The following is a 144,179-nucleotide window of genomic DNA, read 5'->3' as shown; positions in this document are numbered from 1 at the left end:
CTCTCTCTCTCTCTCTCTCTAGTAGTGTGAAGTGGTAAATGTAGTAGTTGGTCAGGTACCTGCTCATTTTAAGGAGGGGTTGTTGGATGAAACGGTTCCCTGTAGGAGATTAAAGAGTTAAATATCAAAAGCACAGAGGTGTAAAGTCTATTCCACAAATAAAGTGAACAGAACTCAGAAAACATGGTGTCTGTCGGCTCTCTATCACACCTAAAGATATGATTCAGTTCTTTTGTTTGATATGTGTCATCATTTAATATCAACAGTGGCCCCAAAAATGTCTGAATGTCATCCGTATATGGTCTTTTCATCAAATGTGCTGACACCATCTGATATTTTATAATGCTAATCTTTAAAAGTAACTGTTTTCTTGTTTTCTCCCGAGGGAGCACTGTGTAATTGGCTATCAATTTGCATAATGTTAGAAATTGCTATTAAATCATAAGAATTTTGCAGAGCGTAATTACCCAGACTGCAGCCGATGATTTACTGTTGAGTCAACATGAAATGGCCATTTAACTTCTAAAATATGACATTTCAGAGAGGAACAGAATATTCCAGTGCTAAAAATAAGCAGGGTGAGGCTTGATTCTATCTTCTGTTGACTTTAGAGTTGCGATAAAATGTAAGTATCAAAAGATCTTTTCTTCTGTATTGTGTTGTACATCTGATTATTAGTGGAAAAGAAAAATGAAGGTTGGGGACTTACTTCTTTGCATCTGTTGTGGATTTTGAGATGTAGGCGTTGCACTCAAAAATAGAGGCAGATGAACAGGACCTTACAGGTGCTGGATTTAAACTGACCAAATGATTGAGGCCCCCCACCACCCCATAATGGACCCTTTTCACAGGCTGTGATAATGCGTTTCAACAGTCATCATCATTGTTAATTGAGCAAATTTTTTTTTACAATTTTTTTATTTAAGTATTATACATAAACATTATACTTTAGTATTATATTGCCTTTGCATCAAATTAACAAAAAACAAGCAAAAAAAAATTCTTATGTTTCTTTGACAATTTCTATGACAATTTCAGATTCTGAAAAACCCGGAAATGTGAAAGGGGTCCATTAGACATGGCAAAATCATCCCTCCCAATATTTGAAATTCTTGCACCGCTCTGCTGAACCCCATCATTCACCGTGGCTCTGTTTGTTGTTAGGGTGACAAAAAGGTTTAAGGGTTACATTTTTAAGCTGGTCTGCTTCAGCAGGCTAATGCAGTGTTCAAGATGAGGTTGGAAGAGTGAACATCCGAATTGAAATGTTGATCTATTCTGACGTCACGGAGGCATCTCATTAGAAATTGAATGTCTGGAGAAAGTGTGTCTGCCACATGTCTCAAGCTTTTTTTTTTTTTTTTTTCACTATAATGTGTTTTAAGTTGGCATTCTGCATATCATAATGTTAGTTTGGTCTATTTTTTTTGGATTGATGTGATGTGGCAAAGGCTGAGTTCACTGGGACCGCATAAGCAGGCCAACTTTGGAAGGCTTTAATTTGTCTGAGATGTATATGTGTGTGTTTACTTTCAAGGTTTCTGTTCTTCAAGTATGTCATGCTTTCTCCATATTTGCAAATAAAACTTCAACACAAAATCATTGGCTTTTCATTAAAAATTAAACTGCAATCATGACTCATTTTTCATGGTCTTATTTTGGCTCCTAAAGAATTTTCATAAAAATGTAACTATTTAAAGTTAGAGTAAGCGTCTAGATTAGAATATGTATTTCATGTTGAGTGTACAGCAGGTTTGCTTATTTGGCCAAGTACCATTTAAAGCTGGTGGGACTAAACCATTATGAAACTACTGCAGGGTTTACCATCTGACCTTGATTTATACGTTTTGTTTTTAAATATATAAAATTAATACTTTCCTATATTCATGTATGCATGTTAAAAAATATATAGGTATACATTTAATTATGTGATTTAATAATAATGTCTGCTTGAAGTTATGCAGGCTGCAATAAAAGGAATTGCACAAATTCGCTAACAGATCTCAGTTGGAAATTCATTATCTGTTAACACACATACACACACACACATGATATGGCTGTTATTTGTAGTTTGTTAATTTAAGCTTAGGCACTTCATTGGTTATGGCCTGAAATTCACATGAACTATTAAACTCTTCTGTAAACTCCTCAAATCTAATTTAATGCTTCTCCAGGATAAAACAACAACAACAACAAAAAGTATGTCGATTCAGGAATGTTGTACTTGATGAAATCATGTTCACCCATTTACTATATCCCTTTGCAAATATACTGTTTGCCCTTACTCAAACTTGGGACAGCTGAAGGTGAACGTCACTATTTGCAGGTCATTTTTAACCCAATTCACAGTTAACTGTGGGGCAGTCGTGGCCAAATGGTTAGAGAATCGGACTTGTAACTTGAAGGAATTGCTGGTGGTGGGAGTGAACGGCCAGTATTCAGAGACCCTTGAGCAAGGCACCAAACCCCCAACTACTCCCGGTTGCCGCAGCATAAATAGCTGCTCACTGCTCCATGTGTGTGTTGATGGTGTGTGTCTGCTCACTACTGTGTGTGCGCTTGGATGGGTTAAATACAGAACACAAATTCTGAGTATGGGTCACCATATGGCCACACTTCAATTTGCTAATGGTCTTTCTTGTATAATTATTAAAGGTCATTAAGACAGAATTTCAATTTTGTTGAGCACACCCCGAAAGTATTCCAATCTTATGAAAATTTAATTTGTTTAAGGTTTTCATGAAGGTGAGTTGAATGGAAGCTAGGTTATGAAGTTACTCAAAATGAGTGTTGTGGCCTAGTGGTTAGAGAGTTTGACTCCTAACCCTAGGGTTGTGGGTTTGAATCTCAGGCAGGCAATACCACGACTGAAGTGCCCTTGAGCTAGCTACCGAACCCCTGGCTGCTCCCCGGGCGCTGCAGCATAAATGGCTGCCCACTGCTCTGGGTGTGTGTTCATGGTGTGTGTGTGTGTGTGTTCACTGCTCTGTGTGTGTGCACTTTGGATGGGTTAAATGCAGAGCACGAATTCTGAGTATTGGTCACCATATTTGGCTGAAAGTCACGTCACACAATGACATGCTGCTGTTCGTTTAAAAAAAGCTGATGAAAGCAGTGACGTCAAATGACGTGTCTCGCTGAAGTCGGGGTTGATCGATCTGTCTTGAGTTTTGTGTGTGTGTGTGTGTGTTTTATTTTGTTTTGTTCGGTTTTCTCAGACGTGGCCATTTTAAATTTAATGTATTATATTGTATTAACATTATATTAATAAAATGAAAAGACATTATCTGAAACATTTTCAAAACATCTTCCACAGACAGAAGTCGTGCAGGTTTGGACCGACATCTAAAATGACGTAAGAATTTTCATTTTGGGGTTAACTATAACTTGAAGTTTCTTGCCATCAAATTATCTTTTTCTTTTTCCCTCTACATTTTGAGAATCGCTTGAGATAACTAATTATCATTTCATCTTCAGCTCTAAAATGTACAACCCACAGATCACCATCTACAGAGAGAAGCCACAGCAGGGTCTCTCGGTCTAATCCTCACATTCTTGCATCTTATTTTCTCTCAAAACTGTCTGCAAAAACACTAAAGAGTAAGGACCTGAAATGTTTAGGCCTACGCAACCCTGACGTCCAGCCGCAGATGCAGTAAAGGCAGGTCGAGCGCAAGAGAACAAGATCCGTCTTGATGTTTAACAGTTAAAGGAAATGTTCAGTTCACCCAAAAGTTTAACATTTGTCATTACATATAAACACATACAGTATGTAAACTGGTACACATGAGAACCAGTGCCAATTATTCATTTTTGAAGGTAAGACACCCCATTTGAAAATAAGTAGCTTATAAATATCCCCATTCACATTCAGAATTGCAAACATTTCTTTATTTAAAAAAAAAAAAAAAATACTAATAATGTTATGTTTTATGAAATGTATGTTTAAATATGCAAATGAGCTTTATATAATTAAATATGTGCTATAACATTATATAGCACCATTTATTTTTTGTGCACTATATTCCAAGTGTATTCTGAAGCCATTTACTGTGAGTTTAGTGAATATTTAAGTTCTTTAAGGAACACTCCACTTTAAAAAAAAAAAAAAATAGGCTCATTTTTCAACTCCCCTATTAAATAGTTGAGTTTTACCATTTTTCGAATCCATTCAGCCGATCTCCGGGTCCAGCGGAAGCACTTTAGCTGTAGCTTAGCCTAGATTAATAAATCTGATTAGACCGTTAGCATCTCGTTTAAAAATGATGATATTATGCAGCAGGCGTAGCAATATTATGCAGAGTCTAAAAATAGTCCCCAGCTAACTTCCAATGGTAACCTATTTTCAGGCACTGCATAATTTCACTGTGCCGGCTGCACCCATGGTACGGCAGCAAAGTTCCTTGATTATTACACCGTAATGAGAAAATAGTTCCCAGCCATATCGGTCTAGAAAATCGTAATCTTAGTACACAATGTTACTAAAGAAGTCTCGCGTTTTTGATGGGTATTGAAACAAAAAATTTTGGTCATTTTTGAGAGAGATGCTAACGGTCTAATCAGATTCAATGATCTAGGCTAAGCTACAGCTAAAGTGCTATCGCCAAACATGGATATAGGCTGAATGGATTTGAAAACTGTAAAAAACAACTGTTTAACTCTAGCGGAGTTGGAAAAAAAGCCTATTTTCAAAACTAGTGGAGTGTTCCTTTAAATTTAAGTTATATTAACTTTTCTCTCCACTGCAGCTGTCTGTCATCTTCCATCGCATTGGGTTAAGACAAGATGATAAAACTGTTTTCAAGATGATTCAATGTTCCTATTATTATCCTACTATTATATTATCAATGGTTTTGCATAAAATTACTTTATCTTGCAGGAGTTGCGTGCTGTTTCTAAATCATGTTACTTTCTATTGGATGTCTGTTAGATAACAAAACACTGGAGTAGAGAGCATTGTGAATTGTTCTTAAGGCGCAGTTGCTGAAATGTAAAACTTTAAAAATAAACAGTTAAATAAACTGTTGCAGAGATTTAATAAACTACATATCAATATCTCTTCCCTTTGTGCTTTGAACTTTTCAATGTGGAGCACTGCACACTGAGTGTGATGCATGTTGCTTCAAGCACATCATTCTGGGCACAGTGTGTGCATAAGTGCTTTGTGACGCTCTTTATTGGAGCCTTGCATATTGTAATACTTTAGCACAATGAAAGATTAATAGCCTTTCATGCTCTATCCTATCTGTCATATGTTTGTGCCTCATTACTGTGCTATACGTTTAAAAGAAATCTCTTTTAATTTTATTGCATATATTTTTATATGTAATGTATTTTACAACAATCCAAAGATCGATAGGCCTATGTAACATTTGACCAGATATAGTCATTCCATTGATGTATGTTTTGTTAGGATTAGGGGTGTAACGGTTCACAAAATTCACGGTTCGGTTCGATACGATACACTGATGTCACGGTTCGGTTCGGTTCGGTTCGATACGTTTTAGATACAGCAAAATGTAAAAACATCTCAACTTTTCAGAATGCCGCAAGCGCACCGCGGGTCATGTGACAACAACCAACCAATCAGCTTCATCCTTTCCCGTAACAACGTTGAGAGCTCAGCCAAGATGAAGGAACAGCTGATCATAGCTGTATATGGATTGCAATTTTGAAATAAATTCAGTAGCAGAGCTACTGCAAGCGATTTTTAGAGCTGCAAATCCATTTATCCTTCGCTGAAATTTCCGCGTCTCATGGAGAGAGCACGTCATTGTTGCTTAGCAAAGACAGACGCCTCAGGAGAAAGACGCGCTTAGCGTTTTCCATGCGTTTTTAGGCACGATATGTGAACGGCCCCTAAGGCGCTCGCTCACTCAGCACGCGCTGAAGGCTCGTTGCAAAATGTCTAATGCATTTAACAGACCAGAAATATAAGATCCTAAAATAACCAACAGGTCTGGTGTTTGGGTTGGATTCCCTGTAAGCTATAGTGTCTAAATGCTGCAGGGATAGTTTGCTGCGTGCATGTTTCTCCTTTTTTTCGTCTTTTCCCAGATAGTACTGACGCATATATCCCAGATATTCCCGCTGTTTTTTTTTTTTTTTTTTTTGTAATCCCGCTGGTGTACCCTGTCATGTTGCAGATGCGACATACCGTTGTTTTTTTATCCACCACTCTCTTGCCATCACCATTATAGCTTAAAGGGAATCCAAAGTGCACCCAAACACCAGACCTGTTGGTTATTGGGGGATCTTCTCATTTCTAGTCTGTTAAACGCATTGGCTATTTTGCAACGAGCCTTCAGCGCGTACTGAGTGAGCGAGCGCCTGCTGAGTAGCCTAACATAAACATATAAGATGGTGTTTTTTTCTTCTTCGGGAGTGTCAGGGGCGTTGCCTGTTACGTTGTTTGGGTTATTGGGCTACCTTGTTGAACGCATATCATTATATTTCTTTCTCTCTCTTTTTTTTTTTTTTTCAAATATAATTAATTACTCCAACGAACCGTTCGGTATACATAATGCGTACCGCGTACCGAACCGAAAGCGTCGTACCGAACGGTTCAATACGAATACGCGTATCGTTACACCCCTAGTTAGGATAGGACAATATTTGGCCGAGATAAATCTATTCGAAAGTCTAGAATCTGAGGGTGCAAAAAAAAAAAAAAAAAAAAAAAAATATCGAAATACTGAGGAAAATCACCTTTAAAGTTCTTAGCTATGCATATTACTAATCAAAAATTAAGTATTGATATATTTACGGTAGGGAATTTACAAGATATCTTCATGGAACATGATCTTTACTTATTATCCTAATTATTATTTTTTTGCATAAAAGAAAAATATGTCATCTTGACACGTATAAAGTTTTTTTTTTTTTTTTTTGGCTATTGCTGAAAATATACCCCAGCGACTTGAGACTGGTTTCGTGGTCCAGAGTCACATTTGTTTGCACTTGTTATTTTTCTTTAAAATCAAGTTGTCTATAGTTAGTAGATTGTGTTTAACAGCCAAAAGAATGACGATCAGGTCAACACACAGATGTACTGAAATTCTGCATTGATAAAAAAAAAAGAAAGAAAGAAAAAAAAAGAAAATGTGTTATCGGATCAGTTCTAAAAAAAAAAAAAAATGGTATCATGTATTTATAATTAAAATCCAAACACTGGATAAACCCAGGTTCAAAATTCTTGATTCATTTTTTTAACATTTGGTTTTTACTGAGAGGACTTTTGATATCTCTTTTTATCACTCAATAAATCAAAAAATACTGTCAAAAGTCAGTAAATATATTTTCAAAAAATAATTTATGAATAACATTTTTAAAATTTATAAAAATATGTTATGGATTGGAATAAACTGCAATGTTTGGTGTATGTAAATGCTGCTGAAGTATATTATTGGCTCCGTGCAGGAGAAAAATCTCAAAATTGAGAGAAAAACAAACAAAACAAGTGTCTCACCTTAAATCTGGATGTGAATGAGATTGTAGAGAGGACAAGATTATCAATAAATAATGGCCGAAATCAAATACAAAGCATATTTTATCAAATGAAAAGCGAATGAATGTCTCAGGTGAAAAAAAATGAACAGCATGTTGAAAAAAAAATAACGATGTGACATCACAGAGCCCTTAAAAGTAGTGCGAGATTTAGCTTGTCCCTTTCTTCTGTCCTCCTTTCTGCCATCATGTGGTTCCTGCTCCTGTATTTGCAAATATCAGCTATTCAAGGCAAGTGAATCTGTATTTAATAATTAAAACAAAATCCATATTCTGACCCTGTTTACATGCATTGTGCTCCATTCTGCTGTTAATGAGGCATTTAACAGCTGGAATTACTTTTTAACGGCACATGTGTTTAATATGGGACCAAAAGTAGTCAAAAACTGAATTGCTTTATTTTGTAATTCAGTGCAATATTTTCATTATGTATCATTAATTAATTTACATTGTGTGTGTTTGTGTGTGTGTGTGTCTGTGTGTATGTATGTATGTATGTATGTGTATATATATATATATATACAGGGGCATCTTGCACTCATTATTTTTGAGGGGGCATGAGTGGGTGGTGGGGGGGTCATCATGTAACACACAGCATCCACAAGAGCATATTGGCAAATTATTATTAATCATTATTTATTTTCATTTTTATTAGACACATTCCCAGACGCATGAACTATTGTATATTTCGTGTAATATCTTGATTCTCACCTTCACAGATAATGTAAGATAGCATGCGATGGTCAAAGTAACCTAATAATGCAATCTGTTAACTATGCATATAAAAACCTGCCTGTTTACTTAAATAACAGATCATATGGCTGTCATGCCATAATTTTTTTTAACACGACTGTCTTTATATTAAATGTTCATTTAACACTGAAAGTTAATGTGATATAAAATCGGCTAGCTAATCTTTATATTGCACAGAAAGACAGAAAAGAACATTTACATTATCTAAGATAATTTTCACTGACAGTCCAGAGTTCAATCACTCTCAAAATCTCCCATTAAAATCACTGAAACCATTTACACTATGAAATTAATATCTTTTATTTTAGCGATGACTCATCGGAACACCTCTGATTGGCCATTGTATTCATAAGCTCAACTGAATCTTGTGTGATTGGTTATAATGCACAGCGCTGTAAAAATGCATCTGTCTCTGGCTCAGCGGCAGCCATCGAACGCAGATCTGAATTTAGCAGCTCATGATATGACTCGAGGAATGTTTTCACGCCGGTGTGATTGTATCAAATATAGAAAATATGAATCGGCTATTTTTTGTCTTTTGGAAGCTGCATTCAAAATCCACTTGGCTCAAAAATCCCCCTCACTTTAAAAGGGCATGACGGCTCTGTTTTATATGTTATATAATATATATATATATATATATATATATATATATATATATATATATATATATATATATATATATATATTAAGTTACTTTTAAACTTTTCATTAAAAAAAAAAATATATATATATATATATATATATATATATATATATATATATATATATATATATATATATATATATATATATATATATATATATTTTTTTTTTTTATGAAAAGGGGAAAAGTAACTTAATGTGTGAAGGCTGCTGAAGCTGACATTAATAAAACAAGATGATGAAGATTTTGACGATATTCTCCAGCTTGATTTCAGATGTTCAAACGAGTTTTATGAATCAACATCTTGTGTATCAAAGGAACTTAAAAAAAAAAAAAAAAAGATAATCTATGGCATAATCAATGTGATAAAATGGCCAATACTCACCTAGAAATAATATAACTATTCCTTGTTTTAACATTTTGAAAAAAACTGTTACTTTTTTTTTTTAAGGAAATTAACTTTAATTTAAATAAATATATACAATTTTAATATTATTCATCTGTAGCTAGTAAATCTTGCCAAAGATCATAATGATATTACTGACCAGTATATTTTTTATTTTAATTTTTTATTTATTTTTACAACTAGACTACCTTAAAAAAAACTACCTTAAAAAGATGTATATTGCATACAGAAAAAAATACTATATATATATCTGTATGCAATAAAGCAATTTTATATTTATAACATTAAATATATATATATATATAATTAAATACATGTGTGTGTGACAATGCACATTTATTTATTGAGCTATTTGATTACTACAGTAGAGCTAGAGTGCTTCTACTGTCAGGCACTTGAGAACAATTTGAATGTGTTAAATTCAAAATAATTGTGAAATGAATTAACAATTAATTAATGAATAAATTAGTATAACGTATCTTGATATATGTCTCCATCTTAATTTTTACTTAATTTGCAACTGGACAAAACGAACTAGTTTTGGCTATTTGGTATTACCACGTTTATTATAGCATACTATACTATAACTTTCATAATTTATTATTTCCCCTTGTCTTCTGTTGGTATATAAATTAACTGATTTAATACTGCAAAATTTAAATGAAAACTGCTACAGTGATTAATATATATTAGTTCATGAAAATGCATCTGTGTGATATAAAATATATGACATATTAAATAATTGATATATTTAATGTACTTAGTATATTTAATGTACTGGAATGAAAATGGTAGGCTTACATTATTATGTATGCATATTAAAACGCATGACATTAGTTTTGAGTCCATTTTCAGATGTAGATGATCGGTTTAATTTTACTTAATGTTTTAGATAAAGAGTCCAAAACTAAGATCACGCTGCGGTTTGTGTGCCAAGCATATGTTCTTCACAACCCTGTTTTATCTCAAAATCTGCATAAACATGCAACTCGTCAGAATTTCAGTGCTGAAAACCACAGGCAGATAAGAAACCGCAGAGATTTCTGCAGAATATCTGGCTCATCTGTTCTCAGAACTCAGCCACATTTTTCCAATGACCATATAAGGTTAAAAGAGACACCTTCTGCCTGATAATATTTTATTATTTATTTTAATTTAGAAATATAACTTCTGTACTCTTTATATGTCACTGGATGATTGTTTTGTTTTTATTTATGAAAGGGTAAATTCAAGGTCTGGTAATGATGTAAAAAGTAATGATGTGCTGTGCTCCTTATATTGCATTCAAAAGATGCATAGCTGTTGTAAAAAAAGATGGTTAATTATTAGTCACATTTAATTGAATGTCATTTTTTGCAGGTCTCAATGTGACTTTACGTGGATCTGATAGCCCTTGTATAGGCCGGCTGGAAGTGTACAACAATAAGCAGTGGGGCTTAGTGTGTCATCACGGGTGGATAAAAGAGAATGGAGAAGTTGTGTGTAGGACACTAGGGTGTGGAAATCATAACCGCTCTGATAAAGAAATGACCCTCTACAGAGGTCCACCTCTACCCCAACAATATTTGATGGATCACGTGCAATGCACATCTAATGAAACAAGCCTTTGGAAATGCCCTATTGTTGAGACACATGAAACAGCCTGCACAAATGATTTTGTTGCTGTTGAATGCTCTGGTAGGAAATATTCTTTTAATAAATAAATCGTATTTGTATTTAGGTCATCTTTAGTGCAGATGTGAATCGATACACATTGTTGATGCCAGGCTTTTCACGGCAGGAAAAGTTGAACTGAGGTTGAATCTGAATGAACAGCATGATAAATGTGCTGGCGTGGTGGAGTTCTCAACGAACGACGGCATCATCGGGGTCTGTAATGATAAATGGGGTGAGTGGACAAAAACAAGTATTCGTTTATTAACTATTTCTAAATCAGCATTGATCAATATATGAGAAAAAAAGAGAAATTTTTTGCAATGACTTTTAATCAAATGATCGGTTTTCCCAGAGTTTCTCCAAAGCAATATTTTTTAAACCCAATAAAAGTTTTTGAAATAAATGAATATATATATATAAATATGTGTGTAGTAAAATCTGTCATTATTAATTAGTAAATGCTACATTAATACAAATGCCAAAATACCCAGACTGATAAGGTCGTATGTTTTCTATATAGTATTCTATTAGAAATTATGTGGTTAATGTTAATAGACCGTATGTAATTTTAAGCAGTGTGTATATTGTCTTCGTCGTTATGTTTTTTTGTTTTTTTTTTATCTTGGCCAGATAAAAGCATAGCAAAAAGGATATGTGAGGAGAATGGTTGTGGTGATCATTTTTACATCCCTAAGCCTGGAATATTCAAAGTACAACAGAGAAAACGAAATGTAAAGCTTAATTGTCTTGGTAATGAGATCTACCCTTGGCAATGTATGGAGTGGTCAGACTGCAAGGAGCGAGCCAGTGTGATCTGCACCAGTAAGTGTATACTATTACTAAACAGCTCTAAGAAGTACTCCGCTCTGATTGGTCAGTTATATACCAGTCCATAAATGTATGTTTGTGGTGTAAATGTAAAGCCCCTCCAAGTCATACAATAGTTCTGTAAATGGTAAAATTCACATTTACACAGAAATGCTTGTATTGCACAGAGCACAAGAGGTTACGTCTACGAGATGGCAGCCATTTTTGCTCTGGCTTGGTGGAAGAGTACAGTGTTGAAAAAAAGGCATGGGTTCTTCATCAGACAAATGAGAGGCCTGAAGTCATCTGTCCACAACTGAACTGTGGTTCCACTGGACATTTCACAAAGAATAATGGAACTAACAGACTGACATGCTCAGGTGATGCTGAGTTTCTTGCTTTGAATAATACAACATTGATAATTATAAATAGTAATCATTCTTTATAGATTCCGTATATTAACAAATCTGTTATTATTATCATTATATATTTATTATATTTATATACGTATATTGTGGTATAGACCATAATAGACTATTTAACAGATCTTATTAAAGAATATGTTATGTTTTTATAAATATCACATCAAAGTTTTTACATAGATAATAATGACAAACACTCAACTTTATTTTTAAATTATGATTATAAATTGTATTTATTTATTGTTTTCAAAAAAGGTACATTCTGATTAATAGAATAAAAAAAAAAATATATATATATATATATATATATATATATATATATATATATACATAATAAAGTCACTAAAATTTTTGGGAGATTTTTGTTACGTACATTTTAACACAATGAAAATGTCAGCATCACATATTTATTCTTATCTTACAAAAGTTGTATTAATAATTTAGTCCTTTATTTATTTGTTTGTTTAGTTGGATATGTAACAATTACATTTGCTGTGTTCACAGACACCGTTAAACTCCGCAACTTCACCAAAAAGTGTTTTGGAGACGTTTCCATTGATCTGAATGGCACTAACTATGGAGTGTGCTTCAATGATCCGGCTCTGTCCCTTAAAATGGGGACGGTGGTCTGTCGAGAGCTTGGCTGTGGCAAGGTGCTTCACATGCAAGAGAACTCTGTGTTAAATGATTTGACAATTAATGTTGAGTGCCTGGGCAACGAGATGTCACTGTGGCATTGTCTAGTAAATCGTGAGACAAAACAATGCAAGGGAACCAAAGTTATATGTTCAGGTAACACAGACGGCTTTGCAACTACTTATAATTAACTCAGAACAACCAGGAATATAAGCATCACTCATAACTGATACAATCTATGTAATAAAATATGATGATTTATATATATATGTGTGTTTGTGTGTGTGTGTACTGTATTTGACAGAAAGCTTGGATGTCCGTCTGAGCGATGGTCTGGGTCGCTGTTCTGGACGTGTAGAGGTGCAGTGGGAGGGCTCATGGTGGTCCATTGGCTCTGACTGGACCACTGGCTCTGTCTGGCCCACTGTGAATTCAGACGTGGTGTGTCAACATCTCAATTGTGGTACAGCTAATAAAACAACTACAGAACTTTTCATCCAAGGAAAACAGCAGCAACTGGAAACGTGGAAAACGTGTGAAAGCTCTTCAGCAAAGCTCCATGACTGTTTTGTTGGAACTTTCCCTGAGCCTCCTCCTTTCAGGCAATCAATCAGAAAACAGAAAAACATAGATATCATTTGCACAAGTAAGATCTTAATATAATATAATATAATATAATATAATATAATATAATATAATATAATATAATATAATATAATATAATATAATATAATATAATTTGCACTAAAAGTTTGTAGTAAGTGACGTTTTTAATGCTTTTAAAAAGAAGTGTCTCATGTTCACAGAGATTATGTTTATGTGATCAAAAATACAGCAAAACCATAATATTGTGAAATATTGCAATTTAAAATAGTTTTCTATTTGATTACATTTTAAAATGTAATTTATTCCAGTGATCTAAAGCATAATTTTCAGCATCATTACTCCAGTCTTCAGAGTCACATGGTGCTCAAGAAACATTTGCTATTATTATCAATGTTTAAAACAGTTGTGCAGTCTATTTTGCCGTCAATGCTGTTGACGGTGTCCTTTATCAGTAGGCTTTATATTTATGCTAAACATGAAGTATAGATATTGATGTCATGAAGACAAGAGCCTGTTCTGTCAGCGGTCTCCCTCTGTCACCTACAGCAGCAGGCACCGCACTGTTCTGGTGAAGCAGGCCTACAAGCTTGGATTGGTAATGCTGCACTGTAATCATAGTTATTTATTTATATTTTTCATTTTATTTTATTATATGATATTGTTTTGAGACTTAGAGTATTTTATTTATTGGAGAACTTTGCAGCAGTATTTTATTTCTTATTCTTTTTTATTTTATACATATTTTATTCAAAAGTATATATAAAAAAAGTGTAAAGTAATAAACAACCTGCAGTTTAATGTTTCCATTTCTTTCCCTTACTGTACCGAAAATGAACCGAACCGTGACTTTAAAACCGAGGTACGTACCGAACCGTGATTTTTGCGTACCGTTACACCCCTAATATATATATACATCATGTGATCCACTACCATAACACACACACAAAAGAAAAAAAAAGAATGCTTATATCCATCAAGGGCACATTAAACTGATCAAATGTGATAAAAAAATAAATAAAAGTAAACATTTTATGTCATATGATCATATGATTTCTGTAGGATCATGTGACACTGAAGACTGGAGTAATGGCTGCTTTGCATCACAGGAAAAAATACATTATATTCAAATAGAAAAAAAAAGTTGTTTTAAATTTCTTTAAAACATATTTCATATTTTTACTGTTTTACAGTATTTTTTTATTTATTTTTTTATTTCTGGAAATAAGGTGAGCATAAGAAACTTCTTTCTAAAATATCTTAACTATTCCAATTAACCGGTAATGTAATATAATACCAAGATTGTTTTATTGTAACATTAAACCTTTTTTTATTTTCATAATTTTAAACATGCTCTGCAAGATCCCAGTAGTTTTTAGTTTTGTTTATTGAGTAAATACGTCTAAGGTGTCACTCTGATTCCTCTGCACAGTCAGTAACCACAAGTCCTTTATATATCTTCTCAGAGGAAGAACTTATGTCCTTTGAAGGTGATGTTCCCTGTAAGGGAAGAGTACGCATCGAGTCATTTGGTGGTGGGACCCGCTGGCTGGTAATGGGGGAAAACAACACAAACGCCAGCAACATATGCGACACAATGCAGTGTGGACCTCCGAATTTGCCACAAAACAACACACATGCCAATGTCACATGTTCAGGTACAGGACCACACCACACCACAATGATTCATCATTGTTTTTAATGTATCTAAGGTATCTAACTGGAATTTCCTGCAAACTTGTTATTATCTTCTGCAATACATAATGTAGCTTTGACAGTGCTGTGTGTAAAATGCATGTATTCTTTTTGATTCCTCTTGTAGGATCAGTAAATGTGTCGCTTTCAGAAAAATGCTGGGGAACGGTCGAGGTCTGCAGAAATGGCACGTGTGGAGCGATTTGCTCTTGGAAAACAAAAGAGGACTCCAATATGATCTGTGGGAACCTGGGCTGTGGAGAACCAATTCAATACACATTTCAACATCAGATAAATAATCAGTCTGTGAGGTACCATAGTGTGTACTGCTCAGAATCTGTGCAAAATATGAGCATGTGCAAATTTCTTCCCAAAAAAGACTCTACCTGCAGCATCCCAGCCCAAGTGATATGCAAAGGTAATGTACACAGTTGCTTTCTTCACAGACAGAAGTTTATGTTAACTCGTGTATGTTAACCTTAAAATGTGTATAAAAATCTAGATTTGAGCTTTTAAAAAAAAAATTTACTCGCCCTGACGCCATTTATGATGAAGATGAGTTTGTTTTTTTCATGGGAACAATTTTGGAGAAATTTAGCATTACATCACTTGCTCACGTTGGATCCTCTGCAGTGAATGGGTGCCATCAGAATGAGAGTCCAAGCAACTGATAAAAACATCACAATAATCAACAAGTAATCCTAATCACTCCGGTCCATTAATTAACATCTTGTGACTCAAAAAGCTGCATGTTTTTAAAGAAAACAAATCCTTAATGCAAGATGTTTTCCCTTCTAACCATTGCTACTGTCCTCTGTCCAATAATATTGATTTCTATAGTGAAAAAGTTGTCTTTTCTGAATCAGGAGAGAAATATGCACCATCAAGCCAAAAACTGTAAAAAAAATAAATAAATAAATAAAAAAATAATAATAATAATAATTTGGAATCTGAGAGGACTACATGACCAAACAAACTCATCGACCCATTAGATGACCAGAGGATGATTAATTTCTCAGCAAATAAAATTTTTGGGTGAACCAATCCTTTAAGCACAATGTAAACTGCCATTTAATACCTATTTATTTGATGCACTCTTCATAGACAGCGTCAAAGCTAGACTGGAGGATCCGAGAGACAAATGCGCTGGAAATGTGTCACTGTTTTACGCTGGGCAGTGGATACCTGTCTGCCAAGAGAGTAATCAGGAAAAACTTCAAACTGCAATCTGCAGGCAACTGAATTGTGGGGACAGACAGCAGGGAAATCTTAATTTGAATATGCTTGAGTCCCAAATCAAAGGACTATCAGGAATTACGTGTCAGGATAGTCCCGACTCTGTTTCCAAATGTGACTTCAGTAAGGTTTCATTTAAAGAAAAATGTCCTGTAATGTATCTGAAATGCACAGGTATTTATCATTTTTGATACTTCTTACTGAAAAAAAGTGCAGACATTTGTTTCTAGGTCAAGGGTATAGTTTCCGACCTTTGACCTTGACCTTGACATTTGACAGATTGGGAACGATTGCTCCTCTATAAGAAGGAAGGTGAATGCAGTGGTCCAGTAATTGGTTTTAAAAAGGAAGAAACACATCTCGTCAGAGAACAGGGTTGGGGCACAAAGGAAAAACAAAAGCTGTGCGAGTATCTGCAGTGTGGAAACCACAGAACACACTTTCCACACAAAGAATACGAAAATCCGCGGTACACGGGCTGGTGGAATAAGACCTATAACTGCTCAGGGAAGGAGAACTTGTTGGAGTGCGAGAGCAGCGATGAGCCCTTCCAGGGTCAGCACCAGTTAAACATCCAATGTGACCGTAGGTTATAATTTCAGTAATAATCTGTTACTTGTTGAGATGAGTGTTTTCTTAGAATCAAGAAACTTAGTTTTCTTAGAATCAATTGGTAGAGCATTGCGGTATGAAGCGCAAGGTTGGGGGTTTGATTCCCTGGGAACACATGATAGGTAGAAATTGATAGCCTGAATGCACTGCAAGTGACTTTGGATAAAAGCATCTGCTAAATGCATAAATGTAATTTTAATTTAATTTATATATATATATATATATATATATTGATATATATATATATATATATATATATATATATATATATATATATATATATATATATACACACGTGTGTGTGTGTGGGTGTGTGGGTGTGTGTGGGTGTGGGTGTGTACATGTAATTTCCCAGAATTCTCCAATTTACCCCAAAGTGTTTAAAACAGACCAGAGCAGTTTACTCATTCCAATTCAAGATCCTGTAGGCAGGTCAAATAACTCAAACAAATAAGAATCGGTTCTTAAATTCTTTTGATTTTAACAATCCTGCTATAAAAAATATTACACAAAGGACAACACTTGACTTACAGAATAATACATATTTGATTGTCCGTTTTCACTCCTTTCCAGGTATACCTCCAGCCATTACGCTCTCAAAAAATTGCACAGGCAATGTGCTCATAAATAAGGAGCATGTTAGTGCATTTCAGTGGAATGATAAGATGTCCGAGAATTTATGTGACTACCTCCGCTGTGGTAATGCCATCAAACACTGGAGCGTTAAAACAGAAATACAAAAATGCTGGCATTTCAGCTGCACAGGATTGGAGGCATCGTTGTGGCAGTGTGGCTCTAAGGAAGGCAACTGTGATAACATCATCTCTGTGGCCTGTAAAAGTGAGTCATGCACATAACACCGGGCTGTATTAAGACTGTTACTGTGGGTGAATATTGAATTGATGCTGAAATATAGATCAGTTCCTCAATTTAAACACCCCATGCAATTAAAATGGGAGTTTTGTGGCTGTTAGTCAATTTCTGTTTGCTCATCTACACTGGTGGTCTGACGTTTGGATTTATTATGATTTTTTTCATGTGTATATGCTAGTGTAGTACTTCACGTTTTGCAGATATATGCAAGTTTTTAAACATTACAAATATGATTTTATTTTTTACGTTTGTATTGCAGATGGTATTAAATTCGGATCCACCGAGAAGTGTGGCGGTAAGCTTGGGATCAAGTATGAAAATGAATGGGAATATGTCTGTGGAAATCTGAGTGATGCTGATGCTAAGAAGGTTTGTGAAGTGCTCCAGTGCAACAATAATCAAGAACTGCTGAATGAACAGGTTAAAGCCAAGGAACCAAAGGTGAAAATAAGTTGTCCAAAAAGCTACCACAACATTGTTCAGTGTGTGAACCTTCTCACAACACCTAAATGCAGTTCTGGATATGCTGACATCAAATGTGAAGGTAAAAAACACAGATACCATACACTTTAATATAGGAAAATCATTTTTTGTTGTTTTGAGATTTGTTTAGCCACTGCTTGCTTTCTTACATAATGTTACATAGCTGTGGGTTTGCTTGATTAAAGGTTAATAATCTAACCTGTCAAACTGTGCCATTAAAATTGCAGGTTATATTCCGAAAACAGAAAATTCTTTATGGAAACTGATATTGGGTCTATTAGGAGGCATGCTGGCGTTGCTGATTTTGTTTTTGATGATCAAAAATCGGAAACGCCTACTTTTAGCTTGTGAGTATTACTTGCACTATTCAGAAAGACATCACTCTGATTTTTTTTTTTTTTATATGATAGAGTTACATACTGATATTTGAAGGGCCTTCATCTTTTTAACCTGTTGAGGGCAGTGTTTCCAACTCCTCGTCTCACTACAGATCAAACAATAGCAAATAAAAGCGATAGAAAGCATACTTTTCTACCGGTTTCTCTTTTTGCAGTAAGTCATTACAGAAATAAGAATGGCAAAGACATCAATGCTGATATGAATGAAATGGATAAGGTGGATACAGAGAATGAAGGTACAGATATGCAGTATCATTTTATAGTTATTACTTTTAACATTGTGAATATTGAGACACAAGCTAATGCTTTCATTAATTGCAAATTATGAATATATATATATATATATATATATATATATATATATATATATATATATATATATATATATATATATATATATAGTTACACATATAGTTTATTGATTTTTGTGCATCCATACGGGTGCATCTAGTATATGTACATCCTATATGGGAAGATGCACAAAAAACAATAAACTATATGTGTAAATAACGTTTTGAAATTATTAATATATTAGTTATAAAATATTTATTTAAACAAAGATATTGATTATTTTTCAGATCTGTCTGAACAAAATGCATTGTTTTTAGATAAAGATGAGTATGAGGATGTGGATTCTCTCATGGACAAGTCAGGTGAGATATTCCAAAATTAGTCTTGTTATAGCAGGTCATTTTTAATTGTCAGTTTTATTCATTTCAACACATAATGTGTCAATCAATCAATCAATCATTTTATGTATTTATTAGTTTATTGCCTACCTGTCTGCTTACACATCATTTGTCCATCCAGAAGTTCTTTAATATATAAATAACTATACTATACTATACTATACTATACTATACTATACTATACTATACTATACTACTAACTGACTAAATACAAAAGGAACATTTAGACTCTTAAAGAAAGAAAAAAATAATATATAATGTATAAATAAATGAATATATGCAAATGTATATTTATTTATATGTGTAAGATTAAATGTGGTTTCTCCAACAGGAGAGGAGGATGAAGATGGCAGAAAGAGAGATTCTTCTGGTACAGAATATGATGACATTGAGGGACAAGCCAATGGAATCTCTCCTTCTCAAACCCACCATGACGACGATCTAAACCTCCCTCTCCTTCCCAAGAGACCCGAAAACATTCTTGGTACAGCACTCAGATTCACACCACACTGTGTGTGCATGCACCCTTGTAAAAACGGTGCTGACCTTTTCCTTTGTGTCCTCATCAGATCAGGACACCTATGAAGTGGAGAAAGAGAAAGAGGAGGACTACGATGATGTCATACCTATCGAGGCTGCAGCCAATGAAAATACAGGGACGACAGGGACACAAGCACATGTCGATGTAGACGTGGATGAAGGTGCAGGTGCAGGTGCAGGTGCAGATTCAGAAGCAGGTCCAGGTGCCGAGGCTGTACTGGTGACCACAGAGGTAGAAGTTCACGCTCAACGAGAGCAATGAAGCAGCCACGTGACCAAATTGTGCTTTTAAGTTAATGGTAATAAGAGATAAGATTCTTTTTCAAATAAGTAGAACATTTGGAAGATTAGACGGATAATAAATGCTGATGCTAACTCTCAAGATTTATCTCAAGATGTATAATATAAAAGAACGGACATACAGGCAAAACTGATTTGGAATAATGAAATCTTTAATTGATTATCTTTACAGCAGAGTATGATCAAAAGAGCCAGTCAAATTGTATGTAATTATTTAGGTTTTAATATGTAGTTGTTTTGTAATTGTCTTGATCTGTTTTAATTTTTTTTTCTGTTTTGCTTCATTTGTTTTTAATCTGGTAAAGCTCATGAGCAGGCCCACATGAACTCGGCAGAAAACCGTGAAATTAAAATTTAATATAGGCTATCCTGTTCATTTGATTTGGTAATATCTTTCAAAATTCTACAAGATCAATGCTTTTAAATTATTTAAGACCGGAAGTTCACTGTCACCCAGAAACAAAAATTAGCTGAAAATGTCCAATTTATTGAAAAGTACAGATCTGGAGACATTTTGCATTACATCATTTGCTCAAAAGTGGATCCTCTGCAAGTGAGATTCATTGGTGAGCAAGTGAGTGCTAAACTTCTCCAGATCTGTTCCCATGAAGAAACTATTCCTATATAACACCGTGTAAGAACAGTGGGATATCCATTTAGTTTCCATCCATTTTTCTGGGTCAATAACAAGGCAAACATTATCATGTAAAAATACATTTAGTTAAGGAAAAGGAACAAATTAATTACAGTTTCCTTAATGCTCCATTATAGTACTCAATAAATACATTTAAAAAAAAAATGCTCTCAAAGTCACAAAAAGTGAAAATCTAGAGTAGGTGCTATTTTGGCAAAAAAATATACACAGTATATTTTATTTGGGCCGACTCATGAGCATGTGTATTCATTTTACTACATCCTCACACTTTTTAAAGAGATGTTACATATTTTAAAATTAATTCTAGTTTTATACAATTTTACAATATAACCTCATTTTCTGTTTTGTATATATTGTGAAAGATTAAACTATAAACTCAAATAACGCATTGTTTAGAAGTTTTGCAGCCATTTTGTTCGATCTGCCTTTTTTTTCTTCTTGTTTTGAAAATTGCTTTTATAGATTTTCCATATTAAAATTGATTTCACATTACAGTAACTGATACTTGTGACTCTTTTGTACACTATTATGAAATGGAATGATGTGAGTTTCATGCATCTCAGTAAATCTCAGAGGAGCTGGAGGTGAAACGGTGTCAGTGGAGGCATGCTCTGGTGCTGTGTGTTAAACTGTATCGTTCTATAACACCTATAGTTTGATTCACAGCACAAGAGTTTGCTTTCTATGCTTCATCAGTCATTCTTCTTCTAATAGCAAATATGTCTGATTACATTTGACATCTACTCACACATGCCCATATTTAAACTCAGTAACAGCTGCTGTGTGCTATAACTAGTGTTACTGTATTTTGGTGACGTCTTCCTGTGACCGGTGAAGTTCACACGTCATCTGCTTTACCCTGAGGGACTCGTTTGTAAGTGGTTTGTATAAACAGAACATGGTTCTTTTGAAGAGAGTTGACCATGTGTCTTTAGGGGCCGGAATCTCTGAACAGAACATTCCAAAATTCAAATGAGGATCATCCAGGATTTATTAAACATTCTCTACGGTTCCAAGAAGAGCTTTTTTAACACAGTCTGTTTAAAAAGATTAATCCGGCCAGTGCTGATTTTAACTAAGGAATATGATGCCTCTTTGCCCTAGTTAAATCATCGTTAAATCACATTTTTGTCATGTGTTTATATTGTTGTTTTGACCATGCATAATAATAATTATAAAAAAAAAAAAAAAATGCGGCTGGTTTGCTGAAGTAAAAATCTAGTTTTGTGGACGATGTATCTCAGTCTAGTGCAATATTTTGTGCCCTGTCTGATTACTATTATTATTATTATTTATTTATTCATATATGGTCTAACTTTTTACAGTGTGTTTTTCTGGAGAGTTATATAATGGGCATCATTTGCATGTTCTGTTGGAAAGCATGACAGCGAATGAAGGGCACTTCAGCATTAAAAAAAAAATATTACTTATTACAGAAATATGTGATAAGTGTGAATGTAAAGTTTTTTGCATACTTAATTGCATATATATAATTTATAATTGCATATATATATATATATATATATATATATATATATATATATATATATATATATATATATATATATATATATATATATATATATATATATTAATTGCACATATATAATTGCATATATATATATATATATATATATATATATATATATATATATATATATATATATATATATATATATATATGTATGTATATATATATATATAAAAGCAAATACAATTAAAATGAATTATAGTTCAAAATGCAGATATTTTAGCTTCAAAAGTGCTTTTGTGAAACTCGTAAGTAGGTTTAAGTGCATCTTTATATGTCATTTCATAATTAGGTCCATGAAATTTGAGTGTACTGGCAAGCATTTTTAGTAAACTAAAATATAGTGCTGGGTATTGACACAAATTTTCACAATTCAAATCCGATTTGATTCGATTGTTTAGGATATACATCAGGAATAGTACATGGTAAATTTTCTCAAGGAATAAAAAAAAAAAATCACAAATAATGATGTAAAATCAATGAGAGTCTGTTGGTACTACATTACTATAACATTGAAGATTAAAATTAACCGGTTTCGTATACAAACACTTCAATTACACTCATTATAACCTAATTATATTTGTACTCCAATTCATCATCATGATCATCATCATCATCATCATTATTATTATTATTATTATTATTATTATTATTATTATTATTATTATTATTATTATTATTATTATTATTATTATAAACATTTAAATTGTGTCATAAAAACTTAAGAATGCATTCAAACATAAAGTAAATATTTAAGAACAGTATATAGAGGTCTTTTTCTAGCTGATAAACTTAACGAGTTTATGGTCACCAAATATATATATTTTTTTTTTTTGTGATGTAAATGTGACATTGTTTACAAGATGTTACCACTTTTCATGGTTGAAACTACTGAGAGATAATCTGAGGCAGCTTCAGGATATGGATTTCGCTAAATTGTACTCTTTCTTTTAACATACCTTCATTCATGTTTATTTAATGCTAACTGCTATTTAAGCGGAGGATAGGATCAGTTTGTGCTATTCACTTCCCGCTTCTCTTGATCTGAGGTTTTTAGTTTATTATTATTATTACAGTTTATTGGGATTTATTGGATGGGAGGTGCACTACAATGTTTGTTCAGGAATTGTTTTTTTTTTTTGTTGTTTTTTTCACCACCATGTCTCTTAGGGGCTCCGTAATATTTTACCCGGCCAGCCCTACTAAAATATACTTCAATGTCACTTCTGTTGATACCTGAATGTCACATATTTAAATAAAAAACAGTAAAACAGTATATTTGCAAATATACATACTTGTAATTATGAATTTGCAATTTTTGCACATTTAAACATTAACACCAAATCTCTCTGCCAGTTATAAATGATAATCTTTATAATGCTGTAAAGATTTCAATTTAGCTCTTTATTAATTGTTTATAAATTATAAGCATATAAGAAGTATTCTCAGCATCATAAACAGCCTACATGGATCAAATTGAGTGAGTGACCCTGAGAAATGTAACAACCTAATCAAGCTGTCTTCTCCTATGATGCTTTGCTCAGTGTTTCCATGAGTCTAGGCACACAACTGTGCTGTACTGTGAGAGCAGAAATAACCTGCACAAACATGCCTGTGGATTTCTGATATAAGAAGTGGTTGGCTGTGAGACTCAGATTTTTCCATAACAGCAAAGATTTATTAGCATTATGCTGCATGAGCTGCTGACATGAACACGGGACCCGTCGGTTCCTCAGCTCTCCATTCATGACATCTGTTCCTCAAAGCCTTATGGGATACTGGACAGAGTGATGTCATGTGGAGGGGTTACACGTCATAATCAGTTTATATTTTTCCATATTATATGACAAATTATGATTTGCTGGACCTCTTGAATGTGACAGCAAATATGTTGTGAGATGCCGAATATACAATTTTTCTTAAAAAAATTAAATTCAACATATAAATAATTGTACAAATATCTGCTTCATATATAAATGCTACGACATATATAAATGCAGTAGAAAATGTTTTTGATCTCATGAAATATGACCATTTTTAACAACTGTCTATTCTAATTTGTTTTCTATTTTAATCTATTTTAAAATGTAATTTATGATGCAAAGCTGAATTTTCAGCATCTTCAGTGTCACACGATCCTTCAGAAATCATGTCGATTTGATGCTCACGAAACATTTATAATTATTATCAATGTTAAAAACACTTAAAAACACAAGTTTAAAACTAAATTTATTTAAAATTTAAATATATTATGAATGTCTTTATTGTCTTCATTTACCGCGCCCTTGCTAAATAAAAATATTATTTAAAAAAATAAGTTTAAAATAACATTTATTTAAAATTTGTATATATTATAAATGTATTTATTGTCTTCATTTAGTGTCTCTCTCTCTCTCTCTCTCTCTCTCTCTCTTACATTTGCATTAAAACTTTAGAAACGTTGTTAATTGCCTACAGCAATATTACAGCAGTAATATATCATTTACTTTCTGTTGCATTTATGGGAGAAAAATATAGCTGTGAAACATAGTTGTGACTGGTTTTACCGTAGCCACTGTGGTGTATTTTAAGGTCATCGTAAAACACATAAAAGAAAAGTTGTCTAGTCTGTCAACAATGTCCGGGAGCTCAAAATGGAATTTTCTACATATGTTGCATGACAGTTAGTTTAAGGAACTGAAACAGGTTCACCTGTGCTTGTGTGAGCTGCATTACTTATAATCTGAGAGGTATTTATTGGATATATCAGGCAATTAGAGCCTCATGTTTATGTAGTGCAGTGTGATGACTTCATTTCCATTCTAGCAGGTGTCAGAGTTCCAGGAACGGACACTGTAGCTAACAGATTGTTTAATAGCCTTGTAGATTCAATGCCCCCCCAAAAATGTGATTGCATTATTTGAGAATATGAAACCAAGTATTGTCTTGACTAATTTTTGCCCAATGTTTTGGATGTATGAAGTCAGTTCACCTTGAGTTCACACAAGTGTAGTTCTTTACATAAAGTATCCCATTTCCACAAATTGACCAGTTAAAGGGCTGATATTGTTGTACACTCTGTAAGAAGAACCTGGCTTAAAGTAACAACCGAAACAGATTATGAGTCATTGCTTGGGAGTCAAGCTTCAGTGAAAGCTGTTAAACCCTTTACCCCATGATGAGCTTTTGGCTGCCTTAGAGGATTTAGTAATGAGGCCTTTGATTGGAGCAGCTCATAGGGACTGCGGTAACATTATCCCAGTTAGAGTAATGCTCTAAATATGCTGCAAAGCAAAGGAAGCTGCTAGGCTCAGAACTGCTGTCAAATCACCAGCGTGACGACACCCCACTGGGACGGTTTCTCTAGAGCTGGGCCTAAACAAACACCATCCCAGAATCCATCAATACCACACCAGCTGCACCAGATGCCAGGAGATCTCTGAATGTTCAACAGAGAAGTGTTGTATAGTGTTTGTCTGTAATCAATTACTGGGGTTACAAGCAAAGGCCACCAGTGACTTGGAAGTGATTTCAAAGCACATTTGGACATGATAATATCTATATATTTGTCTAAAAGAACAGGATATTTACTGTATGTAGTAAAGTTTTGAAGGAACGTTTGGGGGGAGCTTTTTTGTTTGATCCTGTCAATTATATTTTAAGGATATATACCGTCAGTGGTGGACAGTAACGGAGTAGCTTTACTTCGTTACTGTACTTAAGTACATTGTTCAAGTATCTGTACTTTACTTATTTTGAATTTATTTTACTTATTTTTTATTTATTTTGAGTAACTTTTACTTTTACTTCACTACATTCCAAAGCATAAGATCGTACTTTTAACTTCACTACATTTCATAAAACATATCGTTACTCCCTATAATATATCACGTGCTCCGACACGCAAAAGCGGTGTCTGATTCATCATGAACGAACTGAGTCTTTTCAAAATAAACCTTTAAATCGGATCGCGAATCGCACCAAACGATTCGTTTACGAATTAGAATGATCCGATTGCAGCTGTTCTGGAGTCGACCACTCACTGATTCAAATGAACCGTTTAGTGTGAGTCTACAGAAGTAAGAACCGTGAGATATTTTGAGCGCGTGCGTCTGATATTGCTAAAAGTAAGTTATTAATGTCGGAATTTAGGATTAATTATTGTAACTGAAAATCATATTTTTTATTATTTATTTTATATATTTTATTTTGATAATTTAGAATTATTACTGAAATACAACCTTTTTTTGTTTCAAACAGTTCATTGAACAATAATAAATGAAGTACCTGAATCTGACAATGAAGTAAATGTATAATAATTAGCAAAGATGATTAATTTAGCGCTGTAAACGCGCGTGTGAGGGGCGGAGACACGCCGCAGAGCGTCAGACGCGCTTGAGGACCAAACACAGCAGAGCGGTAGGAAACTTCACTCCTCTCTCTTTTACTATAGCGATTTATTTTTAGATACGTGATCTGAGTCTTTCATAGAGTTGTAGAGTTAGAGTTATTAGAGAAATAGAATTAGCCTATTTTATACATTCTTTGGTCGAAGTTTTCAGATCGGCAATTCGGAGCCTGTTCGCGACTCGGTTGATTCAGATTGGGACTTCGGAGCCTGTTCGCGACTCGGTTGATTCAGATCGGGACTTCGGAGCATGTTCGCGACTCGGTTGATACCGATCGGCACTTCGGAGCATGTTCGCGACTCGGTTGATACCGATCGGCACTTCGGAGCCTGTTCGCGACTCGGTTGATTCAGATCAGGACTTCGGAGCCTGTTCGCGACTCGGTTGATTCAGATCGGCACTTCGGAGCATGTTCGCGACTCGGTTGATACCGATCGGCACTTCGGAGCATGTTCGCGACTCCGTTGATTCAGATCGGCACTTCGGAGCATGTTCGCGACTCGGTTGATTAAGATTGGGACTTCGGAGCATGTTCGCGACTCGGTTGATTCAGATTGGGACTTCGGAGCATGTTTGAGATTTTTTTTAAATTCAGATCTCGAAGCAGGAAGTGTTTGTCAAACAGTTAATTGGTGATAAATGAATATTTGAACTTGAGGCTTTTTTTTTAGACGAGTAACGTTAGACAGACATGAATGTTTATTCAGAACGGTACTGAAAATAAGTAAATATTGTAGCTGATGCTAAATGTCTAGCAGGCTTGCTGGTGCTAACTTGAGGTAATTTTTATAAATAATGTCCAAATATTTTTATTCAACCACCTATATATATATATATAGATAGATAGATAGATAGATAGATAGATAGATAGATAGATAGATAGATAGATATAGATATATAGATTACATCTGGGGAGAAAAGAAAGGATGTTATGTTCAGAACATGGTAACTACAGTAATTATCAAAGAGGGGAAGAGATGCACCCCGTTTGGCCAGGGGTGTTTTTACACCACAGACAAGGTTTGAGAAGGAAAAAAATCATTTAGAAAATATAATTATATTTTCCTTAAGATGTTCTTCCTAACTTCAGGCCTTATTATCTTGTCATATATAACTGTGGTGTTCTGTAAAACCACAAACTTTAAAATACTTTTTTCTTACTGGTGAAGATCAGATTATCATCTCTGTTTTCTCTCAGGTACATCACAGTGTAAGCTTCACAGTGAACATTATTCTCGTAAGCGTAGTCCATATCAACAACAAAAATATATCTTGACTCCATATAGTGGTTATTTTGGAAAAAATCCCAGGTATTTTGAGCAGTAGGATTATAAAAAAAAATAAAAATAAAATGTGCTAATATAAAATTAAATTAGCCTATATAAAATTGCAAACATCTATCTTTCAGTAATTTTTTACTTAAGTACATACAAAATTGAGTACTTTTGTACTTTCACTTGAGTAAAATTGAAAAAGGAGTACTTTTACTTTTACTGGAGTAATATTTTATTATTCATATCTGTACTTTTACTCAAGTACTTGATTTGTGTACTTCGTCCACCACTGTATACCGTAAGTAGCCGCTTAACAGTAGTAGCTCTGTGCTCATGCTCATCCATTATGAAATCCATTTTTTTTTATAATGCAGGACTAACTAATAGTGATGGTCAGATAAGCACACATCAAACATTTCGTGCACTGGACCATCATTTCTGCAAGAAACAGAAGTGATTGGCAAATCATAAAATAATACAATATGAATCATTGCCACGCTGGAGGGACTATGTCTCCCGGCTGGCCTGGGAACGCCTCGGGGTCCCCCCGGAAGAGCTGGAGGAAGTGGCTAGGGAGAGGGAAGTCTGGGCGTCTCTGCTTAGACTGTTGCCCCCGCGACCCGGCCCCGGATAAGCGGAAGATGATGGATGGATGGATGGATGAATCATTGCTGAAAATGTCTGTTACTTTAGGTGAAGGTAGAGGATTGAATATGTGCATGTACATATACAGTATTTGATATCTTAGACAAAGAGCAGGAGATGCTCAATATGACAGCTGTATTCATGCAGCTAAAAGACACCGCCTGTTTATTAACTCTAAATATGGTCCATCCTGAAACGAAAATAAATTTGAGCTACAGAAGCTAAACTTATGATGCCTTTCTTATCAGATTTTGTCCCTTATATGAAATGTATTATTTAAATACAAAACATTGACAAAAAGTTTTGGTCAGTATGGTATCTGTGTCTTCTGTCCCTACTTTTGGTATAAAAAGGGTTGTTTTTGAAACAACACAGATTACACAAACATTTTACTAAAAATGTACATAAATCACAAGATCTAACAGAAAAAAGGCTTTCTATGTTCAAATAAACATACAGTATAAATTAAATGTATTTTCATATAGTTAAAAGCTGATTATCATTGTAACATAAATATATTTGGTTTTTTTTGTAATATATATATATATATATATATATATATATATATATATATATATATATATAATTTATATATATTAGAATATTTTTCATTGTAGCTTTTGATCAGATATACTTTTTACACCATCAAAATTTAATTTTAACAACTAAATATATATTAACTGTAAGTATATAAAACTGTAAGTGCATTACCATCGTAAGTGCAACACATTTTTTTAAAGTTAATTATTTAAAAATATGTTTTTGTTTATTGTAGCAATGCCACAATTGCTGTAGATGAAGTATAAATTGTTGATGAAGTATAATATTGACCCACAAATGAGTGCCTTCCTCATTACTTTTTAACATATCAACACCTCTAATAATATAAATTCATTCCACCAAGCAGCTCTCTGCATCGCCATTGGCACCACATTCTGCTCATTTGTCATATAACACTATCAGTGTTCATCACTGCAGCTGCCCCTGCAGGGGCTTGGTGTGGACGTGCTGACCTCCCCGTTTTCTCTCAACCATCCATTGGCGTCCTTCGCTCGCACCCAGTCCTTACCCATGTAACCTCTGACCTCTCCTACAGAGCACCTCTCACTGGGATCCAGCGCTAACATCCCCCTGAACATCTGCATGCACGCAGGCGTGAATCTTTTCCACTGAGATGGCACAGGGGTTTTCTTCGGTGATCTGTGCCAGTCTGCAAACTCCTCGTAGAAATCGTCGCTGTCGTTGCATCGCTCCCAGGGGAAGAATCCTGTGAGGATGCAGAAAAGAAGCACGGCAAAAGCCCAGGTGTCTAGAGTGGGCTCCACGCAGAGCGGAGGGACTTTCACCTCCTTCTGACCTTCCTCCAAGACCATGGCGCACAGCTCTGGAGCCATATACGGCAACGAGCCCGATATGAAGCGGATGAAGGTTCCTCGTCTCTGGGTGAGGCCAAAGTCGGCCAGTTTGACGCACCGGCACTGGGTGTCCAGCAGCAGTACGTTCTCAGGCTTGATGTCGCGGTGGACCAGACCACGCTGGTGGATGAACTCTAAAGCACAAGAGATCTGAACGGCACATCGCTTCACTGCACATTCAGGGATGCCCACCTGGACGAAAACAAGAAATGCAGTATAGTAAGTTGTTGGTTTATTAAAATTTTTGCATAATGTAAACAAAAAAAAAAAATTTTTTAAATTTAAAAACCCTATTCTCCCGAGAACCAGGGGGACAAAGTTTTGTATATATATATATATATATATATATATATATATATATATATATATATATATATATATATATATATATATATGTATATATATATATATATATATATATATATATATACAGTGGTGGACAGTAACGGAGTAGCTTTACTTCGTTACTGTACTTAAGCACATTTTTCAAGTATCTGTACTTTACTGAAGTAGTTTTATTTTGAGTAACTTTTACTTTTACTTCACTACATTCCAAAGCATAAGATCGTACTTTTAACTTCACTAAATTTCATAAAACATATCGTTACTCCCTATAATATATCACGTGCTCCGACACGCAGAAGCGGTGTCTGATTCATCATGAACGAACTGAGTCTTTTCAAAATAAACCTTTAAATCGGATCGCGAATCGCACCAAACGATTCGTTTACGAATTAGAATGATCCGATTGCAGCTGTTCTGGAGTCGACCACTCACTGATTCAAATGAACCGTTTAGTGTGAGTCTACAGAAGTAAGAACTGTGAGATATTTTGAGCGCGTGCGTCTGATATTGCTAAAAGTAAGTTATTGATGTAGGAATTTAGGATTAATTATTGTAACTGAAAATCATATTTTTTATTATTTATTTTATATATTTTATTTTGATAATTTAGAATTATTACTGAAATACAACCTTTTTTTGTTTCAAACAGTTCGTTGAACAATAATAAATGAAGTACCTGAATCTGACAATGAAGTAAATGTATAATAATTAGCAAAGATGATTAATTTAGCGCTGTAAACGCGCGTGTGAGGGGCAGAGACGCGCCGCGGAGCGTCAGACGCGCTTGAGGACCAAACACAGCAGAGCGGTAGGAAACTTCACTCCTCTCTCTTTTACTATAGCGATGTATTTTTAGATACGTGATCTGAGTCTTTCATAGAGTTGTAGAGTTAGAGTTATTAGAGAAATAGAATTATTTTTTACATTCTTTGGTCGAAGTTTTCAGATCAGCAATTCGGAGCCTGTTCGCGACTCTGTTGATTCAGATCGGCACTTCGGAGCATGTTCGCGACTCGGTTGATTCAGATTGGGACTTCGGAGCCTGTTCGCGACTCGGTTGATTCAGATCGGGACTTCACAGCCTGTTCGCGACTCGGTTGATTCAGATCGGGACTTCTGGACTTCGGAGCATTTTCGCGACTCCGTTGATTCAGATCGGCACTTCGGAGCATGTTCGCGACTCGGTTGATTCAGATCGGCACTTCGGAGCCTGTTCGCGACTCGGTTGATTCAGATCGGGACTTCGGAGCATTTTCGCGACTCGGTTGATTCAGATCGGCACTTCGGAGCCTGTTCGCGACTCGGTTGATTCAGATCAGGACTTCGGAGCCTGTTCGCGACTCGGTTGATTCAGATCGGCACTTCGGAGCCTGTTGGCGACTCGGTTGATACCGATCGGCACTTCGGAGCATGTTCGCGACTCCGTTGATTCAGATCGGCACTTCGGAGCCTGTTCGCGACTCGGTTGATTAAGATTGGGACTTCGGAGCATGTTTGAGATTTTTTTTTAATTCAGATCTCGAAGCAGGAAGTGTTTGTCAAACAGTTAATTGGTGATAAATGAATATTTGAACTTGAGGCTTTTTTTTTTAGACGAGTAACGTTAGACAGACATGAATGTTTATTCAGAACGGTACTGAAAATAAGTAAATATTGTAGCTGATGCTAAATGTCTAGCAGGCTTGCTGGTGCTAACTTGAGGTAATTTTTATAAATAATGTCCAAATATTTTTATTCAACCACCTATATATATATATATAGATAGATAGATAGATAGATAGATAGATATAGATATATAGATTACATCTCTGATGTTCAGAACATGGTAACTACAGTAATTATCAAAGAGGGGAAGAGATGCACCCCGTTTGGCCAGGGGTGTTTTTACACCGCAGACAAGGTTTGAGAAGGAAAAAAATCATTAAGAAAATATGATTATATTTTCCTTAAGATGTTCTTCCTAACTTCAGGCCTTATTATCTTGTCATATATAACTGTGGTGTTCTGTAAAACCACAAACTTTAAAACACTTTTTTTTTTTACTGGTGAAGATCAGATTATCATCTCTGTTTTCTCTCAGGTACATCACAGTGGAAGCTTCACAGTGAACATTACTAGAGATGTTCCGATACCCTTTTTCTCTTCCCGATACCGATTCCGATACCTGGGCTCAGGGTATCGGGCGATACCGAGTACTGATCCGATACCGATACAGCTGTATATACACTACTAGCCCTGTGTAAATTGCTAGAAATATTCTATGGTGTGCTTCAGACTGATCCCTTAATAAAACATGAACAAATACATGGTGAACTACTGTATTCATTACAGTATTCTTATTATCTGACATGAATTTGACAGTATTATTTATTTTCTTAAGCGGAAAATAACTTGCAAATGCAGCCAAAAATCTAACATAGCTAAATCTACTGTAGGCTACAACAGTAGCTTAATATATTGTCAATTTACTCATGTTAAACCAAACATTTATTTTAATGGGCTGCCATGAAGATCTTTGAGTGTCTGTGTTTATGATATGACAGTTTTCTCAAATGAAACGGTAAATTCTCATAAAGTGACGGTTTATGCGTTCGTGTCCTTACATTGTAACACAAAGTCAGCAGAGACTACAAAACAGCAAGCTTCTGCACATCTGCGCCCGTCACCCACAGAGATGTAGAATTTGCAGAAGTAATATTTAAAAAGTATTTTGCAGTTTAATTTTCACAGACACTAGTATATATTCGGCTACTGTCTGGAGCCCTGCGCTTTGACTAACACGGAAGCGACTGAATGCAGCTGCGGGTACCGAATATACTCGGGAGTCGGTAACTACCGGTACTACAGAGACATACTGCTAACCACTGATCTATAATATAGAAGCGGCTTCACTGTATGTTGACAGTTTAGAATGCGATGAGTGATCCAGTCATATATAGATCAGTGCTGCTAACGCGTTTTCATTTCTTCTTCGCTGCTCTAAACGGGTTGCTTGTGGCAACACAGCACAACTTCCTGTGTTTGCAATGCATTCTGAGCAGCGAAGAAGAACCTTGCAGCGCTTAGGAAAAGCTAGTGGTCATAACTGGGTCTTGTAATTAAAAATGGTATCGGATCGGTATATGGGTTCATGTACTCGCCGATGCCGATGTCAGAATTTGTTGTGGTATCGGAGATATTTCCGATACTAGTATCGGAATCGGAACAACTCTAAACATTACTCTTGTAAGCGTAGTCCATATCAACAACAAAAATATATCTTGACTCCATATAGTGGTTATTTTGGAAAAAATCCCAGGTATTTTGAGCAGTAGGATTATAAAAAAAAAAAAAAAAAAGTGCTAATATAAAATTAAATTAGCCTATATAAAATTGCAAACATCTATCTTTCAGTACTTTTTTACTTAAGTACATACAAAATTGAGTACTTTTGTACTTTCACTTGAGTAAAATTGAAAAAGGAGTACTTTTACTTTTACTGGTAAAATGTAAAATGGATGTGATAATAATGTTGGAAAAAGATGTTTAGATGTTTATTTTAATATTATAAATAATATATTAAATTCAATAATACATTCTAAATAAAAACTAAAATGTGGGCCAACATGCTCAGTAATTTATTTGGGAAATAATAGTCTTAACTGTTTAAAAGATCACAGTTTATTACTGACACTTTGCTTATGTTCAGGCACAAAATTCTATCAAGACAACATCATTGCATGATAAGTTAAAATATAAGGAGCCCCTGTGGCATTATTGCTACATTAAATCTTTCCAGGCTTCAGTCTGCCTGGATTAATGTTTCACTCTTTATGCTGAAGTAACAGGGACTCGTGTGGTGACAGAGTAAAACAGCTGCTCTGCTCTTTTACTCACACATTACACCCTCCAAGATTTCCTGATAGGACATGTGAACACTACCAAAATATGTCAAGCGTACGTCCTGCTCCTTATTCAGTACGAGAAACATGTGAACATGCCTAGCGTGTGAACGGGCCTGTAGTACATAGCAGTGTCGGGCAGGCCTGGAGTCACATGTAGGATCTGGAGCTTTATTAGTCACATACTGAACAAGTGTTTACTGAAACTATGGGCACTTTTGATATGTTAACACACTCACTACAGTTTCTTCCATTTGTGTACTTATAATATCCAGCAGCAAATATGTGTATATCTGATTCAACAAATGTCACGTTCACAATTCCTTCATTTTAAAATATGGAGTCACTCTGCGTTTGATGGCATTTTTATTTAACTTTTTTTTCTTTTTTTATATAGATTTTTCATTGCTTTCTTAAAGTATCTTCAACTTTAAAAGCCTTCTTTAAAACCCTATCCTTTTGCAGCATTTCTCACAGCAAGTGTCATGGCAGACGTCCAAATCTACTATAATTTTTTAAGTAATACTGTTTTTGTGTCAGAATGCAGTTTTAAGTGTTTTTAGGATGTAGTTGTTTAGACTTCAAATATGCAGTTTGTAAATAAAGACAACATCTATTTGAAAATGTACGTTTTCTACATTTTCTACTTATTTTCTATGTTACGTTTTGTGCCAGTTCTTCTGGCTCTGGTTAAACATGAGTTAGTTGAATTTGTTTTGGGTATATCTAACGGGCAATCTTTGGTCTCATTAATCTATTATTTGTTCCAGAGTAAATAGTTTTGGCTGAATTCAAAGTCTCATAACATTTATTTTTATATCACTTTAATGATGTACATTTGTACTTTTGACTGAGATGCCTAGCAACTTTTGTGATGACTGCTGTTGTTGTTCATTAAATATTATTATTCAATAAATAATATTTTATATAAATAATAGAAGTATTTAATAATACTATTTAATATTAAAAAAATATATGTGTGTGTGTGTGTGTGTTTGTGATTGTGATTTTAGTTGCATTATTCCACCATTAGATGGCGTCAAGAGACAAAAGAGTTTTTATGAGTGAGTTAGCGGTAAAGACTTTTATATTGAAAGAGACTGAAACAGGGTTGTAAACAAGGAAGTTATTTTTACTTTCAACAGCTTGTAAGAGGTACCCAACAAACCAGTGAGCAGTGCTGTCATCGGAAATAACCCTTAAAGGGATAGTTCACCCAATTTTTTTTATTCTGTCATTAATTACTCCAAAACCCGTAAGACCTTTGTTCATCTTCGGAACACAAATTAAGATATGTTTGTTGAAATGTGAGAGCTCTTAGTCCCTGCATGGACAGCAATGCAACTGTAATATTTTCAATAAATTCTGAGTGCAAAGAAAACAAAAATAAAAAATGATTCAACAATTCTTCTCCCTCCCTTACGTCTTCCCCCATTTTATAGAGTATCAGAATGCAAACGCACGCTTTCCCCTAAGCATAAACAATCCTGATTACGCAGATTACGTTCATGCGTGCAATTTCTCCCCCAAACATAAACAACTCTGATTATGTCGATTACTCTCTTGGGTACTCTCCAAAATGGCAGAAAATCCATAACTCAGGGGAGGAGAATTGTTCAAATAAATTGTTATTTTTGTTTTCTTTGTGCTTAAAACTGAAGTTGAGCCATTGATGTCACATGGACTGTTTTACCAATGTCATTACTACGTTTCTGGACCTGGGAACATTGCAGTTACGTTGCTGTCTATAGAGGGGCTTAGAGCACTCACATTTAATCAAAAATATCTTAATTTGTGTTCCGAAGATGAACAAAGGTCATATGGGTTTGGAACAACATGAGGGTGAGTAATAAATGAAAACATTTTAATTTTGGGGTGAATTAATCCTTTAACAGATAAAAGGATAACACGACAAAGATATCGCTTTCCTCAGTGGACATTCAAACTCATGTATTGTGCTGAATATGAGATTGAGCTGAAGAATGAATGCTGTATCAGACGCAGGTAATCACATTCACTCAGTCCATCTCTCTCTCATACTCGACTCTACATAATACACAGCTTTTAATACAGTGATACAATAAGCTTTTAAAGAAGCAACTCAATTTTACTACATTACTAGTTCTAAAGTGACGTTTTCGAATTAGTAATGGACGCAATATCACATGTACCCACTCTGCCTGCAGTCTCGTACCTACGGCCAAATCACAGCCATGCTGATATACAACCATAACACTCTGCTACTCGTGTGATATTGCTCATACTTTATATATATATATATATATATATATATATATATATATATATATATATATATATATATATATATATACTGTACATGTAGAAAAGAATCACCAAGCCTGAAATGAAGAAGGCACAGTTTTTGTTTCATCCAGCTATATTTACTCAGTGCAACTTTTAAAAAGATCCAGGAGGAAACTGGTCAGAGAGACTCCCTGAGGCAACTCTGAAGCAATAGGAATTTATGACAGAGAGTGGTCATTGTGTGCATGTGACAACAATATCACAAATCCTCCTCTAATGTGGCTTGTATGGGAGGGTTATAAGAAAAATCCACTCCTCAAGAAAGGCCACAAGCAGTCAGACTGAGCTTTGCCAAGACGCATCTTGAAGAGTCTGGGGCAGATGATACTAAAACGAATTATTTGGCCTCAACACCAAACGATATGTCTGCTGGAAATCCAATACAGCTCACCATCCAAATAACAGCATTCCTACAGTAAAGCATGGAGGTGGTAATATCCTGTTATGGGGTGTGTGTTTTTTTTTTTGTTTTTTTTTTGCAGAAGGTAGTGAAGCACAGATGGAAAAATGGATAGGGCAAAAAACTGTCAAATTCTTGAGAGAAATCTGCTACACGTCTGCCAAAAAGTTGTCAATGGGAAGAAGGTTTACCTTCCGGCAGGACAATGATCCAAAGCACACAGCAAAACTGAGCACACAGTGAATGAAGGAGAAAAGGGTCATGTGCTTTCATGGCCTTCTTCAGAGCCCAGACTTTAAACCCCACTGAAAATCTGTGGAATGATTTGAAGACTGCAGTTCACAAACGCTCAGTTGAACTGAACTTGAGCAGTTCTGCTAAGAAGAGTGGATAAATATTGCAAAGTCTAAAGTTAGTAGAGACAGAGACATAACCCAAAAGACTAAAGGCTGTAATTAAAGCAAAAGGTGGTTCAACAAAATACTGTCACAAGGTGGTGATCCTTTTTCCAACTCAGTGATTCTGTTTTTTTGTTGTTGTTTTTTAAATTCTATCTTTCACTTGGATGTTATAAGTTGCACAGAGTAAATACAGCTGGATAAAACAAAAACTGTGTCCATCTTCATTTCAGGCTGCATAGCAACATAATATGATTATTTTAAGGGTGGTGATTATTTTCTATAAACACTGTATACATGAAAATCTCTTGATCAGAGCAAAACAAGCTTGGCCTCTTTGGAATTGAGTATAAAATATACACAGATAAATAATGGGCATAATTCGAAAAATTAAGGGAAACAAAATATATTGATAAAATGCAATTGAAAAGTAGCAAAAACAATTAATGAAGGCACAGTAAAACATTGTAAGGCATTGTTTTAGTGTTTGAGTTTTAATAAAAAAAAAACAACCTCTGAGACATTAGCCCATATAATTGACAGAAGACTCTGCATCTGTGAATTTGCAGTGCTTTAGTACAACTACATGTGAATGAGGGGAAAGATCTCATGATGTTTGAGTACCCACCCGTGGCTGGATGATGGCGAACAGGTCCCGTCCTGTGACAAGCTCCTGGGCGAATCCGTAGTGCTCGTTGGACTGGAAGGCAATTCCAAACAATCCCACAATGCAGGGGTGGCAAGACAGATGCAACGAGATGCAGTATTCTCTCAGGAAGCCCTGCAGTTTGGTCGAGGCCTTGGGCAGAACTTTCAGAGCCATCGGAGTCCCTGTGACACAATCAGCAGTGAAAAAGAAACTAGATCAGAGGACTTTCTGTCTTCTTCAAATGTGCACTGGAGACACATAACATGACGTACAAGCTTAAGTTTGTAGTGGAAAGTATTTTCACAGCTGTTTGGATAATATCTTGGCATTACGATCTGTGGGAGTGTTAAAGAGGAGGTAGTGTTTCTTTTAAATAGCAGTATTTCATTGCTGCATCGGTCAAACGGTTTCCTGCAATACTGTTACACAGACTATGATGTGTTCAAAAGATCGTCTTATGCATGACCTTCTGCTCAAAAGTGCATTAGATTATCATGGTGTATACATACAGACATTCACATGCTGTGCACAGTAAACACTATAAAAATGCACCAATGGTAAAAAAATATTGAGCTTTTGTGTTATTCCGATCATATTAACCATATTAATTTGTCTTGGTTTAGAATCAACCATTAAAAGGAAACTTACACCGAAAAGTAAGAGACATTTCTTCACACAGGAGCTACATTTGGAGAGAAACCTGTGATATTCTTAATAATTCACATTGAAGCAAGTAATGTGGTGGGATAAAAGTGATATGATACTGTTATATGGTTCCAGTTTTTGTTTTGTGAGTAGAACATTTGTTTTGTAAACTGTAAAGGACTATCAGAAGCTTTAAAAATATACAGGTAAAATCAAACAATAATTCTAACTTTCAAATCAATAGACCTGTTTAATATTTGGTCATTCTAATCCTTTCAGGATGATGCAAGACACAAAAGGGCTTATTAGAATGCTGTTGTTTTAATGAAGAAAAGGAGAGCTGCAATTACTGAACATAGTCACTTAAAAGTTTTTTTTTTTATTTTCAGAAAATTGTGGAGCTTGCTGCACTTGCTTGTACAAAACAAAGTGAGTGGCTTTCTAAGACTAAGACAGTCAAGTATCTGTCTGACGTACCCTTGCAACGGTGGGTGACCAGCAGCACATGGCCATACTTGCCACGGCCGATCTCTTTAATGATGTTGAAATGTTCTTTAATCTCGAGCTGACATAAGCTCTGAGATGTCAACTCCATCAACTCGTCTATCAGACTGCTGCCCTCCTCCACTGAGCCCAGTTCAATCATTGCTCCGCCTGTCCTGAAAAACAAAAATAATGTGTAAACATTCACAAAACAATGCCTTTCAATATGAATTGTGCCCTGCTTAAAATATATGATTACATATATAGAAGTATTAACTTAATAGTAACTGCCAAGTACATTTTTGAAAACTGGTCAATGTTTTACCATATTTCCTTAAAAAAAGGGCACTTTACATTACTGCCATGTTGCAGTGTAATATTTAAGTTTAAGCATTAACATTTATTTACATGTAAAATAAGTATAACATTGTAAAGCATCTCCAGAAACTATGCTGAATATAATATCCAAAGAAAAAAAGTATTATCAAAGATGTAGTGTAGTTTAAATATATACAAATACAAATCAGAAACCTATAAAACTAGAAATGACATCACAGGGAGAGACTGTAAAGCAATTTCAGCAGACCAAACATAAAATCATATATCATATTTGTAATAAAAACAAGCAAGAAAGGCATTACATTTTAATTTCCATTTTTATAATCTTGAATAAATTATTAATTGACCCTAATACAAAAACATTATTATTATTATTATTATAAAAAAATAATAAAAAAATATACAGATGTTATTACAGACTGAAAATTGATTATTAACTTTCCAAATGATTGTATTGTGCATGCAATAGCTGAGTGTTTCTGTTTCTCATCACTCATCACTGAACAATCAACACATTCCTCCTCATCTCTCACTACATACATTTCTTCTCTTGTAAAGCTCTGGTGCTTTCTGTACTCTGATACTCTGTGTGCATACAAAACGTGTCTACAATATACAGAATGTATGTGTGGCATGTGAGATTATTAGTGTGTGGTTATGAGCTCTTCTTTCCTTTTCAACTTCCTAATTTAAGCAGGTTTTTGTAAGTTACATTGCATGACTGTTTGTTATACCAATGAAAATTACTTGAATGTTGACTGAAGAGAAAAAAAATGAAAACACGATTCCATGTATGATGCAATTCATTTCTTTGCTTTTTAACCTTTTTTAAAGCTATATGTTTCAAGGAAAATTACCAATTATTAGTTAAAACGTACTTGTTCATAAATTAATCAATCAATCACGATATGTATTTATTTATTTATTTTTTCAAATATTTTTATTTTTTTGCAGAAACCATTTCAAGTAATTTAACATTTCAAAGTCAATCCTATTTAAAGCTAACAAAAATGCAGTTTCCCCGATAAAATCCTCAATGTCTAAATTAATTAAATTATAAAAGCAATGCAAACAGTGTTCATATGCATGCACAATAATGCACAGAATTTAACTACTGACAAATCTGTCATTGTTTCCCTCTTTGCCCTTCTCTCACCTCTCTGCAGCTGTGCACAGGATCAGGGCACCCAGACGCCGATGTAGAGTGCTGGGAGTGAGGACTCCTGTTCTAACAAGGGCTTTGAGCTCCTGGAAAGCTTTATATGGATGAAGCACCCTCTCTGGGAAGAGTTACACTTCTGTGGTGTTGACTCCACCCGCATGCAGCACACATACACACATGTTGACTCACATATATCAGACGCATAAAGCTGAGACTTGATATCATATAACCCCAGTTGTGTTATCTACATTCAGACTTAAACTGAGTTGGCCTAGTTACGATGAAAACACTGTATACATAACTTCAGTACTGGCTTTTTACATGTGGAGAAGCTAATAATACGACACTTGAAACATATACTTTTGTATTATGAATATGGTCACGTATGTGTATTTATGCATGTATCTACAGTATTTTTTTAAAGAACAGTTTATCATTCTGATCGAAGGTGACATACTCTCACAGCACCATCAGATTCTATTCTTATCACCATTCAGTAGTGCTTTTATCAAATAGACGGTGTGTTATATATAAGAACACCACGACACAACCAAAAAATGCAAAGATTAGTTTGTAGTTAATAAATAGAGTTTCAAGAAATTAATTTTTTTTTAATGAAAATCCTCATAATATGTCTATAAAATAATCTCAGTTTTATCCATTTTACAAATTATTTCAATGTAAATGTAAAATTGATAAATTCATTTTTATCAATTTTACAAATTATTTTCTATGATTATCAGTCTTCAGCTAAATTAATACAAATCCTTAGGTTTTTTTGCCTCAGATTTTCACAATTGTTTTACTTAGAAATTTATAGTAATTTTCACAATTACAAAGAAACAGCCAATGACATTGAATTAAACATGACATTTTGAACTATGAAAATTAAATGGTTTCCTTGTAAAATGCATTTCATAATTTTATTTGCACCTTTGAAAATCGTTTTTAACAATGTAGGTATAGGGGGTTTTATATATATATATATATATATATATATATATATATATATAAGTGCTCCTGGAAACATTTTAGCATATTTGCATCATTACTTTATCTTTTTTTTTTTTTTTTACCCCTTTTCCTGCATGTTTCCTGGGACTTGTATCCCAGATCCAGACTCTCAGTTCTATTTCACTGTTGATTAAAGGCCATGAGCAGGAAGGTCATCGGTTCTTACTTAATCAGTCATATCAGTGACCACCTTGACACTGACTTATGTCGTGCTGGTTGAGATGTCTTAGACACTAGGACAACATTAAGGGCGCCAGTGTCTTGAGAGCCCAGCGGGACTGGAATTACAGTTCAGTGTGGACAGACGCTCAGCCAAACCCTGCTGCTGCATATTTCATATTCTAAAATATTTATCACATGCAACATGCTACTCGTCTTCAGTGAACTAGAATGTGCTTAGCAAATTAAGAAGAAAAACAAAAGCAGTCCACAAAATGACTTTAATGGTTTGAGTGAGATAATCACTGACAGGATTTGAAAGCGATCACAGTGCAGTGAGGGAGTGATTTAGAGTGATTTTGTTTCCCACTGGTGTGAATAACGTGGATGGATCATGGGTTCCTTACCACCTGCTGTCACAGAATAGATTCGCTTGAACACTATAATCAGATTACATATCGAGTTCTAGACTGTACGCCACTGTTTTGTGTGACTCATTTAGCATTTGCGCTCACATTTATATTGTAAACTACACCGCCATAGTCGAAAAAGGAATTCTGCTTGTGAAGATCATCAAAATGATAGGTCTTTTGTGCACATATTCTTTTATTGTATTTGGACACTTAGAATAATCTTCTGGGTTTCTGAAGTTCCTTCAAAAGCACTTATAGCATGATAATGTTGACGACCAAAAATAATTAAAAACAATTTTAAAAAAGTAAAAAAAAAAAAAAAAAAAAAAAAAAAAGGAAGTAATGGGGAGGCCATTAGAATTGGGGAAGTATTTGGAGGATTTAAAATAATAGATGTTAAGCTTATAATTTTCATATTTAATAATTAACTTTAATTTATAAAAGCAAGTCAATTTTTTTTCTGGCAAAAATATCTATTGTTGTAGCTGTAAAATCCCATTTTTTATGGTAATTTAGGGTTTCATTGTTTGTATTGTTTCATTGTTGTGGCAGCAAACTTGTAAAATTGCATATAACTACACATAATAGATTAGTAAGTGATTTTCTGCACACTACTTTTGAAACAACAAATATTTTAACGTTTAAGGATTGGTCACATGAATTTCCATTGTAAGTGCCTTAATGTAAAGGGGAGGACTAATGCAGTTAGAATACATGTATTCTGAGTTATTTACACTGTGCTAAACAAAGTAAAAAAAAAAAAACGTTTGGACATATTACAGATTATTTCTGTTCCAAAGTTGCTTTTTCAGGGTTCAAATGGGTTTTGTAAAAAAAATTCCGAAAGTATGGGCCTGTATGACGTCATGAAGAACGCACGCACACATCAAACAGAGCAGCAAGAGCAAAAGCAGCCCATCAGCGTGCTTGTATACATTTGTTGGTTCTTGTCATTTCAGTGACGACTGTTTTATTAACAAGGTCCAGTTCGACGCTGAGTTTCCAAATCACTGAAAAGATAGAGCTGTCCAGCGATAAAAGATCTTTCTTTTATAAGTCTGATAAAATGTATGACTCTTCTGAATTATGAAGGATGCAGTACTACTATAGGCCTATAGGGTATTCAAGATTAACATGAGATTGGCAGAACTGTGTGTGTAATTTCCCCTTCTTTATTTATTTTTATTATGGTAATCAACGTTACACCATAAATACTGATGAATAACCCTACAGAAACACAAAAGAAGATATTGTGAAGAATACTGGTAACCAAACAGTTGAAGGTAGCCATTGATTTGCATACTATTTTTCTCATCATATGGAAGTCAGTGGCTAACAGCAACTGTTTAGTTACCAACATTCTTTAAAATATCTTCGTTTGTGCTCAACAGAAGTAAGACAAATCTGGCCTGGGGTCTTTATGCCAGAGAGTGGTTTGGCACAAGACACAAGGTTTATTTTAGATGAGATGTGTTTTGATCCAGAAATGCTATAGAAGGTGCAGACAGCCTCGTAAGATATTATTTCAGATGCCAGCCGAACCTCCGTGTGTGCATGTGTGTGAGAACGTCTGTCCGTCTGTCCTCTCCGGTGATGAATTAGGGGGCGAGAGGGTCTCTGTGGAGAACACTTTTAGAAGCAGTGGATTCAATAGGTGCTATTCTTACAGGCTAATTACAGGCTCTCCCTGGCAAATGTTCTTTGATACAGAGCTTAGGCTGGATTTTGATTTGGACTGTAAAGCGTGGTGGAGACAGAGGAATATGACACTAACGAACAAGGTGGTTTTGATACCATCACCACATGTGATTGTGGTTGAGATATGTGCCTAGTGGCCTTTACCTTATGAACATTTACCATCGTTCTTGCATTGTAATCATACGATGAGAGTCTTAGATGTTTTTTGTTTTTTTGTTTTTTTTTTAAATAAAAGAGATGCAATGAACAATGATTTTTAAATGTTTTATAGTCATTGTTGTATGCTTATATTACCGTCAAAAGTTTGGGCCAGTAATATATATATATATTTAATACTTTTATTCAGCAAGTGCACATTAAATTGATCAAAAGTGACAGTAAGGACATTTATAATTTTACAAAATATCTCTATTTTGAATAAATGTTGTTCTTTTGAACCTTATGTTCATCAAAGAAAAAAAACTTGCAAACCCCAAACTTTTGTGTGGTTGTGTGTGAGTGTGCATGTTTGTGTACACATACTGTTAATGTGGTATTTGTTGTAACAGAAACCAGACAAAATGGTTTACCATGGTAAAAAAAAAAAAAAAAAAAAAGTCAGGGTTAGGTGCTTCTACACTATTGTTAATCAGCTATGATTTCCCCCTAATTTTAGGAATAAATTATGGGTAGGTTTAGGGATTGGGTTAAGTCTATATTCCTGGACAATAATGTTGATCCAGGATCATCAAAAGTTGTTGATCCAGGATTATGTCTTACTTGGCAAAATCAGGTGCTCTTATTAAAAGAAGTAGTTTAAACATTCTGAAATCCTAGTCAGAAAAACAAGATGTGACCTTATTCCCCTAATTAGTAACCATATATCGAATTTACTGGTGAATAGTGGTACATTCTTGTAACTTTATTATCATTACTATCAATATTAGTTACTGAAACTTGGACAGAAATCAACTAAAGATCTGAATTGAACATTCAGTCACAGACACTGTACACCGCACAACTTGATATGAGGAGCGTCTGGAGTAGAGAGATTCTCTCCAGTGTTAAGTGTTGAGAATTGTGAGGCACGAGCCCCTCGCTGCCAAGCCCAGCGGGAGAACGCTGACTATGATGTAGTGGGGTAGCAGCAGGATTACACAAAGCCAGAAAGGTGACAAGAATGTCCGAATCTTCCCATATCTTCCTATCTGTCTCACACTTACACTCAGACGGACACCAAATCCACCACCCTAGTGTCTAGTGGGCAAGATACGAAGTGTTTTGTCAACAGAGAGCATGGCAGCAGAGTGTTGTCTTCCAGAGAGTATGAGAGAGGGCTTTCAATCAAACCCAGGCATGGTGTGATAGTACAGACAGAAGCTCTCACTTCCAAAACAGTCAGGGAATGTCGATCTCCCGCTAGTCATCAGAACAAACAAAGAGGCAGTAATGTGAGCCAAACAATGTGTGTTAATGTTCACCCTCTGTGCCCTGTGATTCCTCCTGCAGGCTTCTGTGCATTCTCATGACGGCTGTTACATAAAGAACACAGCTCTAGTCATTTTGGACAGTAAGTTACATTATACACACACACACACACACACACGCACATATATATATATATATATATATAAATGCATGTTCTTATACAATAAAATGTCATAATTAAAAGGCACAATACAGTGAAAACAGTAAAATGATGTTTCAGAAGTCCCTGCATGATGCATCGTGTTACGCCATTTAAATAGTTTTTTTTTTCTTCTTACATTTGTTATTGTTTATGTACTTCAGATTATTTTATGCTACATTTCATGTTATTTAGTTCATTTTTATTGCTTTAGTAATGGTCTCTGTCTGCACATGTTTCATACATTGTTCATAGAGTCCGCATTTGGTGAACTTTTAATTTCACCTTTTATTTTTACATTATGTAATATGGTACATTCAATATTTTACAGTTGTGGTCAAAAGTCTTACATGCACTCAAGAAGGATCATACACAATGCGTGTTATTTTATTACTGACCTGAATAAGATATTTCACTTAAGAGACGTTTACATATAGTGCACAATAGAAAATAGTTGAATTTATTTAAAAATGACCCCGTTCAAAAGTTTACATATGCTCGATTCTTAATATTGTTGTTACCGTCCTGGATGAACCACAGCTGTTATTTTATTATGAGTCCCTTGTTGTCCTGTTAACACTTCAGAAAAATCCTTCAGGTCCCACAGTTTCTTTGGTTTTTCCAGCATCTTTTGTGTATTTGAACCCTTTCCAACAATGACTGTGTAATTTTGAGATCCATCTTTTCACACTGAGGGACTCAGACGCAACTATTACAAAAGGTTTAAATGCTCACTGATGCTCCAGATGAAAAACCGATGCATTAAGAGCCAGGGCCCACGGGTGTAATCTTTGGAAAACAATAAATATGTGTACCTGTGTACATGTTTGCCCAACTATGATATATACATATATATATGGTCTGAACTTGCTGTTGTGTTGTGTTTTTGAGCTCCACTGAAATATTTTTTGCATTTATTTTTACATAAATACAGAATTCTAAAGAACTTGATATCTGTGATGACAGTCTTGAGCATTTGATCCATAAGTGACTCCTGCAGCTCTGCTGAATATTTATAGCATGCGTTCTGTGAATGTTACGAGTGTGGGTAATGAAGTGTGAAGATCCGTGTGCAATGACGGCAGGGGTACAAAAGGACAGCCCCATTATTAAACTGAGCAGTGTATCTTCAGCAGTATAACCTGCGTTCGCTCAAATATTTGCTCATGATGGTTCGGATGACTTTAAGATGTCCTGATAGTCCCAACATTTCCAGTGAGGGAGTGTATAATGCAGTGTACAGCACAAAGTTACTGTTCAATAGAATATGACTGTGCAGTTCACTTTAAAATTTCCTGTGGAAAAATAAAAACTAAAATTACTTTGAATTAGGTAATTTAATAATAATTTGAAATAAATAAAATAATTGAATAATTAACACAGGCAGCCTACTGATAAATCAACAGTCTCTGTATTTAAATTTTTTATTTACTTTGAAGATTCATATATGGACAAATATTTGTACCGGTATTGGTGATCTTTAGTTAGTTGTATATTTAGTTGGAAATGTGTTGGCAGAGAGAGATCAGTGATGTTCATGTCGTGTCTTGTGACCGGACCCTCTGGAGACCCACGAGTGACTGGAAAATAGATTTAAGTTTGCAACAGCTTTCACTATATAATATAAAACGCGTTAACGATCTGTGAAAATGATCATTAAAGGTCAAGCCCATTACATGTTTAACAAGCACTTTTTATAGGCAGCATGGATCGGTAAAAAGCCATAATAATAAGCATCCATTCTAACTGCACGTGTTGGTGTTTCATGAACAACAGCTTTAAATGCAGAACAAAAACAATAGTGTCATCTGGTGGTAGAACATGAGAATATCACCTAACGTTAACTTTTTTTTTTTTTTATCTTGGCTCATTTCTTGCCGGAAGAAAGCTTTCAGATCACTGATAATCACATTATCACATTTTCACATTGCCACTACTTTCTTCAAAGTCAACTAAATATTTTTAATGAGACATAAATCTGGAGACTGAACAGGCCACTCAGGTACATCCTCTGACCATGTAGGTCTTTGCAGGAAAGTAATGGGAGTTACCAGATAAGGGTGTTTTTAGACCATGATACCTGATTGGCTGACGTCTTGGCTGACGCGCTTGAGGACCAAACACAGCAGAGCGGTAGGAAACTTCACTCCTCTTATTATTTCTCTTTTACTATAGCTATTTATTTTTAGATACGTGATCTGAGTCTTTCATAGAGTTGTAGAGTTAGAGTTATTAGAGAAATATAATTATTTTTTACATTCTTTGGTCGAAAATTTCAGATCGGCAATTCGGAGCCTGTTCGCGACTCTGTTGATTCAGATCGGCACTTCGGAGCCTGTTCGCGACTCGGTTGATTCAGGTCGGGACTTCAGAGCCTGTTCGCGACTCGGTTGATTCAGATCGGGACTTCGGAGCATGTTCGCGACTCGGTTGATTCAGATCGGCACTTCGGAGCCTGTTGGCGACTCGGTTGATTCAGATCGGCACTTCGGAGCCTGTTGGCGACTCGGTTGATTCAGATCGGGACTTCGGAGCATGTTCGCGACTCGGTTGATTCAGATTGGGACTTCGGAGCATGTTTGAGATTTTTTTTTAATTCAGATCTCGAAGCAGGGAGTGTTTGTCAAACAGTTAATTGGTGATAAATGAATATTTTAACTTGAGGCTTTTTTTAGACGAGTAACGTTAGACAGACATGAATGTTTATTCAGAACCGTACTGAAAATAAGTAAATATTGTAGCTGATGCTAAATGTCTAGCAGGCCTAATGTCCAAATATTTTTATTCAACCACCTATATATATATATATATATATATATATATATATATATATATATATATATATATATATATATATATAGGTGGTTGAATAAAAATATTTGGACATTATTTATAAAAATTACCTCAAGTTAGCACGTGGTTATCTATAGATATATAGATATATAGATTACATCTGGGGAGAAAAGAAAGGATGTTATGTTCAGAACATGGTAACTACAGTAATTATCAAAGAGGGGAAGAGATGCACCCCGTTTGGCCAGGGGTGTTTTTACACCGCAGACAAGGTTTGAGAAGGAAAAAAATAATTAAGAAAATATAATTATATTTTCCTTAAGATGTTCTTCCTAACTTCAGGCCTTATTATCTTGTCATATATAACTGTGGTGTTCTGTAAAACCACAAACTTTAAAATACTTTTTTCTTACGGGTGAAGATCAGATTATCATCTCTGTTTTCTCTCAGGTACATCACAGTGGAAGCTTCACAGTGAACATTACTCTCGTAAGCGTAGTTCATATCAACAACAAAAATATATCTTTACTCCATAAAGTGGTTATTTTGGAAAAAATCCCAGGTATTTTGAGCAGTAGGATTATAAAAAAAAAAAAAAAAAATGTGCTAATATAAAATTAAATTAGCCTATATAAAATTGCAAACATCTATCTTTCAGTACTTTTTTACTTAAGTTCATACAAAATTGAGTACTTTTGTACTTTCACTTGAGTAAAATTGAAAAATGAGTACTTTTACTTTTACTGGAGTAATATTTTATTATTCGTATCTGTACTTTTACTCAAGTACTTGATTTGTGTACTTCGTCCACCACTGTTAGAAACACCCAGCAGTTTGAAAACAACCACAAGGTTATAAACGCTAAATTTTGCTCTGCAGAGACCTGTCTCCCTCTGACTGATCCCTGAGCCAGTGATGTCTTGTATGAAAGTCCATTGATCATCAGCTTCAGTCTCTGGACCTAATGCATCACAGTTCTTGCCAAAATGACTTCAAAGAATCCCTGATGTCCTTCATACAGTCATGATTTCTACTTCCTGCAACAGTAAAGTACTGGTCTACTTTACTTAATAGCAGGACTGGTCTACTACCAAGTTTTACCGGCTTTTTTTTTTTGCACCAGACATACCGCTGATCCATGGGTCCAAAAGATCCAGTTTGGTCACATCGCTCCATTAAACATTCTTCCAGAACACCACTGGTGTACCCAAATTAATTTTAACATGTTCAAGTCAGCCTTTTATGTTCTTCTTGGTCAAGAAGAATTGATAGCCTTAATGCACTGTAAGTCGTTTTGGATAAAAGCGTCTGCTAAATGCATAATTTTAATTTAAGAGTGGCATTCCCACAAATAAAGGCCAAACTTGTCTGGTGTTCATCTTATACTCTGCATTGAAATGTTTTTCATTGGACATCATGCAAGTCTTTGGCTGTAGGCTACATTGCAGGTTTTTTTTTTTTTTTTTTTTTTTTTTTGCTCTGATCAAATTTATTATGATATTAATCTGTGTCTTTAGGAACTTTTAATGTCTTGGAAATCAGAAGCATTAATAATTGGTTTTAAGTTGGTTTCTTTCTTAGAAATCTATATGGAAGAAACAGCAGTTCCGCACACTCCAGTCCAGTAGGTGGCAGAAATGCACATTATGTTGGTTTGCCGAAAATAGAAAAGCAGGTGTTCTGCTGCAAAAAGTCAACAAAGGCAAATCTCCAGGAAAAGAATCCCTGCTCCCCAGTTACCACAAAATAACCTGAAGATGAGTGTTTTGTTCAGTTGTTTTTAGTTTATGCCACTTCCCCCTGACTTAGATGGTTGGAGAAAAACAATGCACAATTTCAGGCCACTTCTCTTCCTCTCTCTTATGGACCAGGCACCACTAAATGCTGACATTTCAAAAAGAGGAAGCCCATACAGTGGAAGCTGACACGGTATCGGGAAAGTGAAATTAGAAAGTTTCGGTTGCGCAGAAAGAAGAAGTTTACGAGCCTTTTACTGGAAAAGACCCCCCTGACTCCACCCAGACTTTAGTTCCACACCACATATTTGGCAAAAAAAAAAAAAAATTGTATTTACACCACCGGACGCGAAATAAGAGGTGCGGTCAGAAATGTGAGAGTGGGATGACACTGGATGAGTGAATTCTGAACATCATTTGAGCTGCACTCAGTGTTTTCTTTTGTTTGGCTGTGATTGCTTGACCTACTCCAGTCAATCTAATTCCTGTTAAAGTTTACTCCACAATAGTGTCCATTTATTCATTTGGCAGACAATTTCAACATTGATTTGCAGTGCATGAAAGGTGTTCAATGTACAATACTTTTTTTGTCTGCATGTAGTAGGTGTTCTAGCATAGATTTGTAAATATAATATGCATTTATGTTTTATGCTGATGAAGAGAGAAATGGCATGCTATTTTTCATGTGTTTCCATATGTGAAGTTTTTGTTATTTGGTTATTTTGATTTAGTTTACTTTAGCCCAAAATGAATATTCCGTCATGTACTCACCCTTATGTCAGTTAATAGCAAAAAGTAACATGTCTCTTTGTTCTTCACACAAAGCTGCAAGACTTAAATAAGAAATACTGTGAATTAGACATACTACATTTAAAGTGTTTTTATGCTCAGCAGATCCTTCAAAAATATCTCCTGACAAAGCTGACAAAGAGCTGGCACGTGCATTTGGAAGAATGAGATGGTGAGTAAATTATGCTATTTTGTATTTATTTTAAAGGGTGAATTATCCCTTTTACAATATTTATTGTCAATAAAAATGTTAGCTGCCAAAAAACATTTTATTATATCAGCATTTTATTACGTAATTGATTAATTAATTTAACAAGTTTTTTTTTAATGATGATGATAACGATTTAATGATTACATATTTAGAAAAATCTTAAAATATATTGAAACTAATGCTTAAAACAAGAATATGAACTTGTGTTCTCTGTTGGAATTAACTGAAAACAAGTATTGTAAGACAAATACTTATTAAGAAGATTATATATATATATATATATATTATTTTTTTGTTGTTGTTTTTTGTTTTGTTTTTTCGGTCAAATTCAGTGATTTAGTGTTTTAGTTTTACAGAGGGAATGATATGTTTGAGTTAAAGAAGGTATGGCCAGCAGGGAGCGCTATACGACAGCTAAAACACATCTTATGGTACTAATAAGAAACTTGGCCTTTAAATTTAAACAAGAATCCTGGCGCTAACAATTCCCTTAGTCTAATTATTACTCATCTCCTTTCAAATCTCATGAGTGCATGGACTTTCCGTTCAGTGTCAGTGACCTTTCCCGAATATTTCATATTTTTCTAGTAATGTTTATGTCCACCTCCCTCACTCTGCTGTACATCATGGCCCCTGTTGTTTTTAAAGAGTGTAATATCCCTCTGCTGACACACAGATTCTGTGGAATTATCCGGGAATTCTCCTTCCTGTCCAATAGAGTATGACTGTGTTTTGTTCCGAGAACTACTTGACAGTGTTTTCTTTTGTGGAATTTATGGGGATTTTGGCCACCTGGGATGATGTACCATTGACTATATTTGGGGAATTCACTATCATAGCCGTAGCTGTCCGCTTTTGTCAGGCATGTTGTATTTATTTCTTTATTTTGTATTGACTGTAGTAAAGGGCTGAAATGCTCTTGTGATGCCAGACTGGAGTAAATGGTTCCCATGGTAACCGAGGAGTCTGGCTGCCACCCAAACCCTGCGTTGTGCGGGAACAGACAGAGCATTCTGGCATATAATACATCAAAACTACAACCATCACCTTACCTAACCCTGCCTTCCACTCCCACACACACGGTGAAGAGGGCAGAGCCGCTTGAGTAACCACATCAATGTGTTATATTTGGAAATAGTATCCATCACCATTCACACACTTTATAATCACTTCAAGGATGCTAGTGCATTCTAATATGCTGCATGCTTTTCTGATCAAGAAACAGTTCTTATTATTATCAGTTATGAAAACAGGTGGAATTTTTTTATTTACATTAATGTCACCATCCTCTAACACTAAGTGTAAGACATTTAACAATGCTAAAATCAAATCATTAAAATGTTTGTTAAATGTTACAATGCTAAATGTTTTTTTTTATGATTCACATTTAGTATTAATTCCCCTGCCGCCTGCAACACTGCTTTATAGCATTACAGTATCTCCGTGGATCTTCAAGCAGCCATTGGTGATGCAGTATGATGTGTAGCCCACATGACCGCTGTAGTTAGTCATCACAAGCCGGTGGACAATTCTTTGACCGACAAGTACTATAATCATTCTGTGATCATCACATGAACAAAACACTCTGTAATTTGGAAAAAAAGGCAGTTTGTCGCCAGTCATTCCAAGCATGTTATTCCTGTTAAGGAAGTTCTGAGAAACAGGCCGTTATGTTCCTCAGCTGATTGATAGATGGCGCCTTACAGCGAATGAACTCTGTGCCTCGTTGGCAAACAAACACAGTACAGGTCCTGTGAATCTGGTTCCAACTTTGAATTTGTCATTCGGTGTGTAGCTACAAAGATTTCCTTTTTTTCCCTTTTTTTTTTTTTTTGGTGGTATTTGTCCCGTGCTGAAAAGGATGCTGGTGAGAAAGGAAGTGAGGTCTTTAATCCTTGCATTGTTTCATGTTAGTATTGTTTATAACATCACACACATTACCTAATAAGGCCATGTTTCCTGTGCGGCAAAATGATGACAAAAAGGCATCTTGCAGTTAATTAATCAGATGATAATGTGCATGTTAGGGTTCATGAGGAATGTCGAGTCTTTTTCAGATGTTAAAAGTGCCAAAGCTGTCAGTTGCCTCTCAGAGTTCCTTTCATATCCAACCTCACTCGGTCTGTGTTATCTTTTAATACCTCAGCAGATCTCACTTCATTATGCAGCCCTATGAAGTACTTGACTCTGATTGGACAGATGCAGCATTCCGGTGTGTTTCGTAATGGTTGTTCAGAATTAATTTGACACAGGAAGTTGGAGAGTGTTTTGCTTATGAGTTTGCTTATGTGTGTGTGTACGTGTGTGTATGTAATTATTATAGATTTGATCTGTTACAAAGTATATAAACTAAATACTTTCTCATCATATTATACAATCATCAACTGTTACAGTCATATGATTTTATTTGAATTTCAGTTTAATTTAAATTGAATTTAAATTCCCATTCAAATTGCAATTCTGTATTCGGTTTGTGTACCCAATTCAAATGGAATTTGAATTTATTGCTTACACTTTCTTCACACATCATTTCGACTCATTTTTTTTTTCCTTTTGACTAAAATCAATATTTCATGCCCATTTATTTATTTATTTAGAAAGTTGCAATGTAGAGCAATGTACTTTATAGTTAGCTGCTTTTTATTGCTAAATAAATCCAGTTTATGATTATCAGAACATAGAAGCATAAAACATAACCTGAAAAATTATGTGTTTCAAGATCTACCTCCATTTTCTTTCATCTAAGAATGATTCTTCATGACATATTTGTTCTTAGTGGAAAGGCGTCTTAAAGACAACCATGGATTTATGAAGACAAAAGGCTACAGGAGTGCTCTGTAACCTATCGGTCCCAGGAACAGCCTCCCTGAACTCTTCCTGTGACCCCAATTTCATCCTATGTCCATGGTCTCTTTGGACGCCCCAGTCAGCCGTAATTGGTTTTGATGGGTCTGTGTTTCGCAGTGTGTGTGAGCGCGATGTCTTTGGTGTACCATGTCAATGAGGTTCATGGGAAGAAGCTAGCAAAGCCCAGCCCAAATCTGAATCCCCCCCTCCCCCCTCCTCTTGTCTCCTCCTCTCCAATCAAGATCCATTGGCTGGGATCTCTGTGGCGGAACGCTGCTGGGACCCCCTTCCGACCTCCCCCCAAACCTCCCCTTGAGTTCACCCACCCACCCGTTAGGAATTCCAGCAGGGCATTGTGGGTGGGATGAATGGGGTCAGAGCCAAGGAATGAAGTAGGAAGTTTTCACAAGAGTTTAGTCTTAATATTGCTTGGTTTTGTTTTGTTTTATCCAAAGCTTGGAAAAGTGCCCTGACTACTGATTCAAATACTGCTAACAATATTTAACAAACTTTTATTTTATATGTTTCAGTGTTTTCCCTGAACTTTTTCCCTCTATCTATCTATCTATCTATCTATCTATCTATCTATCTATCTATCTATCTATCTATCTATCTATCTATCTATCTATCGTTCTATCGTTCTATCGTTCTATCTATCGTTCTATCATTCTATCATTCTATCCTATGTCTGTCTGTCTGTCTATCTATCGTTCTATCTATCATTCTATCTATTGATCTATCACTCTGTCTATCTATCTATCTATAATTATATGTATCATTCTATAGTTCTATCGTTCTATTGTTATAACTCTCATTATATCATTCCGTCTCTCTGCCATCTATCTATCATTCTATCTAACCTTCTTTTCTCTGCCTGTCTGTCTAAATATGGTCTAAATATACAGTCTTATGCTAATGTTCTGATTGTTATAATGTCAATATTATGATTTCTGACTCATTTTGCAGCGTAGGTTTAGTTAGTTAGTTAGTTAGTTAGTTAGTAGATTTAGGGTTAGGTCTCCTATCTGACCTGATGAAAACTATATAAAAACCCTTTTGACCAACTAAGACCAGCAAACTAGCTAAGTCTGGTTTAACTTGGACAAGTTTAGAGAGAATTAGTTGCATTGCTATCTCCTAGAACTACTACATACAGTATTATTTGAGAAAGAGCATATCTACTATGCTATGGCCTCTTTTATTATGTTTATTAAAAAGCCTAGCTCTACACATCCATTACAATAGTACATGTAACTTGAAAATACAACCTTAATTTAATTCTATAAATCATTTTAGGCATATCCAATTCCTAAATTAGTTTACCTTTAATCAAGCAGTTTAAGTGAGTTTATTGGCGCCACTGTCCTTCTGGGGGCATCGAGTTCAACTGATGCAAAGCATCTGTACAATCTAATAAAGAAAAAAAAAAAAACTGGCATTCATTTATTGTGTGATGTATTTGTGCAAGTGAATGAGCATAGACCGGTCGGTGTGTGTTTTCGTCTCACACTGAGTTGGAGGGTTGTGTTCTGTGTGTGGCGCGGGACCTCGTCTTTTAGGATCCTTTTGTGTGGGCCTCCAAATAGGCCAAGTTCACAGAGACACAAAAGCGGGGAAGAAAACCGGAGGGAGTGGGGTGACAGGGGGCAGCTATCAAAGGATATCAGCACATTCTTACAGCCGCTGCTCACTAATGCATTGTGAATTGTATAGCGGAGCAGGTGAATGAAATGAAGACTTGTAAAGACGATGGAAAACTTTATTTCATAATGCATGTCAGGTCTTGTGGATTTCCACATGCATTTGAAATAATTGAATTTGGAATTGGTTCTTTGAAATTTTGAGAAATGAAGATCATTTGTTTTATTTTAAAGGGTTACTTCACCCAAAAATGAAGATTCTGTCATTAATTACACACCCTAATGTCGTTCCAAACACGTAATACCTCCGTTCATTATCGAAACACAAAATAAGATATTTTTGATGCATTATGATAGTTCTCTGACCCTCCCATAGACAGAAAGGGTCCTTACACGATCAACGTCCAGAAACATAGCTAGGGGATCGGTAAAATAATCCATGCGACATCAGGGGTTCAATCATAATTTTCTGAACCTAGGAGAATACTTTTTTTTTTGTGCAAACAAAATAATGCCTTTTTCAACAATTTCTCTCCTCCACGTCACCTTAAGCATCATTTTGGAGAGTATCCTCTGAACGCAAACAGCGTATTCTGCGTTGTTTGTGCTTTGATGTGATTGTGTTGCTGACACAGAAAAAAATACGCTGTTCGCATTCAGGATACTCTTCAAAAATGGTGCTTGGGTGATGCGGTAGAGACAAATAGTTTGAATGAAGTTGTTTTTTTGCACACAAAAAGTATTTTTGTAGCTTCGTAAAATGACGGTTGAACCCCTGATGTCACATGGATTATTTTACCGAACTCCTTGCTGATCTCTGGATGTTGATCGCGTAAGGACCCTTTCTGTCTATGGCAGGGTCAGAGAGCTCTCAGATTCCAACGAAAATACCTTAATTTCTGTTCTGAAGATGAACGGAGGTCATATGGGTTTATAACAACATAAGGGGGAGTAATTAATGACAGAATTTTCATTTTTGGGTAAACTATCCCTTTAAGAAATATGGCATTTCTGAGTTTTTAGAAAGACACCATAACAAGTCACAAAAGTGCTGTAAATATATTTCATCCATTTATTAGCAGATAAAGTGCTTGCTTTTCAAACTCAATCCGCTCTTTTGATAAGCTTTTCTTCACAGACAGACATGTGTCTCTCTCTTATTCTGTTTGGGAGTGGGTGAAGAGAGCAAGAGGGGCCCTAAATCAAATAAACATCACAGCCCAATTGCTTCATCTCTATTTTCCAAGAAAACCAGACATCCAGGCTGAGAATAAACCCTATTTGCATTGTCTCTTCCGGCTGTGAACCTCTAAGTGTCTCTTATTGAATCTGGTCTCATTAGAGAGCAGGACCAGCAGAGATGATGCTGCTGAGGACAGCACTCAGCTATGGCACTTCTATCCAGAGAGATATATATAAACACTACACTGTGTTTTGGATCCATAATGGCTTCCTTCCGTCTCTTGTGTGTCTTGTTGCTACAAACTCTGTTGTTTTTGGCACCGATCTTGCGGGCTCATTAATTACGGATCAGATGGTGGTGTCATGAATCCTGATTTAGTCATAATGACTAAGTTATTTTCATTGTGATAGGAGGAGAGATCTGCTTTGTGATCTCTCTCTGCACGTGTTGCTACTACATAGCAAAATATATAATTATCCCTCTGATTAGCATATAACAAACACCTTCCTGTAAATGTACCATAGTAAAGAGAAAATGCTGTAGTTAATTTACATAATAAAACAGTGTAAAATAAAATATCACAGATTTTGAAAGCTTCTTGGATAGTTTGAAGGAGATCTTTTTCAGTTAGTAAGTTTTTTTTTGTGGTTTCACAGTTGTAACAATCAGTCAATCTAAACGTATTTACATTACATGGCACCTGTCAATCAAATCCAATTCAAAATGCTTGACACAAAATGTAGCACAGTGATAACAACTCATTCTTTTAAATAGATAGCAAAATATAAAAATGATATATAGTAAAATTGAAGTAAAATATTAAAGAAATAAAATATACAAAACAATAGGATAATTCATTTTAGCCTCCAAACATTGAAAAGGAGGCTGAACCGCCTGCAAGCATTGTCTGTCTCCATGCAGTGAGAGGGAGCAAAGCATGATGGGATGGTGGGGAGGTTCGGTTCTCACAGGCTTCACTCTGACAATTCCCGCCGACACCCCCTGAACACACACATACACACACACATACACACACACACACACACACACACACACACACACACACACACACACACACACACACACACACACCATCATCAATGGGGTCACAATGAGTTTATTGGACAGAATGTCTATCAAGAAAAATAAAAAAATTATATATATATATATATATATATATATATATATATATAAGACACTTTTATCCAAAGTGACTTACAGTGCATTCAAGCTATCAATTTTTACTTATCATGTGTTCATGTATCATGTGTTTATATATATATATATATATATATATATATATATATATATATATATATATATATATATATATATATATATATATATATAACTTTATATGTGTGTGTGTGTGTGTGTGTGTGTGTGTGTGTACCCTAGCAACCATGCACGTACTACACAATACAGCAATTGTTCAGTACCACTGTACACATCAAAGTAGAAATACATTACCATCTAATGGTAACAGAATTACCACAGCACTTTTTATTTTGTATGAGAAAAGAAAAATGCTTGCAAACATGTACACTGAACTTTATCTGTGATCTTTTAATCATAATCTGTAATCTGCCTTTGCAGTCTTGTATTACATATGAAACATTTTATAGATCGTTTTCCATTCTCCTCCACATATAGGCTCATCTGTGTTCCCAAATGCCTCTTTCTCAGCAACAATCCTATTTGTGGAGTCAGACCTTTTCTGAAGAACTCTCTTAAAAAGCCCATTTAAAGGTCTGAGCAGCATATTGTGCAGCGAGAGATCAGAGAGTGAGACTCAAAAGACAGAGGAAGAAAAAGAGTGTGGGTTCGGGGTCATACATCACTTAACTTGTCACATTAACTTGTAACAATGTGAATGTGGAGTGCTTAACCTGTAGTAGAGGATCACTGGCTCTCATCACAATAGTTTAAATCAGCACTGGACAATGCCAGTGTCTCACAGAGGACAGGAGATGGGCCGTGGCTGTTACCTCTTTCTCTCTTTCTCCACATGCAATCTCCTTTATGGTCCCCTGTGGCAACACCCCCATGCATCACTGCACAATATTTCCCTCATTATTTTTTCAGTTCCAAAATTGATCACTGTTCCTTGTCTAATGAGCTTCTTGTTGGTGCCCCAATAACTCAAGACATTTACATTTTTGAATCCTGGTAAATTGAATTTAATGAAACCTATTTGTTGCTTCACTTGCATGGCACATTTTTTTTACATGAAGTATTATTATATATCAGTGTTTAATTGGGCACAACAAGGGAAAAAAAATGTTCATTCAGTTTTAATGGAATGCTTTATGCGTGAATTGGTGCCATCGGTCACATGACTCATATTTCAGTGACTTTTATATTACATTTTATTCTCATTACAGCCATATCAGTATGGAAATACATAAGTGTTTGTTTCTATATGATTATCAAGATTTACCAACTTTACCTTCTTAAATATATAATCCATCTGTACATCTCCTAAGCAATCACCTAGAACACCTTCAAATTCATTTTTCAATGTCTTAAATATATTTCACAGTTTACCCAATCAACTATTTACTGCAGCATTTTCTTAACAGCATTGGTTTGGTGTCACAATTACTGACATTTTTCCACTCCTACTTTTTTGTGATAATGACAAGAATTTATGTTTAATCTGTCTAATTTTACTCTTTTTCTTGAGGCATCCTCGCACCCTTTGCATGTGTGTTCTTATAAAGAGAACACTAATGATTTTTGCTCCATGTCCCCATGCACTTCCCAAACCCTGATCCCAGAGCATTAATGAGCTGCTTTGTCTCTCTCTCTCTCTGTGTGTGTGTGTGTGTGTCTGTGTGTGTGTCTTTGTCTTTAGGGGGAAGGGATCTTGTTCCTGTTATTGTTAACTACGGTCGTCCCCAATGAACCCTTTAGCTTAGTCCATATCAGTCATGTTTTTGAGGTTTGGTCTCTAAAAAAGGTTTCTGGGGCTCCGATTGTGAATAGATCCTCCATTAAAGGCGACACATTTAAAGGTTGCGGATTGTCTTGGGATTTCCACCAAACTGTCAGCGGGCCGCCCCGATGTCAAGAGTTGTGTCACATGGGACTTGTGAAAATAGATCTAATCTCATATTTCATATCAGCGGCGTGCAGAAATGCCCCAGTTCAAAACAGAGATCTGTGTGGCATGTGATTTCCTTTACAATTAGAGCAGTGTTGTAGATTATCAGAGTTTGACTAATGAGAAATCCTCACGTGGGAATGTCGCTGTCAAACATATGAGAGATAAGAGCAGCTGCTAAATGACATACACATTGCAAACACATGCATGCGGTCTGTTGTGAGTAAGTGAGGGTTTGACAGGCTGCAGGGTGTCACTGCTTACACATGTGCCGTATCATCTCATGGAAAGTGGGCGGTCATGTGCTCTAGAGGAAAAGGCCTTCAGTTGTGATTCAAAGGAATCGGAGTAAGGCTAGTAAGTTTGCAAATGATCTGCGGGCTTCAGTATTCATAGCGTCTCCCTCATCAATTTACCATTTCCCTCATGCTTAACCTTTACTAAATAAGCCGTGTGATGTGTGCACTCGTGCATGTGAGCTTGTGTGCGTAAGTGTGTATGGAAGAGTGGGTGGATTTAAAAAGTTTGCTGTCGCATAACAGACTAAATATATCATGACATACAGTCCGTTTATTCATGATGACAAAGGCTTTGCTCCAAAACTTGTCAATGTAAATGGCATTTCAAGGCTTCCTAGACACACTACTGATACAAAAGACTGATCAAATATGGCAAAAATAATTTACTTAATTAGTATTTGTGTCTTGTTTTCCAGTGAAAAGGTATTGTGTGAGATTTAACAGTGAATTTAGTTTTTATTTCAAATTGAGTTTAACTAAAAATGATAAAGTTAAAAATAAGATAAAAAAGTTCTCAAATTTCTCTTAATATCTTAAGCCATTTTGTTCCTTTAGTAAATTCATTCTGAAAATCCAAGTTTTAAGGGTATATACAGTATGTAATAAAATGTAATAATAATAGAAAATATTATAGTATGATATAATTGAATATTTATTTAGTATGATATATTTTATTATATATTTTAATAATAACATAATTTAAAGCTATTATTTTGTTAAATTAAAAATATACATGAGTGCATATTACAAAAAGTATCTTTAGAAACGAATGATTTATTTGATTACATTTATTAAACAAATATTTAGGCTACAATGGCCTAACATAAATTATGGAACATAAAAGATGATCATTTGAGAAACATTTCAGTACCAAAACCAAATCAGCTTGGTTACCAGCATTCTTCTTTTTCTTCTTAGAAATGTAGCCTGTGATCATAATATATCTGAGATTTGTTCATTAGGTTTGATTTTCTCTCTCCTCTTGTTTCTACATTAGTCATGCACTATTGCACAACCAGGAGGCGACATCAATTTAACATTTGTCCCCTCCAGTGTTATTGCCCTGTGATCTACTCTAGCTCTCTTTCTGTCACTTAACACCTGTTCATCTTTCAAGAATCCTTTGCTCCTGTTCTCCTTTTGGTGTCTGACACAATTCCACCTGCCTGGGCCTGTCGTACTCGATAAAACAATACAGATTTGTTAGTCCACACCTGCACCGCTCCACCTGTTCAGAGTCCACCATGACTAAACCTCACTGACTTATCAGTTTCACAAGTGTAATGGCCACAAAGTCATGGGCCACAAAATGCCTTTGTAAACATCTATAAAAGTCTGTTTTCTGCCTATGAGCTGCTCATCTTAACGCAGCTCAGGCTTGGAGAGTGGGCATCCATCATCAGCCATGTCATTAATCCTAATTAGATTGCAGTTGATGGCATGGCCCTTGACCTGGACTCTGTTATATTGAGCAGGAAATTTACAGCACGTCTGATTGCAGGTGTATAACACACAGTAGCAGCTGTATGAAGCGGGACTGTTTAATGCATTAATGCTCATCAGGGAGTGGTGATGAGGGGTAATTATCATTGACAGCAGCTCGTTGTGTTGTTATGGGCAATGGAAATGAGAAAAGAAGATAATTGTATAATAAAGACTATTTCTAATATGAGTGTCAAGAGAGTTATAGATTCAAACCCGCACAGAAGGGGTTTTAACCCATAAATGAGAATTCTGTCATTATTTTTCACCTTCAGTTTGCTGAAAATCTGTATAACTGACTTTTCAATATGGAAAAAAAAAGGAAATTGTGGAATATGCACACACACACACACACACACACACACATATATATATATATATATATATAGAGAGGGCAAAATAACATCAAATTACTAAAACTCAAAATTATCCAAAACAATGCAATTACCGTGTTTTTTTTCTTTGCCAAATTCTAAAAATAATCAATATAATAAATTGACTGTAATCAAAAAACAAGGGTGCTCTAAAAATGTGCTTTTTGAGATATTTAAGTCAAAAACAGGGATAATAAGTTATCCGTAGTTATGAGTGCAGATCTTCTTTGTTTTTGTTTTTTAAACTTACAACAAAAATTTTATTTAAATAAAATAAAATCTGAAAATATAAAAATGTAAATTCATAATATTAATGAAAACTATAATAGTATATAAATAATAATAAAATATCACTGCACAGTGTGACCACAAAGAACACAGAAAATCTTTTTGGTAAAATCCTGGTCTAATCTTTACCATGATGCAAAGCTGTAATTGTTTTGGCAGCTGTGTCCTGTGATTTCAGGAGCAGAGGCTACGGTGAAGCCAAAGTGCCGTGCTCAGAAATCAGGCGGACCGCGGCTAATGAGAATCACTGGTCACGTGATCCGCAGGGATGGCCCATCCTGTGCCGGAGACACCCAGGCAGGTGTTAGGAGTCACGTTGCTATGGAATCTGAGAGATGACACTTCAGAGTTCTGTCAGTGCATGATTAGCTTCATGTGGGTGCTAACAAACCTACAGCATCTCGACACAAATACAACTGGAATGATCCAGCCCGTCCTGTCACCAACAAAGCAGGAGAACATGCAGATGTTTACATTCCTGGCTTCTGATTACATCTTATCAGTACAGGGTGACACCGAAGTTCATGGTAATATCACTCTTATAGCTAGTTGCAGCATAGCTGCTTTGAAGAAATTGATATATAGTAGGACAGTCAGTTTAATGCATTTATTTATAATTAATTATTTATGGAATAAAAACACAATTTAAATATATTTTAATGCAATTAACAAATTAATGAATTGAATGAATGAATAACTCAAGGACTTAATAAAATAGTTGAGATTGAGCACTGATTCAGATATTTCAGTTCTGGTGAAGATCTAACAGGATAAATCATTTCAATATTAATATTACAGACAGCAGCAGGAATAGACTGCTGTCACTTTAAGACCTGATGCACAGATCAAATATACTGTTACACATTCTTTTTTATTTCAAAATGTGTGTGTCTTAACAAATTCACAGTTCTTGGAAATTCAGAAGGGTTTCTAAAATGGAACCAACCCTACCCATTTCAAAATGTTTTGAATTCCACTTTATTAATTTTCTATCTTAAAGTATCTATTTTGGATTCCTGAGTTTGCTGAGGTTCTTTGTAGGTTCTTAGCTCAACACATATTTGATCTTTAATTCTATAATTAGTTTGCTAAACCTCTCTGGCTTCAAACTAACATTTTAAAAGCTGTCGACACTTGCTACAGTAACAGTATACAGCATTGACGTGGACAGAGCTGTGATCTCTAAATCAGTATTTACAAAAATAATACACCATGTGACTCTTCTGTAATCACCCGACCTCACAATGGAATCACAGGACGGCCTGGAGTCACACATGATTTTATCTAAGACAGAAGGCTTCACTTGTCCCTCCTGCCAAGTTCCCGATCTTCGCATTCCTGCATCGCATTCCCCCAGTCACAGACTTGCGGTCCCTGATTTGAGTTGTTCTGGTGGACAGGCCCCCCTCACTGAGAGTCTAATATCGACTCTAGCGTAAGGCCCTGTTCACTTTGGCCTTATAAGGATCCTATGAGATCTTTTGTTGGCTGTGTTATTCTTAGTCTGTTTTCAGCGTGAAATAATGACATTGCCTGGAAGACTTGCCATGAATGGAGTTGGAAGCGATGTGGAAAACACTTTCCTGGTTTACACTTTGATATCGAGGAACTGAGCAGCGTGTGCTAGCGGTGTTATTGTTATTGGTCCGTTGTGTTAGTCAGAACTGCATGTTTCTGATAAACATTAATCACGGCAGTTACTGTGACAAATCAGCCTTTAAATGAGTCAAGTCTAGAGGAATTACGTTTATCTTTTTGAGATATTCAGAAAGTTCAGTGTACTAGGAAAACAGTACAGTAAGTTTTAGAGGGTAAAGTCAACATGAATTTCTATTTGCAACCTATTTTATGTTTGTAATTTGAAGCCTTTCCCATTAAAACAGTATATACAATGAAAAAAATGGTAAGCCAAACTGTATTCATGGTTGCTAAAACAATGCTAAAGCTTTTATACAAAAATTTTGGCAGTCAAAATAATGTCAGAGGAAACTTTGTTGAATATTATATTCTGGTTAAAGATTACAGAGGCTAACAGTTTTTTGATTTTATAATAATATTCACTGATGAAATTTACAGTAAGACCAAGAACATAAATATAGGGTGCATTTTTATATTTTGTTGGCTTAGGGTTGTATGCTGCAAAAGCAGCTTGTTTTGCAATGTATGACTCTAATTTTTAATGCCTGTTTGTTGATCAAAAATTAAGTGCAATTAAGATCCGGTAATGAGGAGAATGATATTATTACTACTGTGTTTGTCTGAGGAATCACATTAGAATTGAGCAGCTATTTATTTATTTATTTTTTTTTTTTTTGTTAAGGTCGTTAATAATTTTAACATGATTTTTACTATTTAGGTGACACAATTAGCTTACACATTTAAAGTATTTATGTTATGTCTCACTGTAATGCAGGTTTTGGGAAAATGTTGGTAGTGAATAATAAACCTTACAGAAAAGATGCTGAACAACCAAAGTCCTGTTAATTTCACATGTAAACTGCCCATTTCATAAAGAAAATATTTTGTTTTGTTTGATTATTACATTTGATAGTTTTATATATATTTATTACCCCTCAAATGTCTGGGGTTCTGAAGCCTTTTATGCTCATCAAAGCTGCATTTATTTGAACAAAAATACAGTTTAGACAGTAATATTGTAAAATATTATTAACATTTATTTTCTAATTTAATATATTTTTTTATTAATTCATTTATGCCATCCAGAGCTGTATTTTCAGCATCATTACTCCAGTCTTCAGTGTCACACGATCCTTCAGAAATCTTTCTAAAATAATGATTTGCTGCTCAAGAAGCTTTTATTAATGATGAAACTGTGATGCAATTTAAAAAAATATATATATTTCTTTGTTGAATCAAAATCTTTTATTTGACATACAAATGTTTTGTAACATCATCTTTATTGTCACTTTAAGCGTCTGCTTTGCCGTCATTTCTTTAAAGCTCGGGGGTTTTGGAGAGAAGCTTTGTGTTTTTAAATGTTAAATGTCACAATTAATGACAATAAATAGTTTAAATCGCTTACAGCACCTTTAATATTGTTTGAGCTGTATTAGGCTAAGGTTAACAGGAAAGATAGCAAGATAAGTGCATGCTGATTTATTCTCAGGTTTCCTCTACATTTTTTGTGTGCAGGAGTGACAGACAAAGTGGACACTAGCTGTCTCAGCGATTATAAGCGATTCCAAACATTTGCCCACTTCATCTTAGCTGTTATCCATTTGTGAGACAATTACCATGCCTATATCACCTCTTTATCACGCTTAACATCAGTCACATCTGTTTGGAATAAACTATGTAATCCACTTCAGCATCACAGATGTAATGTTAGCTGTGTAATAGTGTTTGCTTTAGACATGCATGGATCATGTATTATTAAACAATCCTTTTTCTCTACCTAATTACCCCCCTTCTTTCCTTCCTGCATGCCCATTTCCCTGTCCCCTCCCCCACCAAATGACATCGCCAGCGCTACTGCTGATATCACAGGACAGGATAGTGTGATTGACAGTACCACTTCAACCCGGCTCGCCATGGCAACACCTCCTGTCGCATTTGAATAATGTGTGCTCGATATGTCAGGATTAACAGCCCTAAATGTCATTCAGCATTTAAGTCTGCAGGAATTCCCTGCGTTTGACAGCCATCGCTGCTGGTGCTTTTCCACTAGGGCTGGTCGTCTTACGTACAACTAGCATGGTCAAGTGTGAAATAGATGTGCTATGTGAACCCATCACCCCTCCAATCACACATGCACTGCTCCTCTGAGAGTGTTCCCTGGCAGCTGTCATTATACTGAGGTGTAAGGTCTCCCTCTAAAGAGGACCACAGTGAGTAAGAGTGCAGTGGGCTGTAACACTAGCTAGTCCTTGCGGCTAACAGCTGTCGGTGCCCAGGTTGCCTTACACGCAAGCATAACTATACATAACTGGGTGTATCGAATCACTCTGCTATTTTTAATGCAGTGGGAACCTCATTCCACAAGGGAGTTGGGCTAATTTGACAGAAAATGGTGCCTATAACCTACATGATTTGTAAATTAATTATTGCTCAATTTGTTTTCCAGTCTAAAAAATTTATGAATGTGCTGTGACTGAGAGCGCTCAACGTACTGCAGAGGAAAAAATACATGCAAATAAAAAAACACCAGCAAATTAAGAAAACATCTTCATCAATGTGACAACACGTGTTGCAAATTCTCACAACAAAACACAGAAACGTCCTGCAAATACAGAAAAGTGCTATGAATACTCACAACCCGACCAAATACAGAAACGTCCTGCAAATACAGAAAAGTGCTACGAATACTCACAACGCGACCAAATACAGAAACGTCCTGCAAATACAGAAAAGTGCTACGAATACTCACAACGCGACCAAATACAGAAACGTCCTGCAAATACAGCAAAGTGCTACAAATACTCTCAACACGACCAAATACAGAAATGTCCTGCAAATACAGAAAAGTGCTACGAATACTCACAACGCGACCAAATACAGAAATGTCCTGCAAATACAGCAAAGTGCTACAAATACTCTCAACACGACCAGATACAGAATCGTGCTGCAATCACACAAAAGTCTGTCAATTGCTTAAAAACCCATTGTCTCCTACATCTGTTTATTTGATGGTTTGATTGATTTTGTGAATTGCCTTAAAAATCTTTGCGCCCTAAATCTGTTACTCTATTATTTATTCCTAAACATATTTACATTTTTGTTTTGCTGAAGTGTTTTTGTTATTTCTTCCTTTCTTTCGTCACACTTTCCTTTCTACCTTCCTTCATCCCACAAGGAAATTTAGTTGATTTGACAGAAAAGGCACATATCCAAGATTTGTTGTTAGTGTAGCTTGCAGCTTCTTGGCTAATGTAAGACGTGACTCGAGTGAAGCACTACGGATGTTTCATTTATGGCAGATGTGTGAGACAGAGGGCTGATCTTCATGGGTTGTGGCTGTGTGTGTGGGAGGAGGGGAGACCCACCGTATGTCTCCTGCTCATGTGGGGAAGCCCACACGACCCCTCCTCCTTCTGTTCGCCACTGCAGCAGGCCCCACCCACTCTGCTTCCAATAGCAGCCTGTGTTTGAAGTGTAGACCTTGGATGGCTGCAGCTAGTATGGATGGGGTGTGGTGACGTGTGGAGAAAGAGATAGAAATAGATACACATTTGTAAGCGAAAATACACATTACAAACATGTAAGACCTCTCTGCAGGGGTGGTGTTGGCGCAGTGGATAAGACACATGCCTTTGGTGTGACAGACCCGGGTTCGAATCCACTGTGAGACACCAATGTGTCCCTGAGCAAGACACTTAACTCCTAGTAGCTCCAGAGGCGTGCGACCTCTGACATATATAGCAATTGTAAGTCGCTTTGGAAAAAAGCATCAGAAAAATGTAAATGTGCAGCGCTACTGCTACAACAGTTTCCACAGATACAATCCGCCGTAGATGAATGTCCTTCTACAGTAAGCAGACGTGGAAACTGCCACAAATAAGCTGATAAATTGGCATTGCATCCAGGGTCTCAAAGCACATTCATCATCATTATAAGAAGTGAGATTAGTGATCACGCGCTTTCTCCCCTATTAGAACAGGTATTGAAGATCGTATTTTGAGGAGACACATTTATATTGCCAGTTGTAAATGGAGCATCTTTAACAAATCAGATAGCTATCTGATCAGTAAAAACGCTTGCAGTCACAAGTGCATGTGTCTGGTTACAGAACAATTCCACTGCTACATTAGTGAAATGCAGATGTGTAAGCAATGGCTCAAAAGCACCACCATAACAAGAATAGCAAGCAGAGAGACTTGAAAGTCATTACTTTTGCAAATAATTGCAAGTATTTTAATAATATTTTGATACAAATGTTTATTTCGATAAAGTTAATTCAATAGAAATTATTGAAATATTTTTCTTTTAATTTAATGTTATATTGTGAATTTACATTGCTTTTAATTTATTATTGTGAATTTTGGCTTAACACACATATTTTGAAAAAATGTTGTCCTGTTTATTGTTATTGTAATCACTATATCAATCCCTGCAGTTTTGAAAGTGAATACCGCACATTGAAATCAAATATAAAGTAATTAATGAAGAATTTAAACATTTAAATTGTCTCGTAAAAAAAGTATTGCCATGGATCTGACTGATATGAAAACAACTCAGAATTCCCAATAGCCCAATTATGGATCCACAGCGTAAACTTGTCATATTCTTGCCAAGATTTGCATCACTTTATTACAAGCAAAAGCACATTAAACCTTTTATTCAGTCACAGGTTTGATGTCTGGTAATGTGTAAAATGATAATCTGTTTACCTTAATATGAAATGCAAGTCTCCTTGGATAAAAGCATCTGTCAAGTGTATAAAAATGCATATGTTTGATTCGGTTGTTTGCTGTGTGTGTGTGTGTTTATATATATATATATATATATATATATATATATATATATATATATATATATATATATATATATATATATATATATATATATATATATATATATATATATATATATATATATATATATATATATATATATATATATATATATATATATGACTGCTTTTAAGGTTCACAGTGGTGAAAACGTACCAAACATAAAAGCAATTTTGCAACACATTGTAACTTCCATAATGTGAAAACTGCTAGAAATTGCATGGACTTAAATTTAATCTATCAGTAATTCATATTCAAGTTTTTACATTAGGATTCTTAAAAAACTAAAATGCATGCACTTCAACATGCATAAGTCCAACAATATTTATTAATATGTGAATTATGTTTTTTTTTTTTTTTTTTGTTAAGAACTGAATCAACTTAAAAAATTCATTCACTGCAGCATGAAGAAGGTGGGCTATATCCAGCTTCAGGTCAAAGGTCATGGGGATAATTAGTGACCCAGAGGGCTTCAGAATCAGAATGTGTCATCGAGTGTGAGCATGTAACTGGTGACGTGTGTTTCTCTCAGAGAAAGCTGGGGTCAGGGGGGTTGGCATCTATCACATGTGATCGTATCAGTGATGGCAGCCAGGCCAGCAGTTCACCATGTGCATAATTGTCATTGGCCAGCAGTGTCATGATTCTTTAAGCTCTGATTGCTGCACAACCAGCCCTGTGTTGGACTGGTTTACTGGGGTAAATATTGAGTAGTAAGTCACAAGAGGCCATGCAGTCATGTGAGTTTACTATAGTTAAGGTTCAGTATGATCATAGATGTGGATATGTTCAGTGTTTAAGCTTCAAACACACCGCAGATTTTAGACTTATAGCACATTTATACTAGAATGTAACACATTTAGACTCATTTATCATATAAAATTAGGGTCATTTTCAAAATGTGCTGACAATCATGTCCCACTGCATTTTCTGTCATAAAACAGAAATAATTTAACAGTGTTGTTTGATTTAATAAGTGCCTATAAACATATTGGCACCTTTATCATTTTATAATTTTGCTCATTTTGTTTTCCAGTTTTAAGAATTACAAGGCCTAACAAATTAATAAATAAAAAAATAAAAAAAATTATAATAAAAATAAATGAAAGGAATGCTACGATCTTGATTTTATTTAGTCAAGAGCCTGAAAAAATAAAAATAAAAATAGTTTTGGCACTTTATTTATTCTGCAGTTGCCAGTTTGTTTCTTGGGGGTTGATTATAAGTCCAAGGTCTAACAAATGTTTACAAGTATTAATACAAAGAAAAGTACTTTTAAAAGTCAAAACTCCAGAGGAAGAAGAGATTGTTCAAATGTGCCTGTGGTGATTTTCCCACCATGTTGAAGTAATTAATTTACATTTAACTTACACATATTAATTACAAATATTTACTGTATGACTTTGATGCATCCGATTGGCTGTCATATTTTAAAATATTCACTCATTGCTCAATAATATTACTCAGAATTGCTTGGGGACTAGAAGTATTATACCTTCCACTTTTTTATTGCCATGAACTCAGAATAAGAACATGTCCAAATATGGGCAAACGGCAATGATGGTGTTTTGAGTCGTGGTGATGATAGTAAACTCTTCTTTCCTGATTGGCTGTCTGGATGTTCTCTCACTCTCATACACTCTCTCACGCGCTCATGAATCAGACTACAGAGCATTAACCTGTATTTAGGCTGGCGTATGCGTCACACAGGAGTCTAGAACTCTCCATATTTGCGTCACAAGCCCAGTGCTGCTCAAGAGGAACTGTTTTTTTCTGTGACATAGACAGGTTTTATAATCAGCCCTTTTGCTCCTCTGCAGTGCCGCCCACCCCCCTCTGCACTGGCACAGAAATGACTAGAAGGCTGTTCTGTGCCGCTTCTGTCCTCTTCCCGCTCTAGAGGACCATCACGCGCTTATGACGGCAGCATCTTTTACATCGTGTTCCTCTCCACGGCATCAACTTTATAAAAGACTCAAGGCTATGTGATTGTGGTTTCTCCTGCAGGTATTCTTTCTCGGTGTCCATTCATGCTTAGTTTCTGAGAGTGCGGAAGTGCTTTCTCACACGTAACATACACTGCAGTGCCCTGTTATGTGTAGAGCAGCAGGGAACGGTTGTTCACGTCAGGGAGCTGTGTTCTTGTGCTTACATTCACGCACCATGCCAAAGCCTGAGTTCACACACGCAAAGCTTATGCACGACTTGTATTCGTCAGCGATCCTCCATGCCAGGGTTTTGTCTTCCTCTGTCTCCTCTCCAAAAAGCAGATAATCTTGAGGGTTCGCTGCCAGTAGCTCTTTATTAGCTGCACTTGAAGTAATTGCGCAGTGGTTCTTGCTATTTCCTATTCTGTTGAACAGTGTTTCTGCAGGTCATAAAAAGTCTTAAATCAATAAGTTAAACAAGATGAAGTTAGTTTATGCTTAAAACAAGAGCAAATGTAAGTGAGGTTGCTTTCCCTTTAAACTCATTTTGATCAGTTTAAAAGCTTTTTTGTGGTGTGATTTGAAGGTACAATTAAAAGTCATTTTCGGAGCATAGGTATATGTTTTTTTTTTCTTTACTTGGTCTTAAAAAGGTCTTCAATACAGGTCTTAAAAAGGTAGAATCTCTTGTTTAAGTATGTCATGGACACAAATCCCTTTTACTATACAGTTCTGCAGGGATTATTTCTATAGATGAGAAATGAAGTTCAGTAAAAGTGATGTTAATTTGTGAAGACTATCAAGATGAAGTTTATTTTCTTCAATAAACCAAAAGCCAATGGAAAAAATCATATTGGGTTTTTGTCAAGGGAGCCAGGGTGATGCAAACTTCACAAGCAATAAACAGAGAAAATAACAGAATCAACTGAATCATAGTCTAGTCTCCTGTGCAGTTTAACTTGAGGTAAACAACAAGCAGAAGACAACAAGGCAGTTGAGAAGGTTGTGGAGCAAGAGCTAATAACACCAGAACATGATCTGCCAAAAATACCATAGTTACTACTCTAATATAGTACTAACAACAAATGTTATATTTAAAAAAAAAAAAGAAATAAAGAAAAGACTGAGTCAAAACTGCATTGTTAAGAGAGAAAAAAATCACAGACAATTGTCAAACATCAGTGTTGAAATCCCATTTTTATTATTACAGTTATAATTTAAAATATCAGTAAATGAAAATAAACTTTTCTGAACATTATAAACACTATAAACATACAGAATTTTAATGGGGGTTTACAGAACACCATTTTCCACTAAAAACTATTTTTTTAAAATGTATTTTGGCCATTTATTTACACTGCAAATGCATTTAGAGGGGTTGAAAATGCAAGCTTTTGAAAATGGTTTTTGAAGTGCAAGTTATCATCTCCGTGCAAACGACAAAAATGCAAATCCAATGCAAAAACCTAACTATTCAGCACAAATCCAAATGTGTGCTTGACGTTAATTGGATTAAATACAGTACACCGCTTTTGAAAAGTTGCAACATGTTTCAGATTTTTATTTTTACTTAAATGCAGAAAATAATAACATACTTCATGGTCTTTTTGGAAAACACTATGCTTGCCATGGTAAAATAGTGGAGAAAAATTATGAAACGCCTCATTGGTGGGCTACTTCACCTCAATTCCCAATCTGGGTCAGGACACTTGGCTATATGATAAATCTCAGTGCATTTATTTCTATACTGTGACTTTGTGGCACCAAAACAGGATGTTTGGATCAGACCTTGTGGCCTGACAAGTGGCCTCTGTTTTCTCACATGGGAGGTAGTAGTGTGTTGAGCATGTTCTGGAGAGATATCGATTGGCTTTAGCAATCCTCTGAGGACAGTGTGTGTGTGTGTGTGTGTGAGAGGGGCAGAGAGGTTGCTTTGTATTAATAGCACACAGGAAGCTGAGTGGCCACTTGCTCAGCTCCCTCATGACTGCGGTTTTGGTGGATGGATGCTGTGGAGGTCCATTCTGTGAGGATGAGGGATACTCGAAGCTCACTGGAGGCTGTGGGGGAGGACAGGAAGTGTGATTGTGTTTAGAGATGACCTTAAGATATAGACAATACTCACATCCTGCTCCATTACGATGGACACGGGCCTAGCATGTGTGAGGTCGTGCAGGGTATTGTGAGGGTAGAAATGTGATGATAATGGTATGACAACACAAATAGTGGGGTTGCTGTCCTGTGGATAAAGCAAGATATAAAAGATGACAATGGTAAAGTGCAGCTATACCCCATGCAATCCTCTTTTCAATGGGAAATCAGTGTTCACACTGTATACCCTCACCGACCACTTTATTAGGTACATCTGTTCAGTTGCTTGGTAACACAAAATGGCTAATCAGGCAATCACATGGTAGCAACTCAATGCATTTAGGCATCTGGATGTGGTGGAAGTTCAAACCGAGCATCAGAATGGGGAAAAGGGGGGATTTAAGTAACTTTGAACGTGGAATGGTTGTTGGTGCCAGACGGGCTGGTCTGAGTATTTCAAAAACTGCTGATCTACTGGGATTTTCACACACAACCAGAGAATGGTACGAAAATGAAAAAAAAAAAAAAAAAATCCAGTGAGTGGCAGTTGTTGGGATGAAAATGCCTTGTTGATGTCGGAGGTCAGAGGAGAATGGGCCGACCAGTTAGAAATGATAGAAAGGCAACAGTAACTCAAATAACCACTCGTTACAACCAAGGTTTGCAGAATACCATCTCTGAATGCACAACACGTCGAACCTCGAAGCAGATGGGCTACAGCAGCAGAAGACCACACCGGGTGCCGCTCCTGTCAGCTAAGAACAGGAAACAGAGGAGACAATTCACACAGGCTCACCAAAATTGGACAATAGAAGATTGGAAAAATATTGCCTGGTCTGATGAGTCTCGATTTCCGCTGTGACATTCAGAAGGTAGGGTCAGAATTTGACATAAAGAACATGAAAGCATGGATCCATCCTGGTTTGTCTCAATTGTTCAGGTTGGTGGCAGTGTAATAGTGTGGGGGTCATTTCATGGCACACTTTGGGCCCCTTAGTACCAACTGATCATCGTTTAAATGCTCAGCCTACCGGAGTACTGTTCACTTTACTCAAATGGCCTCCACAGTCACCAGATCTCAATCCAATAGAACAGCTTTGGGATGTGCTGGAAGGGAAGATTCACATCACGGATGTGCAGCTGACAAATCTGCAGCAACTGTGTGATGCTATCATGTCAATATGGACCAAAATCTCTGAGGAATATTTCCAACACCTTGTTGAATCTATGCTACGAGGAATTAAGGCAGTTCTGAAGGCAAAAGAGGGTCCAACCTGGTACTAACAAGGTGTGCCTAATAAAGTGGCCAGTGAGTGTGTATCTCTGCTTAGCAACATTTATTGCCTGTGATGTCAAATTGACATTTGCTGCGAAAAAGACCAGACTAAAAACCAGCTACACCTGTGTGACTTTTGGCTTGAAAAGTTAATAAGTGCATAAGAACATATAAGGAATAAGGAAGTTCATAAGAAATCATGAGTTAATTTCCTGTAAATATACTGACCATTCAAGTGTACTTTGCACTATTTGAAAACTGTTTAAATTGTTAAAAGTATGCATGCATGTGTGTGTAAACGTTGACATAAATAGTAATAAGAAATCTTTTCATAAAATAACTTATTTATTTATTTGCTTGCTTATTTGCATAGATAGATAGACTCCTTGCAGTGAAAATTCAGCATTTTGAGATCAAATTATGTCACCTTAAAGATTCACCTATGGGTCGGCTAATGCTTTCAAACACTACTGTGCGCACTGTGGTTTTGACAGTGGTTTTTACATTGTATCCAATCACAGGCATCTCTGTTGAAAGCAATGGCCGATCAGAAGAGTTTACTGTAGGTTAGTTAGAATCCGCTCTGAACTCATTTATGTTTTTGCAGTTCTTCAGTTCTATAGGGAATTTTACATGCTTGCAGATAAGCAATTTATTATGTAGCAGTGATTGATTATAAAGGGAGTTCTCGCGTGAGTAAGCTTGGTTGATGCTCTATAATGGGAGCACCTTTTCCTTGGTTACTCTATAATCCATAAACAATTTGAAAAACTATTTGCAGTCCATTTAGAGTTTGTCTAAGAGGTCCAAACAAACAAGCATATGGGTTCAGGAATGAAAAAGTGTAAAGTGTAAAAAATTATGCGAGTGAATCCGTTGAATTTTTACTCATTGCTATATTGACAGTGATAACTGTAGCAATGGATGGAACATAACATCTCACAAGCCGATGTCAAAATAGAGCTGTGCATTAAGAAAACTACAGCAGCAGCATGTCTGTTTTGGCTGAATATATTTAACATCTTCTGCACTCTCTTAAAGCACTCTTTTTCCCTTTCCTTATTAAGGCAATGTTAAAAAAAAAAATAGTTTTTAACTTAAATCTAAAAATATTTGAAAATACTGAATGCACCATTATTCAATTATTATACCATTAATAATTAACTTAATTAGTTAACTACTTATTAAATTTAGTATGTGGCTTTTTTATATAAGTCTGGTTGTTTCATAGTGGGTGTTCGGAATAAAAATTGTTGATTCATTTCCATTTCCTATTCGCTTTATCAGCCTCTTATTAAACACCAGCAATTGGAAAGCAGTCATCAGAAGCAAAGGTGTAAATGAGAAATAAAAAAAATCTAATATTCATTAATTGACATTATCCAATCATAATGCTCCGTTTTTCCATTCTTCCCTGTGGCCCTGTTCAATTCCTCTTTCCCCTTCACAGGGCTCCAGATCAGACATGAAATGTATTGAAATTGTGTCACTCCAAAGCATCGATGCTTCATGGGCATGTCATAAAAACCTATTAAAAATCTATTTTTATGGGCCTTTTCCAAATAGTCTTTGTGTTCCAGTCCATTAACAGTATTCCATCAAGCTAGAATAACACAGAGAGCCCATATTTACAGCTCATGGTTCTGAGTATTTATGTGTGTGTGTGTGTGTATGTTTTCCACCCATTAGTGAGAAGACTGTTATTAAAAACACAATACCGATCTAGAAACCTCAGACATCAGTGCAGCTGACTGGGCTGTAAATAAATACAGCAATTTGTAAAGATCTCCTAAACCTTAGAGGAATGTTCTGGGTTCAAGTTAAGTGCACAGATGCCATTCATTACAGCACAACCTTTAGTTTTCAAAAGCAAACAAAATCACATTTGCATCAACAATAATATAAATAATATTAAAATTAATAAATGATAATAATGGGGGAATTCTGGAGGATTTAAAATCTAATTCAAATCTTATATTTGTTACATTATCTATTTTATATAACCTTTTTTTTGTGGTGTGATTTAATGTTCTAGGCAGATAAACTTCTAGTTATGTCTTAACAACATCCTTATCAATGTCCTGCAGGAAGGTTTTTCTCTTTGCAAATAGTAACTTTCTTGTAATCTGGTACCCTGGTGACAGAAGTTTATGTAACTAATAGTGTTTGTTAACCTATATCAAGTCTAGTTATACTTTTATTATTATTATTATATGCATGAATCTGAATTTTTATTTTATTTTTATTTTATGTATTTTTTACACACACACACACACACACACACACACACACACACACACACATATGGTTAAACTTACAGGGATTGTTGGTAATCAAACAGTTGGTGGTTGCCATTGAAATAATATATATTGAAAATATTTGCCATTGACCTCCATAGTAGAAAAAAATAAATAAATAAAAACTATGGAAGTCAATGGCAAAATATCTTCAAAATATATTATTTTATGTTCAATATAAGAAAGCAACTCATACAGGTTTGGAACAACATGAGGGGTGAGTAAATGATGACAGAATTTTCATTTTTGGCTTTAAATTACCATCCAAAACAGACCAATTTTTGTTTGTAAGATTTTGAGAAAAATGTATTTTTGTTCAGTTTCTCCTAGTGATTTTTATTTCAGTAAATGATCATGTTTTCATGAAACAACACTGCTGCAACACACATATTATGGCCAGATATCCCAGAATGCACCTTGTTCAGCAGCCAAAACCGGCTGCACTGATGTCATGGCATATCTATGCTTTGAAGCCTGACCAAATGCCATTTAAAGCCTGGTGGTGTACTGGGGTCAGTGTGTTCACAAACCGAGGCAATCCCAACCTCTGTAATGCTTTTGTCTGTGGGGTTTATGAGGTTTTCTTATCCTCATATTATACTGTTTGAGAGAGGCCATGCTTCAGGCTTTAGCGCTCCTTTGTTCTCCCTCTGTGGCCGCTGACAGAGGAGATACACTGGCACATGTCAGCCAGTTGTAAGTTGGACTATGTGTCTGTATTGCTCTTGGCGACTGAGGATTGAGTTTGGGTTTTTCTTTTAAATTGTTCTCCTGAAGTAACAACATTCCAGGGAGGGATTGCAAAATTACAAAATCTGTGGTTGCCCTATATGGCCGTCCACTCTTCAGATTTTGGTAGCCCGAAATGAATTCAACTAGCCCAAATAAAAATATGTATACATACCATATGTATATAGAAAATTGGATAGGAGTCAAAACATCAATAAAAAACATTTTCAATACACAAATGTGACCCCGGACCACAAAATCGGTCATTAGGGTCAATTTTTCAAAGCTGATATTGGACAATATTTAGCAGAGATACAACTATTTGAAAATCTGGAATCTGAGGGTGCAAAAAAAAAACAACGACTCATAATCGCCATAAACAAAACAAAAAAGTTTCATACAGTAGGAAATAAAAAAAAATATCTTCATGGAACATGATCTTTACTTAATATCCTAATGATTTTTGGCATAAAAGAAAAATCTATAATTTTGACCCATACAATGTTTTTGGCTATTGCTACAAATCTACTCCAGTGGTTTTGTGGTCCAGGGTCACAAATATCAACTAATATTAAGAATGGAATTTTATTTTATATGTATTTATAGGGTATTTGCTGGATTTGAACAAATCAGTTTAAGGCTCTGTATGACCCTTTTTAATACCTGCACAAATAAAATTAACAACTTATAAACGTGGGTAGAGCAATGTCTGTTGTAGCATATTAAACAGTAAAATGTGATGATTTAGAGAATCTCAGATTATTCCACTGAATTAGACCACACCCACTTACCAAAGCCCCACCCTCACACTCAAATATGCAGATATTCACTTCTGCACTTCTGACTGGTTAAAAAAGGTTTCCTTTAATTTACAATAATTGTTGGCCTCATTTTAAATCTTATTTAATTCTAATGTTATTAAATATTTTGCCACCATCAGGCTTCTTTTATTCAAGTCTTTAACATTTAAAATGACATACATAAATTACACTCTAAGCTACACTGTGATGTTTCTATCTGTAACTGTTTTTTTGCTGTATTACATCCTGGTACAGATACTACTGTATATCCCACTATAATCCACTTAAACCACACCATGTGATTTGTATGTTAGTGCCCCAGGGAACCCACCAAACGGAAGCATCAGATTTCTCTCATCCAGTGAACTGCTGGACCTCGCTCCAGGAAGCAGTGATATTGATTCTTTTCCATGCTGTATTAAAAGCACTGTGTGTCCTGAACACATCTTAATGTAACCAGCATTTCCTGCTACTGGTTTATTCATTTGAATCCCATTTGATCCATAATGCACCTCTTCCTCTCTGTCAAACGTGGTTAATGTGTTTTAGTGACACGCAAAGTAACCTTTACCTATGTTAAACGCCCCAGGCTGGTGAGGCATGACAGTGTCTTCAGTTTTGATAAATGCTTCAAATTACATGTGCGCTCATAAGCAGATGTTGAAAAGCATTGTCTTGTATGTATAAGCTGTGAAATACTACCAAACAGGCTGATGAAATTAAACTAGCCTGCAGCTAGTGTCTTAAATGCACACCACTACAATAGTACCCTGATATATTATTCTTAATGTCATGAAGCAATAAATTATAAATGTATACTTCCTCTCAACTCAACTCATTTTATCATTATTAGTATTATTATTATATTTTAGAATAGTTTTTGAATAATGGTAGCATCATCAAAATCATACAGTAAGATGAATGCTAATCTTGTAGTGAGCAAAATGGTAAACTTACTACAAAAATCATAATTGTGCAATATTGTATCAATTTTATTTTAGGATTTTTAATTTAGTATATATAATGAAGAAAAAAATAAATAAATTATGCCTTAATTTAATATCTACATTTAAAATGTATCTACATTTTCTTTGTTAAATTAAAAAGCTAATATGCATGCATATGAGCATAAACCTTCAGATCAGTTCGGTCAAACATGTTAAAACAATTCTAAAATAAAATATAGATGGATAAGTATGTATAGGTTTTATTTTAATTATTAAGATTCAAAACATTTAACAGATTTTTCTAAGTTTTGCCTTTTGCAGACAACAGAAAACAGATGGTTTTGGTAACAATAGAAGTATGGGAAAATAATCTAACAACCAGACTCTGGAAATTTATTCCAAGAAAGATTTGAGGGAAAGGAGACATTTCTTTGAGGTCAGTGTTTCTTTCATCCTGACAGGCGATGTGTCTTATGTGGAAAGTGCTGCTTTATGTTTACGGTAAACTCTGGCCATATTTTTAACGCACATGTATTTTTAGCTTGTGTGTTCATGGTCAGTGGCTGTTTGCGATGTGGTGCCAATGTCATGACATCTTTTATAAGCATTCTTTCCTGTTGAAATGGAACGCCTGACTGTCTGTTGACTTCCTGTTTCTGCTTACAAGCAGTGGAGCGAACACAGAGATCAGGAAGAAGGAAATGTTCCTCCTTAGGGATGGGGGAATGTTCTGTAATTTTACTCTTTATCCTGCCTCACATCCCTATTTAACAATTCCATATAGGCAAGCATAGAAACAAACAGAGAGCAGCTGGACAAGGAAGCCAGACGGTTTCATACATTCAGTTGAACTGACTTTAATTATCCTGTGAGGACATTCATGTTAACTAAATCTTCCATTTCACTTATAATTGCTTACAATGCTTATTTATGTATTTTCAATGACCTTTGACCTGGTTTAATGAATATTCATGCTCACTATTCATGAATATTCATTTAAAAAAAAAACATGATTTTACCATGGGAAAATAACTGTACTGCATGGTCTCAAATAGCTTACAACATCTTAAAAATTGCTGCATTAGCATCATGATAATAAACCGTGAAGTTCACTTTGAATATTTTGTAAATTTTTATTTTTATGTATCGGCCATTTATTTATTAATGACTTTGATTAGGGTTACACAAAATAATGGCACTATATCAATTATTTTTTAAGAGACTTTTTTTTTAAAAATTTATTTTTATTGGTCTAAAATGTAAAATTTATAAGAGTGTTATTAACAATGCAAATCTTAAAATGAGCATCCATTGTTTTGTTTTTTTTTGTTTTGTTTTTATCTCTGAGCATTTAAAAAATTTTTTTTGTGATTTATTTTTAATTAATTTACACAAATGTATACACTAAATACTAATACATTTTAAATCATTTTATCTTTTTTTTAAGATTTTTAACAGTAATCTACTTTATCATTATAATTCAGAATTTTTATCTCAGTGTATATCTACTCATTTACATAAATGTATATACTAAACAATAATACATTATATATATCTATCTATCTATCTATATATATATATATATATATAATATATATATATATATATATATATATATATATATATATATATATATATATATATATATTATTATTATTATTATTATTATTTTATGTAAAATGTAATTTTATCGGTTATCTGTCATAACATGACAGTAAATATTAGCTTATCAATATAAGCCAGAATTTTTATATTTATATTTTTTATTTTATTGGTTATATCTGCCATATCATCCCACATCTGTGGGTCTAATGTCTAAAGTCTATAGAATATTTTTCATTGCAAATCGCCAATATAATTGCTCTGAATATTAATACGACATCTTTCTTCAACGAAATGCATGACAGCCGCTCATACCATGATTTATAGTGAACAAGTCTCATCCAATCAGATTTTAGAGCCCAAACTATCCGTTTTATAAAGAACAGCCTGAGGGAAGCCATCACGGTTAATGGTCTTATCCACATAAGCCACAAGCTGCAGGACATTTGTAAAAGACATGTACGACTACAAGGATATCGGTGTCTATCCTTCCATCTCTGCCCCACTCTTACTGCGGTTTGAAAGTTGATCGGCCGGCCCGGTGCAGAGCGGAGCATGCTGCTATTTTTAGACACCCTGGCAGGTGGACAGAAGCGGAGCACGTCTATATATAGAGCTGAAGAGAGCTGGAGAGAGTGGGCTATGCTGGGACTGCACGTCATGGAGACTCCGCCCCCAGTCCGGGGCACTTCCTGTGTTTCAGTCACCGTGCTGAAGCGCTTCTGATCTGGTTTCTGTCACTGCGTCTGGCACTGATGGCTTGTGGGAGGCCGATTGGGCAGACGGTGTGTGAATTATTGAACAGTAGAGGAGTTTCTGCTGGGAAAATGTCATGGCTTCATATCACATTTCACCTTGCTCATAAACCTTGGCTTTACATGTGTTACTGCTGGCGGTCACACCGTTTATCATTCATTTATCAGTTTCTTCACAGCAAAGGATTGTGTTAAAGAACTAGACAAATACACCTTGTTATCATTGTATTTGTGGTGTAACAATCTTAAGCAGGGTTTAGAAGTGTTGTTAAATAACTCTTATCACAGCATAAATGAGAAAAAAAATAGAGGAAAGGCATTTTATTTTCTTCACACTAAGAAAAAATGGCTCACTGAAAGGTTCTTTGGAAAACCAAAAAAGTTCATCTATGGCGTTTCTGTGAAACCCTACTTTTGAAACCTTCATTTGTAAGAGTGTACTGGCAAAGAATGTGTGACTTTATAGAAAAATATGATTTTTTTATGTCATGTTTTATTGTGCATGATTTGTATTGAGCGAACCAAGTCAATAATCAAACGTGCTTTCATAAAATGTCTATGTCTTCTACGATTTATTTTAATAAATCGTTTAATTTGGATGATTCATTTAAATTAATTGATCCTGAAAAAAAAAAGAAAATTAGTGATCCATTCAGTCCCTGCATCTCATTTTCCTTTTTCCATCCTTTTGTTTGTTGTTTGTTGTTGTTTTTGTACAAAATGTTTTTTTTATTATTATTATTATTGTATTTTATACTTTTTTATGATATTAGGTTAATAGTTTTTGACATATTTTCAACCTATTTATATATTTGACTTTAAATTCTATAAATTAAGTGTTATGTTTTTAAAGATTTATTATTATTATTATTATTAGTTGTTGTATTTATATTATATTATATTATATTATATTATATTATATTATATTATATTATATTATATTATATTATATTATATTATATTAGTATATACCTTTTATAAAATACATTATAATATATAATTGTATATAGATATAAACATTGTATATATAGATAAATATATTGTAGTATACCCATTTTTTATAGGGTAGTTTAGCTACATTTCCACTTTAATGTTTGAACAGCTTGGAGCTTGGGAAGTTAAAAGCTTCCCCAAGACTACAATAATGTATGCAATGCAACATTTACCAGAAACATGACAGGAATATTGGCTTGCAGAGTTCCGCACAGCGTTCTGCAAGTTTCCTCAAAACTTGAATGCATGTCATTCTAAAACCTCTACATTACACTCTTGCCATTATCATGCCATGCTGAACATGTACACTGTGTCAGGGGCTGAAGGATGATGTCTGTCCTGTAACCTCAGACCATAAGAGAGTGGTGTCAAGAGCCAAGATGCTTAAATCATATCCGTTTAACGTAACCGGTGGGCTCCAGTGTGGGAACAGGGGAAGAACGAGTCCTAGCAGTGCTTGTTCTATTTTGTGATATGATGGCTGCCGCTCCAGTGGTTACACTGATGCAGAAATGTGCAGGCTCTAGATAACAACAGCCCTGCTCGAGTCAACCAGTCCAGTTCTTTCATCTGAAAACCTGAGGGGTGGAAAGGAGAAGCAAGATGAGGAAGCCATGCTACAAAGATGCTTTACAATCTTACATGCAGCCCAGACAGATTACTCTCAAACAGTCATATTCCAGTATGGCGTTTATGTTTTAGAATTAAGGACTGAAATAAAAATTGTAGTTGATACAATGTTTTTTATTTTTTATTTTATATTTGTATATATATATATATATATATATATATATATATATATATATATATATATATATATATATATATATATATATATATATATATATATATATATATATATGATATAGATTTTCATAAAGACTTTTGTATATAAAATTATTATTACTTTCATTCAACAAGGGGGCATTAAATTGATCAAAAGTGACAGTAAAGACATTTATAATACTCCAAAAGATTTCTATTCAAATAAAAGCTCTTTATTGCACTTTTGATTAATCAAAGACTCCTAAAAAATAATGTTTTCATTATTGATAAGAAGCATTATTACTGAGCAACACTAATACTGAATAGCAAATGAGCACATTAGAATTATTTAGCATCTAAAGAATCATTTGTCACTGAAAACTGGAGTATTGATGCTGAAAATTCAGCATTGCATCACAGGAATAAATTATGAAAAAAATATATTCAAATAGAAAATAGTTTTTAAATTATAGTAATATTTCACTTTGTTATTACTGTAATCAAATAAATGCAGCCTTGGTGAGCATATGAGACTTCATTATAAATAAATAAAAATGTGTGTGTATATATATATATATATATATATATATATATATATATATATAATTTTGTGTGTGTGTGCGTGTGTGTGTGTATGTGTGTAAATCGTTATATAATTTTTTTGTATTTGATTTTCATTTATTTATTTATTAAACTCTTAATAAACCAATAAAACTACCAATAGTCTATATGATTTTGGCTGTTTAATTTAGACAGTTTGATTTAGAAAAAATATCCCTTTATTACGTGCTATTACCTTGCTATTATTATTATTATTATTATTAATTTATTTGTTACAATATATATTTCACTATTGTCAATTGTAAGCTATTTTCTGGGAAGAATGTGTGGTAGTAAGCATTTATCTTTGAAGCATTTTGGCATGAAAGCAGCCATCCTCTGAAAGCAGCACATAAGCGTGCGTATTTACAGACCAGCAAAATCACTCGGACTCCTGATGACATGCACGCTCTCACAGTAATTACCCTCAGAATGCATTAAGCATGCATGCATACACACACACAAACACACACACACACACACAAAACAGACAGTAAATAGTAAAAAGCATGCACACAGATGCACTGCTAACCATTTAATAACGCTCCCACAAGCTGTCTGTTCATATCTCTCTTTCTCTCTCTGAATTGCCTATTTACTGTAGGCAGCGTTGTGAGGCTTAATGTCTTTTAAAAAATGGACTTTGAACTAGTATTTGTAAATGCATGTAGTTTTATGAATATGATGATGCTTTGTTGAAAACTCAACTCTTAGACCATTTGTATGCATGCTTACACAATCACAAATGTGGTTGTATTTGTTAGCATAGTGCTTTAATCCTGTTACACAATGTCCAGTTTTGCCATGAATTTTGTCAAATTTTGTAAATAAAATAGGATTCATTTTGTCATAGTGTAGAATCAGCTGTTTTTGATTTTTGTGTGTGTGTGTGTGACAAGTTCACCAATGCCTTTGTGATGAACCTTAGCCTCCAACAAAGTTAGCATTTGTTGATGTGACTAAAGTATGAGAGAAAAAACATTGTCTAAGTTGATACGAATGTATCTGCAGTGTTATTTTAGTATTATTTATATAATATTGTTGTATTTTTATTTTATATTTTGGAGTTTTGGTGTTTTTGTTAGATGCTTTTATAATTTTTTTATTTGTATTTTATTTATTTTTTTACATTTTAATATTTTTATTTAGTTTTAGTAATTTTAGTAGGGCTTCTTCAACATGAACTGTCATGGAAACATTTCACTTTTTTAATTTATTTTTAATATATTTAACATAATTATAATTATACATATGTACACACACACACGCACGCACACACACACACACACACACACACACACATATATATATAGTTAGATTTTTATCTCAGCTCTATTTTAATTAACAAAATATTGTAATAAATTATAGTTAACATTAACAACATTGTTAGTCTGTATGAACATTCCCTTGACCTTATGATCATACTATTCAAATTTCCTCTAAAGAATGAGCAGTTTACTTGTCTCTTGTTTCTTTTCCAGGCAAAATATTGCCAAGATTATTGCAAGATGTTTGTGGGAGACAACTTTAGTGAGGATGTGAATCTGACTCGATTGAGAATGTGACAAGATCGGTGATGTAAAACGCCCAGTCAGTGATATCAATCTTGAACAAAATCCTAAACCATTCAAAGTATATTGCACAGCCTATCATAAGACTGCCGATGTTGCTCAGTCTGCCTCAGATCTCACTTAGGTCATAGCGTGCAATCCGACAAGCAACAGTCATGAAGGACAGAAAACATCACACTGTGTGCAGTGCACTTCAGAAGGCATCTCACTGGGCCTTGAAACCGAGCCTGTGACTCTTTCTTTCACTTTCATTCTGAGATCCTGTAAATATTGACCTGCCCAGCGGTTTCAGAGCAAAATGTCTGTCCTCTTGTTCTCCTGTACACGCACTGCTGATGTTTCAAGCACCGTGGCAGACCTGATCCAGTCAGCTCCTCTGTAATGACTGAGAAAACCCCATGCTGGGTGAGTTAGCTGGAGTTCCTGATGGGTTGTGAATAAGGCGGGAGATGGGGGAAGGGCTGTGCTGATGGGGGAAGGGCACGGTTAGCTGATCCGGCACAGTGGCCCGGTTTCTTCTGTGATTGCTTCAATTAGCTGATTGAGCCGCTGTCTCTGAGAATGGCTTTGGTGGGGTTGCCGTGGAAACGACGCCGCGGCACCATCCTCACCTCGTGCTCTCATCTCTGGAGGGGGGGGGGGGGGGGGGTCACGGAAAGGTCCTAATGTGTTACATGTGGAGCAGCGTACAACACGTAACGGCTTTCCAAATGTGAAGCGACAATTACAAGGAGAATTCACCACAAAAATGGAAATGATAAATTCTGTCATTTATTTTCGCACAGATATCACGAAATGTCAAAAAAGCACCTTAAAAGTAATCCATGTGACTAGAACATACGGTATATGTCCCAGATGACTGAAATTTAAAACTAGTGATACTCTTTCCATAACCAATGGATAGGTATACATTTTTATTATTATTATTATTTATATCATATAAATTAAAAAGTAAATCACTTAAAAATGTAATAAATCATTTGAAGTGATACAAGTGAATTTAAGCATCACACCATGATCATTTGCTGAATGAAAAATTTAAGTTCATTTTAAGATTCGGTAAAGATTATTTTTATTATTAAACATTTTGTTATATATTTTGTTTTATATAAATTTTGTTATATATATATATATATATATATATATATATATATATTATGTATATAACATTTTGTTTCACAAGCTTTTATATGATTTCAGAAGTAATAAATTATCTTTCATATCAAGTCATCCTGATGAATAAATAATGACCAAATAGTTATTTTGAACGAACTAATTCTTTAATTGCATAATGGGACACATTTAGGGTGAAACAGAATATTTATTGGGAAATAACGTAGGCTTGGGTATTTTATCCATTTACACTTTATATCCTTCATGAGAAATTGGGTCCATTCATTGATTTGATTTCATATTATTTGATATTATATTATATTATATTATAGCAATTTGTAAGGTCACCAGGGTCAATCCTTATATCATGTTGACTCTAAGGCTTTAGAGATGGAGGCCGAAGGTTAGTCTAAGGTGAGGCTATAATTATGATGGCTTTGTAAAATAGGACGGTCCTTACGTGTGCAGGATGTGTGACGGAGTGCATGTGTGTGTGCTGGGCTTTGCTGCTAAAGGCATAGTTCAACAAAAATTTGATTATATTTAGTCACCCTTACACACTTCTGTGACGTACTTTAAAAGTCTCTGTGTTTGGCATAGCATTAGGCCTCATTAAAATAAAGACTAATGATCTATGAGACCTATTGGCCACTTGATTGAAGGCCATGAGTGACATATTAGCTGTGGCAGGTGTGAAGTATGATGAAGATGTCCAGACAGCAGCTGTGATTCACTGTGATCCACGCAGACGGAGTGTGTGACTTCATACACAACAGCACACATTCACTCCAAAACAGCCAGGACCTCTGCTCTCATGACACCATTGTCAACAAACAACAGACAAAAACAGCTCATTGTGCACATTTATATATAGAATAAAACATATTATAAAAAAACAGTAAGTGATATATAATCACTTAGTGAAATATTATTATAATTTAAAATAACTGTTTTATATTTTATTTTTATTTTATATTTTATAACATTTTTGTTTTATACATTTTACAATGAATGATTGAAATAGACTTTTTACATTTATTTTCAGATTTATATTTTTATATTTATATATATTATTCTTATATTTATAAGACTTTAACCAATATTTATTTCATTTTTTTTATTTTTTGATATTTATTCATATTTTATATGTATATAATTTATAATACTGTGAAATGATTAAAACTAATTTAATAATTTAAACTAACTGTTTTATATTTTATTTTAGTTTTGATAAACATTTTTGTTTATTTTAGAATGAATGACTGTAATATAAATGTTATTTTCTATTTTAATTATTCTTTATATATATATATATATATATATATATATATATATATATATATATATATATATATATATATATATATATAATGGATTTTATATAAGGCTTCAACCCATAATTATTATTTTTTATTTTTTATTTTATTTTCGATTTTATAACTTTTTAGTTTTATACATTTTAGAATGAATGATTGAAATAAAAATGTATTTATTTAATATTACAATTTTTTTCAGTTTTATATTTTATTCTATTTTATTTTAGATTATATAAAATATTTGCTTTTTATATTCTAGAATTAATGACTGAAATAGAAATTTTGAAATTTATTTAAAAAAAATTTATGTAAGGCTGTAAACAATATTTATTTCTGTGGTTTTTTTTCTTCATATTTGTATATAATTATATAATATATAATATTGTGAAATATTATTACAGTTTAAACTAGCTTTTTTTATACTATAGTCTTCAGTGTTTCAGGATTCTTTGAATAGAAAGTTAAAAAGAACAGAATTGAGTTGAAATGGGAATCTTTTGTAACATTATAACTATCATATATCACTTTTCAACAGTTGAATGCATCTTTCCTGAATAAAATAATATTCATTTATTTTTTGAACGTCCTGACCTTAAATTCTGAACACGATATTAAGAAATAACTGCTGTCCACAGAAAGCAAGCCGGGCTGCACCTCAGCTGAGTTAATGATGATCTGTGTTCCTGCTGCTCTCACACGCTGGGCTAATCAGTGTCTGACATCCTCTCAGACCGATGATGAACTGGATGTCATGACAGGTGCTGTAATGTAGGAACAAAAAAGGCATTTCACAGAACCAGCTTTCCTGCCATAATTTGTTTGGTTACTTACCCTTAAATATCCACCATCGTTGATGGAATGAGTTTGGGTGTGTGGGTAATCCTCAGCTGAATGGTTTCATTCTGGAGGAACTCCATGACAGACCTCTTTGTCCTTACATAACCTCAGGCAGAGATGGAGACTGTTTGCGTTTTTGAGCCACCCATGTGCAATTACTGAAGTTTATTTTGGGTTTTGCGTCTGACGTCTGAAGAGCCAGATATTACGTTGATACTTATTTGATAATTAGTGGTGTTCTGTTCATAAGCTTAAGTGGTTCTCATACTTAATCATAAGTATTACACATTATTTCTGGTATAGTCATGAATAATACCTCAAATTGTTCAGTAAATGTGTTTTATGCTGTTCTAAGAGATTCGGCTCCCAACTGACATGGTGGGTGATATGTTTTTTTTTTTTTTTGTTTTTTTTTACTCAAATGGTCACTTTCTCATTCAATTAAGAAAAAAAACCCAGTAGAGACAGATTTTTATCTCTGTTTAAATCCTGCAGTTGTTCTCCTTGTTCTTTCTCTCTGTGACAGATGGCAGAGTTTGGGAACAGTAACACTTTTCAGATTCATCAGAACATCTTGCTCCATTAGAATGAGCTTATTTATCACCCTGTTCTTTTCTAAATGTTCCCACTAAAACGTTGCACCTTGCTAGAGACATTTTGCTGTGGCTGTTTGTCCAGAACAGAATGAAATGTGCAAACATTTCCCTTTTTTTAGGTGACTTTGGAAAATGTGTGTGTTGAGAGAACATTTAAGATCTGAAACTTTGTGAGCTGCATGTTGCCTGCACGGAGACTGTTAGACTCGACTCGACTCAACTGACTTCAGTAGTTTAATATTCCCATGTAGCTGACAACTGATGCTTTATGAAAACAAATCAATATTTATTCAAATATAATCCTAAAATAGTATTTTGATTTGAGATATATTTTAAATGTATTATTTATTTTGGATATGTTTAATTATTCTGTAAAAATGCAAATCATTTATTTTAATATTTAACCATTGACTATAGCCCTTCAGCATTACAGTATAATTGAGAGCTATGAATTTTAACATGTATTAGACAAAAAAAAAAAAAAAAAAAGCTCAGTAAGCAGCATAATAAAAGTTTGTTTTTGTTTTTGCTTTTGTTTTTGCATTGATAGCACACTTCTGCTGTGTTAAAGTGCCATCTCTGTTGGCAGCTCACTAGGTTTTGGATCAGAGCATTCAATCTTTCCTCAACCAAGGAACCGTGTTTGAAATAACTGAGTAAATAATTATATTAAACTTCCCCAGCGAAACATGTTACTAACTAAAGCACAATAGGCCATGAATAGTCCTTTGCGAGATTAATTATCATTATCAATGCTTGCTCATGCTCATGAATCTCTGGCTCACACACACCAGCCTGTTTCCCAAATACGTATGCAAACACCTCCCTCAATTTAAAGATCTTCAAGAAACCCAAGCCCTGTTACTTCCCAAATCATCCCCTGTCAATCGCTGCCTCACAAGGGCGTGAAACATTCCTCATCTCCATCTCTCATTCTACACCTCTTCGGCCTCCATTTCAAAAGATATCCGGGTTGTTGATCACAAAAATGATGTTTTCCTGTTGTATTCACTAAGCAACAGATGCCTTGATGTGAAAAGAATGTTGAACATTTTGTTGATTTGTTGTTTTATTGGCTTATATGCAGTTTTTTTGTGTGTCAAGACTCATGACACACACACACACACACACACACACATCTCTTTTTGCACTTCGTTTTGAAAGTATGTCATGTAGCTTCAAATAGTTTGAGTAAATTGAATGTATTTTGTTCATCATCGTGTCTCTTGTGAATGTCCATGCTTTACCTAAAAAAGCAGATGGCAGATTGCATGACCCTTTCCAAGAATCACCTGAAGTCATCTTTCAGTTGCTGACACCAGCATCAGGCAGTGAAGGACTTCATTATTCATTAAGCACTGGGCCTGACACGCAGTAGCAGCATTTTGATAACAGTCACAGCCATTAAGGGGGTTGGGATTTGACCAGAGTTCATCCGGCTGGCAGCGGCCATATAATTTAATGGGAATAGAGCATGACAGTAGTCGCCATTACCGAGTGAAAAATCCAGCAGGTGCGCATGATGCTAACGTCCCAGAAGAACCAATGCAAAACTGTGAAAAAAAGCTTAATGCGGCACTACTCGCCACTAAATAAAAGTGTATCAACCAGGCCCGGTTTAATATTGTCCCATTGCCATTCCGTTCCATTCCATTGCCATCACTATGTCACTACGAGAGTGAATTCCCAAAACATTCCAAAGTATGTGTGGCAGAAAAACAGAAGCTAAACATTTTGGTTGGATTATAGCCTAGAAAGCTCACAAAAAGTGACCCCTTAAAAAGCTGTCACTCTTCGTTCTGTCCAATGGATCTTTCTGCACTGTGCCATAAATCAGTTATTTACAGTACATACAGAAGGAAAATTCTGAACATAAAGTTGATCTTTATTCGGATCTGAACCATTAAAGTGTCTGCCACAAATATTGACTGATTTTACTTTGAACGTTGGAGCACATTACCATTATCATTAGGAGGCAGAATAAACGCTATAAATATGTATATTCTACCCAGGTTCCTAAATCATTTTCAATGCATACATATATTTTTGACTAATTCTTTTTCTCACTATTAGACAAATTAATATCATAATTCATATGGAACAGGAAAAATGTGTGCATCCACAGAAGTATTTTACTGCGACACAGCGAGCATGGATGACTGTCTTTACACAGCATTCATTATTACTAGGCAGCTAATCCATGCAATGTTATATTGGGTTATTTCATTGAATAATTGTGATCCCAATTGGTTGTCTTTAGAAAATGTCATCTTGACCCTCTCTTTCACGAACCTGCTCTGCTCAAAACTTCCACCACCCGGACCAATATAAAATTTTTCTTCAAATCCAGTTGTTTAACACTCATTCAAAATATGGGCACGATTTAGAAGAAGTTTTGCACTCAAGGAATTATCAGTCTATGCTCCCATAGCAAGAAATCACATTTGCCCCTTATATTATGGATGAAACCTTTAATATTTGGTCTGTGAAAGGTATAAGATATGTTTACTGATGGAGACTTTGCATCATTCAGTCAAGTGAAAATGACGTTCCAAATTCCTGACTCCCAATTTTATAGATATCTTTAGCTTCGTAGCTTTGTGTCTTCTTCATTGAGCCACTATCCTTCGTTGCCTCCCTGTTCCCTTCTTAAGTCTATTATGGACCTGAATCTATATTCCAAAGGTAATTGGTAAAATGTATTCTGTAATCAATTCTCATAACCTGGAACCCCTAGTTCAATTAAAAAGAAAATGGGAAGTGTAATTAGATCTAGAACTCTCGGAAGACATGTGGCAGTCTGTCTTAATATTTATTCATCTTCAATTTGTCTAAAACAGAGTAATTCAATTTAAAATGTTTCACAAACTGCATTGGTCCAAAGTCAAATTAGCCAAATTCAAACCAAATTTAGACCCAATTGAGCCAGCTACACTATCTCGTATGTTTTGGCTTTGGCTAAAATGAATAGATTCCTGGCAGTTGGTATTTAAATTTCTCTCTACATAAAAGACATATATAAAGGTGCTGGTGATATAATTAGAACATCATCAAAAAGTTGATTTATTTCACTAATTCCATTCAAAAAGTGAAATTTATATTGACTTAATTCCCATAATTGTAACTTTATTCTCAAAATATTTTGACCTATATTTATTCATTACACACAGACTAATACATTTCAAATGTTTATTTCTTTTAATTTTGATGTTTATAACTGACAACTAAGGAAAATCCCAAATTCAGTATCTCAGAAAATTTTAATATGAATTAAGACCAATTCAAATAAAAGATTTTTAGAAATCTTGGCCAACTAAAAAGTATAAAAATGAAAAGTATGAGCATGTACAGCACTCAATACTTAGTTGGGGCTCCTTTTGCCTGAATTTCTGCAGCAATGCATGGAGTTGATCAGTCTGTGGCACTGCTCAGGTGTTATGAAAGCCCAGGTTGCTCTGATAGTGGCCTTCAGCTCTTCTGTATTCTTGGGTCTGGCATATCGCATCTTCCTCTTCCCAATACCCCATAGATTTACTATGGGGTTAAGGTCAGGCGAGTTTGCTGGCCAATTAAGAACAGGGATACCATGGTCCTTAAACCAGGTACTGATAGCTTTGGCACTGTGTGCAGGGGCCAAGTCCTGCTGGAAAATGAAATCTGCATCTCTATAAAGTTGTTCAGCAGCAGGAAGCATGAAGTGCTCTAAAACTTCCTGGTATATGGCTGTGTTGACCTTAGAAAACACAGTGGACCAACACCAGCAGATGACATGGTACCACAAACCATCACTGACTGTGGAAACTTTACACTGGACCTAAAGCAACATGGATTGTGTGCCTCTCATCTCTTCCTCCAGACTCTGGGACCATGATTTCCAAAGGAAATGCAAAATTTACTTTCATCAGAGAACATAACTGTGGACCACTCAGCAGCAGTTCAGTCATTTTTGAAGCAAAATGCTTCTGATGTTGTCTGTTGTTCACATAGTTCTGTGAACAGCCAGCCTCTTTTGCAATGACCTTATTTTTATGTCTTGCCCTACTTGTGCAAGGTATCAATGGTTGTCTTTTGGACAACTGTCAAGTCAGCAGTCTTGCCCATGATTGTGTAGCCTACAGAACTAAACTGAGAGACCATTTAAAGGCTTTGCAGATGTTTTGAGTTAATGAGCTGATTAGAGTGTGGCACCAGGTGTCTTCAATATTGAACCTTTTCACAATGTTCAAATTTTCTGAGATACTGAATTTGGTATTTTCCTTAGTTTTCAGCTATAAACATCAAAATGAAAAGAAATAAACATTTTAAATATATCATTCTGTGTGTAAAGAATTAATATAATATACAAGTGTGGCGGGAGGAGCAAACGACAGACACAGTGGGCGTGGCGTCAGGCCTCGGAAAGGCTTTTATTAAGAGAAAATAACACAAAAGAGAGGGAATAAATGTGGCCAAAGAGGGAGAGTGTCCAAAATAAACAGAACTGTGGCTAGCTAGTTATTTTGCCTACTTACACTCTGACTCTGCTTTGTGAAAAAGCTTCTTATGTCCTCTTTCTTCTTCTTAGGTGGCATCTACAAAGTACAAAACGGGCAAAAAAAAAAAAGGAATGTTAAAATGTTTTTACTCTGGCCTTTGTATGTGGCAGAGAGACGGCCCTGGTAACTTACCGTCGGCGTCGTCAACATGTGCGCGCACACAAACCACCATCTCGCTGCTGCTAGTGCAACCACAAAAGTAGTCCCAGCCCACGCGTGTAGCCTGTCAGATACCCCGCCGCCAATCAAATTACGCCGTTTCTTGTACTGTCGTCGTCCTGGCCGTTAGAATCGATCCAAATAGCAGTGCAAAGATCCAAAATGGCAGTTCAAAGGAGCTTGTTAAATATTGGTGGGGACAAATTTGTCATCTCAAAATATTGATAGGGACTAGTACCTAGCGTCCCCCCCCAAACCTACGCCCATGTTAATACCGCTCAATGGAAAGAAAAATCCCATCAAACCTTTACGATTTTTAAGAAACATGCTAAGTTAACAGACTTGTTTATCTGAAAAACAATGCTACAGTCAGTTATTCTCCTTTGAAAATGTGCGTTCTGGGCTGGAATGTCGCTCTTTGTTTTGGTTTGTGAAACCCGCCCACTCCCAGTTTACCCAATTGTATTTCATCACCCCGGGTTGCTGGTTGGAGGAAAAAACAACGTATTTCATTTCATTAATCATAAGGTGCAGTCGTTCCTGTTTGTGTCGTCAAACTGGCAACCTGCATGTGTGTCAAGTCTAAAGAGGAGGGGACGGGTGAAAAAAAACCTCTCTCCAATATTTTTAATTTGGACTGTAATACCTAGTTCAGCCACTCGGTGTCAATCCTACATACAGCACCTTTAAGTAGTTGCTTAAGGAACTACTACATTTGGCTTTTCATTTTAATATATGGCCGTATATAAAAATATGGCACACTATAAGATGCTGTACCAACATGTTTTATATTACTTGGCAAGTGTTTTTGTTGTTGTTGTTTTAGGTTTTTTTTCATATCAGAAAACTTAAATCTATTAACTTAAGTCGTCCACACAGATCTCATTTTCCATTTCATTTTGAAAGGACTTCACTTCATTAAAAACAAAACACCTTTAATCTTTCCAAATTTTACTATTTAGGAGTTCGGGAACATCCAACATACTGTAATGTCCGCTCAGTTTTGATTTTAAAACACCCAATTCTATGGGTTTTTAAGGCTAGATTGTGCTACAGTATGGCTATGTGGATCACGTTGAGGGTTTTAATGACAACACACAGAGAAACTAAATCCAAAAAGTGTCCCAGAACAGATACTTGCACTAGAGCACTCGTCAATACGACAGCCATATGCTCAGTCACACTGCGTTTCCAGGAAACTATGTCAGGTGACTTTTTGTTTTGTTGCCGCTGTGTATGAATGCAATTCTTATCTGTTTTATTTAACAAAGCCTGCACTGCTGCCTCCCATGCAACCTGCCATCTGTGCAAAATCATGCATGAGGGCAATCTACTGACCTAAACACATGCTACAGAGCATATACATACAGAAACAAGATATTATGGACTAATTAAGCGGCAAAGTAAATGCATAATTTGACAGATAAAACCCATGCAAGAATCTGAATTTAATTGAATAAAAACTTTTTAAAAATACGTTTGCAATAAAAGTATTTTTTAAATATGGACAAGAAACTTGCATGTTAACATTTCTATGTATGTATAGTTTATTTATAGAATGTGTTTAGATTTTTAAGTGGTTAATGGGGTAAATATATATTTGTGTGTTTGTGTTTGTATGAATATGTGTGTATATATAGACAGTAAAAGAATCTATTTATATATATACGTTTTTTACCAAGTACAAGTACATGTATGCATTTGGCAGATGTTTTTATATAAAGATTTATATGAGATTGTGTCAGTTCTTTTATTCCCTGGGATTCAAAAACCATGTTTTACTGTTTGAGCTACAAGAATTCATTTATGCAACAATCTATGAAAAAATCTAATAATTATGTTTTTTAGACTTGCTTCATTCAAACAATATTAATAATAATTTAATACTTCAAAAAAAAAATCTATATTGTTTTTATTAAAATATTTTAAGAAATAGATAATATTGTTTATTGCATGATTTTACAACTGTCACTTTAATGGCTCTGTAGTTTGCCTGCCAGTCATTTTGCTTAATCATTGGAAGCAGGAAATTGAAAAGCCACATTGTGTGTAAGTAGTTAAGCTTGTTGTGTAAGAATACTATTTTGCTACTATTGTGGACCAATCAGATGGACTCATGTGCAAATTTTGCATGGATTTTATCTGTCAAACTGCGCTGGATTTTATTAACTTTGCATGAAATTAGTAATTTCTTGCAGATTTCTCTATATGTTATTGTGTGCCTAAGGTACTGATGTGGAAACCGCCAATACCAGGATGCATTTCTAGTGGCATGTGGTGCATCGGAACCACTTATTGTACTCTTATAGGTTGCAGAAGCACTGACATGCATTATTCATCACTGGCATGCTTTGATCTCAAAGGGTTGCAGATGGTAAGGGTCATAATCTGCCAACAAACTTGCCTGCATTTCGCTTTAAGCTTTCATTGAGTCTCAGGAGAGCTGAGGATGCTCAAAGTGGCTGGTATATGGCACGGCAGAGCTGACGCTTAATTTAACCCTGATTAGAGGTTCACCGTGCCAGAACAGAACAGAACTGGCGTGGGAGGAGGATGTCTGTCAGATGGATCGGCCGCTGAGTGCAACAGCCGGTCTTTTAAGGTGAGAAGACCGGTTGTTCCCTGCCTGTGGTTTCAGGACAGTTTTCCCTTACATAGATTGACCATGTGATTTGGTTAGAGGAAGTTGATTGTAGATCTATGCTGCTGGGTGGTTTGCCTCTGCGTTTGAGTAACTGGGCTATTGACGGCATTTTAACACTAGGGTCATTATTATCACACTGACATTTTTTTTAAAGATAATGGTAATATGAGCGGTGCTTGCATGTGTAAAAGTCATTGGCACAATTCAAGGAGGTTGCCAGGATGTTTCTTTTTGGTTGCTGGGTTGATATAATGATTTGGAATCCATTTAAAGTTATAAGTTGGAGTGTTTAGAAAAGGAATGGCACATTCCAACTCAAAAAGTCTCATGATTTGAGAAATCAATAAGCAACAAAATGTCATATTTAGTATTTTGAACAAACCCCAGACACAAATTGTGCAAAATAGTAGTTTTTTCTTTTCTATTTGAATATATTCCTGTGATGGAAAAGACTTAGGGTTATCAATGATAGAAGTAGTTTTTTCCATATTTTTGGGAAACAGAAAGGTCAAAATAAATCTTCTAACGATATAAAAGTTTTTGGTCTTTGGGTCTCTCTGATAACTGTCTAGTTCATCTCATACCAACCTACAGGCAGAAACTGAAATCAGCTAAACCTGTTTTAAGGACTGTTAAAAGATTGACTAATGAAGCAGAGCAGGATTTACAAGCCTCCACTGACTGGAGTGATATCACTTTCTGTGAGGATATGTGCATTCCTACCAGGACATTCCTATCATTCAATAATGATAAACCATGAACAGCTTCGTCATGCCAAAGAAGATGCTTAAAGAAGTGGTGATAAAATATTGTATAACCAGGCCATAAACTATTCTGAAAAGCTGAGAAAAATAAAATAAAATGTTTTTCAGCCAATGAGCCAGTGTCAGTATGGACTGGTCTGAGGAACATCAGAAAGTACAAGACACCGCTCCCACAGTCTGTGGAAGATCAATAACTGGCTAACCATCTTAAAGTGTTTTACTGCTGGTCTGAAAAACACAGTCTTACAATACCACACCCTCTCTGATCTGCACTTCACACATACACCTAAACAGTGGAATGCAACGAGCACCAGGACAGCCTGGCACAATATATTTTTTTCACTGGCTTTATTCATCCTGAACAATTAAAACTTTAATAACTATACATCATATTTATTTCCTTAAATTTATTTTACAAACTTATGAACAGTAATGGATATAAATCTCTCTCTCTATATATATATAGCGATACCTGTGTACTATACAAAAGCAGGAAACATCACTCACGACCCTCTGACTCATTATAGGTCTGAAAACACATTCTGGACATATTCTGGACTCATACTGAACAAAGGTGCATCATAAAGCAGTAATACAGTGCATTACTGTGAAACACTATATACTTGGAATATAAAAAGATACAGAGTCTAATATATGTATGACCACAGTAGCTCTTGTTAACAGTGATATAGTTGGTCTTTCGGGGGGAAAATACCACCAAGGGATTACATAAAAAATAATGTAATTCATTTTTATGTGATCATCATTTTTTTCAAGATTAAATGGATGCAATCATGTAATATTACATTATGGCCTTTGACTGAACCCAGAGGTATGTCAGCATAATCTGCACCTTTGGCAGTAAAATATGGCATATTGTACATACTGAAAAAATGTTATATCAATCAGGAAATGTTAAGCCATGAATCTATATCTGCATGAAACACCATGTTCCTAACGACATGCATAATATTTCAACAGCAGGTAGAGTCTTTCACGAGAACCTGCGGTGCAGAATAACTGCACATTCAGACAGCCAAATGATGCCCATATGAGACCTGCGGACTGGGCTCGGGATGGGGGTTGGGACTCAGCAATGTCTAAATCAAACATTTGGCCCAGCCAGCATTTTACTTCTCCTCTCTCTTTCCTCACTCTGGTCAGAAAATCCTTCTCTAAGAGTATCCTGAAAGTTTCTGCATGTGGTGATCACATTGTGGTTTCTTGTACCAGTATGCAATATAGAGCTGAAAGGTCAGAATATGAAGAACATGAAGTGAGACCACAGGCGTCACAATGAGCACAGTGTGATAGCTTTCATTTGGCAAGAGTTAAAGGGCACAAAATGAGGGGCGTCAATTAATTCGACACACTTGGTGCTCTTAAAGGGGACTGTATGCTTTAAATTTTAAATAGATTTTTGTGAATCTGTGAGATTTGTTTCAGCAGTGCCAAAGCAGCTGGTAGCTGCCAGGATCCATGTGTAGAGCCATATATGATTCATGCAGCAGCACGGGCACAGCATGAGTATGTATAATGGGGGGGGGGGGGGGTATATGTAGATAATTGTGCATTGGGGGAGGGGCCAAGAGTAATGAGTTTCACCGTTGAGCTCTCAAATCTCTTCGATCTATGCGTATATATTAAAATCTGAAAAAAATTATTATATTGTATTATATAAAAAACATATTATAGCATTTAAATTTATACAATTTATAAAAGTCTAAATTAATGTGTGTGTATGCAATGATTAAAAATATGTATAAAAAATAATATTAATGCAAACAGTGTTAATATATTGATATACTGTATATATTTAGATTTTCTAAAAAGATAGATTTAGATTTTCGTTTATGCATGTATATGTATATTTTATGCATGGGTATGCTTGTATGTATGTATGCATGTGTGTATATATGTAAAAAAAAAAATGGGTCACTGTAAGTCTTGCTCTCTGTGTGTGGACTGCTGCCAGTGCCTGCGAATTGAAAGGAGATGCACAGAGATAATTATCTGTTTGAGAACAGGAGACAACCGTGTTTCGTCTGATCCATTTTGAGCTCCGACACTGTCAGCGTAAGGGTTAACGTGGCTGTAAGCAATACCCATTTGCTTGAGTGCTATTTTGGTTGGAACTCAAGAGAGGATAGGAGCACATTAAATCCTTTGGTGTTGCTGTTACCTCAGAGGTAACTGAAGTTCACATGCTGTTCAGTTTAGGAGAGTGTCTATGCCATAATAAATTAGAGATTATGATTATAATGCATCAAACACATCAAAATATTATTTGAAGTATATTGATAATTACACTTTACACTTATAATTACACTTATTGTTAGAAATGATTACCTCAAAATTCTAATCAAAGTGCACTAAAATAATGTTGTTTTTGATTGTGGTTGCTAGTTTGCTTTGTAATTTAACCATTTCAGTGTGTAGGATACACAAAAATAGCAAGTAGATTGCTTTCTAAGCCACTTAGAAAGCACTTACCACACCATAAATATTTGTTTAGCAAGAGACTACAAAAGGAGATTGCATTCAAATTACATCAAACTCCAAAGTCAACTAAATTGTTGTTTTGGGCTGTGACCACTGCTTACCGTGTTTTCCAGGAATCTAAGTGGCTTTTTTTGTCAGCTGAAACATGCTGTGACTTGTATTCTAAAGCGACTTGCATAATGTAATTAACACCAAGCATGCAAAACATGCGAAAAGCCCGTTTATTTATTTATTTATTTCTGAATAGCACATTTTTCACACACCAGTAGTTTTAGTTTCACTTTTCGCTAAAATAAAAATAAATAATGTGCTTATAAAGTATGTAACTGTTTTATTTACCAGTATTTCACATTATCTTTCAGTGTAATAGTAAAATGTGACTTCTCTCAAAAATGCATTTTTGACAGTGCAACTTATCTTTCTGATTATTTTTTTATGTAACTTTCTGTGTATATTGTGCATAAAAATAGCCATTAGCTTCCTGCTTAGCCCACCACAAATATTTGTTTTCCCAGAAACAATGAAGTCTAGAATGAAAGTAATTTGAGTTATTTTCTCCTCTGCCAGATTTCACAACCCTCGACATCTGTGGCGCCTCTGCCTGTGATGTCAGACGGACTGTGGCTGTCAGAAGTGTTAGCAGGGTGCCTGGTGTCTCAACCTTCCCATATTTACAGATCCGGCAAATCCAGGCACCCAAACAACCCTGTCTACTACTATTCATCCTCTAAATACTGATAAAAACAACTGTCTGACCACAGACGCAGTGGAATGTGCTTTTCACAAAGGCAGACGCTCTCTCAGACAGCTGCCAATTCTCCCACAAATGTGCAAGACTGGGGTTCACAAGAGGTAAAGCATAGCAAAAAAAGCTTGTATAGGTACTGTTACCTTCATAGCTGGGCTTTCTGTTACACCGGGCCCGGATCCAAAGCTCTGGATGAGCTTAAACTTGCTGTCCTTTTCCCAATCTGCCACATGTTTTTAATTACAGTGTGTATTTGGTTGATTGTTGCCAACAGGGCGAGACCGAAATCGTAATATGTAATGCACAAAAGTTTAACATCTGGGACTGGATTGAAGTCTTTTACAAAACCGAACATCTACGACCTGTTTGCATGCAAAACGCTTGTGGTCTCTCGCCTACACGCAACAAATCTCTGCATTTGCAAAAGTGGTTTACGGCTGTCTAAGACTCTGTCTGGCTGTGGCCTTCCTGCCCTACATTCATAATGCGTCTCATCGTTGTTTTTCTTCATTTTCCTCTCCGCCTGGCAGAATGCATGAGCGTGTCATGAAGGACAGAAACAGTCCTTAACCACCAGACAGTGTCTCGCTCCTGGTCTGAATCACAGGCGAGTTGTGAAAGGGGAGCAGCTGGGTATCTGTGTGTGGCATAGGGCGTACAGCTCATCCCTTTCCTTCTGTCTGCTGAAGAGTCAGTAGCTGGGGATGGAATCTCTATGAGTCCATTTGTCTGAGCTCCACCACCTGCACATACCTTCTCCATAATGTAATCGCCTGAAGGCCCAAACCTCAGACTCCATATTTTCTAATCTGGCATCCCAGCCAAATCCTATCAGCATTACTGTCGCCTTGCATCCAAATTATGCAGGATGTATTTCCAGCTGTCAGTCCCAAAGATATCTATTTACATCTGGGGTTTTCAAAGTGATGACAAGGAAGCCCAAATATGATGTGATTTTATTAAGCCAACATGTTGTATCCTAAATTACATAATTACAACAATTCAGATTTAACTGAATAGAGCTTTTAATAATACATATAATTCTAAAGCATATTGTAAAATATTAATTATCATAAAAAATAAAAATAAGTAAACTTTTGTAAAAAAAGATTTAAGTTATTCATGAAACAAATTATTATCAATGAATATACAATTATTATAAACACAGTTTATCATCATAGCTTTGACTATTTCACATTTGGGATGTTCCATCACATATTGAAAACTATTTTAACAACCAAATACAATGAACTGATTTAATCCAGATATTACTCAATAATTCCTAATTGAATTCCCTCAGTGTAATTGCTTCTCTCTCTGTGATAGACAGTAGCAGTGAAGATCAAAAGTATACATGGGTGTGTTCATTTAACATATATATTTTTTATATTTTTTAACAATACAAAAATGCCTTTTTGCCAATATATTTTTGTAGACTTGTATGTTTGTATGTTTGAAAATACATTTGAAAATATATTTTGGTATATGAAAACTAAATATATTTATTTTTACATTTCAGAGCTTTACATTTACATTATATGTAGCATATATTTAAAATATATATTTTGCCATATGGGTTTCGAATGTTTCCTCATAAGTACAGACTCTTGTACAAATTGGTCAAATCGCAAATAGTAGAGGTAGCTTTATTTATTTTATTGTGCATCTCGTGAGGAAACTCAATGTAAAAACTAGTTTTCTTGCCGTTATTTTGTAATATGCATGTATTATTTTTATTTCATCACAATTAATTAATCATGCAAGCTCACATTCACAACAGATGTTTGCAGTTTTTTGCAGAAAAACATAGTCTGCGTGCATGGAGTTCATTCCACCTAATATTAAATCTAATATATACAATTCACACTTGCTTTCACTTATGCTTCTGCTAGTATTTCATTTCTTCAAATGCAACATGAGGTTTGAGGTGAATGTTGAGAATGTGGCATGTGGTTTGCTCTGGGGGCTCTTTCCTGCTCTAAGAGTACTACAAATCTGGCATCAAAACTCTCAAAGGTCTGGGGGAAAGGATAGATATCAAGGCTTTTGAAGGAAGGGTGAGTGATATAGGGCACATCACGGCACTTAAAGGGGTCATCTGACGTTGCGAAAAATAACATTATTTGGTGTTATGCAATGCGTTTATGTGGTTTAAGGTTAAGGTCGCGCTGCATATACATTAAACCATGTCTGCATTTGTGATTGGAGAAACGACAAACAACAAGCTCTAACAGTTACTCTACACTGCTCAAAACTCACATTTGTATCATCAGTGGCAAATCCTTAACATATGAAAACGTACTTACAGACTGTGTGTCAGAAGAACCTGACTGTCCTTGCAAAGTTGGAATCGCCCCACTTTACAGAAACACACACTGGCATTGTAGGTTAATCAAGTCCTGATCTTCCACAAAATGCACAGCACACATCTGAATATTTGGGTTGAACTGTAAATATTTGTTTTTATATATGCGGAAAGCCAAAGAAAGTAGTTTCGCTTTCACAGCGAAACACACAGCAGCTCCACAACACGGCGCCGGCGGAAACAGCGAGAATAAAAGTTATGCCTTGTTACTTTGCGTGAACATTTGGCCGCGTTATGCAAATCTTCCCACATCGTGACATAGACATGTGGGGAGGTGTTAGAATGAGCAGTTGTAAGTAAGAGTGGTTAACTCTTAACTTTTATAAAGAATATCTCTTTGGATTTGAGAATTTAGTCTTTGCAACTTTACAGATCTTCTTTACACGGAGCTTGTAACACTTTAAAGAGAAAGAAAAAAATTGAAATCAGATAATATGAACCCTTTAAATAATCCCCTGCACAGATATAGAGCAAGAGCCATTTCCGGAATGGACTTGCAAAGTGGTGGTATTCTGGGAAGTCAGCAGTCCGTCTGTTAATGCGGCCTGGCTGCTTGCCCTGAGCACATTGCAGGCATTTGCCAATAAAATCGCAGGAGTCTGCAGTTCGTTCGCATTCACCTTACCTCCAGTTCAGGCTGCTTTTACAAGCTCATCAATAACATTTCCCTCAGCTTCTTGATATGGATTTAATTTAAGGATTTAAGGTTCCAACTGTATGATAAATATGATAAATACTGGCCCTTGTGTGTGATGATGCGCTAATCAAGAATACTGGAAATCAGATGCTGAGTAACATTCTTCATTATGTCATGTTTCAGTGGACACTTTTTAACATCCATTAAATATTTTCAATGCACAAAAGGTAATTTAAATTGTTCAAGGTTCTTCTGATTGGAAATTAGAAAAGAAATGGTTTAATAAAAAGTTTTTTGGAGATCCTTTTTTTTTTTTTTTTTTTGAGCCATTGCTGTGAAAATCTCTTTTTAGAAACTTTATTTGAGTAAGGGCCCCAATATACTTCAAGCTTAATAAAAGAGCAAACTGAACAACTGCTGGTCTGATTACATAATAGGTTCTCTTGAGTACCCAGACCTTCAAACTGACAGCAGAAGGTCTGGACTTCATTGCAGCTTTCACTGGCCAAGGACCTCCCAAATGGCCGTCTGACCAATATGTAGCTTATTTTGTGAATTGTCATGTTTAGGGGCATTAAAATGTAAAGTCGCTACAAAAACAGACCAGAGTACAGACAATTAACCATTCAAGATGAGTATCATCAGTCATCAAGACTCTATGCCGTAAGCATCACATACTTTTAGAAATCCAGCTTTTATTTGATCATAAGTGGTCATTGTCACAGTTGTAAACAACATTGTTTCTTATTCCATGAGGGGTTTTAGTGTCATAACAACTTTGTTTTCAGGCAAACGTTTAAAGAATGTGACACACATCTCCCAGAATTCCTGTAGATATCAACCAATCAGACAAAGACTTTGAAAGTCCCGATGTGTTTCCTGTTTTGTGTGCCTGATGTCTGAGGCTGAGACTACATAATAGGTAGTCGTGCTCTGGTGCTCCGCCTTCTTTGACATGCAAATCTTTTCTGGTTAATTTCTTCTGTTCAGTCCGTTGATGTCAGATGAGAGTAAAAACATGAACACACTTTAACTACAGTTGTAGTTTTAATCGGAAGTGATATTGTCATTGCTTTTTCATGTTTAATTCTGAAATGCTGCTTGTTTTACAGCAATATATTGTATGAAGTGCCGAATAAATAAACATGACGTGACTTAATGTCAAGTGCCAAATTGCAGAACTGGTGCAAACATATTCCCATCGCTATGATTAGATGCTTTCTTAACTACTGTTTTCTCACCCAGTCGATCAGTCATCAGCTGTCTCTTGAATGTTGTCAGGGATTCGGCAAATAAGTTTGGAAAGATGCTTCCATCAGCAAGGAACAGTAAATGAGAATGTCCTGGAAAGTGATTTTGTGCATACACGTGGAGGTCATTGTAGGTCTGCAAGTGCACAGTAAGTGTGCCATTTGGGACAGAGCCTTAATTGCATTACTACAGCTCTGTCCAGAGTAAGCATTTAACTCAGATGCACACGGATGCCACATATTCTACACACAACTTCATGAATGAACTCACTGACATTATTCTGAAGTGGTTTTGTGGGGGTGCTATAGGGTGTTAGGCACCCTCAAATGAAAGCAAGAGCACTCTCAGTTGAGGCTGCAAAAGTAGGATATTGGCCAAATAGGGGTGTTTAAAGGCACAGTTCACCCAAAAATGAAAATTACCCCATGATTTACTCACCCTCAAGCCATCTTTGGTGTATATGATTTTTTCCTTCAGATGAATACAGTCGGAGGTATATAAAAAAAAATGTCCTGACTCTTCCAAGCTTTGTAATCGCAGTGAATGGGGGTCGAAATTTTGATGTCCAAAAAAGTGTATCCATCCATTATAAAAAGTATTAATAATACGAAGAAACAGAACAAACTGAGAAAGACTCTATCCAGAAGAACTGTATAAAAAAAAAAAAAAAAAACACATGCGCGACCTGCTACCAGAGATGTGAGTGCAATGGTCAAACATGGCCACTTAGCATATTTACATAGGAAGACATTGGGAAAATAGAAAAAATGTAATGGGTGAGAGGGAGAGGTATGCATTCTGTATGAACGGCCCCTGAGCAAGTTTCTTCTTCACACTTTGCTGTGAGTATCAGGTCCTTGCATCTAGATTTGACTGGGTCTCCTCAGTAAACAAGTTGTTTGTCTTGTTGACTACTTGACACTTGCACACCATCAAAAAGCTGCTAGTGGCTCAACCTGAAACTCGCTGTTGCTGGTGTTTTTGTTTTGAAAGTGTTTGCAGTTATGAATTGTGCGGTGAGCTGCTCTTCGATGTGTGAGAAACAGGATGAGGTTTGCTGCCGTGTGGTTTGGGTTGACATGATAACCCCGAGCTGAGGACATGCTTTCTGAGAACCTCTCTGCTGATGACTCGACCTCTTTCTTTACAATTATGCATTTTAGAGATGGAGAAAGTGAGAAAAAGGCTCTTAAATACCCAGCGGATGCACAGCATGGATCTTTCCAGAGAGCACTCCTGCAGCAAAAGATCGAGACATAATCCCAGTGAAGAGACCACAGGGAAGCCAATGAGAATCTTTTTCAGGTGATTTCGAAAGCTTGATGCTGCTCGACCTACTTCCTGACCCTCCATATGAAAGCAGTATTGAAAGTGTTGATTGAAACCGCTACTTATACAAATCCTTTGTATTTCAGGTGTGCAGCCCCACTGGGATACTGGATACAGTAAATGAAAATAATACAATTCTTCCGGTCATATAATCATGCATATTTAAATAATAATTGAAAACCCTTTCCATAATGATGTTGTTGACGATGAAGTCTGTGAGTCACCTTTTTGTGGGTTTTCTGGTGGCAGATGTAACATGAGCAGTAAAAAAAATACTCACCACTGTGTGAATGTGCATCATTTACACTTTTTTTTTCTGTAAAAAAAAAACAATTGTACATTTTTGGGGGAAAAAATAGCTTTTGCTAATGCAGGTTCACTTCCGCCAAAGATAGATGTTATTTGTAGTGATCAACATATTTTTTTTGTGTGTGGATAACCTTTTGGCTTCACATATGTAACAATAATGCTAACCATATGAATAATTTTTTGCTGTATGATTTTTAAGGACATTTGTTTATTTTTATTTGAATCTTTATTTATTTATTATTTTGGTACTGGGTTTGGTCACCATGTGATTTTGAATGTAGGAACCACAGCACAAGGAAATGTCTGCCGTCGCTTGAAGACACAATGACCACTCTCTCTCTCTCTCTGTCTCTCTCTCTCTCTCTCTCTCTCTCTCTCTCTCTCTCTCTCTCTCTCTCTACAGACTTGTGGCATAGAATGGATCTTGTTGCATGTGTGGAAACAGCAAAAATACTTATGAGATGTGATTTTGGACCATCTGATTAGGACTGCTTCCAAATGTGAGTCAAAATCAGCTATGAATCTGATATCTGACCATCAGAGCCTGCATGCCACCATTGATACGTGATTAATAACAGCTACAGTAATGATTAATATTTATTAACAATATTATTTACATTTTGGTTCTTTGGGGGGGGGGGGGGTGTCTTAGAAAAGATTTTTACAGTTCAACAGTTACAGTTTCAACATTGGTGATAGGGAATTGTTGCTTGACTATCAAATCAGCAGATAATGGCTGAAAATGATAATGACCAAATCCACTGGATGGGTTAAATACTGAGCACAAATTCTGAGTATGGAACACCGTACGTTCTCTTTTTTCACTTTGGATGTGAAAAAACATGGATGTGCATGCCACATTGTAATAACCTCTTCTTGCATTTCCACAATCTGTTTGAATGTAAACAGATGCACATGTCAGGATATTGATTTTGTGCATTAGGTTTTGCAGTGTATATGCATTCATTTTAATTCAGCTTTTCCTTATTCCGTTTTCCTAGATGGAAAACCTCAAAATAGCTTTCAATCATGCATCTATGTATAGCTTAATCTGGCCTATTTATGCAGACCTTTTGTTTTCAGTCACAGTGTGCAGTAATTGCTTTGATGGGCTACAAATAGAAACAGAAGCTGAGATCTGATTATTTGTGTGTATTAGGTTAAAAGATGCAGTGGTTAAATATAAGCATTCCCATTTGCTTGTGCTATTTTCATGTCTAAAACTTTTTTCAGTTTATTAGAATAAAAGAAAGCTTATGTGATTTCCATCTTTAAAATTCTTAGGTTTAATATTGAATCCAGAATATTCAAATTGTTTTTGGAATGGATGGAAATGTACTGCATAGCAGGAATGACCCAAACTCTCTAATTAGTCCCTTATGGTACTGTATTTTGGCAACACCCAAAACCAGAGCCTGGCGTCGGTCCTGCTCCACCAAACCTTGGAATTCAGAGACAGTGACTCACACTACATATCACTACAGGAAAAAAAAAAAACTTATCTGGAGTTTGGTTGTGGAGACAGCTGTGCAGGGTCAGAAGAAGGCCTGGAGAGTGGGGATGGGAGAGCGGTGAAGGACACCATGGGAAAAGTGATTTCTTTCAGAAAGAATGTTAGCGGTTGTAGCCCGTGATTCCAGCTTTTAATGGATCACCTACCAGTGGTTTCTAAGAACTCATGACTGCAACTGCTGTGCCTCTGTGCTGAAAGCATTTGAGAGGAACAGAGTGTGTGGAGAGGTGAGAAATATGACTATAGTGTAGCAGTAGAGTTCTGGAGCCACTCATTTTCCCCATAGAGAATTTTTTCTTTTTTCTTTTTTCTTTTTGTTTAAGTTTGTTAATTGGAGATATATACTTCTGTACAATTCTCTCTTTTTTTTTTTTTGATTATTTATCATTAAAGAGTGGGATCATATGATTTTTTTTAAAGAAATAAAATTTTCCCCCCTTTAATTCAACAAGGATGCATTGAATGTATTAAAACTGACAGTAAAAATGTTCACACACACACACACACACACACACATATATATATATATATATATATATATATATATACATATATATATATGTGTGTGTGTGTGTGTGTGTGTGTGTGTGTGTATGTGTGTACTTTGTCTTTCCATTCAATTAATTTCACAATATTTCTAAAGACATAATATTTTTTCCCATTTTTCAATTTTTTTATTTTGTGCTAATACCTGCAATAACAACAACAACAACAAAATAAAGATGATAAATAAACAATATATGCATAAATACATGTATTTTGAATAAGAATGTTATAGGTATTTTTACAATAATTATGTCGTTAGCAGCAAACCAAGGGCCCTATTTTAACGATCAAAAAGCAAAGTGTAAAGTGTAAAGCGCAGGTGCACTCAGGGCGTGTTCAAATCCACTTTTGCTATTTTAACGACAGAAAAATGGTTGGCGCGCTCGGGCGCATGGTCTAAACGAGTTGTCCCTATTCTCTTAATGAGCAATGGGTGTTTTTTTGGGCGTAATGTGCAATAAACCAATCAGAGTCTCATCTTCCATTCCCTTGGATCCGTGCCATGACGCATTTGCTATTTACACGGCGGAATTTGGCAAGCGCAAAGACAGAACGCGTCTCCGAGATGAAACAGAGCTGTTTGTGTGCGAGCAAATAGATAGCCTAATTCTGATACATGAGATGACTATCCATTATGACATGTAGGCATTTTTATATTTAATTAGCCTACAAAAAATTATTATGCATTGAAATCCTTGAATTTTTTATATTTTGCATGTTTGTGTGCTGCTGTGCGTACCTGTGTTTAATAAGCATCGTGTACGCGTTTTAAATAACAAAGAAAAAACACTGCTCCAGACTTTAGACCAGGTTTGAGTTGTTCTATGACTCAGTCTATTTTCAGCTCCTTAACATAGCAATGCGCCTGAACACACCTCTTTTTTTAGATGGGCACAAAAATGAGCGCAAATGCATTTGCTAATTAAACGACCTGGCGCTGGACTGGAAAAGGCGAATATCGCTAGAGTGAAACTAGCAAACACACTTGTGCTGTGCCTTGCGTCGCATTGCGCCGGGTGTATTATAGGGCCCCAAATATTAGAATGATTTCTGTAGGATCATGTTACACTGAAGACTGGAGTAACTATGCTGAAATTTAAATTGATTTAAATTGGCATAATATTTCACAATATTATTGTTTTTACTATATTTTTTATCAAATTAATGCAACCTTGGTTAGCAGAAGAGACTTAAAAAGCCTTAAAAACTGTTATGACTAAACCCTTTTATAATACACATAATATATTTTTCAAATACCATACTTGTAATGAATGAGTCTCGATCTATCCGTTACGGAGCCTCGCACATGACATGCAGGAAAAAATAGTAGGCTTAATCGTGTGCACAATTTATTAATTAATTCCCTCAATGTACTAAAACGTGCACATGATGACTATTGCGTTCCCTCGATTTACTATTTCATTCACTCGATTTATAAATTGTGCGCACGATTTACTAATTTGTTCCCTCGATTTGCTAAATCGAGGAAACGCAATAGTAAATCCAGGGAACGCAATAGTAATCGTGTGCACGTTTTAGTACATTGAGGAAACTAATTAGTAAATCGTGTGCACAATTTATTTATTTTTCTTGCATGTCATTTGCGGGGCTTTCTTAATCAGTGTTTTTTGGGCTAGAAAATTCCCTCATGGATTAAAGTACATAGTATAATTTTCTTATTTTAGTTTACCAGAAGGAAAAAAAACCTTTAGTGTCTTGATTTAAACACTGAGATATGAAGTACAGTATATGGAAATATAATTAATAACATTAAAAAAATATTAATAAATAAAAATGTAAATGTTTAAAATCATAATGAAAAAAACTGAATGAGAAGAAAAAGTAGGCGGTTACTCTTGCACTATAGAGCCATTAACAAGAGAGGACACACAGAGGTGAAGGAAGGTTGTTGGTCTAGCCTGGGTAAATATACTATATTGTAATAGTGGTGTTGACATTTTCCAAGAATGTTTCTCTGTGTTATCAGTAACCTTGGCCGTTGCACTACTGATCAACAGAAAATAATTTTTGAGGTCTTCCTCTGAATGAAAGCAGTTCCGAGCCATTTTGCGCCAGACTGTGTCGAGTGTGTAATCCTTTCAACAGATGATAACTGAGGCCCCATGTGTTTCCATTGAAATGCTGCACAGTACAGCAGAGATACAGCGCCGTTATATCTCACTCCCAGCCCCTGTCTCATTTCATAACGTTTTTTGCTTCCCTGGAGACTGATGCACACAGAAAAAACGAAAAAGAGTGAAGCAGTGAAAGATAAGCAGTGGGCTGTGACTTCCACTGAATTTCTCTGCAAGTGTTGGCTGGGCTGTTGAGTGAGTAATAGAAGTGATCGGATGTAAACAAAACTCTGAGTGCGTGCACATCTTTGGCTTTGTTACTCTAGACATGGCTTATGTTTACATGCTGGTTCAGTTACACAGAATTTTTATTGGTTATGAGCCAATAAAAATGGCGAGAGGCTTTGTTTATAGTTATACCCTTACGAAAGGAAAATATATTTACCAGTATATTTCTTAAAATATATTGTGATATATTGTAATATATTATTTTCCCTTTTTGTTTTCTAATATTTTATATGTTTGAATACATTTAATAATATATTGATGATGCATATATTATATAATATATTGAAAAATAAACAAATGATTGCCGCTTTCAATATATTGAAATATATTGGAAAAAATAAATATATATAAGAATATATGCCTAATATATTACATGATATTTTTCAATATACTGCAATATATTTTTGTTTCATAAGGGATACACAGCAGCTTAAAGTTTAACTTACCCAATACAGCGTGACTCATTCAGTTGCACTATTGGGGCATGTTGTCACAAAATGTCAATGTGTTTTACATAATAAATTATAATAATAATTGATACTGATTGGACATACTTATTGTGACAACTAGCACTGTTCTCCCTTGTAATATGTTATTAAACACATATATTATTATAGAAATATTATTTATGTTACACTGAAGACTGGAGTAATGGCTGCTGAAAATTCCGATTTGCCATTATTTATCACATTTTACAATTCATTCAAATAGTAAACAGATATTTTATTAATTTATTATATTTCATTATATTGACTGTACTTTTGATCAGATAAATGCGAGTGATTTTGGTTAATGAGCCAATTGTTGGTGCGTCATAGTGCGCAATCCCATAACCCGCATACATCATAGATGTCACCTATTAAGTGACTCCAGTATTTTCATTGGCACTAGGATCTGTCCTGCGGTGCATTGAGCAACACATTTAGTTTATATTCTGATCTGACATTTACAAGCCAACCTGTGCAGCTTCTCACCACACCCTCAGGGATCTGTGCTAGCGTGTGTCAAGCATTCATTTTGGTACAGCTTGCTCTTGTTCCCGCCGAAAGTCACGTAAACGCCCTGAAACATCTATTCACCTCACCCCACCTCTAGGTGTGACTCTTCCCAAACAAAAGTGTGTTTTTTTTTTCTTGGCATTGAAATGTCCCAGAACAATTGAATAAACCATAAACAACATCCTTAATATTCTTGGAAATGGATTCTTCACAGCAGTGTCACATGTAAACATGCAACTGAAACAGCTCTGTTCCAAAAACCTGCAATGAAAACAATAGAGACAATTTTCCCATAGAAACTGCTAGTAAATTTCGCAGTTAATTTCATAGAAATGGCATAAATTTGAATAATATTTGTGTGTAAGCACAGCATCATGCAACCAATGTAAAATGCACCAAACCGATCTCATATGTGGGACTTACTATGAGGCGGCTGCAGCATAAGTTTTGAAAAAGAGCTGATGACTCATATCTGAAGATCTTATTGACTTGCGATCTTTTCATTAGTTTGCATGCCTGTGGTGACAGATAAGTTTTGATGTGTGAATTCTCAGGTGTGTAATTTCATTGTGTTCTGTCATTTTTACGTGCATCAGCATGTGATTGCTTTTATGTGTTTGTACTTTAATCAAACTGTGAGTAGTAAAATAGTTGTTTGGGGTGGAGCAGAGCCCACGGGTGAATTATGTTATCAAGAACGCCAAGCAACAAATGCAGTGTGCATGCTTTCTCTTGCATTTCTGTCACAATTGTGCAGTCGGTGTTTTTTTATCCACATGCTCATTATGCACATTTAGCAAATTTCTCACAACCCCACCATGAATTCTATAAAATTATACATAAATGGGCTGTAGAGTCATGCTTATTCATCACACTTCCCATCATTCTAATGCTTAATTTTGTAAACTTAAATGTCTTGAAATATCTAATTTGATTGGTCTCATCAAGTCAAAATATTGGGATCGGGTTTTTTTTATTTTTATTATTATTATTTTATTCAGAAAAGATGCATTAAATGGATTAAAAGCAACCATAAAGAGATTTGCATAAATGCGTGCGTGCGTGCGTGTGTCTGTGCGTGTGTGTGTTTGTATATAAAATCAATGCTGTTCTTTTGAAATACTGTTTCTATATTTTTAAGGAATCCTAAAATAAAATATTAAGAACACATCTTGTTGCTTGATGCTCAAATAAATGGTGACCTGCTTTCAAAAACATTACAAAATCTTTCCCACCCCAGACTTTGGAGGGTAGTGTATGTATAAAAAAAAATGGTTCCTTACTGTAATGCAAAAAACTCATATTGGTCTAAATTCACAGGTGCTGTCATCTGATAGACATGTGCGATTGGAAAAAGTTGTGTTTGTTTTGGTGTATCTAACGCAAGGAGGTACACGATGTGTGTGCGTGCATGTGTTTGCTATCCATATTGACCCAGGTGACTCATCCCAGCATCTAACCCTCATAATGGCCTTTTAATATAGCTCTGACCAGCGCAGGTGTCTTTGAGCATTATAAAACGTGTGTTTGTTGCTAAGTGCTCCTTGCAGCTGGTTAACAATCGTTGCTGTTTACATAGTCAAAGAAGTTTCCCCCTCTCCTCTGTGGTAATAATGTCACTTCCCCCGGCTGAAACTCCACTCACTGTGAATGAGCAGCTCAGTTAGTATGTCACTGTGACATGGCTCTAACTCACACTAAATTCTAGTTCAGTTATCTCAATCACATTCCCCAGAAAAGGGAACCATGTTCTTCCCTTTTTCAGTCTGCTTTATGTTCTATATAATTGTATTGTTTTATTTTTAATTATGCATGTGAAAAACTTTGAATGGAATGCATAGAAAAAAAAAAAACTCAATGCCACTTTGCAAATATTTTCTTCTTGGCAGCCGTTTAAATGTAGCAGTGCTGCTGATGCTTTATATTTAGTTTCATCATTATCACAGTGAACACTGTGGTGCAGTGTCATACATGCACAAAGGAGTTGTGTCACCCTTGCGAGTCATGTTGGCTTTGTCAGTGTGGTGCTGCAGATGTGCTCTGATTCATGTGATTCACACATTAATCAGCACAGCCGCTTTGTGCCACTCTTCCCAATCCTGTAATTGTTGCGACAGAATGTCACAGTAACATCAGCAGCGTTCCAGGTCTTGATGGGCCCCAGGTTGCAGGGCAAGCGCTGAGTGCTGCTAATGCACCACCGCTGATTGCAGCATTGCTGAGAACTTGCTAGAAACCCCAAAGGGCACAGCAGAACTTCTGAGGCACACCTCCCTTTCACCTATCCTCTCGCCTGCAAGTTTAAGACATACCTGCTGCTACAGGCTAAAATGAGTGATAAGATATCTTTCTGTATGTCTAAATGCATCTCCTTACAGAGATAAGTCAGTTTCTGCAGGAGCTTAGATTATTTAGTGCTTTAAAAGACCCCAGGAATTAAAGTTTAAATTTAATTAAAAGCTACATTTTATGTATTTATTTATTTTTAGTCCATCTCTTTTAGCTTTAAAAGAAATCTAAATTATAGAGTTAAATTATTTCTGTAAACGTAATTAAAAGGACAGTTTAAATTAACAAAATTGTACTGTATTGTATTTTTGTAAAATAAGTCATCAAAAAATCTTGATGATTTATCTTTTCTTCCAATCAGATCTTGAAGTCTAATCAGATCTAGATTACTCATCCTGCACCACAGAGATTTTGATCCAATCAGAGGCTCTGTAGACTAAGACTGTCCCTCCCCTTGCAACCAACCAGCAAGTATCAAAACATGTTTTGTGGCTGTGAAGTAACTAAATGCTATTTAAAATATTTATTAATTAAAGGGGGGCTGAAATGCTAATTTTCACTCAATACCCTGTTAATCTTGAGTACCTATAGAGCAGTACTGCATCCTTCATATCTCCAAAAAGTCTTTAGTTGTATTATATTTATAAGAGAAAAATAGTCTGTGCTGTCACGAGCGCCAGTAGGCTTTTGCGTTGAGAGCGTTTGGAAGTTGTGACATTACCGTGAGGAAAAAAAAACCCATCATCCAAAACAAACCATGGCTAACAGTCAGATTCAGCCGTTTATTTATGATCCAGAATCAGATCCCGAGGCTAATACTGAACGAGAGCAGCAGCAGCAACAACTCGCTCCGAGCGGGGCTCGAACCCGGGTCTCCGGCATGGGAGGGGACGCACTAACAAGGAGGCAGAGACATTTTAAGCAGTTTTACTCATCGCCTGTGGTTCCAACACACGATCGTGACCCTTTTTAGTTGGGATTGCATCATCCTTAAGAAAAAAACGATACGCAAATCCGTCGTCAAACTGGGCCTTGTTTGTAAAACAAGCATCTTCGAAATGCAGGGAACAAACAAAAACACTTGCTTCGTCGATGCTCTTTAAAAATAAACTCTGTCCACTGGTCCCTTAATTTTTTATTTTTTTTTTGGTAATCTTTGCAGGGTTGTCTTGCCCTGGCAACCAAAAACACACTTCTTTTGTGAAATTTCGCGACACTCTCGCTCTGATCAGTGATTGTCTGCTCAGCCTCTCAGTGCTCTGTTATACGGGAGCGCGCACTCTTCCGGCAGAAGTGCCCTTAGGACCCATATAAGGAAATTCCGCTCCATCTAACATCACACAGAGCCATACTCGAAAAAAACTTTCCGAAACTTGAGACAAACCGGAAGTAGTATTTTTGGAACAGAAATACTCCTTCAAACGTACGACTTAATTTTTGAAACTTTGTCCATGTTTAGCATGGGAATCCAACTCTTTAACAGTGTAAAAAACTCAGTATGCATGAAATAGCATTTCACCCCCCCCCCCCCTTTAATTACTTATATCTTATGTCTTGACTAAACTTTCTTTTCATGGGAAATACATTGACGTAGGAAAGAAAACAGCTTGTCATGTATTTTTGTTGGGTGTTTATCTTTTTTCAGGAATTTTAAGGATGAAGGAGTCAACGTAATGTCATTTACTGGCATCCATACAACGATTACACATACTTTCCCCATAAAAGTGAGTAACACTGAGTGATGTTCTAGAGATTTAAAGAGGCTTTATTCTGGACACTGTATCATTACGAAGCATTCCTTGCAGACATTAGGGAGGAGAGTGATTAGATAGGGAAATTTTTGGTGCGTGAATCAGCTAATGGTTCCTTTTGGAGGCTCCCTGGGTTCTTTGTTCTCTTAATTAAGGTTAGTTTCGACCAGACTTCCTCAAAAAAAAAGAAAAAAAAAGAAATTCTTAATGAATCAAAAGCAGAATAAGCCACCATTTACATGGGCCATAAGAAAAATGAGAAGGACGGGCATTTGTGGTTATGAGGGATTCTTCTCAGGGTTTTCTCAGGTATTTTTCAAGTGATGATGGATATTTAGCAAGACAAATGTTGGGTGGGACTTTATTTTTTACATCTGGAATTGTTTGGCTCATAGTGGGCGTTCAGTACCAGAATGAGGTCAGGTGACTGGAGGGGAGAGGTTAAAATATGAGAAGGCTTCATGATGGCAGCCGACAATGAGATTTGATGTGAGATTAAGAAGAGATCTTTGGAATGACATGCACTAGTGAATTATTCATGATATGACTAGTTACATGCATTAAAGTAAATGCAGTTGGTTTTGATTTGACTTTAATGGTGTTTAATGGTTCTTTTTGTCTGGACTGAAAAAAAAAATGAAAAGAACCAGGTATGCTTAAACATTCTTGTATTTAAGGTCACATCTTATGACATCACATCCTGTTTTTTGGTTCGTTTAGGTGTCTTTGGTCCACATTGCATTCGTATTTTTTTATTTTTATTAAACCACATCAGAGTTGGTTTGGAAGCAGACTGAGGTCTCTTGTTTGGTGCATACCAAGGTTCAGATAACAGTGTTCGCATTTATTCCAATGAAGCACACTAATAGAACAACCTCATTGGAGTTTGTTTTAATCAAACCAAACCTGCCGAGTATTAACACATGTGCAATGCTGGTTGCCTCCATTAATTTTGCTGAATCATGTCACTTCTTGACTGATATTGTGCAAGCTTGCTCTCAAGTTACATTGCATGCCTTGTAAATAACAGTTATTTGAATTATTCAGTGTACATGGAGTTCTGCTTGACCACATTTTAGCACAATGCAGTCCATTTCACAAAATCTGTAGACTTTTTATTATATATATATATATATAAATAAGCACAGAACATGTATTAAATGTCATCAGATTCCATCCAGGTCTAACACGCAGTCTTTTATCAAGCACATACTCTAGATATCTGTTCTGTGTAGAGAACAATGGGCTATGATGGCTTGTTCTTGCCTCCTATCAACTTGGTGAACAGGCTGTTCCCTCCATACTTGGAGCGTCCAGAAATGTCCCTTTCAACACTGATGTAAGACCTTATAAGACAGAAGCACAAAGTGTTACTGGTTTTCATGTACGCTTTGTATCATGCCAAACTCTAGTTCTTTCTGTGGGACTGGGGGGGATGGCATGACACTCAACAATTGTTTGACTGAATAGTTATTCACCTACTTGTCAAAAGAGAACAAGTAGCACTGTGAACTTGAACTAGATAACACTCTGGTGGTTTAAACAGTCACGTGTTGGAGAGAGATATGTGTGTGTATGTGTACAGATTCAGGTCCACACACAAGTAGTATGTAATGTGTGCTTGTGCTCATTTTAAAGTGCCTCCCCTTTGCTGTTTTAAATGTCACTGCTTCCTCAAGCTCTCTACACGCCATTCAATTACTTTATGCTTTCTCCTAATTGAAACATATGTTAACATAAAGAAACATAAAGGAGATTTTAGTTTAAATACAGCCTATGTAAAAAGAGTAGTAGAAAGTGATGATGAGTCCAGTGTTCTACTGTTACCCACCTTTGATCTAGTGTGTTGTTCTGAATCGGGTGAGATGCATTCAGTATGAGGGATCCACAGAGCCCAATCCAAACATCTGTCAGTTTCGACTCTGCATCTCTTGAGTGAGACTGTAAATGATCGCTCCATGTTCTCACCTAACACACTGGTGATCGGTCACATCTGTTTAGACTTTAGGCCATGATGCACAACTGTAAGACACCTGCAGACATTATCAGCATCAATCAAATAAACTGTTTAGCAGTGCTAACAGCACTTGAATTTAAAGAACATGAACTATCCATAATTGAATAATCCTTTACACTGCTAATACTCTCCTCTTTTTATCTCTCCTCCTTAGAATGTGTTGGAATGTGGAATCTGATCAAACCTGCTGTGAGTGTAGAAGAGACAGAAAGTTCATACATGATAAGAACTTGCCCCAGAGCAAAGGCCAGCCACCCCCTCTTTCACTCGAGCAGATGTTTCACAGAAGTGCATTGCATAGTAAGTACACAAGAACCTGCAGTAAAACTAGCACAAAACCATTCCACAGTCGTCTAAAAAGCTTCCCTCCTGAATTCAGAAAGTAGTCTAGGAATTATACAATGTCTTTAGGGAGGCCAATTTCCTTAAAGAGTTTGCAAAGGTAATTTTGACCTGTGACTCCTATACACACCCAAAAAGCACCCCTAGCACATGTGTCAAATATCAAAACACTTATGTAAATACTTCTAATATGTATTAAAATGACAATAATTGTTTTGCATAAGTGCTAGATTAGAACAACATACCATTTGTGGTGAAAGTATGTTCTTTGATAAATTTTTGCGGTTACTAAAACCACACACACACACACAAAAAAATATTTGAAACATTCCTAATGTAATGTGTAGAACAGCATTTTTTGCATTTCACAATTTTATGTTCAGCAGTTTTGGAGTTGCCCTAAAAACTTTCCTAGTATTTGTAAACCATAACTAACATGTTTTGAATGGTTCACCTTCAAGACGGCTAGGGTGTGAGGTGGTTGCTTAGGTGTTTTAAATGGTATTCAGGACACTAGGTGATCTGCATAGCTGCTGAGGAATGTTGCTAAGAATGGCTTGTATGGTGTTGCTAGGGTGTGAGGTGGTCACTGTGGTTTTCAGAATGGTTTGTAGGGATTTTCTAGGGTTTGAGCTGGTTGCTAGGGGGTTCTGAATGGTTTGTAGGGTGTTACTACTGTGTAAGGTGGTTGCTATGGTGTTCAGAATGGTTTCTAGGGTGTTGCTAGGGTGTGAGTTGGTTGGTAAGGTGTCTGAATAGCTTGTAGGGTGTTGCTAGGATGTAAGGTGGTTGGTATAGTGTTTGGAATGGTTTCTAGGGTGTTGCTAAGGTGTTCTGGATAGTTTGTAGGGTGTTGATAGGGTGTGAGTTGGTTGGTAAGGTGTCTGAATGGTTTGTAGGGTGTTGATAGGATGTAAGGTGGTTGGTATAGTGTTTGGAATGGTTTGTAGGGTGTTGCTAAGGTGTTCTGAATGGTTTGTAGGGTGTTGCTAGGGTGTGAGCTGGTTGGTAAGGTGTTCTGAATGGTTTGTAGGGTGTTGCCTGAGTGTTCTGTATGTAAAATGGTTCTAGGGTGTTCTGTGTGGTTGATAAGGTGTTCTAAATGTTTGTATGGTGTTGCTAAGGTGTTCTGAATGTGCTTGTAGGGTGTTGCTAGGGTGTAAGGGGCATGCTCTAGTGTTCAGAATGGTTTCTAGGGTGTTGCTAAGGTGCTCTGAATGATTTGTAGGGTGTTGCTAGGATGTGAGCTGGTTGGTGAGGTGGTTTGTTGGTCACTGCTAGGGGGTAATGTGGATGCCAGTGTGTTATGAATGGTGTTGCTAAAGCGTTTCAAATGTGTTATCAATGATATGTAGGATGTTGCTAGGTTGTGAGTAAGGTGTTTGCCAAGTTGCCATGGTTTCAGGGATATCCTAAATGGTATAAAATGTGTTTTTAAGGGAGTTCTGAATTATTGCTAGATTTTGAAGTAGTTGCTAAAGTGTTCGGAATGGTTTGTAGGGTGTTACTAAGATGTTTTAAATGGTTTGTAGGGCATTGCTAGGGTGTGAGGTGGTTGCCAAGTGTTTCTGGTTGTTGCCTGTGTGTTCTGAATGGTATGTATGATGTTCCTATATTGTTCTGAATGGTATGTAAGGGAGTTAAGAATGGTTGCTGGATTTTGTGAAGTAACTGTAAAGGTGTTCTCAATGGTTTGTGGTCATTACTATTGTGTTGTGAGGTGTTTGCTGAAGTGTTCTGAGTTGTTGCTATGGCATTGCTACCTGGTTACATAATGGCTTATGTCAAAAGTCATTGTCTTTGATATACCAATCCCTAGATTCAGTGTAAACCATTGGGATTTTTTGTACCCGTTTCTGCAAACAGCAAAGCTAAGCCTGATCCTTAATAAGAATAGTAATATCATGCTTTTCTGCAAGCCACATGATTCGTTGCCTCAAATGAGAAGACGTCACAAAAGAGCAGCCTTTTTGAATCGGCTACTGTGTGTTTGTTCTCTGTGATGTTTAGCGGTGAGATCAGTGGCACAACAAAGATGACGGAGATGTTCCAGACATAACCAGCAGAGATCAGCCATGACGTGTGCTAACAGATCAGATTTCTCCATCTCCATCCCATTCAGTGCCAAGGTCCCGTAAACAATGTGTTTGTTGCCAGTACAGTTAACCCCCCACAACCACTCTCCATTAATTTCCATCCTCCATGCCACTAATAAGTCAACAGAAGCTCTCGTCTGTTTTGATGCATCACATTCCGTGTGGCCTGTCCTCGTGCTGACGTCCACAGTCATGAATGTAAACACGGACTGGGCTTAATTTCCAGGGCTCCTACGTCTTTGTTCCATTCTAAGCACTTCTGGTTTCCAAAAGGTTGCACTGCTATGTAGGACAGCGAGTGGGCGGGATGAAAAGGAGATTGGTGGATAACAGAAAGAAAGAGGAACTTCGAAATCTGTGTTTGTGTATGTAATTATTGCTGTTGACAGACACTTGGAGACGATGTTAAAAGAGGACAAGGAAAAGGCAAATCACAAATGGGATATTTGCTTCACCGATTTTTGTTATAGGGTTTTTTTTCAGTCATTTGCCATTAAGATTTCAATATCTTGGGACTAATGAATTTTTGACTTCTCCATGATTATTCCTTAGCTTTTCCATATGTTTATGATAATTTGATCATTTTTAGCATATATATATATATTTTTAAGAAGTTGCACTGAGAAAGAACAGTTTCTAATATAGTACCCTAGATCAAATTCAAATTGAATTGAATTTTAATGTAATCTAATTTAAATCTCTATGATGGTTTATTCATTTCAAATTCCATTCTTTTTCATTTCTATAAATCTTACAAATTTTATAGATTTTTTAAATAAAATTTTTAAATAGCATTTTTATTTTATTATTACTTTTACATTTGTTCATTTTTAAATCCTTTTTTGGTAACACTTTAGAATAAGGTTCCATTAGTTAATGTTAGTTAACTACTTTCGTTAACATGAACTAAGCAAGAACAATCCTTCTACAGCATTTATAAGTCTTAGTTCATGTTAATTTCAACATTTACTAATGCATTATTTAAATCAAAAGTTGTGCTTGTTAACATTAGTTAATGCACTGTGAATTACCATGAACTAACAATGAATAACTGTATTTTCATTAACTAACATTAACGGAGATGAATAAATACAGTAATAAATGTATTATTCATAGTTTGTTCATGTTAATTAATACATTAACTAACATTAACTAATGGAACCTTATTCTAAAGTGTTACCCCTTTTTTTTTTTTGACTTTGCCGATTTTATTAATTACATTCTTTTTTTTTAAGTGCATGATTTTAATTTATATGACTTTCATTGAGGGATGCCAGTCACATATTTCTCATTCAGAGTTTCAGAAAAGACCTCTTAGACTGTGCTCACATTTGTGTTCAGATTTGTGCTTGGATTTCAACATGAGCTCAAACTTTCCTCATCAAATTCTCCCAAGGTATAGATTCATTAAATCTCGTTAAATTCATTCACACTTGGTCAAAAATTGTGTCTGTTTGTGTTTCTTATTTTGGTAGAAACATCTAATCAAAGTAGATTTTTCAGTGAAACATAACTGAGAGTCTCCAATACATGCAAAACGTGCATCATGTGAATATGCAGAAACTCTTTGCGTCCTCCACAAGCTTGGAACAGAGGGGTATAACTGGAAGTTGAGCTCTCCAGTGACTTGCCCAGTGTGTCAGGCTGGCATGTGAGCCTGGTGCGTGTGGGCCCTTGCCTGTCTCATCTCAATGACCCTGTAAACTTTAGCCCGACTCCGAACGTTACTCCTCTGACACTGAGAGTGTTAGCATCTGTGTCACACCACATTTCATTTTGCATAAGCCATCAGATGACAAGTTCTGAACTGTAAGAACAGTCTCACACATGCAGTCCAGTCACTATGAAAATAATTTAGCTAAACCAACTGCTTTGACTGTTCACTTGCTAGATTTTCTCATCTTAAAGCGATAGTTGACCCACAAATGGAAATTCTGTCATCATAAACTCACCCTCATTTTATATGACTTTATTTGTTCCCTTTTGCAGAACACAAAAGAAGATATTCTGATGAATGCTGAAGTCCATACAAGATTGGACGACACTGACTTTCTTTTATAAGTTCAAACAGGTTTAGAACAACATGAGGGTGAGTAAATAATGACAGATTTTTCTTTTTTCAGGTGAACTAACCCCACTCACACCAAGAAAAAACAAACTTAAATATGAGTTTTGTATTGCTGAAAAGCAAGTGGAATTCATATTGTCATATTTTTTATGTGCACAAATGCAGTGTTTTGTTTGTTTGTTTGTTTGTTTGTTTCACTCTTGGTGTAAATAGACTTTTTGTGCATGATTTATTTTGCTTTTCCGCTTTTAGTGTGAACAGGCCTTTATTGTTTCGACCCTGCACCCGTATTTAAGCTTCAATGCTTCATTACCCACAGTATGTGTTTCCTTTTTCCTTATTCACTCATATCCAACACAGAAAGCATGCAAGGTCAATATGGCCCTAAGGAAATGAAATTCCCAAAGGAAAGGCATATGGCTCCGGCTGGTGCTAATCAATATCTTCAATACGGCACACTGCCCTGATCAATTGTGCATCATGAAGGCTTGTATCTTCGAATAAAAGATTTGTATCGTTAACATCTCCAACACCAAGAGCTGCATCTTCCCACCCAGGATCAATAGGATTTTTCTTAAGCCTTGAGCACACAGCGTTTTCATTGACGTCTGCTGCTCTGATGTATATTTAACTGCTGGGTGTAACTCCTGTCCTGGAGAAGCACCAGTCAACAGTCAGTTTTACTACAAGGAACTTTGACGATGTTAGGGGAACACGCTTAGATTGTCAAACATCTCACATGCTCCTTAAAGGTAACACCTAAGGACCACACATGCTCTGTTGAAAAAAATATGTAGAAAGAAATGCTTAGAAAGATGATGAAGACTCAAGTGAGTCCTTATAGGCATGTGGCTATGAATGTGCATGGTGAGTGGCATGTTGAGTCAGAGGGAGAACAGCAAGTGAAAAGAACTTCACCATAACAAATGCAACCCTGAGGATCTAGTTTAATCATTTAAAAGTTAGCCTAAAAGTTATAAATGTCATCCTAAAATTGAAGCACTTTAGGGTTAGAAATGAATGTTTTTGTCACCAAAAGCAACACAAATGGCCCTCGTAGTAAATTCGTCTGAGTGGAGAAATTATGTAATCTATTCAAGGCCTGTCTAGTTATTTTAAGATTTAGTAAGAGCTGCTGCTTGAATACTGTTGCTTGGAACAACAGACTCTAAAACAATTGATTACATCAAAATCAACTGGTCTAACATAAGCACTAGCCAATTAAAATGTATTCTAGAGAGTTTGGGGTATGATTTACTGTGTTTGATTTATAGATGCACCACCATTTAAAAGTAAAAAAAAAAAAAAAGAGAGAGAGAGAAAATTAATGATTTTTTATTCAGCAAAAAACAGTAAAGTTCTTTTGAACTTTAGATTCATCAAACTGAATAGAAAAAAAATTATACTGGTTTCCACAAAAAAATATTAATCAGCAGTATTTTCAAAATTGATGATAATAAGAAATGCTTCTAGAGCAGCAAATCAACATATTAGAATGATTTCTCTGGTCCGAGTCCTGCTCAAAGCGGATACAAGGACCCGGGGTGGGGGTTACACTCTCATAAAAAAAATCAGTTCCATGGGGAATAATATATAATATGAAAATAATATATCACTGTTCTGCTTTGCTCATTGTCAAATCAGCCCAAAACTCCAAAACTGAAATTACATCACTTAATCAGGGCAAAGCGAAAAAACAATGACCATGAATAATTCAGGCTGTACATCTGTTTTTCCACTGGGGAGCTGAAACTGTGATTGTCTACAGTGAGGTCACATAGCTTCCTGTTGCCAAACAACGTGATTGGCCGTTGCTTGGCAAGGATGTTACACAGTTGGATTCATTCATGAAGCAAATCAAGAGGAAGTGTACAGTTCTCCCACAGCTTGTGTGGGGTTTTACCATGATGTTGCTGTTGAGTAACGTTGACGGAGCAGCGTCTGTGTTTTGATTCCGTTCAGCCTCGATCATCACGAGGAAATGACTCTGAAAATCCCCTCGACTAGATTCCCATGTGATGATGATGATATGATGATATAGCAGACAGGTGCTCTGTGATCTGTTTTGCTAAAGAATAATTATGCTAACCTTTTTAGGATGACCAGCTGAACATGACTGCTGTATTCATGCATGCAGACAAATGCACTTACACTTTTTCAGCCTGAGCTGAGAAGAGACATATGCTAGTACAGCTTCAGCAAATTCCTGGCCATCCCAAACTGAATCACATTCCAGAGGGTAATTTGCCGCTCTGCGTCCTCTAACAGCATTACAGTAGTGAGGGGCTATCATCAGATCTGCTGAAACAATTTAATGCATGCTTGCTCAATAAATGTTTATTAAAAAAATCTTACTGAACCCAAATATTCTATATTCTAAAAGTGAATTATATATATATATATATATATATATATATATATATATATATATATATATATATATATATATATATATATATATATATATATAAAACAGTTAATAAATTAATTAGAATAGTCTAGATAATTTAGAGTTGAGAAATTTTAATGCAAAATATTTGATTATAATGTTTTGGCAAATCATAGTTTGAGATATCTATGAGTTCTCAGTTAAAAAATAAATAAATAAATATCAGAGGAGCAGGAAACTTGACATTTAATACCATTGGTGTCATTTTTTTCCTATGGAGAAGACTGACAGCTGTGCTTTCAGTTTTAGCTGCATATTTAAAGCCTTCTAATGATTTAGCCTGTTAATGTTGATATGACATGAGTCATATCCGTTATCTGCTTTTGGTTGGCGTTATTTGCATACAGGATCAAACCAAGACCAAACAAACATTTCAGGAGAAAAATTGTCTCATTTACTTACATTTCTGGTTCTCATGCCCTGACAGAGACAATGATTTAATCTGGGGACGTGTTGTGAGCTCTCCATAAACCAAGCTCTGCTTTCAGGTGGCCCCCCAAATTGAGACAAGTGAGGGTCATTTCCTGAAGAAGGGCCCGTGGAATGCTGAACAGGTATGTCAGTGACCTCTGACCTCTACCAACATGAAAGTTGACCCCGTGTAAACCCCTGCTCTTCGGTAGCCTTTCCCACATGTCTTTGAAGTCATGGTTCCCCTCCCTCCAACCAGGATCTCAGAGATGGAATGGGGGGTTTGCACACTGGAGGAATGGAGTCTGAAGTTTCAAACTAAAACTTGAGTCGTCTTTATCATCATGGGCTAATAAAAGCACAAGCACTGTTCGTGTCAGATGAGCCGAGGCACCGGGCATCTGTCACTCTCTCCTCTGCTGAGTAAGCAGCCATAGACGTCAGTGCTGTCATACCTACATACAGCTTTATATTACATAAATCCCTACTGCATTTCCATTTCAGAGGGCCTCTCGTTCTTACCGAAGCGCAGCCCATAATCAGCGCTGAAGTGCACAGAGAAGATCACTCACTATAGCGGGCCGCAGCCGTTAAACCAGCTCTATTAAATCAGCCTGAGTGAGTCCCGCTGGGGGCTAGCGGTGCATTGTATAAGAAGATGATATACAAGACTGAATGTGGATGTGAAGAAAAAGGAACTATTCTGACATGCATAAAGCACTCTAATTTGCTGCCTGAATGACAGTAATCAAACAGCGTTTGGTTATCCGCCATTCCTTGAAGTTCTATTTATTTATGCATTTGACTTTATTTTTATGGTTTTCTTTCTAAAGCGAGGCATCTCTGAGTATTGTTCATTTCTGCTCTCCAGGGGAGTAGTGCATATCTTCATCTAGAGGAGAGTTCAGATCTCTCTCTGAGTCATCAAAACGGAGTGCCAGCATTGTGATTGAACTGAACAAAAACAGGATTCTGAGTAAAAAAGAAAAAAACAAAAAGAAACACCATACAAGCACAAAAGGCAACTTATGAATCACACATTAATCTGCAAATTTATGACTCACTGGATTTTTTTGAGAAGTGCAAACTTGTCACAATGGTAACTGAAGGGAAAACGTGAGTGAAACTATATGGAACAGAGCTGTTTTAAATAAGCACAAAGTAATTTTAGCAAATGGTTTAATTATAATGACACTACTAGCGGGCCAAAAAAGTATTTGTAGCAGTGTTATTTTGATATTATTTATGTATACAACTATAACTAGTTGTTATTTATTTTTTAGAAATGTTTAATTTAAAAATACATAGAGAAGTTTAAAATATTTAACGTATAACATATATTTTAAAAATGGTGCGAAAGTAATCAAATACAATGAGTCAGTCAATGACATTCTTGCAGGCATTTTTAAGTGTGAATTAAGTATTCAAATATATTTGGAGCCAATATCCACCTTATATTTAAATCCAGAAGTAAGCGATTTTTATTAAATGTGCAAGACTTTTAATTCATTAGCTGCTATACTAGGTAAACAACTAGAAAAATAACAAAGTGTCAAACCGTTTGCAAGACAAATCAGTGTGTTCCTAATTATGCCAATATTAAAATAATATGATGAGAAAAACCAGTTGGCAAAATCAAGCAGCATAGTGAGCTTTATCAGCTAAACAAAAAATATATATCTGGAAGTAAAAGACACTGGAAGCCTTGAACATTCAAGATAGAAACAGCCGTGCATGTTATATGTTAAAAATGAGATGCTACTTGGTCACTTGATGTGTTTTGATCAATTGCTATCTAATCAGATATGCACATTCTATTTACACTTGACCACGTAAATGTGTCTCTGCAGAATGGATATAAATAAGACCTTCCCACGCTTTTTTGCAAATATAACACAGTTAACTTCCGTGATGATGCTAATGCCAGGCAGCAAAATTCTCTGTTAGACATCCTCATCAACCCATATGTCTATTCACTATTCATGTTTTGTTTTAGTTGCTCCATCCATGTCTCTCATCCACGTGTCCCAAACTTTTGTATACTGATGCTGTTTTTTGTTTGGGAGGAGTAAAGTTTACTTATGCGTCCTGAATAAGCAGATAAATTTACACTCGGATGAGTTGTGTCTTTGTATGTGTTTCAAACCTCCTCCTGAGGGAGTCTGAGTGATCAGATTACTATATGTCTCAAATGGGTCTTTATTACTTAACTATACAATGAGTAAAGTTGAAGTGTCCAGGTGTGAAAGCCCCCTAATATAGGTTTACATCAGTTTTTGTTGTTGATGTTTAGGCGTATATCCAAAGGGTGGGGAAAATACAGAAGACAGGGAGAGCAAGTACCATTTAAACAATAATCTGCGCGGGAAAGAGAGGACAAGAGACATGGGGGATGGGTCTGCAAGTCTTTTATTTAAAGTTTCCCACATCCTCCCGCCGAGTTTTAAACCGGCCACCCAATTTGAAAGAATGCCTGGTATGCGCCTCATTTCTATAGCGATTGGCAATGTTCTCCATTTAAATAAAGCCTGTTGCCCGCCAATAAGATGAGAAAAACATTTGCGCGCTAATTTGAGATTAATGAGGTAATGTGCATGCGGTCTTCATATACGCTTGTAAACCTACTTCACGTGACAGAAACAAAAAGAGCTGTCCATTGGGTACAGAAAAGGAAAATGTGGGTTGCATTACACTGCAGATTTTTTTTTTATATGTAATGCTGTGTCTTCCTCTTTCATCACGTGAAACGATTGTGTTCCTTGAATGCTATATACACAAAAAAACTTTAAAGTTGCACATACTGTTACTGTACTAAAGTGAATTTCTATCTATTTATCTATCTATCTATCTATCTATCTATCTATCTATCTATCTATAAAAATATTTTTCATATATATATATATATATATATATATATATATATATATATATGTTAATATATAATATGCATCTTTTCAATCCTTTTACAAATTGTATATATAAAGCATGTATCTATTTTTTCAATACTCTTCATGCTTCTCTGTAATTATACTCCGAATCTGCAACGGCGACTTTTGTTATATACACACAGCCTGCCTACCCCACGCCAACTAAGCGCCCTCAAAAAAAAGCCTAGACTATTTGGCGCGTTTTGGTTCCCGCCACGTCTACGCGTTCCTTTATTTTCATATTTGATTGACCTTTCTCTGCAAGGGCAGGCGTATTCGTCATTGGCTGAATCGTGTTTGTGGGCGGTCCCACCAGTGACGTACGAAAAGCCACTCCTTTTTTTCTTTACAACTGGTATATAAATGCTATTGCCCCTCCCTCACTGTTTAGAAAGCCGGGTATTTGTGTTCATCGCGCACCTCGGACGATAATATTTATCTTCAAGATATATTAATCATTTATTTATTCTAATTCATATTCTAAACTGGAATAGACCTTGCGTGGTCGATTAAAGTTCGTCTTAGGAATCAAAACCCATCGAGCCTCGATGAGAAGGGATTTCCACAGGCTTCTAGACCGGATCCTTCAAGTAGACCTTCCCTACATCCATCTCTACACGACGGATTTCGACCTCAACATTGGAATAAATCTCAAGAAGAATTCGCATTTCGGATTATAAAATGCTTCTATCGAAATTCAACACGTTTGCTCACATTTCCACCGTGGACATGCCGGCAAAAATCCAGCTTCAAGGTTAGAGGACAGTGTTTCTCGTGCTCGCGTATCTGTGTGTTGTTGTTGTCTTGGGCTCGTTCACTTCAGCAGACTTGAGTGTTGGGAATAGCGTGTGCGTCAGTTTTCCATTTATGATACACTTTTATGTCTTTTATCAATTCTTATGAATCTATCATCTCTTTTATCGACAGTTAAGGAGAAAGAGCCGTTCGACAAGGTGTATCAGGTCGGCTCCGTGCTGGGAAGCGGCGGTTTCGGAACGGTGTACGCGGGTTTAAGGATCGCCGATGGCTCGCCGGTAGGTTCCAAAATGGATGATTTTTGTTTACATTAGTGTGGACGTTTCGAATATTCAACGTGTGTGTATAACATAAATATAAATAGTGTATATTACGCCACTTCACTGCTTAATAATGCATTTGTTTATACTTTCTAGGTTGCCATCAAGCATGTTGCAAAAGATCGTGTGACTGAATGGGGAGAGCTGGTGAGTACTTAATCCAATAGATTATATTCTTATTATTTGTGTTTTAAAGATCACATATAAATAATATATGACAGCGTCACTAAAATGAACATGTCCTCTGTTTCCAGCCCAATGGCGCGCGCGTCCCGATGGAGATTGTCCTGTTAAAGAAGGTCGGCACTGGATTCCGTGGCGTGATCAAGATGCTTGACTGGTACGAGCGACCGGACAGCTTCATTATCGTCATGGAAAGACCGGAGACCGTCAAGGACTTGTTTGATTTCATCACGGAGAAGGGCGCGTTACCGGAGGAGCTCGCCAAGAACTTTTTCCGCCAGGTTCTGGAAGCAGTGCGTCATTGCCACAACAGCGGCGTCGTGCACCGTGACATCAAGGACGAGAATATTCTTATCGATCTAAGAACCGGTGATCTGAAGCTCATCGACTTTGGATCTGGGGCATTACTCAAAGACACCGTTTACACCGATTTCGACGGTAAGAGACATTTGCATGACCTTCAAGCCAGGGTTCCCACGGTCACCGAGAACGTGGCGTGATCGGGGAAAAAATTGAAATACGTGCTTATCTGGCCTCATGAAAACTTGTGTCGTCGATATAAATATAATATAATATATATTAAATATGTAAATATTAGTATGGCATTGTGAGTGGAAAAGTATATAAAATAAACAAAACCATAGGCTACAAATTTCAAAATGTATTTATAAATACGTTTAAACATTGAAATTCGATGGTTGATAGATTTTGGAATCCTGTCAAGCTTTAAAAGGGGTATATATTTATATATTGAGGCGATGTTTGTACACTTTAAAACGAATATATCAAACATATCTTGCATTAATCGGTTCATAAATGTGTAATATGGCTCTCTCGCATCGTTAACTAACCATGTCAAGATTAATAAATCTGTCAGCATGACGATTTGTTTATTTTTGTATAATGTTGCTTTGGAGAAAAGCGTTTCGCTTGTGTTGTGGGTCTGGCGCCCCCACCGGTGGGAAATGGAATTATTACAACTCAAAGTTTGTAAACACAAGTCACATGGCAACCAGTTTTTCCGCATGCGCGCGCCTGCTGTCACACTCCCGAGCACATGACCGTGCACATTAATGTTGAGGCGTAACAATAATGTTCAAACAGTACACACCTTTTTCCTGCCACACCTTTTACTACAGCTTTTGGCTTAGTGTCTTGTTTTATCAGTTACTAAAATAAAGACTTGTATGCATGTTTGTGTTTTATTGTTGCAGAATCATGAATTTAAATGCATTTTTCTGTTTTCTGTTCTCTCTTCAGGTACACGTGTTTACAGTCCACCAGAGTGGATCAAATTTCATCGTTACCACGGTAGATCTGCGACCGTGTGGTCTCTGGGCATCCTGCTGTACGACATGGTTTGTGGGGACATCCCATTCGAGCAGGATGAAGAGATTGTACGTGGGAAGGTGCTGTTCAGGCAGAGAATCTCAACAGGTAAGACTCGCAGATCACATGACGCTGTCTTCTAGGAGGTTTATGCGTTTATTACAATGCTATAATCACACATCCTGTTCTTTTACAGAGTGCCAGCAGCTTATCAAGTCGTGCCTGGCCCTCCGCCCTGCAGAACGCCCTTCTTTCGAGGACATAATAAACCACCCTTGGATGCAGAACACGGCGCCCCCCATGGACAACAGTGAGATCAGACTGCACAGCATCAACCACGAGCATCAGCCCGCTGCTTTCCCGGCAGTCACTGTGTGCAAATGACTCTGTCTGAAAGCACATGTAGAGACTTTTCATTACAGCAGCAAACCACCCAGGGGACCTGCAGATGGAGCAGTGCAAAAAAAAACACTTGTTATTCTTTTGTTTTGAGCATTGCTGCTAGGTGGGAGGTCAAGGCTAGGCCAAAAAAGGGATAGGTACACCTTTTTGTAAGATCTGTTATCTGTCGTCTCCTGCCCCCCTGTGACTCAGGGTCCCGTAAGTCTGGCTCGTAGTAACCAAATGACTGTCAACACTGCTGTTGGACACGGGTAGACTGAGGAGCCCATCTCAGCCGGTGTTGGGAGCAGCTCGAAGACGTCCCACACAATGTCAGCGAGGAGTCGTGCTGTGATGAAGGCCGATCTGCTGCAATGGGCAGCTTTAGTGCGCCGTCAGTGCTGTTCCTTTAGGAAAAAGATCAGCTGAGCTTAATAATTTTAGTGCCTTCTGTGCAAGATCAAGGTTTTTTTGTTTTTTTGGAAATACTTGAATTGAGTAATAGCCACTGTAACACTGTACTCCTTAACCAGATGTCTTTTTTACCTTCTTGCTTCCACTTTGCCCTCATTGGGCAGGTAACTGTCGGTCTTACTCTAAAACTTCAGAGAGAGTAACCAAGTCGACCTCACAAACCTCTGCAGAAAGAAAAGTCTTACCTCACTCTTTTAAACCACGGTTTCTTTTTCCTCTTTCTTTTTTACTGAGTAACACTCAACAACTACCACTCATTGTCACAGATGCACAAAGCAATGCAACTAAAACTTAAAAGACTACATTTTCTGCATATTATTTTTGTTTATATTGTAAATAGCTCGGTCAGATGAATCAATTCCGTGACGAGGCTTATGTGTAAATTATATTTATTGGAGTGTCTTATAAAAAAAAAACAAGATGAAAGTGGGAGTATTTATTTATTTATTTATAGAGAAGCAAAGTTTTGCTCATTCCACCACCGAAGGGCCCACAAATTATTTAAATGTATTTTTACCATATTTAAAGCCTTTTTTGAGAACGATATGTACATATGTTGTAAATAATCTTCGAAAGCACTTCTGTTTCTCGATGCATGGAGTACTGCTGATGGTAAATCCTACCAGTCTGAAGTCATGTTTGTCACCTAATTTAAATCGTCTGCTGTGCATATGTTGGAGGAAATGACCTCATGAATGTTTGAGGAGCGAGTGATTTTTACAGGGTTTCTTTTTCACCTTTAGTAGACATGATTGCAACTCGGATGTAGTTTTTCTGATTTAGCAATGTAAATTATGTTTAGAAAGCTATTTTTTTACACAATTGTCAATAAATATTTTTTTAACATTCATTCTGGTTTCCCTTGTATGAATTGCGTTGTTCGATTCACTAAAGCGATATCAGTCGGTGGTCTTCTAAACTGGTTTAAGCAATCAGCAGATGTCATCTGAGAAGTGGACAGATTGCAGTGGTATTAACTGTAAATCTATTTAACTAACTTTAATAATGCTCTTAACGTTTTATATTGATAGTGTATCTTTAATCGGAGGTAATTAGGACCACAGGGGTCCAGATTTCTTAATACTGGAATTTGAACTGGATACATGTGATCGCTAAAACCATATACTTAATCTCTGTTTTTGTAGATATGCTTTAAAAAGTATAAGGATGCCGTTCCCTGAGAAGTTCAAAGATCTGTAAATAAAGCTTGAATGTGAACGCCCACTTGCTCAGCAGTCTTGTTCCAGCAGTATTTCTCCCATTCAATTTTTTTCATAAGCATTTAAAAGAAATTCTTCATTCAAAACCTAAGAGCTGTGGACCGAAACAACCAGCACTGATATGAATCACTATATTGTGAAAAGTTATATATATATATATATATATATATATATATATATATATATATATGTGTGTGTGTGTGTGTGTGCGCGCATGTGCATGTGTATATTATATAATCATAATTTATTGACTCCATTAAACCTGTATTAGACATGTTTAAGTCTATGTTTATAGCTTCAAGGTCATTTATATGCTTGTGTTCTCCTAAAAGCTGATAAACGGTTTAAATATTTACAGTCTTCTTGGGAAACAGACCAAAAATATCGATGACTTATCTCACCCTCAGTGGCATATACAAATATTTACCCAATAAAATGCCGTCTCAAGCCACCTGATTCTGATTAGCAATAGCAAATGGCAAAAACAATCATCAGTGACTATTTAAAACTCCCCGTCTCAATAGGAAATAAATCAGGAAAGAAAATGTTGCCACTCAAGCAAGTCTGTTTAAAAATATTGACGGTATTATTAAAAATCAGTTTCTTTGAATTAAGTTAAATTGTGAAGGAACCCTTCTGCTGTGCCCCATGAATGTCCACATTTAAACAGAGGTATATTAATAAATTCTCCACCTGTGAGCAGTTTCACATTGTGCCCGAAAATATACAAGCCTGCTTTGTTGAATCGTTTCTACGTTATATGTACCGTATAACTCAGGACAGCATGGGGTATGCTGATCTAGGCTGCGTAAAAACATCGCAGCCCTAAGAAGATTGTAGAACCGCTGCCACCAATAGTCTTTACGATAAACTTAGCTTATGATGCTTTCGAGAAACACAGTCCTGATCCTTTCATGGCCCCGTAACTGCTGCCCTCCCGATGAGGACACACACAATATAAGCAGGGAACGTTCTTGTTAAGCCTTTCAATAATCCTCTCACAAAAACCTCCTCAGTGTTTACACTGCAGCTCTAAATGAGTTACAGTGCGCACATATGACCCGAGGCGCACCTGATCAGTCCACATCCGCAGGGGTATGCAACTGAACCTGACATGGGCCGATTTAAGAGGGAAATAACACCTGATTCATTTACACATGCGGGCTTTAGCTTTGACATATGACCAGAGCACAGTCAAAGTATCTACATTTAGTGGGATAATGTTTTAGAAATGTAAGTGCTTGGTTCTTCAAAGAACATTAGGTTCAACGTTCTTCTGCAGCTCTCAAATTTATACTCATCCAAAAACAGGGTTTCACTTCATTGACTTGGAGATCTGTTTTAGGTCTGTTCTTTACAAAAATATATTATGGCATCAGGAGGCATTGCTGATATGATGGTTTTCTTGGCCAAAGCAGCAGTTTGCATCACTTTGGTTCAGACAAAAATAAATGTATAAATAAAATAAAAAAAGACAAAAAAACATGGGACTTTTCTGTTGGTTTTTGCTTTTAATGCAGCAAATCAAAAGCTCTGTGACCAAGAAAAGTGTATGATTTTTATGGTTCATCACGACAAGCTCCACAAATGTGTGTGTGTGTGTGTGTCTGTGTGTGTGTGTGTGTGTGTGTGTGTGTGTGTGTCTGTGTGTTGGCATAAATGCAGAGCATGAATTCTGAGTATTCTGAGTCACCATACTTGGCTGTATGTCACTTTCACTTTTTTTATGAATGTCTGAAGTCCAATTACAATCACCAAATGTAAAAGTTCAACAAATGATTGTGTTATAAATGAATGACACCCAAGATCACATGACTTCAAGTCAGCACCATTCATTTCCAACAACTCGTTTTCTCTGAATGTTTCAGCTAGAATAGCTTGCAAGAGTGCAGTTATAAACATTGAGGCTGTGAAAGTGGACTAGTTCCTGTATGGTTTGATGTCCTTGATGACCTCTGTAGTCCCTTTTAGCAGCCTCTTTTTTTCAAGACAAGTAGAGAATTATTTCTGGTTTTGTCATAGAATAAAACTTGAAAATATCTTGAGCTTGTGTTCACCACTGAACTTATTTCAGGCATTTAAGCAAATCCCATTAAAAAAATCCATTGAAATTGATGATAATGTGCTAAAATTCTAACTCGCTTCCATGTTTTGGCCTACAGAAAAATGTCACCCCTACAGCACTCATGCGAACCAGTTTTACAGTTTTTTTTTTTTTTTTTTTTTGATGCCGTTACTTTTAGAGCTTGACAGAAACAGTCAATGGAATTGGAAAAGTTGAAACGAGACATCAAAAGTTATCATTGTGTGATCCACAAGATTTGATGGTGAGTAAATAGTCAATTCATTTAAATTTTTGGGTGAACTATCCCTTTAAGTAGCATTTGTTGCCCAGCTGATAAGGAAACTCATTTCAGATGTTGATTGATACACTTCAAAGTTCTTGTGCTTTGTTGAATTTTATTCTTGGAATCATTTCAGGTTGGCTTCAAAAAAGGTTCTTCTATAGCATCAGGCTTTAAAACCCTTTTTGATTAGAATGGGAACCTATGTGAGAATGAAACTCCCAGTGTGACGCTGAAAGCTTTGTAAGTTTGATGAATGGCAGTCAAAGGATGGAGGCGAAAGCCTAGCATGCAAACTGGTTTTAAAATGAGAGTCAAATAGCTGGCAGATTTTGCATGACTGGAATCTATGAGCGCACATTTGACTGCTGAATCATCCCTGCTGCTCTTGCATAATCACCACAAAACAGTACAAACACGCACATGTTTCCAAGCAAATGCTCTGATCAATATCAGAATATTTACAATTCTGAGCCGAAAATCTCCTCTCTTGACAAATCCTCAAAGAACCATATTGTGCCACCATCCGTGTGTTTTATGTTTGACCTGTGGTGTATTATTTATAGCATTTATATGTAACATATAATAATATAACATATGTAACACACATACATATAATTTAAAATTTGATTATTCACATTTCATGCTGAGATACCTGACTAGTAGATTTTGAATCTGAGCACAGTTTGAGACATTATTAAAACTAACCAATGTAATCAATCTCTCAATTTTTTTTTCCTTTTTTGGAAAGTTATAGAAACGTTATCATGGATTTTTTTTTTCTTATGCTTTTGGGACAAATGAGACACAAAAATTATATTTCTTGTAGTTTCTGTTTACCACTATAGAAGTTTAACTATGAAAAGTGAAAAGGCTGACCATTTCACAGACCTGCTGCCTGGTATGAAATATTGTTGCGATCTCTTCTGAAACTCAGTAGGACGCACGTGTGAAATCTAATAGCAGACTGGTTTATTTTATTTTAATTAATTTTATATTATATTCTTTCATTTTACATTTGTGGCACTGTGTACTTTTCTTCTAATTAATATTCTTCGGTCATACCTGTATATGGCAGGCCATATATCCAAAATTGAATAAAGATGGCACAATTATAGAGGTTGTCTTGTATAGTAATCTGACCAAATTTGCGGTCTCTAGGACCAAATCTGTTTTCTTTTGTTTATAGCTTATGAACCCATTGTCACAGAAATGTAAAATAAGATTTGCTAATATAAAAATGTGTCCAGCAAACTAAAATATATAAGCAAACTGGTTTTATTAGTCACACATTTAATATGACTCGACTGACCTGAATAAATTTAGTTGCACCAACCAATTTCATATATTCAGGTCAGATCAGGAAGAAAACAACAGCATTATTTAAAGAGTGTGGGAAATGCAAAATGTGTTTAAATAGAATTGTAAAGAATTTTTTCCAACAAAACATCAGTCAGCATTTTCCAGGCTTTTGAAACATGCGTTATCGTCGTAATCAAACACATTATCTCAGCCGACCCTGAACTTTCCTTCGCTCGGGTTAAGAGTTCTAGTTGCTATTCCGTTCACTCCCTCTCTTTCTCATCGCACTCTTTCACACTGCTGGGAAATGGAAAGAGAAACCCAGCTGGCTCAAAACAAACTCTCCCCCCCTCTCAAAGAACCGGATCTATTGAGTAATCTTACCATCTATACACACAGTTTGAACGACACTGAAACACTTTTCAAAAAGGAAATTGAGAGTGAGAATATTAATAAGAGTGTGTTGTTGCGTTCAGACGGTTTCAGATCTCTCCCGCACCTGCAGGTGTGTCTGTGTTTGGCTCACACACTGTGCACCTGGATAATTAGTCCCATGGAGTCAAGAGTTTCTGCTACACATTCGGACAAAGTCATTGTGCCCTCCGTTTGATTAAACCCTGTTTGCTTCACATGCATATGTGTGATTGTGTGAGAGGCTGTTTGCTCACGTGCCCAGCTGGATCCATAATCCCATATTCAACTAAACAATAATCATGCATAACTGTCTGCTCAAAACCTGCATTACTAAAGCAACATGACATTCTCTATATCATTAGTTGCTCTTGTTAAGGCATTACTTTCGCTGCGTAAATTATTTAAACAAAACCCTTAACCCTGAAGTATAAAAAATGTAATTAATAAGTATAACAAAAAAACTTGCATTGATAGAGGGACGTAAGCCATATCTAGACACCAGAATATCAGTGCGACTTGGGCTGCGTTGTTTAGAAACTACCCAACCTAGAAACTGTGCAGCAACACCCTGGCAACCACGTATTAAATATTGTTAAGGTTTGCACGGACATCTCATGTTTGGTCCAGGTCATATAGGGCCCAGAATATTAGAGAGATATTCTCTTTGGACTCAACTCTTTTAGCTTTGTCCACTACAAAACCACAACTAGAATTTTGAGTTTTTAATAATAATAATAATAATAATAATAATAATAATAATAATAATAATAATAATAATAATAATAATAATAATAATAATAATAATAAAGTAAAAACGAAAAATCTTTTTTATTTATTTATTTTTATTTTTTTATTATTATTTTTTTGGTTTGTCTTGCTAAAATGATGACTTAAGCACTCTAAAACTAAAACATTATTTTATTTTAGGAATATTTATGAACATTTTATTTAAATTATTTTTTTTCTTATGTTAGTTTTTATAACCATGTTTATATTTATTTAATTTATTGGTATATAATTATTGGTATAATATTATTTAACAATAACACCACAGAAATTGTAAAAAAAAAAAATGAATAAATGAATAAAAACAGCAACTTGTGAATGAATGAATTAATAAATAAATACATTTGGGTTGTAAGTCATTTTACAGTAAACCGTATCTTTTTGTTTCTAAAATGCTGACTTTAAAAAAAAAAAAAACATTCTTTTATTTTAGTTATGGTTATGAAAATGTATTTAAGTTCAGTTTCATTTTTCTTATTATATTAGGTTTAATTTAAAGAAAATTTAATTTAAAGAAACAGAAGCCATTCGCCATATTACAATCAGAATGATTTTGAAACTGATAGTTCAGGGTAAAATTATTCATACAATCAGAATTATAAAAAACACTCATAACAAAACTGTACAACAACACTGCAGGAAACTGCCCTGGACATCCTGGATAGCAACACCCTAGCAACCCCTCAGAACTCCTTAGCATTGTTGAGGCACCTGTTTAAGTTTTTTATTTTAATTTTTTCTATATTACAGTGAAAAACCCATTGCAGTGGTGATAAATGTTATTCATCACATTAGCATGCACAGTGAGAAGTAAGTGTGTGTGTGTGTGTTTTAAAAAACTGTGGGAGCGCGCTCAGTGCTTCCAGGCCGCTCTTCCTGTGTTTCCAGGACTCTACGGAGCTGCTCGGATAGGAATGTGCCTCTGAGAACAACGCAGACTCTTTTTCTCATCCAAATCTGTTTCTACCTGTTAAAGTTTTTTCTTCCAAGCCTTTGACTACCCAGCAATCCTTTCTCTGTGACTCACTCGACTCTCAGAAATGAAGTACAGCACACTGATCGCAGATCAGCCATTTGAGCTAAAGGTCATCAGCCGAGAACAAACCTCGGCAACATTCCTGTCCATCCACACTGGGAGGGCACAGGAATCGATATCCTGACCTGCAACTACAAACATGCGGCTGTTGACAATCCCTTTGTGATTCATCCTTTGGTAAATAGCTGTGTGGCGACAGTCAAGTTTGGACAGATATGAGGGCCGGGACAATCTTGTGCAGTTATGAGGATGGTTCAGTGTGTGTCCTCCTCCCCAACAGAAATTACTCACTGGAGTTTGAGTGACTTGAGAACTCCACTGGAGTCAGTTCCCATGGTGGAGAATGACGTGTGGTGGGCGGCATTCGTGCAAACTGGAGATATGCATTGGAATGATTGGGAATTTGAGATTTGGGAGTAGAATTAAACCTCTAAATTCTTGTCTGTTTCTCATGCTTGGGATGAGAGATTTGAACAAACCTCTAACCCTAACCACTAAACTATTGCACATCATGCAACGTTTGCGGTACAATCATGAATGATACTTCGTAGACCAAACTTATGATTTTTTTTTGCATGCCAGACGACAAAATATTCAGTTTAGTCCCTTTTCTCCCATGAAAGTTATTTTTATTCATAAATGTCTTGAAACTACTAACCAGTCACAAAGGGCAACTTTTGATGTTTCTTTCAATATTTTGTTTTATTTCACAAATGAAGAAAACATTGAATTGATTTTTAACATATTTTTTCCGTCTTTTGCTTTTTCTTTTTCAAGAAATTAGAACATCATAACTAAAATAAAAAATATAACCCCAGTGATATGTTTAAATGAATGTAAAAATATACATTCTATATTAAAAATATTTAATTATTTAATTGTATTATTTATTGTACTATTTACACTTTAAGAAATTAGCATATTTAAAATATATTAAATAATAGAAAATTATTTTTGTAATTGTTTTAAATTCTCAACTTCATTACTAATTTTGAAATTATTAATTTTATTAAATTAGATATTTTTTCAACATGGTGGAAAAATTAAAATTTGCACAAATGCCTCTTCTTTGTAGTAGTAATAATAATAACACCAATTTTATTTATTATCATTATTATATATATATATATATATATATATATATATATATATATATATATATATATATATATGACACTTGGAAACTAGAAATGTCATCCAACAATGATAGAAACATGGCAAAACGTTTTAGAATTTCAGATGCGTCAACATTATTTCTAGAAGTTTCATAACAGAGTTCATTATGCAACAGAAAAAGAAAACTCTTTGTAAACAGAGTTTACAAACACAAACAGTTTCCTTTTGTACATCTGTTGTAAGACCTCCTACATACCGTGACTTCCCATCAGCCCCTCCTAGCAGGTTTCCCGTAAACCCTGGTATCGCTTCCTCATTCCTTAGCTTATATCAGTCAGATATGAACAAGTGAATACTTGCACCATCTTCCTCTTTTTCTCGGCTGCATCTCACATCTCTCTCTCACATCAGGTGGCTTCATTATAAAAACTATATACTGAGTACTTTAATGCAACAGGACCCTTCTACATGCCGCACTCTACATTTTCACAAAATAAGGGATTAATAGCAACTTTGTGACACATCAGCAGCTCTTCAAGGTTTTGGGTACACGATGATTCAAATGGAAACGTGGCTCTTGTTTTTGTCTTGAACATCTCGTGTACTGATGTGTCAATATAGTAAAGTTGAGTGAGTTCATCTGATGGTCAGATTATGGTGCAAAAAGTATGTGGATGCCTAAATTGCATTTCAAAATGTCTGAATGTCATATCTACACTGAAAAATGGTGTAGGATTTACTTTGAAACCGTTTTTATTCAGAAATTGCTTGCAAATTTTACACATCATTTCAAATAAATGCAAGTAACATACTGAATAAAATGTGAAACTTTAAGTAAGACTAAAATAGTACTTACTTGGAAAACATACTCGTTTACAACTGAAAAATCCTATTTTACAGTTCATATTAAAGCCGTTTACATTAAAGCTTGACTATTCTGAGGCACTGTCCATGTAGGCCAGGTTTGTGCTCAACAAAGTGCTTATGTAAACACTCAGGTCTGAACGGCACGTGATGAGATGTTATGAGCTCTGGTATTGAAGTTTTTGCAACAGAGGCACTTAAAAGAGTCCACACTTCCCTTACTGGCATTATGAGGCAAAGGACACTGGGGCACAGTTTCTACTTCCTGTCATTTTGTGTTACGACACAAGAACATCTGAAACTGCACGAGGACAGCGTGTGGCAATGACTCATTGTCACCCTAAAAAAATCATAATATTACTTAAGAGCCGGCTTGATAAAAACGTGAACTGTGATGAAAAGGCAATGGCTGAGATCACGCAGTTGCAATAAATGGCATAATAAAACGACATCCTTTATAAAAGTATACAGTGAGATCTTTGGCAACACTGTACTTTAGCCTGCATGGGTCTTTGAGCAAACCATGCAGGAGTCATGACTAAACCGTGTAAAATTATTAAGCCATCAGATCAGTGTGTTCTTTTTGTGTGATGGGTGGGTGTTTCCACATGGTGTCTGGCAGATTTACACACTTGCACAATATTCTCATCCAAACTTACTTCTGATGAGTATTACATTATAAACCACTAAATAAATCGCCCCTGCTGAGAATGATTTGAGCCAACACCTTTAGAACACTGTTGACTGTAAAGTGTGTGGTAACTGTACTCTTCTGCCCTAGCTCTGTAGCAATACAATGGGATTTTTACACTGGAATGCCCTGAGGGCAGTGTACACACACACACACACACACACACACACACACACACAGGCACATGTATGCATGTGTGTACACAGAGATGAACTATAAAAAAAAATGCATTTTATATTTTTTAAAAAGGTCAATAAAATAATAATAATTAGTAATTAATGTATTATATTTATCAACCAAATATTAATTATATATAGACAGAATGCTACGATTAAAAATAAATTAATTTAATAAATAAATTTTTTTTTAAAATATAAAATAGTTACTCTTATGCTCACCAAAGCTGCTTTTTTTATTTAGAAATACAGTACAAACAGCAATATTCTCAAATATTATTATATTTTATATAATTTAATATTATTAGCTATTTTCTATTTGAATATATTTGAATATGAATTTATTCCTATGATACAAAGCTGAATTTTTAGCATCATTACTCCAGTCTTCAGAAATCCAGAAATCATTTTAATATGTTGTTTTGTTTCTCAAGAATCATTTAATATTATTATCACAGTTAAAAACAGATGTGCTGTTTCAATTGTTTGTAAAAACCACAATTCACTTTTTTTTCTTTGAGTCTTTACTGACTCCAGACTTTTGAACAGTAGTTTATACATGTAAAATAGTCATTCTTTTAAGTTTTCTTACATAAAAAGACACGAAGAAGACAATTGTTGACATACTAAAATACTGCACACTATGTTGAAATATTTGTGATTTATATTTTGCATGCCTTTTTTTTTTTATCAGACTACTACGCTATTTTTTAATGTTCATCAGTGGAAGAACATCCTTTTTTATCCCCGTAATGGTGTAGTTACAGTAGGGTCAAACTGGACCATAAAAGAAGAAAAATCTGAAAAGTAGGACACTTTAAAGTCTCCATTTGTTCTGAATTTATTCTCATCACTGCCTAGTCGAAACAACTAATATATTAAAGACATCTCATTTGTGTTTCACCTTCCGATGGGATTTTTTTTTTTGCTTCATTCATTCATATGATTGTTTTAAATATAGCACATCTCAGAAGAGGAGGTGGGGGGAGCTTTGGTTTTTCCTCAGTTCCTCTGCTCTTCCAGTCAGTGCTCTGCCGTTGTAACCTACTTCCTCTGCTCCATGACCCACTTCCTGCACTTCCACACTGACCTACCACTTACATCCGCCGGCACTGCCAGTCTCAATTAGGCCTCTTGTATAACGTGCCGCCTGTGAGCGGTGTTCAATCTTAAGCTGACACACACACACACACACACACACCCTCTGAGGCGGATGGAGTCAGTGACTAACTATCTCCTCAGTCTGTGGGTGGCGCAGAAGGAGACTACATGTCCTTGGCATGGAGCTATTGTGTTCACACTCCTCATGGAAGGCGATATCAGTGTGTCAAGCAGGCCTTGGGGCAGAACAAGATGCTCTCATTGAGGAGAAAAGAATCTGCTTTAGTTCAGATTTTTTTCATTAAGCTAATAAAATGAGCACAGTGATGGTTTTATGTTGATTCGAGACCTGTTATAATGGGATTTTATCAACCTCAGGTTTGAATGAACTGCAAGGACAGGTTGAAAGAACACATTGAGATGCAATAATGTTTTAGTTTGCATGTATCATGTTGACTGTAAATGCCACAATATCATAAATCAGTTAGAGAGTTATTACATTAACATTTATGCATGTGACAGAAGCATTTATCTAGATACATTTAATAGCGATGCTGGTAGTTTTTTTTATTTTTGGAATTACTATATTTAATATTATTTGATTTTTTTTTTTGCATAAAAAAAAAAAACATTGCAAAAAAAATAAAAATAAATAAAAAGTTGAGAGGAAGAATTTATTTCTCCAGAATAGTACTGAGATTAAAATGGAGAGCAAACTAAGACTTTTGCAAGTATCCCGATAAAAATAATGCAGTAATTTCACATGTGGCTATCATTAAATAAAATGTAAAATTATTACAAATAATTTTCAGTAATTTAACCGAATTAGCATCTGAAGGATATATAAAATATTGCTTTGGCAACTAACTAAAATAAGTTAAATTTGAAGTACCAAAATGACTAAAACTACAATTACATTTATTAAAGCTATATATAAAAACATTTAAACATTTAACCGCATAATTATATGATATGCAAAGATACTCAAAATTAAATAAAAAATACTGGAACTGAGAAAAATTGTTCGCTTTTGATTTGATATCAGTTTTCAGAACAATAAATACATAAATAAATAAATAATGAAAATGAAAAAAGCAATGAAAAAAATTTAAATATAACAAGAACAACTTGAAAAAAAAAAAATATATATATATATATATGCAATGATACTCAAAGTTTGCACAAAAAAACTAATACTGGAACTAAGAAAAATGGTTTGTTTTTTATTTGACAACAGGTTTCGGACAGCTTTCTCTAAATCTGAGCAGAGCTGAGTCAAATCCATTTACCACAGGACAGATTATTGCACCAAATTTTGGTCATAACTCAATTTTGACTAAATTTGAACATATATAAAAATGCATGATTCACCTTTGTAGAGTAGTGTGTTGTCAACACTCATTTTATAGCAAAATAATCTCACTATATGTCCACATGTGCATCTTTTATGCCTCAGTTAAGTCAATGAAAGAGCAACCTCTGAGCAAAAGCATTCTTACTCTGAGTGAGCTATGAAGTGCTTATGTGGAGTTTTTACTTATAAATTCTCTTC

At 35.6% G+C, this 144,179-nt stretch overlaps 4 protein-coding genes and 1 long non-coding RNA gene across 8 annotated transcripts in view; 4 read left to right on the top strand and 1 right to left on the bottom strand.

Moving 5' to 3' along the window:
• Positions 1-1,778, top strand: part of LOC128018936 (potassium voltage-gated channel subfamily D member 1-like) — a 55,016-nt gene extending 53,238 nt beyond the window's left edge. Inside the window, exon 7 of the mRNA XM_052604828.1 lies at positions 1-1,778. This exon is cut by the window's left edge and continues 1,593 nt beyond it. The gene's annotated coding sequence lies outside the window, so the exon portion shown is untranslated.
• Positions 1,779-7,671: 5,893 nt separating this feature from the next.
• Positions 7,672-21,412, top strand: LOC128018935 (scavenger receptor cysteine-rich type 1 protein M160). 2 transcript variants are annotated; one of them, XM_052604826.1, is made up of 18 exons: positions 7,672-7,737; positions 10,671-10,988; positions 11,092-11,199; positions 11,598-11,789; positions 11,963-12,154; positions 12,701-12,988; positions 13,137-13,478; positions 14,902-15,093; positions 15,258-15,548; positions 16,235-16,540; positions 16,646-16,951; positions 17,552-17,818; positions 18,111-18,395; positions 18,562-18,681; positions 18,888-18,968; positions 19,311-19,385; positions 19,753-19,905; positions 19,991-21,412. In XM_052604826.1, the coding sequence occupies exons 1-18, from the start codon at positions 7,695-7,697 to the stop codon at positions 20,221-20,223; spliced, it is 3,792 nt and encodes a 1,263-aa protein (XP_052460786.1). In that variant the 5' UTR covers positions 7,672-7,694; the 3' UTR covers positions 20,224-21,412. The 2 variants fall into 2 exon arrangements, with proteins under 2 accessions (XP_052460786.1, XP_052460787.1); XM_052604827.1 differs by having other exon boundaries at positions 7,674-7,737; positions 19,341-19,385; positions 19,991-21,397.
• A 7,944-nt stretch (positions 21,413-29,356) lies between these two features.
• LOC128018934 (serine/threonine-protein kinase SBK1-like) lies at positions 29,357-40,887 on the bottom strand. Of its 2 annotated transcripts, none has more exons than XM_052604825.1 (4): positions 40,791-40,887; positions 39,290-39,466; positions 38,147-38,349; positions 29,357-30,361 (listed from the first exon to the last, which is right to left on the bottom strand). In XM_052604825.1, exons 2-4 carry the CDS (start codon positions 39,456-39,458, stop codon positions 29,714-29,716), a joined length of 1,020 nt encoding a protein of 339 aa, XP_052460785.1. In that variant the 5' UTR covers positions 39,459-39,466; positions 40,791-40,887; the 3' UTR covers positions 29,357-29,713. The 2 variants fall into 2 exon arrangements, with proteins under 2 accessions (XP_052460785.1, XP_052460784.1); XM_052604824.1 differs by having other exon boundaries at positions 39,290-39,471; positions 40,791-40,871.
• A 9,696-nt stretch (positions 40,888-50,583) lies between these two features.
• On the top strand, positions 50,584-123,985 carry LOC128018933 (uncharacterized). Of its 2 annotated transcripts, none has more exons than XR_008185020.1 (5): positions 50,584-50,779; positions 51,110-51,176; positions 106,767-106,863; positions 117,995-118,140; positions 122,268-123,985. It is a non-coding gene; the product is annotated as an uncharacterized LOC128018933 (long non-coding RNA). The 2 variants fall into 2 exon arrangements; XR_008185019.1 differs by lacking the exons at positions 50,584-50,779; positions 51,110-51,176 and adding exons at positions 105,902-106,030; positions 106,141-106,170.
• A 4,519-nt stretch (positions 123,986-128,504) lies between these two features.
• LOC128018932 (serine/threonine-protein kinase pim-1-like) lies at positions 128,505-132,426 on the top strand. Its single transcript, XM_052604822.1, has 6 exons — positions 128,505-128,887; positions 129,061-129,167; positions 129,306-129,356; positions 129,464-129,830; positions 130,653-130,829; positions 130,918-132,426. The coding sequence occupies exons 1-6, from the start codon at positions 128,815-128,817 to the stop codon at positions 131,103-131,105; spliced, it is 963 nt and encodes a 320-aa protein (XP_052460782.1). The 5' UTR covers positions 128,505-128,814; the 3' UTR covers positions 131,106-132,426.
• The last annotated feature ends 11,753 nt before the right edge of the window (positions 132,427-144,179 follow it).

This window comes from Carassius gibelio, chromosome A8, assembly GCF_023724105.1.
Source record: "Carassius gibelio isolate Cgi1373 ecotype wild population from Czech Republic chromosome A8, carGib1.2-hapl.c, whole genome shotgun sequence".
NCBI lineage: Eukaryota > Metazoa > Chordata > Actinopteri > Cypriniformes > Cyprinidae > Carassius > Carassius gibelio.
This window is presented reverse-complemented; position numbering and strand designations above follow the sequence as displayed.

Coding starts and splice junctions, on each gene's coding strand:
- LOC128018932 (XM_052604822.1), top strand. CDS start 128,815: ATGCTTCTATCGAAATTCAACACGTTTGCTCACATTTCCACCGTGGAC. Junction 128,888..129,060: donor GGCAAAAATCCAGCTTCAAG/GTTAGAGGACAG, acceptor TTTTATCGACAG/TTAAGGAGAAAGAGCCGTTC. Junction 129,357..129,463: donor TGACTGAATGGGGAGAGCTG/GTGAGTACTTAA, acceptor CTCTGTTTCCAG/CCCAATGGCGCGCGCGTCCC.
- LOC128018935 (XM_052604826.1), top strand. CDS start 7,695: ATGTGGTTCCTGCTCCTGTATTTGCAAATATCAGCTATTCAAG. Junction 11,790..11,962: donor AGCCAGTGTGATCTGCACCA/GTAAGTGTATAC, acceptor TGTATTGCACAG/AGCACAAGAGGTTACGTCTA. Junction 19,386..19,752: donor TTCTCTCATGGACAAGTCAG/GTGAGATATTCC, acceptor TTTCTCCAACAG/GAGAGGAGGATGAAGATGGC.
- LOC128018934 (XM_052604825.1), bottom strand. CDS start 39,458: ATGATTGAACTGGGCTCAGTGGAGGAGGGCAGCAGTCTGATAGACGAG. Junction 38,350..39,289: donor GGTCACCCACCGTTGCAAGG/GTACGTCAGACA, acceptor ATTGTGTCACAG/GGACTCCGATGGCTCTGAAA. Junction 30,362..38,146: donor TCGCCATCATCCAGCCACGG/GTGGGTACTCAA, acceptor GTTTTCGTCCAG/GTGGGCATCCCTGAATGTGC.